This window comes from Callospermophilus lateralis, unplaced genomic scaffold, assembly GCF_048772815.1.
Source record: "Callospermophilus lateralis isolate mCalLat2 unplaced genomic scaffold, mCalLat2.hap1 Scaffold_169, whole genome shotgun sequence".
NCBI lineage: Eukaryota > Metazoa > Chordata > Mammalia > Rodentia > Sciuridae > Callospermophilus > Callospermophilus lateralis.
Window position 1 is genome coordinate 1,913,348 of NW_027512767.1, and position 144,179 is coordinate 2,057,526.

The window sequence follows — 144,179 nt, forward strand, 5'->3', positions numbered from 1 at the left end:
TCAGATGTCACCTTCTCAGCAAGATCCTTCCCAGTTACTCTGTTGAACATTGCAATTCTCTGAGCATTCCCCAACCGCTCTCTTCACTTTAACTCCTCTTAGTATTTCTGAAGACAATTTAACACACTGTGTGTGGGTGGGAGTTGTGTTAACTGTCTCCACTACTAGAAGGTATGTTCTGTGAGGGCAGGGATTTTTATCTACTTTGTTAACTGCCATATGCAGTTAACAAACTAGATAAAAATAAGATAAAAAATAAGCCTTTCCTGGCTCTGTTGGTTTTGTACAGAGGGAATGTGAATTTTAACTTGGATTTCTATGAAAGCAGTTATATATTCTCTACTGAATTTCCATCTTGCTCTTGTCAGAAGCAGCTTGTGGTACTTAGGATTTTTTTTTCTTTTTTGTTTGTTTTTTTTTATAAGAGGAGGCTTCTGCTTCAAAACCATCACCTCAGAGCTATTGTGGGCCAATTCAGGTCTCAAATGTATTCACCTCAGATAAAATATCTCCCCATGGGCTAGGGATATAGCTCAGTTGGTAGAGTGCTTGCCTCACATGCACAAGGCACTAAGCCCTGGGTTCAATATATATATATATATATATATATATATATATATATATATATATATATATATATATATCCCCTTGCAGATTACACATGTCACCACCAGGTGTCAGGAATGTTTGATGAATGCTAAGAAATTCAAGTAGTTCATTTCCACAGATACACATTAATAGCAGCAGTATTTTATAGCAAAATATAGTGAAGCATATTTCCCTGTTAAAATAGTTAAACTACATATGAGTATTTATCATTTTATTTATTTCTTTTTATTTTGTTTTAGTTTTTAAAAAGTACTATTTTTTAATTTGTTTAATTTTTTTATTTTTAAATTTTATTTTATTTATTTATTTTTGGGGCAGGGGTACTGGGGATTGAACTCAGGGCCACTTGACCACTGAGCCACATCCCCAGACCTATTTTGTATTTTATTTACAGACAGGGTCTCTCCGAGTTGCTTAGCACCTTGCTGCTGCTGAGGCTGGCTTTGAACTCGAGATCCTCCTGCCTTCCAAGTGGTTGGGATTACAGGTTGGCACCACCGTGCCAGGTCTAAAATAAGTACTACTTATTTTAATAAAGAGTTGATCATAAAATTTGCCAGATCTAGGCATTTGAAGTAATCATTGAACAAAAGAACCTCAAAGATCTTTACCCCTGTGGCATTCACATAGTGATTAAAAGACTCTGGAACTGGAATACCTAGGCTCAAATGGCATTGTTATTGCTTACCAGCTAAGGGACCTAGGGCAAGCCACTCAAACTCTTGCCTCTTAGTGGCCTTATCTATAAAATGAGAATGATGAAAATACCTACCTTTGGGGCTTACTGATTGCATAATCATGGTTTATTGTAGGCCTAATAGATATCATTTGCTCATTTTAACAACCCCGTGAATTAAGTATTACTATCTCTATTTCACAAAAGTGGCTCACCCCTTCTTTACCTATGAGAGGGAAAGACCTTGCCCATGGGGAGTAGCCTAATACATGGCAGAGCCAGGATTTAATCCAGATCTGTCTGTCTGTCTAGATGGGCCAATGTTTTTTCAGTCTGTTCACTAGACAACCAACATAATACAGTGAGAATAATATTTTTTGAAGTAAATTTCAATTGAAGTTTAACGTATATTTACATAAAAGCACACAAATAAATAAATTACTGAGTAAGAACACCTGTGTATTTATCTCCCTTCCAGATCTAGAAATAGAACATTGTCAGTACCCCAGATATTCCTCATAATTTCTCCCATCTTTCCTCAAAGTTAACTATTTTCCTTGTTTTATCACCATGTTTTTAAAAAAATTTTGGTGGGATTTGCTGTTACATATTCATACATGCACACACTATAACAATACAGTTTGGCCAGTATCACTGCCAAGAACTTTTGCCATTTTGTATACTGGCTATAAATGAGGCATAAAGTATGGATTCTATAAATCCAATTTATAAGAGATTCTATAAATATCTTGTGTCTGGCTTTTCTTTACACAACTTATATTTATGAGTGTCATCTTTGTTACTGTACACAGCAGTCCTTTATACATTTTCACTGTATTTACATAAATATACAAGAATTCACTCTCAGTCCTTCTTTTATTTGTGAGAATGAGTACTATGTCCGTCCTTGGTTTAATAAAAATCTACCCTAAAATTTTTCTCTATTTACCATCCAAAAAGGACCTTACAACACTTCAACTCCATTTACTACCTCCTTGCATTTTGTACCACTGAGATTATATACTTATTAATTTTTAGCCTTGCAAGAAATTCTTACATTGTTCTACACAGTCAATATTTTTTCTACTTTTTACCCTTTCCCATGTTCTTTATTTCTTCTTGACTTTTTTTTTTACTTCTATCTTGAGAGTATTTTCCTTCTACACAAAGAACTACCATTAGGGTGGGACTAAAGACATTGAATTCTCTCAGTTTCTGTATGAAACCCCATTTATTTCATCTTCACTGTTGAAGGATATTGCTAAATTATATAGATCTACATTAGCAGAAATTTTCTTTCAGAATTTTAAAGACACAAGGCTGGGGTTGTGGCTCAATGGTAGAGTGCTCACCTAGCACGTGCGTGTGAGGCCCTGGGTTCAATCCTCAGCACCACATAGAAATAAATAAATAAAATAAAGGTATTATGTACAACTAAAAAATAAAATATATTTTAAAAAAGAATTTTAAAGACACTACTATTGTGTTTTAACTACATTATTTCTGTTGAAAAGTCACTTGTCAGTCTTATTCCTGGCTCCTTTGGATTAAATGAAAAAAATTTAAGATTTCCTCTTTTCCTCTGGTTTTCAGTAGCTTTATCACATGACTAGATGTGGTTTTATGTTCATCCTCTTTTGGATTTATAGAAATTCTTGAATCTGTATTTTAATATCTTTCATTAGTTTTGGAAGATTCTAGATATGGTCTCCTCAATCTTACACTGAGTATGTCTTTCTCTCCTCTCCTTCTAGAGTTCCAGTTACATGAATATTAGAGTTTTTCCCTATATCACATATGTTTTCCAAGTGGAACAATGAAGCAGAGATGTCTGCAAATTTAACAAGTCTAAGGAAATTAACATGGCCAACCACTGCCACCTCCTAGCATTATGTCCTCTGCTTTCAACACTCAGGAGTTCTTCAAGTTAGAAAATTCTAATCTGGAACCACATGAAGAGAGAATTCTGAGAGTTCCTAGCTATGGATAGGAGTTGTAATGGCATTTGACAGTGTATAATAAAGCACAGATGAATCCTTATGAAGTATTGCTCTAAAATTAGACCTCAAACTGATGGATAGAAAGAGCTAAGAGCAAGCAGCAGTATATTGGTACAAACTGTATCATTAATTTCAATACTTTCTTAAGCCTTCTGTATACCTATGAAATATGCCTATTTATCTTCTTCTTTCAAATGGGGGTAGAGGCCCTTTTTTCTCAAATAAGTCCAATTTTAAAGGAAAACCCTATATTACCAGTATTGGATATATTCACAGTATCAAAACTGGATTTGAAGGCAAAAAACCGTACATTTTTCAGCTATGTGTTAAGATTCTATATCACTGATTCCCACAAAATAAGAGGAAATGTTTATATCCCCCAAGGAAGTATATCTGAATCTTAAAGAATTATGACTTACTTTTTAAAAATTTTTTAAATTTGTTTTAATTAGTTATATGCATAACAGTAGAATGCATTTATGCACTTTGATATACATAGATGAGACATGATTTCTCATTTTTCTGAGTGTACCTGTTGCAGAATCATATTAGTCTGACTTACTTTTCTAGGAGGAATCTCAAGGACTTTTGAATTCTTCCTATCCTCCCTTCAACCACCATGAGCCAGTGTTATTTGTGAGTGTGTCTTATTCTGGGGGGTTCAGTGGGGGAAAGTAGCAAGGTCCAATGTTCTACATAAAGGTGAAGAGAGATATATTTAACCAGTTTATAAGTTATTGATGGTGTGCAAGAAACTATCCCAAAACTTTTTCTTTTTTTGAGTGGATGGGTACCAGGGATTGAACTCAGGGGCACTAGACCACTGAGCCACATCCCCAGGCCTTATCCCAAAATTTAAGCATTAAAACAAAAGTAAATATTTGCTCTCCTCACAGTTTCTGTGGGTCAGAAGCTAGTGATTGGCTTAGTTTGGTGATACTGGCTCAGGGTCTCTCAGGAGGTTGAAGTCGATATGTCAGTGGGCGCTATAGTAATCTGAAGGCCTTGGCTGGCCTAAAGGACTTGCCTCTAAGATGTCTCATGCATGAATCTGGCAAGATGGTGCTGACTGGCAGGATGCCTCACCATGTGGGCCTCTCCACTGGGCAGTTAGATATTTGTATGACATAGGACCTGGCATCCCCCAGAACAAGTGATCCAAGAGAGCTAGGCAGAAGGAGTGGTGTGTTTTATGACTTGTCATCAGAAGTGACACACCAACACATCTGCAGTATTATTTTGGTAATACAAACTAGTCCTGTGTGATTAATATTATAGAAAACTACACAAAAGTGCTAATACCAGGAGGCAAGGATCATTGAGGACACTGTGAAAACTGACTACCACAACCAGTCACTAGGAGAAGTCAACCAAATAATATAATTTTGTAGGGCTCCATCCAAATTGGCAACTGTTAAAATATTACACAAATGTGCACTGTATCAATGCCTCTTAACTTTAATTTATGATTTGTGTATCTATATCATACTTTTTGTGACACAGACTCTAGAAAGGAATGTTTAATTGCTTGATCTAATGTAATGAAAACTGAAATTTTTACATTTTTATACCTATTGACGTACATGATTCTGAAAGTAAAACCTGAAGAGGAAGACAAATCAGTTGTCAGTCTGTCTTCCTATTGCTGTTCTGAGGGACTGGCAGAATTCAGGAAGTTCTATTGTAGGAATCAATTTATTAAAGGAAACTTCCAGGTCTCTGAATTCTTAGGCATTACTGTTTATGTGGTAGAATCAACTAGCCATCTTTGTTATCATACAGTTTTCACAGGAAGTTCAAACAAATTTACAAAATAGCCAATCATTTTTTCTTCTTCTTCTTGACAAACAAGGGCATAATATTATTTCCCTTTTGTGTTTATAAAGGCTTACACAATTGTCTGTGGGTACTGATGGCTGCCCGGATTCTAGGAAAACCACTCTTCAGATTCTTTTTCATAAGGACAATAGTGTCTCACATTTTGGAATTCACAGATTTTAAACAAGGCATATTCTTTTTGCAAAGATATCCTTCATATTCATGACATTACATAGCTAGAGACACATATACTGGGAAAGTATAATCCTTGAGAACATCCCTAAGTGAAAAGGTTGTTTTCTAAGTTAACAGAAAGTGTAGTTAATGCAGTGGCATACGTGGGTCAGCATATGCCAGGGTGCAGACAATAAGGAGATGTGTGACTATAGACAATTCTTAAACAAAAATAAAAAGTCCAACTGTTCTCACTAAAACTATAAAGTGATAAAGTGTTATTCCCTGACAAAATATCTGAACACATGTGGATTTTACTATTTCTGAAGAATTTTCTTCTTTTTCATGTGTAATGCTTTTGGAAACTTTCAGGGAGGGAATTGTCCATTCTTTTCACCTCACCCATCAATGCAAAAATACTGTAAAACATAAGCATAATAATAAAAAGACTTTCCCAGAAAATATACTCATTATGAAACCATGTACGCAATAAAGACACATTTTCACAAACCAGTCTCAACCTTTGAAGTTCTATACAATCCAAAAGAAAATATGAATATGAGAGGATAAATTCAGGTTTTGCTATCTGCTATATACGATTTTACTTTTTCTGAATTATATTATTTTATGGTTTGAAGTCTTAGAGGTTAATCACACACAAAAATATTTGCGAACAGCCAGAATCGGCCTTGAGCAATGTACAATAAAGTTCCAAGATCACCACATAGAAGATCACTAACCAAGCAACAAAAAAATATGTAAGAAAATAGAAGTTTAAGTGGGAAAAAAGAATTCATTTTTAAAGAATGACAGGGGAAATCACAAAAAGTGCTGATCTTACATTGCCAGAAGAAATAGAAAGGGCCACACATGAGTATCTCAACTAAAGCAAATGATTAAATAATGTTGAGATTTGCTATCATTCAGCCATTTTCTCAAATTTACCATTGTAAGGGTGCCCTACAGAGTGGTTGAAGATTTTTGCAATGCACATAACTGAAAAGAGCTCATATCTAAAATATATACCTAAGAACTGAGATAGATCAGTAAGAAAACCAATAGTAAGAAAAAAGATCCCTCTACAGAAAAAATGGGCAAAAGCCTTAAATAGTGAATTCACCAAAGAAGAAAAACCAATTAAACACACAAAAAAAGGTGCTCAGCAAGAACAATAATCAGTGACGACAAATTAGATCTACAATGAAAAAAATAATTACAGATATGAGTATACCCCCACCAATATAGCTAAATTTAAAAGTCTAATTCAGACAAGAGGGTATAAAGCAACAGAATTCTCACACAATGGATAGATGCTTTGAAACAAGTTTGGCTTTTTTAATTAAAATGGAAATTTGCATATCTTATAATATATAGTAATTTAACTCCCAGATATTATTACCAACTTAATTGCATATGCATGTATAATGAGTTATACACAAAAATATTCATAGCAATGTTACTCTTAATAGCCCTAAACTGGAAACAGCCTAAATATCCACCAACAGATAGATAATAAATTAGGTTATTGCTATGATTTGAATGTGCATTGTCCTTCAATAGTTCATGTACTAAAGAAAGGTTCAGGCCCTAGTGTGACAGTATTAAAAAGTGGTGGAAACTTTAAAAGGAGAGATCTAGTGGAAGATGGTTAGGTCATCATGGGGATCACCCACAGAAGGAATTAATGCTTGTCTTACTGAGTAAGTTCAGTCTTGAAAGAGTGAATTGTTATAAAACAGCAAGCCTGGCCCCCGAATCCCTCTCTGGCTTCCAACTTTATCTATTCTCTTTCTCTCATACACACTCTCACCATAGTGTCATCCATCATGCTATGACATAGCCAAGAGGGCCCTTACCAGAAGTCAAACAGATGAGGCTTTCAGTCTCCGAAACTATGAGCTAAATAAACTTCTTGTCTTTATATAATACCCATCAAGTATTTTGTTATAGTAACCAAATATAGACCAATACAATTATAGTCATAAAATGAGATGATATGTAGCATGCAAAAATGAACAATCTACAGTAGTCCTCCCTTATGCTTGGGGATATATTTCAATAGCCCAATATATGTCTGAATCCACAGACAGTGCCAAACCCTATACATATTATTATTTTTCAATCTGATAATAATATGGCTACTAGGTTACTAAGGGGCAGGTAGTATATATGGTACGGGTACTCTAAACAAAAGGATGATTCATGTCCCAGGGATGGAGCAGGACCATAAGATTTCATTATGATCCTCAGAAAGGTGTGCAATTTAAAACTTATTTCTGAAATTTTCCACTTAATACTCTTGGATTGTGGTTGAACACAGGTAACTGAAATGGTAGAAGATGAAACTGCAGATAAGCTGGTGGACTATTGTGTAGCTACAGGCAATGATATAGTTGAGTCTCATGAAAATAATACTGAGCAACAAAATCATGCACAAAATAACAACATAGTGAAACATATCCATTTATATAAGTTCAAAGCCAGGCATAATGTTTAGGTTACATATGTGGGTTGTTAAACTATAAATAAAAACAAGGAAATGATAATCCAAGAGGACAAGAGAGTAGGAAGTTGTGCATATAAAGAAGAAGGGGTCAGAAGAGTCCCATTGACAATGTTCTTTACCTTGACCTGGATGGTGGTACGTAACCTGTACGGTTACACAGGAACTCATTTTGTAAATACCCATTAACTATGCACTTATGTTTTATCAATTTTTTTCTGTTATGTGTGGGATAATAAAAACATTTAACCCCCCTTAACCTCAGCAGTGAAAACCCAGTGCAATTATTTTTCAAATTATCCCAAATAATAAGGCATAAATTGGTATGCTTCACACATGAACCTATTTGAAGAGGATATTACAATTTACTTTCAAGCCCATTTTAGGAAATGCAAATATTTACCAATGAGCCAGCCAATTAATAGGTATCCAAACTTAATTGCACAAAATTAGAATTTGTAACCAATCCATCTACTGGCAGTTTATGACCAGTCATGCAATATTTAAATTTTAAAGAATGATTTAAAAAACACTGGGCACTCCCTGGAGCAAGTATGTTTTCTTTAATCTTCACTAAGGTCACATAACATTACCGAAATATATTTTCTACAATTTTTAGGCTTTTCTAAGTATATAAGTACCATGGTTAGCAAAAGCAAGGTGGTCAAGATTAAGACCTCAAAATGAAGGTGAAGAGAGTGATTAAACACATAAAGTAACATTCAATATATTTTTAAAATAAATTTTGGTCTTAATCTCATTTTATTTCTAGGCTTTATCCTGCATACATAAGCCATGTATGTACAGCATATTCAGCACAGATTGCAACAAGGTAAAACTGAAAACAATTTAAATATTCACAGTAGGGAAAATAGTTAAATTATGTATAGTTTTCCATATAATAATGTAGCATATGTCTATCATAAATAATACAGATGTTTTACATTGAGGTAAAATATAGTAAGCAAAAAGATGTAGAACAAGTGGATCATATTTAATGGTAGATGTACATATGCATACATATATGCATATACACACATATTTTATATGTCTAGAAAATTTATGTAAAGATAAATAGTAGCTATCATCAGGAACAGTACATGGAAATAGGGTGATAAAGAACTTCTTTTTTATGTCATTTGTTGCTGCCTAAATCTTTTTTTGTTGTTTCTACAGTATTTTTATCAAAAAATAATAAAATTTGTTTAATTTTTTTCAGAGAAAATATTTAAAAATTGCTATATATAAAAGTACCATGACGTCTGTACTCTGAAATAACCAGAGGCTGACTAGGAGACTGAGGCTGCAGCCTTATTCTAATGACTAGGAGACTGAGGCTGATTAGGAGACTGAGGCTGCAGCCTTATTCTACTCATTGGTCCAACATGGTACGGTTCAGGGCAGTGGTTTTCAAATTCTTTCTTGCCTATCTACAGAAGAAATATATTTTACATCTTGTCTACGAGAAGCTTCATCAAACAGCAATCACTAATATTACTTGAGATACAGACAGATTGTTTTTGTTTGGTTGGTTTTGGCTGTGTTTGGGATTGAACCCAAGGCTTCATTCATGCTGGACCACCACTAACCACTGAGCCACATTCCCAATACCTTCCTATTCTGCTGGTCAAAACCCACTCACTATATTAGCTTCTGTTCTGTGGAAAGCATAAAGCATTTCAACCAAGGGTTTTAATGTAGACTTTTTTTTGTGTGTGGGCCCATGCTGTTGAATGCTAACTGTAAGAGTCTGATTATGATGCTGAATAAACGTGTCCTTTAAAAAAATACACACCACCAGGAGACTGAGGCAGGAGGATTGCAAGTTCAAGGTCAACCTTAGTTCCTTAGTGAGACACTACCTCAAAATAAAAAATAAAAAGGGCTGGGGATGTAGTTCAGTAGTAAAGCACCCATGGGTTCAATCCCCAGTACCAAAAAAAAAAAAATCTACAAAATTGATTTGGTGAATCATCATTATGATTTTACTATTTCAATATGTAAGCCTACTACATCAAGGCCACAATTTTAAAATATTGGCTTCAGGGGGCTTGGACTTATGTCCAGTTTAATTCTAAGTCTTATAACTAAAGAAAATTGAGGTTACTAAAATGCAGTAGGCTGGAAGGGTGTGGTTGGGTGTTGTCGGGAATGCAGAGCCAGCAGAGGGAAGATTCCTTCATTACTCAAAGGTCCTGCTCCATTCACTCCTCTCTGATGTTGCCCTCATTTACAACTTAAAAGGCACCTTAACTGTAGGTTGCTACACCTTCTCTGAGCATACATTAGAAGTTTAAAATAATGGTGATGATGATGAAGGTAATGTAGTATAAGAAAAGAAGTTCAGAGTAAGGGCCTTCTGAAATCAAGATAAGGACAAAACCTAATCACAGAGTAAGCAATGTTTCTCAAGGTAAGTCAGAATCAATTGGCAGGAGACCCAGAAATCTGTATTTTAACAGCCCTGTAGGTGATTCATATTCATATTCATTCATTCTCTCCCTCCCCATTTTTTATTTTTTTGCAGGTGATTCATGTGCACCTTGAAGGACTGTACCTAAAAGAAATGTACATAAAAGAGATGAAATTAATCCTGAATGTTCTATTTTGGAATTCAGACAGAGTTGGCTAATGACATTTAGAGGACTCCCTAACTCTAAAATGAAACTTGTAAATAATAGAGGGTGTTCAGTTAGATAAACCCAAATTTCTTTATGACAAATTTCACAGAATGCTTGTTTTTATGGTCAACAACCTTGTGAGGGCAGTCTAGAGTTTAAGTGACTACACATAGGTTCCACAGTGGGTCCAGGATTTCTGATTACCACGCTAGTTAGTGTTCCTTTCCATTATGGTATCCAAAAAAATAAAAAAAAAAGAAAGAAAGAAAAGGAAGGAAGGAAGGAAGGAAGAAATTTGTGTTTAAGATGGAATTTTGATGAACAAAAGAAGAAAATCAAAACATAAATATCTGAAACACTGAGATACTCTCTGTGACCCATCATTGGCAAAAGTTAGAAAGTCTGACTATGAATTCTCACTGAAGATGTGTAGCTTTGGGAAGTGTCATAAGCCTGCTGGAGAGTATATAAATTGGAGGCATCATTTGAGAGCAATTTGGCAGTACCCAATAACATTGAAGATGCATAGACTCTATGCTTTGATCCAGGGAAAGCTTTGAAATATATCCAACATGCTTATTGCCATGTTCTGTGATCAAAGGGAAATCCATTTCCATGGAATGTGAGCTTTCTTAAATTTGAAAGATTCTAAGAAAAAATATACGACTTTATAAATGTTAAAGTAAAAATTTATTTAGAAACAAAAGAACAAATTACAGTAAATTTATCAAGTAAGTTAAAATGAAACCTATCGTGCATAAGCTGATTAAAACATTCCCAGAGCTGATGAATAACACTGATACTATTTGTTGAATACCCCCCAAAGTATCAAAGAATAACATGGAAAAATAACAATAAGGACATTTCACTTCTATTCCTCACCCAGGACCCTTCACAGAGCTCCACGGATCAGAGAGATACATGGGGAGAGGCTGGTAGGGCTTCTATAGATGGCAAGTTTTCTTCATGTTACAGGGGGAGCAATTCAAGGGTTGTTTAATCACTGAACAAAATGGACCAGTGTATTGACTCTGTAACCAGACTGCTAGTGTAACTTGCTGCAAGCTATGAAATCTCCCTGAACTTTATTTTCTCCTACCCCTGGGAGTGGTGCTTCTAACCCTACTTGAGAGAGCTATTGTGATGATTAAATATGATAATTCATAAAGAGTTCCTGCCACATAGTAGGCATTCTATTTTTTAATATTTATTTTTAGTTATACCTTTTTAAAATATTTTATTAGTTATTGCTGGACCTTTATTTATTTATTTGTTTATATGTGGTGCTGAGGATCAAACCCAGGACCTCACACGTGCTAAGCGAGCACTCTACCGCTGAGCCACAACCCCAGCCCTGTAATAGGTATTCTTTAGCACACTAGTCGTCATTATTGCTAATAGGGCAAGATATTCATTTTAGAAACGTCATTCTGGCTACTGTCTAGAGTGTGATAAATCTAAACACAAAGATGCAAATCTAATATTGAAAACTAAACAAGAAGATACAATTTGATATAGTACAAGATAGTAGTTTGAACTCAGCACCAGAAGCATGAATGCTATAGTCAACTTTCTATATGCATATGTATTTTTTTAATTAACATTGCTGATTTTCAGATTCACCCACTGATTTCCCTTTTCTTTACCATATTACTAGGCTGTAGTTCCTGCTTACAAAATAACCCTTTGGCTTAAACAAGTGGGGAAAAAGAAGTCAGGATTCCCACTGAGACTTAAACCCCAGTTCTTTAAATGCACATCATCCTGTGGGGTGGGAGAGAGAGGGGAGAATGAAGGCAAGACAGAAAAATGTCCCGAGAAAAAAGTGAACCAATTCTTTGCTATGTTTGAACATTTGGAAAGGGTAGGTGTAGTTAAAAACGAGGTTTGCAATGGGATGCACATCAATGTGGGGAACATGCCTTGTTTTCCAGGTTTTTAAATCAACCCACCAAAGGCATACTTATTTTGTTAAAGCCCATCACTCCAAAGGCAGTAAGTTTCCAACCTTTTCTTTTTTCAAGGTTCAAGAAGTGTTCAAGATATTTTCTAGTCTGTCTTGAGAACAGTTGTACAATACTTTATTTATTTTTATTTATTTTGTGGGACTGGAGATTAAACCCCGGGGAACTCTATCACTGAGCTATATACCATCCTTCCTATTTTTATTTTGAGACAGGATTTCTCTAAGTTGCCAATGCTGGCCTTGAAGTTAAGATCCTCCTACCTCAGCCTCCTGGGTTGCTGGGATTATAGATATGTACCATCACAACCTGCTGTACAATCCTTTTAAGCTATTTGTCCCCTTGACAACTTTAAATTTTTTTTTTTAGTTGTAGATGGACACAATACCTTTGTTTTATTTATTATTTTTATGTGGTGCAGAGAGTTGAACCCAGTGCCTCACATGTGCTAGGCAAGCCCCATCTCTTCATAGCTTTTCCAGTTTATCTTTGGGCAAGAAATTTTCTTACTATCCATCTGGTAAAATTCTGATCCTTCTCAAAAATTCAGCTCAATTACCTCCTTCCATAGACTACCACTTCCACTCATTGCATTCATCTACATGTACTGGTTTATTTTGCAGTGATCTTTTTCTGACCAGTCTTCCTTTCTAGACCATAAGCTTTTAATGGGAGGGATCATTGTTTAATTTCCACCTTGAAATGACTTGTAGCATGATAGTTTAGTGCATAGAGTCAGGACTTTTGAGTTTAAATCTTGTATCACTGAACAGGTCATTTATTCTTTCTCTAAATTCTCTTATCTGTAAAATGAATATAACAGTGGCAACTTTGAGTAATTAGCTCTCACTTCTACCTTTTATTGTTTAACAAGATAGAAACATTTTTCACGAGCTTCACTGAGTTATGGGGAAAATTATTTTTTTGGTATAAATTTAGAATATAACAGAATATATTAAAGGGTCATTGTTTTCCAATGAAACAGATGCAGATAACTGTGTTGGAAAAAGGAGAGACTCAAGATTCTGGCAGGCAACGCTTGTTATTTCTCCATTCTCTCTCCATCATCGTTACCCCCTCATGTCTCCTCTGACTCCTGTATTCAAGGTCTCTTTAGTTCCTCTTAGTTACTTCCTTTCATAGGACTACCTTCTTCAGAAAGCCATTTCTGATATCCAGCTTGGGTTCTGTTGGCACCTGATCACCCTTTTTCGTAATTATCTATTTGGATGTCTGATACCACCCAGCTGTGATTTGATCAGGGACAGTGTCTGATTTTCTTCTGAGTTCACAACTCAGGAACGACTGACACTCTTGGGTCACTACTCTCATCAATTAAGTCTTCTGGATGCTTTCCCTCTGCATCAGTCACTCCTTGCCTTTCAAGTGCTCTCAGTTTTCCCTGAAAGCTTTAGGAAAGAGACTCTGAGACTTCACCCCAGCTGCACTCCCTTGCCCAGTCTGTGAAAACGCCTACAGCCTTAGCTCCGCCCCATCTTGGCTCCTGACCCAGCCCTCACCTCCGCCCCGCCTCCTTAGTCGAGCACACAAGTACGCATGCTCCGTTTTAGTCTTCTTAACGTGATGACACAGGCGACGTTGACGTGGTAACGTAGGGCCAGTGGAAGCGTAGATTGCAGCGGAAGGGCGTACTTTTGCTAGTAGTGCGTGGCAGTGGGTCGTGTGGTCCGCCCAGGCGCGCGGTTTGGTTTTGGCACTTGCTGAGTGTGCCTGGAAGTGGGGAACAGAGATGGTCGTTTTGTAGAGCTGGGGGCTGCAGCGCCTGAGGACAGGGCTGCGACCGTGTATAGGGGAACAGCTGAGAAGGAGGGCCGTTGCCGGCAGGATCCGAACCCGCTGTGGCCGGGGCTGGTCGCGTGGTGACCTGGGGCGGCCACGAGATGCTCCGGGCCCGGTGTCTGCTTCGAGCCCTGCGCTCCTGCTCCACTGCTCCCTGCCCCAGGCATAGGCCTTTCGCCAGACTGAGCGTACGGGACGCTCTCGGGTCCCAGAACGTGAGTGGGGAGCGCGTTAAAGTTCAGGTGGGTGTGGGGAAAGGGATTTTTTTTTCTTTATTTAGGGACTTATGTGGCACATCCACTCCTAGCGTTACTTTGTGTTGTTGGGTCAGACAGAACGACCAGCAAAGAAAAGTTAGAAAGTATAGGTATAGCGCGAGTTCCTATTTCTCCATTTCCTTGGATACCTGCCGTTACTTTTTGCAAAACTGCTGTAATGACTGTGAACTTGGTTTTCAAGATACCTGTAAACTTGTTATTCATTCAGGAAAGTGTAAGCGAACAAGGCCCCTTTCTCTTTTTACATCTCCTGATATCCGCGGGCATATAGTGGTTGCCTTGCCCTGGCCCCTTGAGGGGAGAAACTTTGTCTTACCTGACTTGATGTTGACGTGACTGGCAGTAAATATTCGTTCTAATAAATCGAGGCTTTGATTCAGCTTTTAGCCACCTTAGTGCCTAAAATTGAGCCTGCGTGTAATTTATGTTTAATAAATTAGGAGAAAGAGTGGAATGTAGCAGTTAGAAAGAGCCCTGGGGTGAAGGTGTGTAAGTTTAAAGCTCTCCCACTAAGTAACTTAATTATGAGCATGTTAAGCGCTTAAAACTTAAGTTTCTTTTTATGAAAACAGATAATGGTCCCTACTTTATGGGACTATAAAGAGTAGCCCACAGTCAATAAATGTTAGCCACTATTATTTCCTTCACTTCTTAAAAGAGCAGTTTAAGCAAGGTAGTTGATTACTTTTCATTAGATTACTAAAACGCATTGATAACAGTGGTTTTGATATCATCATATATCCTTGCTGTTATTATGATCTGCTCCTCCATACATTTATTGGGTTTCATATTCTTTCCATGATCCAATTCAAAAAATTGCATTTATCAGTTAATTTAGAATGTATAAATGACACCTTTTGTGTGCTGGTCAAAAGAGAAATCAAAGATGGAAAGAACAGAATTTAGTGCTTACCATCTAATATGGTAGATATCAACCACTTGTGGCTTCGAGCACTTGAAATGTGATGAGCCTGAATTGAGATATGTTGTAAGTTTAAAATACATAATAATTTTGAAGAACAAAAAAGATTGCAAAAATCTCTATTTTTTTCTCTCTAAACACACATGTGTGCATGTGTGTCTATCTATGTATGTACATCTGTGGGGCTTGTGTTTTTTATTTATTTGTTTGCAGTACTGGGAATTCAATTCAGGGCTTCACACAAGCTATGCAGGCACTCTACCACTGATACACCAACCGTTTTTAAAAAATTAATTTGCCCAGGTTGGCCTTGAACTTGTGATCCTCCTGCATCAGCCTCTTGAGTAGCAGGGATTATAGACAGACATGTGCCACCATGTTTGGCTTCAATATATTTAAATATTGATTTCATGTTGATAGTATTTTGGACATAATTGGTTAATAAAATAAATTATTAACTTCATCTGTTTTTTTTTTTTTTTTTTTTTTTTACTTTTAATGTGGCCCCTAAAAACTTGAAAATCACTAATGTAGCTCACATTATGTTTCTGCTGGACAGACCTAGTCTTCAGCAGTGTGATTATTATTAATGATCAACATAAGAAGCTATGAGAAAACAGAGATAGAATTCCTCCTATGAGTAGGTAAGGAAGACTTCTTATATGGAGTGACATTTGAACTATGTCCTGAAGGATGTATTCCCCAGATAGAATAATCTAGGATGGAGTGGAAATTGTACAAGGATGTGTCCCCCAAACAGAGGAACTGGGAATGGGGTAGAAATAGCATTCCAGAAAAGTTCATTGATAAGAACATAAAGTTGAAGTATAACTTGTATTTGAATCCCAGCTGAACTTGTGTTTTAACTTCTCTAAATGTTTCTTCATTTCCAAAAAAAGATAATTATAGGGCTGGGGTTGTAGCTCAGTGGTAGAGTGCCTGCCCAGCACAGTGAGGCACTGGGCTCAATCCTCAACACGACATAAAAATAAGTAAATAAAGGCATTATGTCCATCTACGACTAAAAATAAATTTTAAAAAGATAAATATAACCATGTCATTTACTTCTTGCGATAATTAAATAGCATAATATTTATAAAGAACTTTGCACATTAAAAAGTGCTTAATGAATGTTGAATTTTACTAACTAGTAAAAAAGAAGAGAGCAGTGCTTTGGAAAGTACTGTTGATTGAGCATGCCCCAAATGCAGGTGCCTTTGGTAAAGTGTGACGAGGTGAAGTACCTTGTGCATGAGGCGGTGACAATTTATACTTCATTCTATGGAGCCCTCACAAAGATCAAGGGCTTTCTAATCAAATAGACTTGGGTTCAAGTCTAACCCTTACCAGCAATCTTCAACAAGTTACTTTCTCTGAGTCTCAGTTTTCTTGCTTGTAAAATGGGTATGACAATCCTTAGAGCTATTATGTGAAGGAATGAGACACTATATGGCGGTAGTAAAACATTTGCAGAATTTCAGCTGTGTACTTGGCAATCACTTCAAAATAAGTAAACAGTTTTCTTTCCCTTAAAGCATTATGGATATGCAAGTAAGTGATAGAGAGCTTTAATAAAAGCATCTGTAGGTTATGGCTACAACAGAGAATGGTCAATAGTTTTTCTGGTTAGAATCAGCTCTTGCTTTTCCTAAGCATGAATGTCAACCTGTATTCATTTACTTTACATTTGTGGGACACTTCACAATTGTTTGGTGTCTACTAGAAAACTAGTTATTCCCTCCTAACTCCTATAGTAGTTAAATTTAATTTTGGCATATCTGAGAGCTGTTTTAATGTTACTGGCCTACTTAAAAGCATCTCTCATACTCTGATGTACCTGTCATTTAAATTAAGACTGTCTTTGAATGTTTGTATATTACTTAATATGTGTTTATAATGAGACATTTGGGGGAGTTTTTTTTTGTTTGTTTGTTTGGTACTTTGTGAAAGAATAAAAATCCTATAAAGATATTTCTAGTCTATATTACATAATCTGGGAATTTGATAAAAGGGAAAAGGCACCAAGATGTAAACCTTGTTATTTGTCATTGTCATTAGAAAAGCCAATATTGAAGAGATTGGTTATATAAATTACATACATCAACTTGATGAATATTTGGCAAAAGTTGAAAATGATGAGCTTCATTAACAAAACAGAACAAAAGGTAGAATGGCAAAGGGTGTATTTCCCTATAAGAAAAACCATTTAAAATTATTTGTACATATTGGTAAACTGAAAGCAGTTCATTTTACGCAGCTGATAATGTTAAGGCAAGATTGATTTTTTTTTTTTCATTTAGCTTTCTTTGTATGTATAAAGAAAATATAGAATGTTTTAAGTATTTTAAGCTCACATATAGAAATCTTTCTCTTTTTTAGGGATGGGTTCTATCAGTCCGATCCCAGAAGGAAGTCTTGTTCCTACATGTAAATGATGGGTCGTCTTTGGAAAGCCTTCAGGTTGTTGCCGATTCAAACTTTGACAATAGGTAAGTTGTTAAGTTTTGAGTCCTTTGATTTTTTTCTTCTTCTCTACTGTTCCCCGCTTCTCTAATCCAATATTCACATTGCCCCTTTGACCTATCTTCCTAAACACATCTATGAAAAATAGCTTTGAAGAAAGTCCAAATACTTGGAGTCAATATCCTTAGCTCAGGCTTCTCTTTCTCTAACATCTTCACATGCCTGTATCCCCTGCCTCTACTTTCCATCTGTTTTCCTTCTCTTCTTGCAGCTCCTCTAAGCTGTTCTGCTCCTTTTTACATTCAGGCTTCTAGTCTTGTTGCCACTCTGCCTAATAAACCTCTTCTTCCCTGTCTTTCCAATCCAGTTTAGCCATCATCATATGATAGCCATCATCATCCCACCCCTTGACTGTGGTAGGTGACTCTCCTCTTTGGTCCCATACATTCTGTGCCCAGCTCTGTCCTGAAATGTATTTATCAGATGGTAATCAACTGAATTATTATTGGATTGCTTCTTTGACTAAGAACTCCTTGAAACTATGAATGGTATTTCATTTGTTTTTGTGTTCTCAGCTTCTGACACAGTGCTGACAAAGTTACCAATTATTATTTGTTGGATAAATTGAAGAAATTTATATGATTTTGTTGTCAGATGTTAAAACTAACACAATTTTTTTTTCCTCCTAGTACTGGGGCCCACTACCACTGAGCTGAATCCCTGACCTTTCTTTATTTTTTATTTTATTTTATTTTATTTTATTTTTTGATACTAGGGATTGGACCCAGGGGAGCTTTACCACTGAGCTACATCCCCAGTCCTTTTTATTTTTTATTGTGAGACAGTGAGTTGCTGAGGGTCTCACGAAGTTTCTGAGATTGGCCTTGAACTTGTGATCCTCCTGCCTTAGCCTCCTGAGTCACTGGGATTATAGGCATGTACCACTGCACCTGGCTATTCCAAACCCTTTTTATATATTTATTTTTATTTTGAGGCGAGGTCTAGTTAAGTTGCCTTGGCTGGCCTTGAATTTGCACTCTTCCTGCATCGGCTTCCCCAATAGCTTGGATTACAGGCATGTGTCATGGTGCCCAACAAAACTAACACCATTTTCATGTTAGGGTATAAGTTATGAAGAATAGAATATTATACTAATTTGTTAAAATAAGAGTGCTTTGGTATTCCAAACATGGTTAGGATTAATTCCACATATTGAATAGGCTCATGGGTCTGAGACAATAAAATTGTTCTGATGTGAAAAGTTTGTAATTTTTTTGATAACATATATCAATATGGCAATTAAATGGGTATGTCTAATAGTATCTAAATTTTAGAGATTCTGGAGGATGACTACCCACCTCTTTGAGATATTCTCAGTGGCCCCCAGGAGAAAATTCATCATATCAATTAGTGCATATGTGAAGTCAGAGCGTCTTAAAACACTTTCAGGTTTGGTGAAAGATTTATCAGGTTTTCTCTCCTTGATGTAATGGTGGACAATCTTAGTTATATAAATTACATATGAATACATTTTAAAAGGAAACAGTTATTTTCCTGAGAAAGAAATCGGAAAAACCATTTCATTCACAATGACCTTAAAAGATAAAATACTTGGGAATTGATCTAACCAAGGAGATGGAAAATCTCTACAATGAAAACTATAGAACACTGAAGAAAGAAATTAAAGATGACCTTAGAAGATGGAAAGACCTCTCTAGGTGGAGTAGAAGACTGAGATTGAGAAGGAGGAAGGAGGGATGGGAAAGGGGAGGAAATGCAGAATGATTTAACAAAATCACATATGTGCATATATAAATGTACCACAGGGAATTTGGTCTCTCTATGTGTGGAAAGCACCAGTCAAGGATGGATAATAGATGAGCAAGGGGAAGATTTTAAAAAATAAATTTTAAAATATTAAATATAGCCAGCAAACAAAACTGGGGAATTTCCTGATAAATTTAGTTTGATACAGTTTATTGTATTTATTGTATTATATTTTTATATACAGTTTATTAAGGTTTCAATTTATTTTTAATACAGTTTATCACAGCTTTATAAGCATGCCCAGTCATCCACAATGCAGAGCCATACCAGAGCATTTATCATATTTATTGTAATTATGAAATGTTAGAACTGGAATAGATACATAATCACTTAGTTCACTCTCCTTCTTAATAGATAATTCTTAAAACAAATGAGTGTTCATCACTTTCTCTAAGAGTCATACAATAAATTTGTGGATAAACTTGCACTAGAACATAGACTTACTACTCTGAAGGTGGTCTGTGTGCTCAAGACCATCAGCTGGGTAAATTAAAGTAAATAACTTGATTAATTTTAAAAAATACATTGTAGAAAAAGTACATGTACTTTTAATTGTCTTAGAAATAGTCTCATGTAATTTTTACCTGGCTTTCCCAAGGATAACATGTTGCTATAGTGTATTCTCAAAACCAGGTAATTATCAACAGAACTACAGATCTGATTTGGATTTCATCAGACCTTACATGTAATCTACAATATGTTAAAAAGCATTTTGACCAACTTACATTTGATACAGATAATAATATAACTTCTTAATTCTAAATAGCTATATGTAAATCCTCAATTTCTTTATTCCCATTTAAAAATGTATGGAATTCATTTTTAAGATTTGGGTATACCACAGAGCATCCATAAACTTTGAAGATTCTTTAACTCACTTGAAGGTAAGTACTCTATCATTAATGTTCTAATAGCAAGATTTATATTAAGACAAAAGTTATACTTAATAGCAAGATTTTTATTAAAAGAAAAGTTATATATAATAATATCTTGATTTCTTTGTTATTATAGAGAATTGACTTTTGGGAGTTCTGTAGAAGTCCTCGGGCAGCTGGTACAAAGCCCTTCCAAAAGGCAAAATGTGGAACTGAAGGCAGAAAAAATTGAAGTTATTGGAAATTGTGATGCCAAGGTATGCTTTTGTTCAGGCTATTTAGGCTTAATTTAAAATATTAACAATCTGTTTTAAGTGGGATTATTGGAAAGATGGTACTTAGAACATTTTTCAGTTATGCTTCCCTGATAATTGAAACAGGGCATAGATCCTGTAGAGATAGTAGTAAAAGTATTACAAAGATGACTTAGTCTTATGAGAGCTGAGCATTAATCTGTGCATCTTTAGTGCCTGTCACAGTTGAACCTCACAGCTTTTATAAGCATGTCTAGTCATCTACAATGCTGGATATAGCCCATACCAGGGATAAGAAGTCCAGTTCTTCAGTGGCATTTTAAAAGGAAACAGTGAATTTGCTGAGAAAGAAATCGGAAAAACCATTTCATTCACAATGACCTTAAAAGATAAAATACTTGGGAATTGATATAACCAAGGAGATGGAAGATCTCTACAATGAAAACTATAGAACACTGAAGAAAGAAATTGAAGATGACCTTAGAAGATGGAAAGACCTCTCTAGGTGGAGTTGAAGACCGAGATTGAAAAGGAGGGAGGAGGGATGGGAAAGGGGAGGAAATGTTCAAATGTTACTATTGTCTACCGTATTGGACAGCATAAGTAGAGAACATTCCCATTTTTCACAGAAAGTTCTACTGATAGTGCTGACCTGGAATGTTGTAGTGCTGAACAGACAAGAAATTCTATATTAATGCATGTTTATACTTGTTTTTGAAGACTGTGTTAGTGCTTTATATATATAAGCCTGGTAGAGAGGTTAGAGGGAATAAAATAAAAAGTCATCAATCCAGTTCTTTAAATTTACAAAGATGGAGAAAATAAGGCCCACCCTAGTAAAATTGGTGGCACATCTGAAATTTATATTCTAGCTATTTGACTCCTCCTGTCTTTGCCATAATTACCTTCAAATGTTCAATATGCAAAAAATGAGAAATTTTAAGAAAATTGCATCATTTAAATTTATTTTGGTATTTTAGAATAATAGGAAAAAATAAATGTAAGGAAGTAAGAAAGAAAATGCACTAATTTTCTTTTAAAATGTCCTTCTGAATTATTTTCCAAGAAATTACAATTGAAAAATTGTGAAATAATTTAGAAATCGAGAGGAATAGAAAAGGTAAATATTTTTGCTTTTGCTTTCTTAGAAGAATCTATGATTATTTAAAATTTACTATGTGTTTTATTGTTCTTGAATTATTCTCCCTTGGCTTCTGTTGCTGTTGTTACCTTCTCCTTGCCTTGTTTTTTTTTTTTTCTTTTTTTCAAGTCACCAACTGTTTTATTAAGTAATTATTAGAACCAGAAATCTATAGCCATTAATTACATTACTAAGGCTGTTTCTTAGCTGTTTTTCTTTGCATATGAGAATTTATACTTGAAAAAATATAGGCTTTATTGAATAAGATGTTTCTGAATTGTAAAAGTATTTTTTATGCATGGAATACAAATGAGTTTATTTTAAACATAAATAAAATTGACAATAGTTTATGTTTCTAGTCAGATGCATTTGTGGAAAGGAATTATAATTCATCCAGAAAATTATTTAGGAGTTCTCCATTAGTATCTAGTTTAAATAATGAGATAAGACATTTTATTTATGTATAAATTTAATTTCAGAACCTTATTAAGTACTTTCTATCCCAAAGACACTTTTAAATAAACTTTTATAGGCAAAGAAACTCCATGATATTGTCAGATTTTTCTATGTCAAATTTTTTGCATATGAATACCAAACTTTTATTTTAGCAAAATAAAGTTTAATGATTTAATGGCTTCTCTCAGTCTATAATGTTTACAAAGTAAAACTTTTAGGCAGGGTATGATTTTGTAAACTCTTTACCTGGAAATAACTTAAAATTTTATGTCACTAAGCTAAATTTCTTTCAATAAATAAAGATTAATAACATATTTAACCACTTGGTAACACCTAGTTATCATTACAATTCAGATCTAGATAGGATAGTTTCCTTTGAGGTAATCATATTTCTAAATTTCTGATTTGTTGTTTGCAAATCTCACTATCACAGGTTAAGCAAAGCTTATCAGAATGATGAACACTCACCTATTAGATACAGATATTTCCATGTTAGGGTTTCACTTGCATAACTGTATTTTTTATGTAAACTAAACCAGTGTTTTTAAGGAACTATCTATACAAAATAATCAAGGATATGAAACAACCTCCAAGGAAACAAACTTTGGGTTCTTACAATTGCATGATGGGGAAAAAAAATTGAGAAATGAACATTTTAAAATAACATGGACTACAATTAGTACTTTATGCTTTCCTCTAGGACTTCAAATGGAGATTATTCATAAAATAAAAATCAGACTTTTATAAACACTAAAATCTGTCATAGATTGGTAACAACTAAGCTTTTTTCTTATTCTCTCAATATAAATAATTAATGAATCAATAATTTTCTTCCTATTCTGAAAACCAAGACAATGCAGTTGATTTTAGATTTAGCATTTATGTTTTTTAAGAATCACTCAAACATATACAACACTAATACTTTCAGAGACTCATAGGAATATGTTTAATTATCGCAGTTTTTACCTTTAGAGAGTTCTAAGACTTAAAAAGATGGTTTTCTTTTTCATCAATATAATAATAATAATGTATAGAAAAAAAGATGAGAGATTTTTGTTATGCAAGCAAATAATTGTGCTTCAGACCGGAATCACTTTTGAATATGTTGTTTTTCCTCTAATTACAACCAGCAAAAGGCAGTTTTGTGAACTAAAATATCATCCCCATACTTTCAGACAATTCTTTTTTGTATGATGAAGCCTAAGCAATCCCCCTATAGACACAGCTCTTTGGAGCAGTTGAAATCTGTCTTTCACCACTCTTCTTCTGGTAGACACAGTGAAATCAGCTGTAGAAGTCTATATCTCACGGGAAGGGACTTCATGAATGGAGAGGCATACATCTCCTCTAAAGGAAGTTGTATCTGTGCAGTTTTCTTCTCAGGGCCAAATTAGCTGGTGTCTGTCTGTTGATAAGGAGACTCATCATAAAAATTTAAAAACACAAAATAATTTGTTGAAATCTCATTTTCCTGCCACACGCAAGTGGAGCAGTTGCTCTTAAAGTAAACAAAGCAATCTGTAAATAGTCTCTGCAATCTGTGTTTCTGTCCTCACATTCTAATGACAAACCTCAGAGAACTGCCAGCTGCATTTTCCAGAAAGGTTAATGATCACAGCAGACACAGTTACGGTACACTGTGCTGTGGTCAGAGGCTCCCTCCTCCTTCCCTTCTTCAGTTCAGTGTCATTTAAAGTATTTAGGCTTTAGGGATTCTGAACCCCCAACAATTCCAGTTATATTCTTGTGGCTACATTTTCTTCTTGGCAAGCATGGTACTTGTTTCTGCGTACTATAAAAATCAGTGTGTGCACCAGACCTAAAAAGACGAGACTAAAGCAGCGTGCATGTATAGCTCTTATTCAGCTTTTGTATTATCTTTCTTTTGAGTCTTTGGTTTCTGTCTAAAAGGATATGACTTTTTAATCTTGTAATATAAGTGTGGACATGGAGAAATATTTCAGGTTGGAGCCTTAAGTTCCTTTAAACTTTTTTTGTAGATTTTTAGTACTCTGCTAAATGAAAGATAGCTATTGACTGTTCCTCATGTTCTTAGACCCAGTGACATGTTGATAAACAGTAATAAATTGGCACTAGCTGATATGATTGTGGGTTTTCAAGACATTTGTGTGATTTTAACATTGAACCCCAGCTGTGTGTGTACAATGGTAGAAAACGTAATCTTTAATATCTACAATATTCTTAACTCCTGTGTGTCAAACAGTGAATTGTTTTGCATAATTATATGCTTAACCTCTCTATTTGTAAGAAGTCACATACAGCTAGTGGATAGAAACTTGGTAAATAATAGATAAGCCTCAGTGATATTAATTAATTTAGCTAATAAATACTAAAATTGGCTTTAAACCCACATCTCTCTGAATCCATCCCACCATTCTTCTACCTGGTAAAAATTATGTGGACTATATAAATCTGTTATATTAAGAAATAAAGGAGGAAATCTTCTTATTTTCTCTGAAGCGCTACTATTTAGGAAATGCTCTGGAAACTGGTTTTATAAAACAGGTTTTTTTGTTTGTTTTTTTAGCTTCTAATTTTTTCCTTATTTATTGGCAGGCATTCCCTACCAAATATAAAGAGAGGCATCCTCTGGAGTACATGAGACAATATCCTCACCTTAGGTGTAGGACTAACACTCTGGGTTCTATATTGAGGGTTCACAGTGAAGCCACAGCTGCTATTCATTCCTTTTTTAAGGTAAGATACCTTACTTCCAGGTATTCTGTCTTGTGAAGAGGTTGGATAATTGTAACACTGGAACATTTTCCTGAAAGTTCTGTTGTTTGTTCCAAGTACCTTTATTTATTTGTTTCAGGATCAAATGTCACAGGTGTACATATATAGTTTAAGAGCTTATTAAGGAATAAATACTGTAAATATTTAAAGTATATAATCTGATAAATTATGAACCTATGAAATCTTCACCACAACTGAGATGATGAGCATATCCATGACCTTGAAAGTTTATGTGTCTGTAACATCTTTATTTTATCTTCATTTTTAAATGATACTTTTTCTGGATACAGAATTCTACATTGACAAGTTTTTTTCTTTAAATACTTCAAGGTTGCCATGATACTGTCTTCTCATTTGCATTACTTCCAATGAGAAATCTGATGTCATACTTATCTTTAATTCTCTATGCACACCTTGTCTTTTTTTCTTTTCCTGACTTTAAGATTTTTTCTTTATCATTGATGTTTTAGTCAGCTTTTTTTGCTACTGTGACTAAAAGACCTTACAAGAAAAATTTTAGAGGAGGAAAAGTTTACTTGGGGTTCACAGTTTCACAGATCTTGGTCCATAGATGGCCAACTCCATTGCTCTTTGCCAGAGGTGAGGCAGAACATCATGGTAGAGGGTGTGGCAGAAGAAGGCAGTTCAAAACAGGACAATCAGGAAGCGAAGAGCTTTACTCGTCAGAGAAAATATATACCCCAAAGCTGTATATGTGACCAGTGACCTGTCTTCTCCAGCCACCACCCTACCTGCCTATAGTTATTACCCCATTAATCCACTTAAATGGGTAATGCACTAATTTAGTTAAGCCTTTCATAGCCCAATCTAAACTTTCTTGCATTGTCTCACATGTGAGTTTTTGGCGAACACCTCATATCTAAACCATAACAACTGTTTTTTTTTTTTTAATCAATTTGTGATGTGCCTTGATGCAGTTTTCTTTGTTTTTCATTTAGGGTTTATTGAATTTCCTCGATCCTAAGTTTATCATGAAGTTTTTGGTTTTGTTTATGTTTTTTTAGCAGTATTGGTACAAATATTTTTCTGTTACTTTCCTCTTTTGGGAACTGAAATTATCCATATATTAGTGCATTGATGCTATCCATAGCCCACTGATGTACTTTTCTTTTTTTAAAATCCTTTTTTCCATGGGGCTGGGGATGTGGCTCAAGCGGTAGCGCGCTCACCTGGCATGCATGCGGCCCGGGTTTGATCCTCAGCACCACATACAAACAAAGATGTTGTGTCTACTGAAAACTAAAAAAAAAATAAATATTAAAATTCTCTCTCTCTCTCTCTCTCAAAAAAAATTTCTTTTTTCCTGTGTTTATTTCTTTTGGATGTTTTCCCTCCCTTTTTGATGGTTTCTATTGGTTTTTCTTTATGCTTACTAATCTTTTTTCCTATCCAGTGTATTTTTTCCTCTGAAACATTATACATTTCATATTTATTTTTATTTATTTATTTTTAAATATTTATTTTTTAATTGTAGTTGGACACAATATCTTTATTTCACTTATTTATTTTTTTGTGGTGCTGAGGATCGAACCCAGGGTCTCACATGTGTGAGGCCAGCGCTCTACCGCTGAGCCACAACCCCAGCCCCTACATTTCATATTTAGAATTCACTTTGGGCTTTTTTATTATTATTATTCCTTTTGTGTCTACTTAACTTTTTGAGCATATGGAATACAGTTTTAATTTGAAAACCGTTTTTATGTCCTTTTAATTTTAACATGTCAACTATGGGTTAGTTTTGATTGATGGATGGATTAGTTTCATGGCTTATATTTTCCTGTCTTTTTGCATATCTGCTGATTAATGCCAGACATAATGAATTTTACTTTGGGTGCTGAATATTTATAAAGCTTCTTGAGCTTTGTTCTGGTATGCAGTTGTTAGTTGAAAACTGTTGATCCTTTTGGGTCTGCTTCTGGTTTTTGTTTAGCAGGTTTGGAACAGTGTTTAGTCTAGTACTAAGTATTTCCTGCTATGAAGTACTATACCTAGTGCCTTATGAACTGAGTTTTTCTAATCTGGCTTGTGAGAACATCCAGCCAGCATGTAAACACCGTGTGCTGTTCCCTCTAAATTTTTCAGTTCCTTCCCCAGTTTTGGATAGTTTCCTCCATGTAGGCACTCATCAGTTCTCTACCTAATACTCCTGGGTGACCCTCTGCAGATCTCTGGAGTTCTCTGTCCAGTTCTCTCTTCATTGATACTATGTCCCATGAACTTCAGCCACATTGGTCTCAATTGTCTCTCCTCAAATTAGGGAGTCTTCTGGGCTTTACCTTATCACTGTCTCCCTATGCTGTGACCTGAAAGAGCTCAGTATCATAAGCTGGCTGACTGGTAGGGCTCAACATTCGCTTCCCATCCCTCAGAGATCAGTATCTTTTTTTTGTAATATTTATTTTTTTAGTTGTATACAATACCTTTATTTTGTTTATTTATTTTTATGTGGTGCTGAGGATAGAACCCAGGGCCTCGCATGTGCTAGGCAAGCGCTCTACCACTGAGCCACAACCCCAACCCCAGATCAGTATCTTTTATTGTCTTATATCCAGTATCGTGAAAATCATTGTTTCATCTGGGTTGCTTTTTATTTTTATTGTTTTTTTTTTTTTTTTTTTTGCTTTATGATTGTTTCAAGTGGGAAAGTGAATTCAATTCCTGTTTCTCCATCTTGATCATAGATCATAGATATGTATTATGTGAATATTAAGCATTAATTTTAGGGTTATTGGTGTTACTCTAGTGGGTTGCTGTAATGAATGAAGACATTTTGTCTCACCTCTGCATTTTAACCATTTCCCTCCACCTGGGAAAGCCAAAGGGGAATGTGGTCAACAAATTGTTGAGTTGAAGGGCCCCTCCTGTCATGTCAGTGGGAAGGCACCAAAAGGCCAGGATGATATCACAGAGAATACTCAGTGTTATTTCATGTGGTTTTGGAACTTGGCCCTTGCTCCTTCTTTGGATTCAACTAATTTCCCCTGGTTGCTTACCAATGTAAGCTTCCCCTGGGCTATATCCAAATTCATGCAGTCCCAGTACATCTGTAGCTCACCAAGAGAGTTCATGCTCTTTAAAAAGCTCCATCAGCTGGGCACAGTGGTAAGTCTTAAGTTTGAAGTCAGCCTCAGCAATTTAACGAGGCCCTAGCAATTTAATGAGACTCTATCTCAAAATCAAGAAATAAAGCTGGCACAGTGGCACATGCCTGTAATCCCAGCAGTTAGGGAGGCTGAGATGGGAGGATCAAGAGTCAGCAAGGGCAAGGCATTAAGCAACTCAGAGAGACCCTGTCTCTTAATAAAATATAAAATAGGGCTGGGGATGTGGCTCAGTGGCTAAGTGCCCCGAGTTCAATTCCTAGTACCAAAAACAAATACATAAAAGTTAAGAATAAGAAGCTCCATCAGAGTTAATTTCTGTTGAAACTGACAAAGAACACCATGCCTTTAAGGCACCTACTTAAAGAAAAATAAATCACATTATACAATGTTATCCCATTGTAATTTGAAAGGGTCTGTTTACATATGCTCTCAGACTTTCTTATGCAACTTCTATATGGCTTTTCAGTAGTGCTTGAACCACACAAACATAAAATCTGTTCAGATCTAAAAATATAGTGTTTCAACAGTTGATAAAGATTTCAACAGTTGATAAAGTGGACCTGCTTTAATACTGAAACAATTTTATGGATGTTTTTGGCCACAAGGTGGTAGTATTGGCAATCCATTAACAAGTTAGACTTCACCTCCTTCGTACATTTCTTTATTACTTGTAGCCTTAATAGATATAAATAAATAAGAGAATAAACTAGAAAATGTAAAGTAAGAAAAGTGCTTGAAAATAATTTGAATTTTAACACTATTGGTGATAGTTATAAAGGTAGATACTTTTTGCGTGCTATAAATGCATTTTTTAATTGTTATGAACTGAAAAATATAATCCTGATGTGTCATTCTATGTTATCCACTTGTATGTGAGACATTTAGAATTGACTTGTTTAAAGTAGTCACTTGTAGCACTCTAGGACATATAAAATAATAATTACATATCATCTATTTGGTGCAGTTTCTTCTACTTTAAATTCCCTAAAAGATATTAAGCTTTAAAATATAAAATTTTCATACATTTCAAATTTATCAATAAAAATTGAGAAATGTAGGAAGAAATAGAAACTTGAGAGGTACTTTAAGTTAGGATGTTTTGAAAATCTAGAGTTATCTTTTGTTTTAGTATTGAAAATATTTTGTATTTAACTTGGTTTGCTCATGAAATTGACACACATGCCATGTGCTAAAACTTGGCTGTCTATGATCCTCAAAATGAGTCATTTAGAAGAGCCAAATTTTTCAAATAACTGAAGTTTTTCTCTTTGGGCCCATTTTTTTTCTAAGTGTTCCTAGAATGGATTGCATGCTTGCTTATCTTTTTCAAATGAAGCAGTAAAAGACTGCTGTGCGTTTCAGGGCTTGTCTCCTCTGGATGGCAGTCCTTCAGAGCCTGCCATGGAGTGGAGTGGTTTTAAACCCCTGTGTTGGATGGCCTGTGTTTTGGAGTGCCTGTGACTGGTTTTTATGTTTGTTTGTTTTTTTTTTAATGGGTTTTTTTGGACTCCTCTTGCTGTTGATTTTTGTTGCCAGTGGCATGCTTGTGTCTAGCAATTACTGTCACATTTCTGTTGATGGTGATTAAATAATGATATTTATTTCAGTTAAGTGTAAAGGGAAAATATCCACTAGTTTTCTGAGTGATGTGTATGGGCCTTAGTATACGAATTTTGTATTTTTTGGATACTCAGAACCTTCTAAAATACCTGTTTCTAGAATGTGTATCAAATTGTTTCAATCTGGAGGTGGCAGGTGGAGTCTAACAATTGGGTAAAGCATTTACTTCCACTTTTGGCTCCTTTTCTGGCCTTCATACCTCTATTTAGAAACCTCTTTGCTCTGGAGTGGTATAAGTACCTAATACTGGTAGCCTCTCTGGAGCAGATACTGACAACATTCCTCCTTTCCTTGCTCTTGACTTTCATTTTATCTGTTTTTCCTCCCACTTTCTCTTTTTTGGACTTTGTGTACACTGCTTTATTGTTCTTCCTTTGTATTCTCATGCATAGCTCTTTGGTAATGTTAGAGACTTTGATAAGCTTTGCTAGCAGCATTAAAGCTTAAAAAGCTATAGTGACCCATTTTGTAAAGGTTTGACGTTAAGTATTAAAAATGGTTCCTACTCCTGTGTGACTTTTGTTTTGAATCCCATAATTATTGACCTCAGGTTTACAGTGCTGTTCCTGGTGGCATTTGACCAGTTCTAACTTTGATAATTACATTCAGCCATTAAATTTTCTCCTCTCGCTCTACCTCCCCTTCCCCACCCTCATTTCCTTTGAATTTTTCACTTCCTTTCTTTGTTTACTTCATTCATGCTCATAGTTGCTTACATTCATGTGGAATAAATGATTCATGTTCATAATTCTTGGCTACTAGGAGATAAAAATTTTATGAAGTAATGTTATTGATTGTATTTCCATGGTTCTCTATAATGTGCTCTGTGCAGCACTTCTAGGCACATTGCTCTCAGGTTAAGTACATATTTGAATACTTTCTGGGGCTTAATTTATAGCTTGACTATTTAATCAGCCTATATCATAAGTCATTGGCTTAATATAATTATAAAAGTTCATATTTGGGAGATCCCTGACAATGCCTGGAGTTGTTATATTCTACTGGTGATAGGCAGAATCTAGCATAGTTGTGAGTGTATTGTATTGATTTCAAGGCTAGAATTTTGCGTTAAACACATGCTATTCTGGCTTTGTATTACAAATTTATTTTTAGCTACCTTCTACATCTATACTGACTATAACCTTTGCCTTCATACATAGTCACAATGAAAGAAGTGTAGCCTTGAAGTTGATGGGTTATTTCAGTCCTACTAGCAACAGCTTTTGTGGTTTACTAATGGAAATAGTCTCAGTTTTGATGGGAAGAACTGCCGTTGGGTGCCTTGGTGATGGATGGACTTGATGCTGCTCAGAATACTCTTCAGGCCAAGGAAGTACACTGTCTGTGCTACATGCAGTGCATTGTGCCATGGATCGAATGACAGAGACTTCCCACTAGTCATTTCTGCCTCTCTTGTTGTGCATTTCTTTAGTCCCTATTAGCCTTAATTTTTCTTTTGGATGGTTTATCACCGTTGAGGTTTTATTCCCACATAACTGAACTTCATATTGATTGCTTTGTATTCCCTGAATAATACGGGCAGCATTGCTATGCATTAACCTTGATTGAGTGTGTGTGAGTGTGTGTGTGTGTGTGTGTGTGTGCGTGCGCGTGCACACGCACATGCATGCATGTACATGTGTGTTTGTTGAACCAACACCAGTAACTTAGAGAAGTAGAAAATGAGGGAATAGCAATACAGAGCCTGAGCACTGGGTTACAACCCTGGCTTAGCCACTGACTATTTATGTGGCTTTTGGCAATTTACTAAATCTCTCACGTACTCAGCTTTCTTATCTTTGAAATAAAGATATTGGAGAACTTAATTTCTAAGTCTGTTCCAAATCTAAAAAATTTTGTGCTTCTGTGCATAGTAAAATACTCAACCATCTTTCAATAACCTCATATTTGGAAGGTTGGGGGGATTTGATGTGGCATTCTCAGTTCCATTTTAATAGTATAACAACACAGTGTATATTCTTGGAATTTTTTCATGTGCAGATATATTGAAAAGAGTGTTTTTTCTTTTCCTTCCAGAACAGTGGTTTTGTGCACATTCATACTCCAATAATTACATCCAATGACTGTGAGGGGGCTGGAGAGCTTTTCCAAGTTGAGGTGAGTTCTGTTTCCCATCTTGGAAAAATATTGTTGTTTGATATTTTTCTCCTGAGGGTTTGTTTCAATTTATTTATTTATTTGTTTGTTTACTTATTTATTTATTTATTTTTGTAGTGCTGGGGATTTTGCATTCAAGGGAAGCACTCTACCAACTGAGCTATATTCCTAACCCCTTTTTAAATTCAATAAGAAGACCATAGGTAGCATCTGAAATTGATTGTAGAATTCTTAATATTTATTACAACTGCTCTGACTCCCTATCCCACTAGTCATATTACTAATACTGTGACTAAAAAGAGTGAATTTTTAATTTAGTACTCTACTTGCTTTCCTTAAGCCACTGAAATGGTTAATTAGAGAAATTTAGAGATTAATAAGGATTATAAGATATTCTGCAAATTCAACCATCAGTTGATGCTTGAACATAAATCATGTTTTTAAAAATGGATAAAAGGGCTGGAGTTGTGGCTCAGCAGTAGAATGCTCACCTAGCATATATGAGGCACCAGGTTCCATCCTCAGCACCACATATAAATAAATAAAATGAAGGTATTGTGTCCACTTACAACTAAAAAAAGTATTTAAAAAGATAAATAAAATAGAAAAGTATACATACAAATATCATTTTCTTTTTCAGATTCTTTTTTAAAAATTACATTTCCATAAGAAATGATTTGTGTGTATACCCCATTAAGGTTTTTATTTTAATTCTTTGTTTAACAACCATTTTTGGATTTCCTACTATGTGTCAGGTACTGTCAGCCTGCCCTTCTTGCAGGAAAAAAAATTTTTCCAACTTTTCTTAGTCAGTTGAAAGCCTTTCATTTATTAGTTTTACAGCTGAAAAAGTCATTAGCTAGTCACATACTGATGGACAAAGAGAACTAAATTGATGAGTTGTGCTTTTTGTATGTTTTTTATTTGCTGAATTTTTTAACTCTAGTAAATATCAAGGTGGTTCTTTAAACATTCGGTTGATTTTATTAGCTGACAAGATGTGTATATAACTGCTTTCTCAGTGTTAGGGCTTTCTGGCTCTTGATAACCATGCTTTCTCTTTATATTTTTGAACAAAGTTTTCTTTGGAAACAGTTGTTCTGACGTATTGAAGTCATTATTATTAGGAATAGTAATCAAATGTTGTCTTTCTTCATACTTGAAGAAATCTGGATGGCAGTTAACCTTCTGGAAAAAGCAGAATTAAAAAACCTGTTGAATGTTTAAAGTGGAAGTGTTAGCATCTATATATGAGTTCAAAGAAGTTAGCAAATGACAAAATAATAGTGTATTGTAAAAAACATTATTTTCTAGGTGTTTATTTTCTCTTTGTGAATATTGAAGTGAAGAAAAATTACTTAACCTTAAATGCATTTCATGATCCTTTCATCTAAACTATGGAATATTAAAAAACAGAGAAGCAAAAGTATAATTTCAAGGAGTTTTTACAAATAATAAGGGAATTTTAAAAGAGACCCAAATTAAACAAACTTTGAATTCTTGCTTCTCTACCAGGTGTGGTGGTGCACAGTTGTAATACCAGCTATTTGGAAGGCTGAGGCAGGTTCAAGGCCAGTTTGGACAATTTAGCAAGAAGTCCCTGTCTCAAAAAGAGCTGGGGACATAGTTCAGTGGTTGAGTGTCCTGGGTTCAATCCCCAGTACCACCCTGCCTCAAAAAAAAAAAAAAAAAAGAAGTTGATGAGGAATAGGGGAGACTACATATATTTGAGGTTACAGTGTTACCAATTATAAATGATATGAAATCTATAGCAAAATGTTGTCAGGGAGAATTGAGTTGGTCAGGAAAATCTTCAAAATGAACATGTGATTTAACTATATCTTAGGGAAGGTATTCCCAGTAAGGGGAACAATGTGAGAAGAATTGGAAAGTTAAGTTGAGCTGAAGGGGTTTTATTAGACTCTGAGTGAACAGATTTGAAGGTTCATATTGGCAAATTATAGAAAATAAAGGTGGCTAGCTTTAAGAATGAGGTTATGGAGCAGTTTGGGGTTTTTGTTGTTGTTGTTGTTGGTTGGTTGGTTGGTTGTTGTTGTTTAAGGAAAAAAATGTTTTGAGACATGTTTTACATACTATAACATTTACCCACTTATATCTATACCACTCCCTGGTTTTTAGTATATCCAGAAAGTGGTGCAGCCATTCACCACTTTCTAACTTGAAGGCATTTTCATCACTCCGAAATAAACCAATGTATTTATTAGCAGTCTCTTCTCATTCTTACTCCCAGCTCTGACCACAATGCTACTTTCTATAGATTTGCCTCTTCTGGAACATCTCATATAAATGGATTCATATGACATATGGTCTTTTGTATCTGACATCTCTGATTTAACACAGTTTTTGAGGCTCATCCATGTTGTTTGTGTTTCCTTTCTTCATTCCTTTCTATATCAAACTGGCATTTCATTATGGGGATGTACTATTTTTTTAATCCATTTATCAGTTAATGGACATTTGTGGTGTACTACATTTTACCTGTTACGAGAGTAATACTGCTGAGAACATTTATGAAAAGATTCTATGGATGGAGATAAACATTATCTCGTTTCTTTTGGAAGAAATTTAGGGGTAATATGGTAACTGTGTTCAACATTTTGAAAAATTTCCAAACTATTTTCCAAGGAGGCTATACCATTTTACATTCCCACCAGCAGCATATGAGAGTTCTAATTTCGTTGTATCATTGCTTATGCTTGTTATCTTTTATGTCTTTGGTTTATAGTCATCCTAATGAATGCAAAGTGGTATCCCACTGTGGTTTTGATTTGCATTTGCCTAATGACTAAGGGTGTTGAGCATCTTTTCACATTGACCATTTATATATCTTCTTTGGAGAAATATCCAAGTACTTTGCGCATTTTTTAAATTGGGTCCTTTGTCTTTTTGTTGTTGATTGAGTCACAGGAATATTTTTATGTATTGAACATACAAGTCTCCCCAACCCTCAGCAGTGTAAAGGCTGTAATGTTGCCCTCAGACACAGGCTTGGTGTGCCCACAATCACCCAGAAATGGCACTTCTTTGGATAGGGTTTCCTTTGGCTGTTTCTTCCCCTGACCACATGTAGTGTGATTGCTCCAATGCTTTAACAGTGTCCTAGAGCATGAAACTTTATCTCAAACTGATCCAGTCAATTTCAAACTCCTTTAAGGGGATAGTTTTCAAAATCAGTGTGTGGGATTTATTGTGACCTTGAAAGCGCTCTTCTAGCTTTTCCAGTATGTCTCTGGCACACCAATAGATCTACAGTTTAACCTTTATCTCCAACGGATCTGCCAATCTCTGATTACCTTTTACCAAATCACCAGTGTTGGAGAGAACCCTTCAGTTAGAGAAGTTTTCCACACTCTTTTGCAAATAAAGTCAGTGCCTTTGAGGAGAGATCCAACCTCTATTTTATGGCCTGATACCCTGCCCAGGCAAAATCTTAGAGCCAGAGCTCTAATGCTAGAAGCATGGACAATGGATGATTCTCTGCGTGACATCTTGATTTAGAAACTGGATACTCAGTGGAGGGGGTGACAGCAGCCCCAGGTCTCTTGGGCTTGCCTCTGCTGACCTGGAAACCATAGCCCATGCATGGTCTGGGGACAGAGCCTTCCACCTGGGATTGGCGTAAACAGAATCTTTGTTCTTGGCTATATCATCCTGGAGTGGAGTTTCTGTCATGCCATGCTGTGAGGGGATTAGGAGGGAATGGGCTCTGGCTCAAACAAAGCAGACACCTTAGTCTTTATCAAGTTTAAAAACTTTTACCAGTTTCACAGAGGAATGGGTCTAAGAAGCTTCCCACACAAACATACCAGAAATTAATGGGTCAAAAAAACTAGTCAGTTTTTGAGCCAGGTGAGGTGGCACATACCTGTTACCCCAGCAACTCTGGAGGCTGAAGCAGGAGGATCACAAGTTCAAAGCCACACACAGTGAAAGCAAGGCTTTAAGACAAGGCCCTCTCTCTAAATAAAATACAAAAACAGGGCTAGGAATATTGCTTAATGGTTGAGTTGAGTGCCCCTGAATTCAATCTCCCACCTCCCCACACATGCACACAAAAAGACTAGTCATTTTTTGACTTATTTTTACTACCAGGATCCTCAATTTCCTCAGTTGCAAAATGTAAATAACACTGTATTTATAGGTTGTAAGGTTTAAGTGGTTGATATGTATGAAAATTTCAAAGAGCTAATTAAAAATAAGGAAAATAGTATACAAGATCAGGCTGATGTAAACACTAGCATTTCTCCTTTCTAAACGAGTGTGCATTCTAGAAATGATAGTAAGAAGTTACCACCCCTCAGGAATTTGGGTTGTTGTAAATTTTATGGAACATATCATGTTTTGGATTCTGCTTGATGTTTTCACTTTTTAATTATTCTAACCCATTTTCTTTTAAACTTCCCCCCACCCCTCCTCTGTACTGGGCCTTACACTCTTAAAAACTTTTTAGATGATATGTAGGCTAACACAAGTCAGACCTCTTCTGAGAAAAACAAAACAAATAAACAACTTTTTTCAGCTAACATTAAACTCTTTATCTCCAACTCCTGTTGTACTCTTGTATTCAGTCACAGTGGCCTGTTTTAAGATTCCATTGTTTTTCAAAATGTTTCTTATTCATTACTTTGTTTCCCCATCTAGATTTTATATATGCTTCTTTGGGGGAAAAGCTGAGTACTTCCTAGAATATATAATATATAAGTACTTACTGATTGATATCTCCCCCACCCCACCCACGTGTCTGGCCTTGAACTTGGAATCCTCCTGCCTCAGCCTCCCAAATCACTGGGATCACACACGTGTGCCACTGTGCTGAGCTAATTAATAATTTCTAAAGACTGTTTTAGTTTTGCAGAACTTTCAACTTTAAGATTAGTCATTTTCAATCCTGTTGAGATGTCTGTTTCTACTAAAGAGGTTCAGATTCTACATGTGAAAAATGCCTAACCCTTGAACATGTTGAGGAAGATAGACTCTCAATTACATTAACCTTGGGGCATGGGGTCTGCTCTTTTATATTCTTTGAATTTTTTATCCTATTCATATATTACTTTTAAAAAAGATTATATATGTATAAGGTACACAATTCAAAAGTGAGGAAAAAAAGCACAAAGTGAAATGTCAGATTCCTCTCTTCCCAATTCCCAGCTGTCCTGTTCCTCCTGTAAGTAATCATTGTTAACCATTTCTTATTTAGTCATCCAGATATATTGTTTGCTTACACAAAGATATACAAATATTTTCATATCTTTATTTATTACATATATGGTAGCTTACTAATTACAACACTCTAGGCCTTCCTTTTTTTATTTATCAGTAATTCCTATTGCTCCTTCCAAGGGTGTGTTTTGTTCCAGTGTATCAAGACATGTGTTTTAATGCATTGACCATATTCTTTTACTCATGGAATTTTGTTTCCATTCTTTTAATATTATCAGTAATGCTGCATTGAATATTATTATATATACTCAATTTGCACATGAGTAAATATAGTTATAGGGTTCTAAAAGTAATTACTCAGAAGAGATATGTATTTTATATTTTGATTGACAATTTGTTCTTAATAGAGGTTGTACTAGTTTTTATTACTGCCAGTAATACATGAAGGGGTTATTTATATGAATCAGCTTTCAGAGTATGTTACCAGTTTTTTAAATTTTTCTCAATTTTAATTTGATACGTTACGTTTTAATTTTATTTATTTATTTATTTTTGTGGTGTTGGGGATTGAACCCAAGGCATTCTGCATGCACCGCAAGTGCTCTACTACCTGAACTATATCCCCAGCCCTATTATTTTTTAATTTTAAAAAATTTAATTAAAACAGGAAAAGAAAATACCACACTGGATTCAGAGAAGCAAGTTTGTTTTCTAGGACACTGAAAAAAGAACTGACTCAAGAAGCTATTGTGCTCCTGACCATGTTGTGTTTTTGCCAGTTCCTCTGTGAAGTGAGAATCTTGTGATTTAACACCGCAGCTAAAAGAGAAAAAAGCCTCAGATTGTGAACTGATAGAGCCTAGGGCTACTTCTTTCCAAAGACTGAACTATTTCTTCCATTCCACATATTCACCAAGTGGAGTACATTCTTAAAATGATTCAGCCACACAACTGGACTAAAATTATAGGATTGATTCATCCTATAAATATTTGTTAAGCCTCCTTTTTTTTGTAAAAAGTACTGTGCTAATGCTCTTTGATTTACAAAGTTATTTCCATTTTCCCTCTCAACAATGTGAATTTATATTTTTAAGAGAAAAACAAGATCCCACTATAGAAAATGTCACCCAAACAATGTGAATGTGAAAGCTAGCCATATTAAAACCAAACTGTGAGCATTACAAGGATATATTTTAAGTCAAATCCTTATAAATATAAAAGATACTATGAAATCTGAATCTATTTATCCTTGGGTTCATAATTTTAAAGTACTTCTTATTTTATTTAGACACCAACATTTAACCTGAGAATAGACCTAAGCTAATAGCAATATCCAACATTGGTATAGTATGTTATTAAGTCAAGTAATACTTGCATATAATTTTGCTATCATTTATGTTGCTTCACTCATGTGTATGTATATTATACATATCATACATAATATGTAATAATATATAATGTGTATGTGTGTGTGTGTGTGTACCACTAAACAGAAGGAGCTTATTAGCTGTCATAACTCAAGGAGAAAAAAGAAAGAAAAGTAACATTTATTAAATACCAAATATATTTTAGGTACCATGTCAAGTTCCTTTATTTTACAGATAGATAGTATGTGATCTCTGCAGCAAGCCTTTGAAGTAGGAATTATTTGTCCTTCTGGGGGAGCAGAAACAATATGTATTCCTTATACATCATACCTAGTATACTGGTAGGTGCTATAGGTGCTCCATAAATATTCATTGATGGATTATCATTGTTGTTTTAGATGAGGAAACAAGGTTCAGAAAAACTTATCAAAAGCCATGCAGTAAAGGGCACAACTGTATTTTAAACAAAGTCTATTGTCTGTAGAGTAAATAGATAATAGACAACTCTGAAGAATGAGTGCCTCACTGAAATAAAGCTTCCTTGCTCTTTCTTTTGGGTCACTCTTTACACATAGCCTTTTATATTCCCAAGGGAGAAAAGATAACATTTACTCAGCCTACTGATGGCAGCCACTATACAGTACTGCTTTTGTTTGGTTTCGTTTTTGTTTTGTTTTGCACAAGTAACCTATTATTAATGCTTAATTCATTTGTATTAAATATTGTAGATCTCTCAAATAATGCAAACTGTGTAGACAGTTTAGAGTGCATACCTAAACCAGTATTGAACTTAAGAACAGGGATATTATTAGTACCTTTGATCCCCCCACTTCCCCATTCCATCTCTCTTCTCCCACTATCTTGAATTTTGTGTTTATTTTTCCCATGCTTTTTCTTATTTTAAAAAGTTTTATCACATGAATGTACCCCTAGGCTAAATATTTAGTTTTGCACATTTTTTAGTTCATACAAATGGAATCATAGCTTTTGTGGTGAGGTCCCCCCCCTCAGTACTATGTTCTAATTAAATCAGAATCTCTGGAAATAAGACTTAGGCATTAGATTCTGGGTGATTTCAGTATACCTTCCATGGTGTACACAGGGTGGGGGAAGTGCATGTTCTTAACTTCAGCTTTACTAATAAATAAATCCAAATTTTCACAGGAAGGGAAGAAAGAATTTAAACTCCCACCAGTAGGGTATGCTGTTCCACATCCTTCCCAACATCTGCTATTTTCAAAGTCTTTTAAATTTGCTAATCTCATGGGTAGAAAAAGGAACCTTAGTGTGGTTTTAATCTGTTTTTCTTGGATTACTATTGAGATTATGAATCTTTTCTTATAAATATTGGCCATTCATTTCCTCTTCTGTCTGTTGGGTTGTCTTTTCATAGAGATTTGTTTTCATATTCTGGATATTACTAATCTGTTGTTGATGGTGTTATGGCAGATGTCTTCTCTGAGTTTGTGCCTTGCCTTTTTCTCTATACTATCATTTAATGAAAAGAGTTCTAATTTTAAATGTAATCAAGTTTTAGTCTTTTATGGTTTGTACTTTATTTAAGAAAACCTTTCTACATTACTTCCTAAAGTTTTGTAGTTTGTATGAATATGAATACATAGGTCTTCCAGTTTACCTAGAATTGAGTTTTGGATATTATAAGTCTAATTTTTTAAAAATGAAATTTTTAAAATGAACAAATTATAGCTTCAGGACTCAACTGAATGAATCTTACTGGCATAATGCTGAACAGAAAGAGCAAATCACAGAAAAATACATGACTTTATGTACATATATATACACACACACACATATGAGTTTGACACATTTATACATCTATACAGGAGATATATACATATATAAAACATTTCTCTATATGTACATATTCAAAGAATTATATAAATAGATGACTAAGCTATAAAAAAAATAATAAATATTAGAAAAATCAGGATCATAGTTATCTCTGGGAGGAAGAAGGAAAATGGGAGCAGTATTCTGGGTACTTCCAAGGTAGGGGAAATACTCTATTTCTTAACCTGACTGGTAGTTAATATGAATATATTTGTATAATTTATTCTCAAGTGTATATGTGTGCCTTATATATTTTTACTGTACAACATTTCAAATCAAAGTTTTCAAAAAGGGTTATCGTAGAACATACAAAAATGAATAGAAATAGGAATCAAGTTATTTTAGTTTTTTTTTCACTTGAATTCAAATACATATTAAACCTGGGAAGACAAGCTCTGACATCTGTCTACTTGCATGTGAATTCCAGCACTGTCACTGAACAAAAGAAACATGGACACATGAGCTAACCCATCCATGTTTGGTGTCCTCATATAAAAATGGGTATAATGCTTTAGAAAATTAAATAAATTAATACATGTTTGCATGCTTAGAGCAGTACCTAGAACATAGCAATATGGCAAAAATAATAGCTATTATTAGGGTGGAATTATACGAAGCTAAAAGCAACATCTCCTTTATTTAATTACCAATAAATCAGCATCTATGAGAAGAATGACTCCACCTTCACTTTTTGCAAATGCTGTGCTGATACCATCTACTCAACCCTCTCCTCTATGGGGTCCTCAATGTTATGTTAAATGTATTCAGAGATTGCATAACTCCGGTTCCAGTCTAGCCTCAATACAAACATACATATACATGTGTACATGCATACATGAGTCCATGCCAGGATATTCAAGAATTAATTCAAAAAAGGAAGAGATCTAGAAGAAGACACCAGAACAGTTCCTGCCCAATTGCCTACTACTTCCAAATCAAATCACTAGCAGTATAACACTCTATATACATTAATGCTTTTACCTAATTATATAGGTAGTGGCATGTATCAACCTAGTTAACATCTGTTAGAATTTAAGGAGGGTTATTAAAATATGTTCCTTTCAATTATGGTTTCCAAGGGTGGTCCAAGGAACACTGGTGGTAGATCATCCGTGTAGAGCTTAAGTCAGCTTAAGTCAGATATAATATTGAGTATAGAACAAAGCCTTCACACATTAAGTCCTTAAATTTACCCAAATAATTACATTTCCCTTGACTATGTTTGTGTAAAACAAATGGTACTGACCAGGTCCCCAAATTTTCAAAGATCTAACATGTCACTCACTGCATTAAAGTACTTTTCTATCACACATAGACCCATTTACTTACATTGTAACCCCATGGTAATACTGATTATCACCACTTCATAAATGGGCATACTAAGTGACAGAAATGTCTTATATGTTGACAACATTCACAAGACAAACAGATGTCAGAGCCAGGGAACCAATGCAGGAACTCTAGCTCTAGAGTGCTCTTTCTTTACCACTAAACCACACTGCCTCTCTAGACTCTCACATCAGGTTAACTGAATAGAGAACAAACGCAGTGATCCCAAAAGACATAGAAATCTTATGCTTCATAAAGAAAGTTTTCAGTTAAAAAAAATAGAAATTTTATTTGATAAATGAGAAAAATGTGTTGTTGTGTGTATGTATGTTATAGATATATAAAATCTTAGGGAAAAAAAATAAAGCAAGACTCCCTACTTCACACCACATGCAAAAATAAATTTCAGGGAAGTAAAATATCTAAATGTGAAAATATAAATAAAGTAAAATTTGATATAGCATGAAGTTTCAGAAAGCTGCCAGTTTATATCTTGGCTCTCCCACTAGAGTAGTATTTCAGAAAAACATTATATATATATTTTAATGATGAAGAATCAACATTAAATAACATATCAAATTGAAATCTTGACAATCCATTACACATGCAAATACAGTAATAAAAACCATAACCAATTTTCAAAAACTATTTTAATTTCATCCTAAAATATTGTAAATAATCTGCAGAGTAATCCATTATTATCTACATTTAAATATACCACAATTTCCCTTTAAAACAAAGCCCCATTAAGAAGGTTTCAAATAAAGGGAAAGACCATAAACCAAACCATGCATTTAACTCAGTTTCATTTACAAGGTACTGAAATCAATTTATAAATTAAATCAATAGTTATGACATTTGTCCCCAAAGGTTTTTATTTACCTGTCAGAGAAGATAGAACTGTAAATAAAATTTTATACTAAAAACATACACGCTGTATATAAACAATTATTTCTATGGTTAAAAGAACATAAATAATATGTACAGGCTAAAGCAAGCTTAAATAAAAACTATATATCAATAAGCTAAGTCCACAAAAGAGTACAATCTTCTTAAATATAGTAAAATAAAGTTCACGCATGTAAGAAAAAAATAAATTAGAGCTGTCTTAAAGCAAACAAACCTCTGGTGGGCAATTAACTGTAGAATTTAATTTCTTCATCATTGGGCACAGACTCCTCCATCTACCCTCTAGATCTAACAAAGACCCATTATAAACAAAGAGAAAGGCCTCAAGAAAGAAGGATCTCTGCCAGTCGTGGTGGTACACATCTGTAATCCCAGCAGCTCAGGAGGCTGAAGCAGGAGGATTGCAAGTTCAAAGCCAGTCTCAGAAATTTATGGAAGTCCTGAGCAACTTGGGAAGATCCTGTCCCTATAAAGGGCAGGGGGTGTGGCTCCACAGTTAATGCCCCTGGGTTCAATCCACAATATCAAAACAAAAAGAAAAAGAAAAGAAAAAAAAAGAGATAGATCTCTGGACAAGGATGAGCACTTTGCAACCCTCCCAGCTTCTCAAATCTTTTTTTGCTACCCTCCTCATGCCCCACAGTTCTTCTGGGGATTAAACCTTGGAGTGCTTAACCACTAATGTACATCACCAGCCTTTTTAAATTTTCTATTTTGAAACAGGGTGGCACTATGTTGCTGAGGATGGCCTGGAATTTGTGATCCTCCTGCCTCAGCCTCCCATGTCTCTGGATTATAGGTGTGCACCATTTTGCTCTGCTAACTCAGATCTTAAAAATAAAAAAAAGCTACACAAATGCAAAAGAGGGTCAACTGTACCCAAATGTATGCTGAAAAAGCCAGAAAACTAACAGTGTGGGCATTATAAGCCCCTTCGTGGAAGCTTTATGAAATTAAAAGCCTGAATAAAACACTGGGTAGGCCTTTGCTCAGTCTGACTATTCAACCTTCTTTTACATCAAATATTGGACTTTGATTTTATTATTTGTACTAAGGGTTGTAAGGATTGCCATTTAGTTTTTCCCCCACATCTGCAATTTTACTGCATTTCACAATATATTTTGTATTTAGTAGTTGACAGTAGGTCATTTGGGTAATTCAGAAGAACACACATATCAGAAAACTGTTAAAAGTTTAGATATTTGCTGCCACTTCAGAACGTTTTAAAAAACTACTGTTAGTATTAAAGCTTAAAAATTAAATATATTTAATTTCATGTTATTTCAGTTTATCATTTCTATAACCCTGTGAGATAGATGGTTCTATTTCTGTCTTAGAGATGGTGAAACTGGAAATTAGACAATTTGGAAATCCAAACTGTCATAGTAAAGTTGAACTCAACTCCAGAGCACAGAATTCTTCCCCTTCGTCATGCTACAGCCCTTTTTATCTACTACTTAGGGAATGGATATTACATGAACAGATTCAATTCCTTTCTTCTGAGTTAGATGTTTTATTTTCTATAGGTAATTCTTGAGTTACACTCTCTATTTAATCTTGACCTTAAATATTTTGCTTTCTTTTGGTGTTTGAAGCCAAAACATAATGCTTAAGTAACTGAAGTTAATTTAACTTCAGAGTGCTCTAATGATAGTTTAGGTCATCATGAGCTTATTTATATTCTTCTTCATTTTTCTATTCTTCAGTTACATCCAGTTTGTTGGCATTCAGAAGCCTGAAACCTCACTGATTATTTTGGCTGGCCTCCTATGTTGTCTTTCTAGGTACACAGCTATTCTCCAAACATGGGATGATTTAATGAGCAATTTTTTTGAAGGCAAAGTAGGAAGTCTAAATGTGCCATTCAGTAGGAATTCTCAAATCTGGATGGACATTACACCATATTTTATCAAATCATTTCTAACTGATGGACATTCAGAAATCAACTAATCCAATCTTGTGATCAGAAATAATGCCTCAATAAATATTTCCTATAGGAATACCTGTAGAAAAGTAACTAGAGAAGGACTAGGACAAAGGGTGATAGTTTTATGGCTGAGCCATATCACTCAATTCATTAGGCTCGACGGAGGCTATCTTCTCCCAAACATAGAGCCTAAAAGCAATAAAATGTGTAATTTTTATTCTCAGTAACACTACTTTCTTTAAATCTACCTCCCTTACCCAAAATAGTTTAACTTTTACTGATAAAAGCAGCCCAGTTAATAAAGAAAATTTTAATTAAAAAAATAAAAATACAGATGATTTTTAATCCATTGCGTATGATAAACCATTGTTAATTATTAACAAGCCTTCAAAAAATCACTTTCTATTTCTCCAAGTTTCTGAAAATTCACATATTTTGGGTGCAAATTAGTCATTCCAAAATCTTTGAAGAGATATTTGAGATATTTTCAAACAACACCAAAATCACATAACTGGAAAATCCATTAAGGACCAACTAATCCTACCAGGACCAAGATTTTACTGTTGAGGAAAATTAGGTCACAGGAGTTTAAGAGATCACATCTGCACCAGATTAGAAATCCAGGATTCCTACCCTTAACACTAGCTCCTGCCCTTGAGGAGCAGCTCATTTGCACTAGTTATATTCATAATGCCCAAAATATTTGTCATTACACACACAAAATAATCAATCAAGTACTGACACATGCCAACTGTACTGGATGTTGCAGGAGACACATTTGTAGATACAATCCCTCAATATATGTGTACATATATATAGAAAGGGGGGGGGAAGAAACATACCTACATACACATGCAAACCAAGAGCTCTATTCTCATGGTGCCTGTGTATTCTGAAGTGGACCACACATAAGAAGTAGGATGAGTACTAAAGAGTAACAAAAAAAATACACTGAGCAAGACTACTTATGTGTAAACTAAATTCTTTTGAAAAACAAACTTTAACATGATCTTTAAATCCATCTTTCAAAAGGTCCCATTAATCTTCTGAATTTGCTTTATTTTGCCTGCTCTATCATTTTACATATATAGAAGATATGACTCTTAATAAAATATTAATTGGCATATGCCTCTTTTCCAGCATAAACAGTGTTGTTTAATTAAAATGTTTCCTGATATCTCACTAAACATAAAATTAGTAGTTGCTTAAATAGATATAATTTCTCAAAAATATTAAAAATAAAATTTTATTAGGAAAAACACAAATACATGGGACATAAATAGTGACTTGTTGCTACAAATTATGTTTTAATTTGTAGTTTTTTACCCAATCTGAATATATTTGTATATCTAATTTCTAAAAGGTGGACTAATGACAGATATAAAATACTTATTCAAATAACAAAATCCAAATTTCCAATTCATCATACTTTTAAATGATTGATAAAATTCACTGCCAAGTCTAAGAAGTGCTTAAACTTGATTACTTTTTGTATTTGAGCCAAAAGAACAAATTTGAATAATGTTAACTTGGGCAAAAATGGTAGCATGTATACACAAACACTACACTTCTCAAATAACAGCTCTGATTTTCCCTGAAAAAAAATCCACTCTTCTAACTTGAAAATATCCCCTTGAAAACAGGATGGAGATCTGAGTCACTTAGGATTTAAAAAGAAAAAAGAAGCAGCAGCATTTTACAGCAAGATTAACTGTTGCTTTAAATCTTGACATTTTCCGATTAATAACCCTAAAGCTTAATGGGGCACAACAGATTTAAGAATTGAAAATTTTTTAATGAAAAAGAAAATTAAAAATACTTTGGTACAGTATACTGTCACCAAAATAATCTTCCAGGAAGACTTATCTATATGCAAAAATTGAAAATTTAAAAAAGAATTTCCTCTTATAAAGTCTCATTTTGAGTTTCTGGAAGAAGTCAGGGCAGACTTCCATGCAGGTACAAAAATGAAAAGGTATACTCTATAAATTCTGAACTTGTTTTTGGAGAGTGTGTGTGTATATATTCAACTACTAAACATCTGCCCATAATACATTTTAGGGTATGCTAATTATTATTTTTCAAATCACATCTAGTGAATTTGTACTGGACCACCTGTTAGGAATAAAGACATGCACCAAGATATGAAAGCATCAAGATATACATAACTACGTTCTATAAGTAAAATAAACTATGACTACAAACTAAGTTAATTCTTCTTAAGTTAAAAGACAGATGGAAAAACAAACAAACACTGACAATGAATAAATGTTTTATACTTCAAATGATTACTGAATTCCATATTTTCACATCCTAAAATAAAGCTTCTTTCTTTTTAATGTGTTCCCTGTGTTAATATAGCAATCACTTTATAGTCTGCACATAACAGGTGAAAAATAGGTATGATTTATGCATCTTCTTTTTTATGGTACTCAAAAGAATCAAAACCAAGGTTTATATAAGACTAAGAATCTAAAATTTCTATGAATATTGTATTGTCCTAGTTGTCTCACACTCCATTCAAGTGTGTTTAGATTAGAACAATGGGCTAAGCAATTAAGATGTGAACTAGAAAAACAAAACAAGTTTCTAATATATTAATTACTGGGTTGGTAGTAGAAATAAAACTGATTTTTTTCTCTAATGATAAGCCGATGTAAGTATTTGAAAGTCATTTGTATAACTTAAAAAGAAAGCTAAGCATAACTTTGTCAGATAAAGTTTTATCATGTAACCAGTTAAGTTTAACATTCAAAAAAAATTAATGTAAAGGACAATGGTAACATCTTAAGTTAAAATGAGGAAGAACATAGGAAATATTGAAGCTGAATATCAAATGTAAAACTGACTAGAATTATGTAAATCTAGATTAACAATAAACTAATAAAGAATCTCTCAAAGTGAATCAAGGATCATGGACACTTCCATTAGAATTAAAAGCACAGAGGTCTCTGAACATTCAAGTATGTTTAACTTGTCTGAGACAAAAAAAAAGGTTGTTTTTTATCTACACTAATAACCTGCCCATTCTCTTTTCTAAAATATTTGGCTGCTTAGTCTGGACTGAAGAAAGGTAGACTTTAATAGCAGATGACTGCAGAGGAGCCACGTTCACCTTGCAGATAGATCTGCATAGTGCTCGGTTATAAAGCAGACTGTTCACTTAAAGTCATTTCTAATCTGAGTTTTACAAACCACATGGTGCACTTAACCCCCAAACTCACCTTACATAAACTCTCTTGCCTCCATTCTTAATGACCTTTCAAGCTATTCAATGTTGCTGCTCACCCTGCACTCATGATAGAAGACTGACAAGAGACTTGATGACCAAGTTAGAATGTCCTCCCTTGTGAAGGTTTATAAAAGTCAACAGCAGTACAGAAGAAACCAAGAAAGAATATACATGGGAATATACTGTTTTCTAATGTTTATATATAACATTTTTAAAATACTTAAAGAATTATGTCCAAAATTCACTCCTGACTTCAAGGCAAATACATAAAGAGGAATTGAGATTGTTTTACATTTTTACTTTCCACAGTATTAACGACCAACAAATACCTCCTCCGACCCTAACTTCACGGCACAGTATTCAATTAGAACCTACACTTTTGATGAAACTTTTGGAAAAATAACTATGTACTGCTGGACTCACACTCAAGGTCTGTCGTTTGTAAATAAGTAAGACCACTCGAGGTATGAAAAATCATTTCTTGATTTATTACATGTCCTTTGTTAAAAGAGAAATATGATCTACATAGAATTCTTAACTTTGTCTTGCCTTCCCTTTAACTTAAAACATTCTGAAGTAGCACTTCTTTCTTTCTTCGTCCAGAGTGTGGGTGCTGAGCCACCGGCCCGCAAACACTCCGTGGGGGTAGGGGGCGAAGCTTTCTTTCCAGGTGGACCAACACATTGAATTGTGAGGGCAAAAGAAGAAAAAGAATAAGAGGCAACTCTGGGTTGGAGTAAAGACAGTAGGACAACAGAGCCCTTGGGCACCAGGCTACGCACGGGTGCCAGGGTGGGGTGGGGTGGAAGCAGGTCCCGTAACTAAGACACCAGAGTGAGAATTCCTATTGCAAACTCGCGACCCGTCCCTTAAGGGGAAAGATTTGGAGCAAAGTGCAATGCGAGGGGCGAGAAACACAGAAGACTGCAAAACCTGGGAGTTATCCTGCCTCTTGCTTGGGCTGCCTGGGGACATCCCGCACGAGCTCACCGGGCCCCGAAGGAGAAGCAAAGGGGGCCCGAGATCGACCCCGCCAGCCCTGCCTGAGAAGGCGCATGAGAACAGCTGGCCCTGGCAGCTCTGCCCCTGCACCCGGCCAGAGCCTCGTGCCTGCGCAGTTCCCGGCAGCGCGGTGTGGCACCTCCCTTCCCGGGTGCGCAGCCCAGCCCAGCAGAGGCGCGGGGAACAAAGGGACCCGGCGCCGCCCTCCCCACCCCGCCTGCAGCCCGACTCGCGAGGACCGCCGTGTACCTGAAGCAGGGCCGCCAGCAGCGGCAGCAGGGTCCGCGGCGCTCCAGCTATCCGGCACATGGAGGCGTCGGAGGCGGCGGCGGAGGCAGCGGCAACACCAGCAGCGGCGCAGAGAGACTGCTCCAGGCAGTTTCCACCCACTTCCCTTCCCCTCTCCTCCCCACCCCCTTCTCCGCTCCTCTCCTCTCCCCGCCAATGGAGAGCGAGCTGATGACAAATAGCGGGCTGCGGAGTCCGCGGGACTCGCACCAGGAGTAATAAAACAGACCCAGAGATCAAGGAGCTGGGGAGGGGGCGGGGGAGAAGGGCGGGCGGGGGTGCGTGTGTGTATGAGAGAGAGAGAGAGAGAGAGAGAGAGAGAGAGTGTGTGTGTGTGTGTGTGTGTGTGTGTGTGTGTGTGTGTGTAGGCGGCCGCGGTGGCAGCGCAGGCGGCTCTGCTTCAGCCCGGCGGGCAGCGGAAGCCGCTAGGGATGCAGCGGCGGGGACCTTGGCCAGTGTTGGATGCGGAGGTGGAAGTGGAGCGGATGGCGCTCCCCAGGAGCTCCTCAACGCGAGGTTTCCGGCTAGTGGTTTTGTTTCCTCTGGGTCTCCTCTCCAGGGCCGCTCACTGCCACGAAGATGCGGGGGAGAGCGCCATGGGGAGGGCGCTCTGGGCCCTGCGCTCTTTGCCCACAAAGGGCAGCAGCGGCTCCTTCCCGCGCAGCTGTCGCTGCGCCCGCACCCGCCCGCGGACCCACTCCCAACGCCGCTCACTCCCGCGCGCCGCCCCCTGCCGCTGCCAGCGCACCCGGCTCGGCCTCCGCCAGCGTGATCTGGGCGAGCCGCCGCCGCCACCCCCACCCCTCTCCCGCGCTCGCCTGGCTGCGCGGCCCACTCCTCTCTCCTATCCCCTCCCGCTGCTGCGGCTGCCGCCGCCGCCCTCGTCCCACGCCTCCCGCCTCCGTTGCGTCTCCCCGCCCACGTCGTGGCCAATGGGAGGCCACCAAGCTGTGGCGGTAGCTAGCCGGATCCGCGGCAGCCGCCGGCCCCCACCCTGTCGAAATGCCCCGGTTTTGCTGCAGCCCGCGGGGGGTCGCCGGAGGGATGCCTGAGGTGCACCGAGCACCGCCCGGCAGGTGGAGGGGCTGCGGGAAATAAAATAACTTGCGCAGGAACTTGATTGGTGGTGGGTTCATCTTTGGTCCCTGATGGGAAATCTGATGGAGGTTTGGAATTGGGGGGAGGGAAGGATGTTTCCTTGGTAGCCTAACGCATGCTTCTTTATTTTGTGATTCTTTTGAGATAGGTTATTTTTTCCGGGCAGGGGCAGATGCAGCTAACTAGCGACGCAAGCAAAGCCCATCCTGGCCATTGTTGTCTGAGGCGTTTGCCAAGAGCAACCTGCTGGCCTGGGAAAGCGGAGGCCAAGGCTCTTCGCAGGCGCTCGCACCTCTCCAGTCCCCCTACCCTTGCGGATGTACTGGAACAGTCCAAGTTTTTGTGTTCTTGTTTTGTTTCGTTTTGTCCCCTCTGGGAGTTTGAGAGTGCGTGCTGATTTATTTGAAATCTCTAGTTTTATATTTTTATCAATTTGTGGTATTGTTCGCATTTTGGGGACAGTTTTAACGACTTTGACTCCCCATGCACCACCCCCTAAAAAAATGCTTCCATTCTTTAATGCACATAGAAAAGTATTTATACTTTTTTTTCTCAGTGGGTGTCTACTATTTGCATTATTTTGGGGTCGACACATAGTAATTGTACATAATTATAGAGTACAATCTGGTATTTCAACACATGTACAGTGACCAAATTAGGTTAAGTATATCCATATCTCATATATTTATCATTTCTTTGCAATGAAAGCATTCAAGAATCCTCCCTTCAAGGTATTTTAAAATATTCAATACCTTATTATTCATATTGTGGAAAGTGTTTATATTTATAAATTTACTTTTTTTGTACTATGCTTTGATCTTTTTTAAATACTTTTTTAATAGTGGTTAGACACCATACCTTTATTTTATTTATTTATTTTTATGTGGTCTTGAGGATCAAACCCAGTGCCTCATATGTTCTAGGAAAGTGTTCTACCACTGAGCCACAACCCCAGCCCCTTGCTTTGATCTTTTTGTATATGATTTTTTTATCTCTTTCTTGGCCTGCCAGTTATTTTAATAGCTGGGCACTTACTCTCAAGTGTTTAAATCTTGTTTCTGGTAACAGAAATGTGTGTATTTTACATTCAGTTATTGACAATTCATAGGGTGCATGATTCCAGGTGCTCTGGATTATTGACTTTGCTTTGGGTTTGGTATCAATTTTCATATGTGATTTTTGTGGTATCTTACATAAAGATTGTTACTGCTGAAGTCAAGAACTGGGAAAGCTGGATCTTTATAAGTTAGCTTCCATGGCTGAATGGAAGACTTTGACCCAATTACTAGGTCAAAGGATTTTATTGCTCACAGTAATAGTTGTAGCTACAGTATCACCAGTTTTGTGTCAGTTCTCCACACACCAGTATTCCCACCATGGGTGAAGAAGGACCAGGTGACACCAGCACACCGAATGGATATATTACAGGAAAAGTATCCTGAGCTGAGGGAATCTGAACCTTTTATAAAAGGCAGTAAGCCTGCCTGCATTTTGTTCTGGAAGGAACTATTACCTTTCTTATGTTGAACAGCAAGAATCTCTGATCTTTACTATGGATGTAGATAGCACCGCTATCTTCTAAAACTATAAGCAAACCAGCTCTTATAGGGAAACATTATTTCTCTTCTCAAAGCTTGATTTCTATACAAATATAATCTGGAATAAAGAAATGCAGTGCCTTTACTTGCAAGATGTGCAGAAATCCAAGAGGCCTGTGAATAATTGTGTCCCAATAGGTGGGTAGGGTATGAACTTTCATATGCACATGTATATTAGCGTATACATAAATATAGGTACATATAGTATTTTTACTTTATTTCAATTCCTTAAGAATGTTTTTTGTCAGCTTGATATAGAGATATTTGTTATCTGTCTAAACATCTACATGTGTATCTATTTATAGCGCTGTTATGTTTAACAGTATGGAAAGATTGGCAGACAAACAGACATTTGATAGCAAGGTTTTCTGTTTTAAATGCCATAGTTTATGTTTCCAATAATTTTATACATTTTAAATTATTGGCTTTATTTCTTTTATTATTTGTGATTTTTATCAATATCTAACCATCCTTTTTAGTCCCATTTATATAAGTTGCCACATCTGCTGCTATTATTATTATTTAGATTTCTCTCTTAAAGTAATAAATCAAGATTGTGTTTCATTCAACCTGGTACATTTCACCTATTTAATAGGGGAGTTAGAACTACATTCCTTAATCATTGGTCTGACTTAGATAACTTTTTTACCTGTTTTTGTTTGTTTGTTTGCTTACCATTTGGCCTCTCTTCTGAGGGTCATTTTGTTTTCTTTCGTCTTTTCATTGCTTTACAAAACAGACATCTTGTGTATAATTTTGTTGGTGGTCACCTCCTGATTATTAAGATATATCCGTAATGATTTATTTACTAATCAAAATGGTACAGAAGAAGCTCTTGTTTATTAATTGTGCTTCCTTTACACATTTATTCCTGCTTGGCAGTCCTTAGTGATTAATCCAGTTATGTAAACCATAGCTTCAATCTCTATATTCCTCTTTTCAACAGAGTTTTTGAGATATCGCATTGGTATGTTGCCAGTTGTTCTGAGTTTTCAGCTTTCGTCTTTTTCTCCACACATATTGCAACAGCTGTTAAAATAGTGCTGTCACAGGTAGAAGGTCAAAGAGAAATGTTTCCAAATTCTTCCATTTGTTTGTGCTTTGGAGCTAAAGTGGAAGTGAACCATAATTCCACTGGGGCTGGGCAACCAACTCTGGGGAATGAAGTTCCCTCCTGGTAGGCAGAATGATGGAGGAAAGAGGGAGGCTCTTGATTCTCTGTGGATGCTGAAATTTCTGACATGCTTCCAAGCACCCTAGGAGTGGCCTTTTCTTTCCCCTTATCCAAAGCTCCTGTTGGGGTTGGGGTCTGTTTCTATTCCCTTCTCTCTCCTCTCTTACTTCCTTACACATCAGTACTATCTCATCCACTACAGGCTTCAAACTCAACAGTCTCTAAGTATACTTTTTAAGTAACCCAAACATATCAGGGCACTTAGTGTGCTGGGGCTGCCACAACAAATACCATAGACTGGGGAACTTACACAATAAAACTTTCCTTTTCATAATTCTGGGAGTTGGAAGTCTGAGATCTGGCCAGCAGCATGGTCAGGTTCTGGTAAGGGCTCTTTCCTGGCCTGTAGATGCCACCTTTTGCTGTGTAGTGTACATGGTCTTCTCAAGGTGTGGAAATGGAACACTTAATTGCTTCCTAAACTATAGTTATATTAGGAGATAAGGATTCATGTATGAATTTTGGAGATACTATAAGCCTGGAGGACTTCATCATACATTAACTCACGCCTAAAATAAATAAAATAAAATAAAAATATAAAATACTATAGTTTTTCCTGAAATGGAAAACTTGTCTTCCTTCATCAGCACTAATGCAAGGGTCATTGCTGGGAGCCATTAGCCAAGTAGGTATGACAATTTCCTTGCCACGGTACCCCCATGTTCCTTAGTGGAAGGACTTCTGGAAGGTGACCTTGCTCAAAGACCAGGGCGGATCCGTGTTTAGGGCGTTCCCGGGTTTAAAATAATCCAGGTTTAGGGTGTATCCTGCTGGGATTAGGGAGTATCCTGCTCCTTGAGTTTAGGGTGGTTCCATGTTTAAGGTTATTCCTGCTGGGAATAGGGCGTATCCTGCTGCCTGAGTTCCTCTTGAGTTCTCACAGGGATTGAGACAGTATTTTGGGGAGACAAAAGCCCAGTGGAGGTGTGGATTTGGGCAGAGAATGTGGATTTCCCCAGAACGTGTTTGTAGAGGGCCGGTGTGAGATCCGGAATAAAGAATTGCTGTTTGAATCTACAAAGCTGTGAGTGGCTCGTGATTTGTGCCCAGCCAGACTGCAGCAGGTCATGCCCTCCAGTAAGCCATGATGAAGCCCTAGTTGAAACTGCAAGTTCTGGTGTGATGGATATGGTCCCACCCTGCCTTGGGTAGTTCTCCCTAATCTGTTAGTGTTCAGAATAGCCCCAGTTTAAAATAAACTCTTCTAAAGAAGGGCCAGTTTCTTGGTTACCTTGGGACTCTAAATTCCTTGAGCACTATCAAGATCAGAGGAAGCCTGAAAACAATACTGGATAAACTGGAAATACAAAAACTAGATCATCCAAGTCGGAGAATGCATGTGAAAATTTAGGAGAAGCAGGAGGAAGAATGGTTGGCAAAGAGGGAAAGAGTGATACTCATACCTGAGCCCTGGGTGATTGAGCTCTGCATCCTACTTTTTGAGCCTTTAGGACTTTCTAGGCCTCTTGTGATGTCGGGAGGTGGGTAAAGGGAAGGGTGTGGGATCCACATATTTGTTCCAGTTGATGTCAACCCTTTTCAGAAATAAATATTTTGTGAATTAGTAAAAATTGACCACCAAAGATGCTGAGTCTGCCCTCTGACATCTAGAATATTCTGCTGCATAGCTAAGTTGTCCAAAGGACATATACTTCATAAAATAGTAGAAATCAGTAAAGCAAAACTCTCAGGGGTCTTTAGGGAATAATGTAAATCTCCCTTGCAGGCTTTTTTAAAATAAATTCCTTTTTCAGTAAAGAAGGCCTCATGGTGATAAGCATGCCCTTTATAGATGAAATGGGGAACCATGACCCTTGAATTTAGCTAGAAAATAATAAATTTTAAACTCTTGTATGATCAAAAAGATTTCATGTGCCTTTTAAGAGCATAAAGAGGAAAAAATTATCAGCAGCCTAATTATCCCCACCATTGTTTTGCCTGCTATGCACATGCATCTTAGGAAAGAAAAAAAGTTGGGGAGGGTCAGATCTTCTAGCCAGACTTTACCTTCTTTCTGGAACATACCAAAATCCAAGTACCATGCTCTTTTATGAATTAAAAATAACACTAAACCTTTGATCAACACCTTTTCACAAGATGCTAAACATTTGGGGGAAATGAAACGTTCTTGCATCCACTTCCCAGGGATGCTCTTTTGGTTGGCTTACAAGATTTATATTTGAAGCCTGAACTGCCTGCTAATTTCCCAATTACAAGCTCCTGGGATTGTCACATTAGCGGCACTTCTGCTTCCTCCTCTAGAAAGCTCTCCTGCTCTCCCAGCTCCTATGGTGACCTCCCTGTGAATGTTTCTTCACTCCTCAGGATTCTGACCCAGGACCATGTTGGTCATTGGTCACCGGGCCCCTCTCCAGTACTGTGTGTCTGATTGTTTCAGTAAAGTAAAAGGAACAGCAACTAGAGCCCTTCCTGGGGTGTCTGCACAGCCCCACTCTGACTTACCCTTGACCTTTCTTCATCCACTCTAGTTCTACTCCTGAGCAATGTGGGGTTAAATAAAGCTCTTTCTAGCCAGCAGAGTATGAAGAAGGCTTTATCCTGGCCAGGACTACTGTCATTGCTTGCATTGACAATTTTGAAGATTTAAATAATTTTAACATAAAATATTAATACTTTTAAAAAGTATTCTTTTGCACTTTAATATTTCCATTTACTCCTCTTCTTTCTTATGGTGCTGAGGATGTATTTTCATCAGCTTTAAAATTTTTTTTACTTGTAGTTGACACAATGCTTCTATTTATTTATTTTCATGTGATGCTGAGGATTGAACCCAGGGCCTCACATATGCAAGGCGAGTCCTCTACCCCTGACCCACAACACTAGCTCTTAGTCAGCTTTTTCAGTGCTGTGTCCCAAAACCCTGACAAGGACAACATAGAGGAGAGGAAGTTTATTTGGGGCTCATGGTTCAGATGTCTCAGTATATAGAAGGCCAACTTCATTACCCTGGGTCCAAGTTGAGGCAGAACATCATGGTGGAAAGTCGTGGAGAAAGAACACAAATCAGGAAGCAGATAGAGAGCTCTGCTCACCCCAATGACCCATCTCCTCCAGCTCCACCCTACTTGCCTATACTTACTACCCAGTCAATCATAACAGTGGATTAATTCACTAATCAGGTCACAACTATAATCATTTGCACTCTGAAAATGCTTTTGGGGAACACCAAAATATAGTTATTTCCAAACTATAACAGTTGGAACCCAGAGCTTTGAACATACTAGGCAAAAGCTCTACTACTGAGTCTCTCTAGGTCTTCAACTTTTTTTAAGCCAATGGCCTAAGGGTTATAATTACCCAACTCTTTTTATAATGGGGAGGTATATTTGTTTACATTAGAAATGATTTTTTTTTTTCTTCAGTGTCTTCTCTCTGGTGAGCCTTGGTCCCCAGTGGTCGGTGGAAGCCTGGTAGCTGACCGTTGGGTGGGGGTTGTGAGCATAAAGATAGCGGGCCTCCGCCGGCAGCCGCTGCTGAGGAACTGTGGGCACGATGACTCTGCACCCGCCTCCTCAGCCTGGGTGACTGTCAGGTCTGGGACTGGCCCCCGCCGGCCGCCGTCGGGTTACCCGGCCCGGGGCCGCGGGACAGTGCAGGGCACCGGGCTTAGGTGGGCAGGTCGTAGTGGTCTGTGCGGCTTTGGTCCCCTGAGTACAGTACGTGAAAGCGCTACTGGATGTCCCGGTGACCTCAAACTCGTGCTTTGCCTGGCGTCAGGCTCGGTGATCTTGATCCTGCCCCGCCCCCCCCCCCCCCCCCCCCCCCGCAGGTCTTCTGTCTTTGCGACCTCCTGTCTGCTCTTGTCTGGACCACTCTTCCCATGCACCTGCCTATCGGAACCGCACTCGTGACTAGTTACCCTGCCTTCAGCCTCTCACCAGCCTCAGGTCTTTCTAAACTGCCTGTCAGTTCCTGTGAATTTGCGACTCTTAATCATTCGGTGGAATTAAGAGATAAAATTCAGTTTTTACGTGGGCCCTTGAGATACCTGCTTACTTTTCCAGTCTTAATTCCTAATATTCCGGGAATACGGGCTTTGGATTCTGAGGAATTATATAAAGTTCAGAAACCATGTCTCGAAGATATGACTCCAGGACCACTATATTTTCTCCAGAAGGTCGCTTATATCAAGTTGAATATGCCATGGAAGCTATCGGACATGCAGGAACCTGATTGGGAATTTTCGCAAATGATGGTGTTTTGCTTGCAGCAGAGAGACGCAACATCCACAAGCTTCTTGATGAAGTCTTTTTTTCTGAAAAAATTTATAAACTCAATGAGGACATGGCTTGCAGTGTGGCAGGCATAACTTCTGATGCTAATGTTCTGACTAATGAACTGAGGCTCATTGCTCAAAGGTATTTATTACAGTATCAGGAGCCAATTCCTTGTGAGCAGTTGGTTACTGCACTGTGTGATATCAAACAAGCTTATACACAGTTTGGAGGAAAACGTCCCTTTGGTGTTTTGTTTGCTGTACATTGGCTGGGATAAGCACTATGGTTTCCAACTCTATCAAAGTGATCCTAGTGGAAATTATGGGGGATGGAAAGCCACCTGCATTGGAAATAATAGCGCTGCAGCTGTGTCAATGTTGAAACAAGACTACAAAGAAGGAGAAATGACCTTGAAGTCAGCACTTGCTTTAGCTATCAAAGTGCTAAATAAGACCATGGATGTTAGTAAACTGTCTGCTGAAAAAGTGGAAATTGCCACACTTACAAGAGAGAATGGAAAGATGGTGATCAGAGTTCTCAAACAAAGGGAAGTGAAGCAGTTGATCAAAAAACATGAGGAAGAAGAAGCTAAAGCTGAGCGTGAGAGGAAAGAAAAAGAACAGAAAGAAAAGGACAAATAGAACCAGGAATGTTATAACCCATTTGGGGCACCATTTAAGTGTGAAGGCTCTCCTACTCTTTCACCCTGAGAAGGCTTTTTCAAAAACTTGTGCAGGGGGGGAAATAGGACATTCCATACTGAATTGGGTCTTTGTTATTTCTGCTCAATTGAATACTTTGTTGTAATGATGATGATTACTCTTTATGGACATCTTAAATTTCACACTTTTTTTGGAATAAAACTTGAAAAGAACAAAAAAAAGAAATAAATTTTTAAAAATCATCCTTTTAATCTATGACTTCTTAAATAAGCCTATATATTTCAATTTATAATTAACATCACTAAATCAGTTATGCTAGATCTGGTAAGTCTACTGAATGTGTTGGTTGCCTCTTTTAAATTTAAGTAGATTCTTTAGCTTTAATATGTTTTTTCTTGGAGCTATAATACTAAATAAATATAAAGGCCTTGGGGTGAGAAGGCTGCTTTTATTTCAGACAGCAATTTAAGCTGAACAGTGAAATGGTTTTTGATGAGATACAAGACTTATAATTGTGCATTTGGTTTATGCATTTGGTTTTTGTTTTCATAAATAAAAAGCATAAATTCCTTTAAAAGTTCCTGTCACAATATCAGTTATATGATGCTATATTCTTAAAGCATATCAGAAAAAAAAATTAGTAGTTTTCTAAATAAAGGATCAGCAAAAAAATTCAAGAGTATGTATGTATTCTTTTCTATATTGCTATAGTAATGACAAAATCTGGACCATTTAGAAATACTTCAAAGTATGAATGGATGCCCAGGAAAAATTGCCTTCAGTGACAACTGAGTTAATTATGGTAGTTCTGTTATTCAAAGCCCCATTATTTGGCTGTAAAAAATCATTGCAGGTTAAAAATGGACCTACATTAGCTTCTCTATAGGTGTAGTATTTTACATAATTTAAAAAGGGCTTGATTCTTTTCCAAATTCAGTGAATACAAATACTCTAAAAATATGTCTATTCAAAAATGGTTCTTCTGTGACATGAAATTTGAGTTGTTAATATTTTAGGTACTACAATATTTTTATTTCAGATTTTTTAAAACAACCTTATAAGAATTAGCATGACCAGAACAGAAACACATTTCATAAATTATGTTTATAAGAGAGTGTTAGCTAATTTATGTCTTCATTTTCCATGCAGCTCTCTGGGAGGCCAGAGTGTGGCTATCATGGAGCCCTTCGATTTTAACAGAGATCCTTTCTCTAAAACGAATTCAACACATGACTATATGGGTAATTTTGAACAAGTGGATCTTTCTCCAACCTGAAAGGCTCCCAGGACAGACAGTGAGTGAGAAAAAGAGGGTTTCAAAAGGAGTCACAGAGAACCACAAAACAACCATGAAGCACCACAGTATTGCCACAGTCCCCCCACAGAAGTGCATTGAGAGGTTGGGACATAGAAGAGGGAGGACACATCATTAGAATAAAATGGGACACCAGTTGGAAATGATTTTGTCATCAAATGCAACACCTGAAACTGTAGAAAGTCTGACTATATCTTTTGGAAGGAATTTTTAAAAGAATTATTACTGCTCTCTCACCCCATTCTTTTATAGAATTTCACTTAGCAGTGAAATATGAAATACAGATTAGAAATGTAAAATAGGAACTGCCATTGCAAACTTCGTATATCACATTTAATGAAAAAAAGCCCTTTTAGATAAATATGACATTATACAAGTGTATAAATTATGATTAGTTATTCTAAATTTAGATATGACTATTTAATTGAATCTAAGATATTAGAATAAATTATTAAAGAGAGCTCAATATTGCAGCCCTATGAAATCCTGATAAATGGAACACCTTCTGGATATTATCATAGCAACAATATTTCAAGAAATAGGGAGAATTTGATTGTGTGAATGACAATGGAAAGACTTTTATAGTTCTAACGAAAATTTTAAAAAGAACAACAAATTAAAACTATATTTGAATACTTCATACATTTTTTTGAATTTCAGCAAAAATAAAAAAATTAATAAATCTAAGCAAGTTACCATGGGAAATATGGTAAGGAGTAATTCTTGGGAATAAAGCAGGAACCCTATTATAATAACGTGACTTATTTCTGGGTCTAGACCTTTGATCTAATGGTGCTTAAGTATTCTTTGTCAAATATAAAATTGATGCTAGCCCTTGGAGTCAGGAAGAATACACAAGTGGGGATCTATTGGGAATATATTCCAAAGAGATGGAGTAATATCATAAAAGTTCTATATTTTAATGTGACTATCTTTTCATATTAATTAGGCTAAATTTAATGGAAATATTATTAAATATAAAGTGAATTATTAAGGCCAGAGATGACTCAAAATTCATTCATTCATTTTTAAACATTTTACATGTGCCCAGACATGTGCATTTTGGAATAAAGAATTGTTTATAAGTAAGTTAAAAAGAAACCTATAACAAGAACCTGAAAGAGAAAATCATATGTTAAAATGAGTATTCATGAGAATTAGTTTAGTAGCAGAAGAATTTTAGTAGGAAGTGATTAAAATCAGGTAATACTTATAAAACTACCAAAGTATTTCTAAGATTCAGGTGTCATGTGATAATATCCTGAAATTTTAATTAATGTGTTTGCTTTTCCACACATCCTGTGCTTTTTCTTGCTCTGTTTACCTTGGGTCTTAAAGGAAATAAGGATGATTAAGGAAAGGATGAAAACCATTTGATGCTAGTTTTTAAAGATATTAAACAGATTTTAAAACTTGTTAAGAACCAATAGTCAAGTCATAAAAGTTAAGGTTTTCAACATAAGAGTGGACATCATTAGCGAGAAAAAGAAATCATTTGTATAGAGACCAATGGTCATTTTGGAAATGTAGAAGTCTATGTTCGTAGCCAGGATATTTTTTTTTCTTTACTCAAGAAACAAGAGACAAAACACTGAGCAAAATAGCTTCTTTATTTGGGGGGAAGAGGAAAGGACAAATAAAGAGAAGGATGGCAGAATAAGTTATACCCACATAACTTATGTGTGTGCCTATAGGTGGCCAGTGAGCAGAAGAGGACATTTCAGCAGTGGATGTGATGAGGTGGAAGCCACACACCAAGGTACTAGCAATTATCATACTCTCACCTGAAACCAAGGTGGGAGGCTGCTGATGGTCTCAGATATGTGCTTCATAAAAGCAACAGAATCACATGGAGGCCTTTTGAAAACAAATTCTTGGCCCCCAAATTTTTGACTCAGTGGGTCTGCAGTAAAGTCCAAGAAATTGCATTTCTAAAAATTTCCCAAGTAGTACTGATGTTGCTAGTCCAGGACCTCATTTGGAAAATCATTATTCTAGGTGGAATGGTCTGATTATATGTACACACTGCTTGCCACCCCAACTACATATTTACCCAGCACATGGATGGCCCTGGGAGAGAAGGAAGAAGGAATACACCCTGATAGCTGGAGAAGTTACTCAAAAGAGACTGAGTCTACACCCCAAATGACTAAATCATTACTAGTTTAAGAGAAAGAGAGAATCTTGGTTTCCACATAAAATTTACTACCATCAGCAGAAATGGAGGCTTTGGGGCTAAACTCAGCTGAGTTCTAGAGAAGTAAATAAGTTTACCATTTACACACCTAAATTTCATTATGGTGAGAATTAGTACTCAGTCTTATTCACTATAAACATTGCACTGGAATTTAAATACAAGTTTAGCAATCCTGGCAAGAAAATATTCAGAAAGGATATTTTCATTCTCTGTTACAATCTCTGTTGAATACACTTTTTTTTCTTCTCTTTTTCTCTATTTTTTTAATGGATCATGAAAACCCATGATCTTGATTTTATCTTGGTTATAAAGGACATTCTTGAAATAATTGGCAACTATGACTATACTTTATAGATTAGATATTAATATATACCCAAATTTGAGTGCTGATATTGTGGCTCAATGGTAGAGCAGTTGCCTAGCATATGTGAAACACTGGGTTCAATCCTCAGCACCATATAAAAAAGGAACAAAATAAAGGTATTGTGTCTAAGAAAAAAAATTTAACCAAATTTGATTTTCTGATTTCGATCATTACACTATAGTTACATAATTTCTTGTTTTTAGGAAATACAAGTATTGTCATAAGGAGATATCATGTCTGCAACTTAGAAATGGTTGAGATAAAATTTTCTTTGCTATATACTTATATTTATATTTATCTAGAAAGACAGGAGGAGAAGAAAGGCAAAGGTAGTAAAATGTTAACATTTAGGGAATGTTTTCTAAAAATTCTTTTTAGTAATGTTACAAATCTTCTAATAAGGTGAAATTACCAAAATAGAATAAGAAAAATAAAAATTTAAAATTATATTAATAAGTAACATTACACTCAAATAAAATAAACCATAGACCTATATAAATACTATTAAGTAAATAAATGGAAAGTTGGATGAGGCAGAGGGATATATGTAATAATCTCAAATCATCTTCCTATAAAAATGCTAAATAATTACAAAAGGAAAAGGCAATATTACAGAAGAGAAACCCAGAAGGTACCATCTTTAGTGATCAATGTTAATATCATCAGTAATGGGATTCAAAGAGAAAGTCACAGAATCACTCCTGTGACACTCTTGCCAAATAACATGTAATCTGGTTCCAATCATAAAGAAATCAGAAAAAAAATCTGAGCCACATTTTGTGAGGATTCTTCCTTAAAATCTTTTGCTTTGTAATGTACCTGGAAGTAAGAGGTTTCTGTAGCCCCACGAGCACCATTCTGTTGTGCATTCTCTGGACGTCTATGGAGAACAGAGAAAATAGGAACTACATCTGAGTGGACCTCCCTTCTGACCGCTTTGAGAAGGCAAAACATCTGTGTGCTTGGGAACACTGCTCCCATGTTCCTGTTTCTCCATCTGGTCCCTACGAGAGCAGACTTAGTGTACCATTCACAACTTGCCCGGGAGCCTCATGTACCCATGAAAAATAACAATATTCAGTGGGGTGGGATCCTCTCCTTTCAAGGGTCCAGCGCTAAAAGTAAGAGCCCATTAGATGGCATTTATACTTATACATATTGTAGGGCACATCTCTTCAATTTAGCACTGGCTTGGCCCAAAATTTGACTGTGCATCTTTGATTTTTGCATTTACTCTATACGAATAAGATCTACGCCAGTAATTTATAACTCTCACCAAGCAGAGCACACATTTACGAGATTTAGGTGAAACAAACCTATTATGCACTCCCTAATGTCTCCACCTCTTGAAGTTAGCCATCCCTTGGCTGTGTGAACTTCCATCCCAGATAACTGAAAGAGGACCAGTGGCTTTCTCATAAGCGTAAGAATCCTGTCATGGGTACAGAGTGTATGCACCTATATATGCAGTATTATCTACACTTTTTCCCCCACTTACAGATGTGTTGTTGTGCACCTAACATTCTTTCCTCCTCACACTTCATCCCAAGCACAAACAGAACATCTGTATACATTTTCAAAAGCACCATAATCTCTTCCTTTTACCTATTTTTTCCCCTATTGCACATTGACGTTGTGCTAGGTGATGTTTTAGTCCGTGAATACAGCCCGGACTAAAAAAAATTGTAAGTTTACTGTTGTGATTTCTACAAAGTATGAATTTTTTTTTTATCTATAGGAAGTTAGTGGATGAAGTTTCTAGCAAGAAGTAGTAAACAACTTACTTTATTCATCAGTATCAAATGTCAGGACTTCTAAGCCACAGAGATTCCCTTTATGGAAGCTATCTTTTGGAGGAGCCCAGCCTCCTGCTTTGTCCTTAACTCATGACCTTACTGTCTCAAGAGGTCTTTCTCTGAGGTAAGGTTTCCCTAAGTACAAGAGGCTGCCTAGAACTTTTCTCTATTAAGCTATGAAGAGAAAAATGGAAGGTTGATTTTCAAAAGAACAGAATAATTTAGCTTCTTTTATCTCATTTTAATACCAAAGACCCTATAATTTTATAACTAAAAGTCCCATTTCAGTATTTTCTCAAACAAGAGTCAAGTGCCTTGAATAGGATTCATCAGAGGTTAAGAGAAGCCTATAGAGACCAGCTTGCATCTTGATGGAAAATGGAATTTCCCACAGTTGTCAGTGTATTGAAACAGCAAAATGACCTATGTGGTGGCTGAATCCTGGTCAATTAGATCATGGTAGAAGAGACAGCTGATATTGTCCTGAGGTTAAAGGGAGGTAAAAACATACTGTTGTCCCTACAAGGCAGAATCAAATGTCTTTATGCATTTTAAAAATAATACCATACAGAAACCAAAAAACATTTTTCCTGATCAATAGCTGTATAACGGATCTCAAATTATTTAGAAGGGATAGAGAGAGAGAGGAGGGAGGGAGGGAGGGAGGGAGAGAGAGAAAGAGAGAGAGAGAGAGAGAGAGAACACATCTGGGAAAGCAGCTGCAATTGAGTTCTTCCTGATTGTGTTTACAATAATTTGCTGTCTTTCTCCAAGGCCATCTATTTCCAGCCTTGGTCAAATAGATTAGTTAAATGCAGACATGATAGGAATCCTATATCTGCATATTTCTAGTTTTTTTCAGAGGCATGAGTCTGTGCCATCCCCAATTTAATTTACTATTTAGGAAGGGAAGCAGTTCTGAGGGCTAAGAATCATCCCTTCCTAATAGCTCATAGGTCAAAGGACCAGTATGGTATTTTGGCATTGGCTGTCTAGATTTGTTCACTATGCATTAAAAAAAATGAGGAAATGACCTCTTTTTGTAAAATGCACACTCACATTGATCATTGATTATAGTCCCTTTGAGATATCTCTAGGAAGGCATAGAGTTTATTATTTCAGCAAGGATATGGGCACTTCCTCAAAAGTTTTCTTTTCTTCCAAGGAAACTGGCATGCTCTTCATCCTAGATGCTCTTGATCTGGCAATGGGATGAGAAGCCATGATTCTCTATTGTGGCAAAAACAAATTATAATGATACCTAAAATATTTTAATTTATGGAAATTGGTAGCACTTCTATTTCAGCCTAATGGTAAGAATTACCTATTTGCCAATACCAGTAAGCTCTGTGGTGTATGTAAGTCATACACCATTTTGATGACTGTTTTACCTGCGGTTCCCTTAGCAATCATGCCCATCTTGTTCCTGGCCTTCTTCCTAAGTGTCATCACTTGGCCTCTGTCACTCTCCAGATCCCATTATCCCACTGAATTTAGGAAGCCCATGTCAATGGAGTTACCTCCTCTATTCATTCTTGACCTCACTCGGGTATTTCCTTGGGGTCTTTCTGGTTATATAGTGAGGGAATCGGGAGCAGACCTCCCTTTCTTGATACATCAGCAAGAGATTTCTGTCTTTCTTTGTAGCTCTTCATTTACATGATGCCATGGAAATTTCAGTACATCAGTTTTATTTAATCTTGTCTACCATGGAATCTAAGTTTCACTCTACTAACAAAATAACCCGGTGAGCCATGATGTCAGGTATCAAACACCTTGAATCCAGAATATCTGCAAAGTGCAATTATATTAATAAATGTGGTTTTATTTAATCTTTTCTTTTTGTCTCCCTGATCTTAGAACCTTAAAATCCATTTCTAGCATCCCTTCCCAGGTTTCTGTCAATATAAGTTAGCAAAACCTTTCAATTCTTTCTTTGTGTAAGTATTTCCCCCACAACCCCTGCAAACTCTGACTTCCCACACATTCTCCTGTGACTTGACCCTAGGAAAAGATCTGAAAGCAAAGCAAGGTAATGAGTGCATCTTGTCAAAAATCATAACCCCACACAGCATAAATGTCCCAAGTACAGACCCTCCAGCTTCTTCTTGAAAGAAAGTTCCATGGAATTCAGAAGTTCAAATCTGTCAGGATCCACCCCAGATGCCCCACTTTTCCCAATAAGTGTCTTAACTTTCCCATTCAATACCAAATGAGGCTATAAATGCAATGTGCTTTTTTTAAAAAAAAAAAATCTTTATTCTTAAGTAAGAAAATAAGCTGCTTAGGTCTTCCTCATTTTCAAAGTCTGTTCCTTACATCCCCATTTAGTGCCAACTTACTTTTTCCAAGGGTCCCACCTAGAAAAATAACAGTTATTTAAGGTATTTCAGACAGGAGAAGATTCAGTAGAAGGTATTCTATCCTTTTCTTGTTTCCAGAATGCCTGTTGAAGCAAGGGTCATGGAATATTTCTGTTAAATCTCAGGTTCATCACTAAATTACAGAGGGGCTGGGAATTTTCAAAGCTACAGAAAAGTATTTGCAGTGATCACTACCATCATGAGAACCAAAGGCAATTTACTAGGAAACACTTGGAGGTCATTGCAAAACCTCAAATTGCTGAAGACTACCTTTCTACTCACCACTGGCATAGGAACAATAATATGGATTGTGCTTTCTTTTTTCCATTTTACAAATGCCTCTCATTTTCAAAACAGTCTGAAATCCAGCTGGTGAGGGATTTTGAGAAATGCAATTTCCACGCTTCCAGCCACTGGGAACAGGGACAGTCAAGGTGAGGAAGTGATGCTGGCATCCACAGACAGAACAGAGAGCTGGGTTAGGTGCTGACAGCCTGATGAACATTTCTGACATAGTCACTGAGTTTGATTTTTAAAAATAATTCAGCATAAAAAGAAACAATGATAGGTATTTACTCATTACATTTTTATTTATATGCTACAAAGTTTGTATTTCAAACTAATGCAAAACAAGAGCCCCCAGAGTCTACAAACATTCATTCTGAGGTTGTTTTTTGCTAATATAAGTTTGTTGTAAGAAATAAATGTAGAATGATTCATATATTGACTGATTATGGTAATTAAAAAATATATATTGTAAATAACAAAAAGTAAGAATGGTGTAATATGAGCAAATAACTTTGAAATTTATTTATAACCTTTTAAAATATGAAAGCAACATAATAGAATAAAAATTAAATATTTCAATCTAAACAGAATAAGTCCTTCACATTCAAGATAAAACTTGTTTCTAATCAGTGAGATAAAGTATCTTTTGTGTGGATATAACCTGAAAGTGAATTAGTCAAGGTCTTTTACAATTCCATTTTTCCTTCCTACCTCTCTAGGGAAAATAAAGTTGAAATATTTGTTTTAAAAATAAAATTAAATCACTTAATGATTCTTTCACAATTGCTAGTGTTTCTAACATATGGGTGGCTCTTTTGCCAGTTTATAATCTATTAAACTCTATTACATTATCTAATATAGTACCTAGAAAGATAGGTACCAGATAAGTATTTGTTGAATCAATGAGTAAAAATGCAAACTGTACATTTTAAAGATTTTACAAGAAAATGCTAACTAGGCATGCTAATTTACTTAAATACAGAGCTAAAAAGCAAGAAGGAGACAGTTAATTTTAGCCTCCATGAGGCATTTCATTGTGGGAATTTGGGGAAATCATTTCAAATCTTGTGGCTTGTTTATTTTCATGATAATGAACTCTCTTGTCTCTTTCACAGAAATACACCTGAGAAAATTACTTTGGTTTGAGCTCTTTGGAGGAAACATGAGCTATGGAATTGCAATGTATAGAGTTGCAACATACATTGATAATGAGGCTAAATCTTTTAGTCGTAAACAAACATGCTATTTATAAGTGGGATTTCACTGGTAACTAAGTCCAATTATATTGTACTATATATATTATATATATATACATATAATATATATATATATACATATATATATATATATATATATATATTATAGTATGTACATATTATATACTATATATATTGTACTAAAAGGGAAGTTGAGACTATAACAAATTTCAAATGCACAGGCATTATTATGGTTTGGATCTGCAATGTCCTCCAAATGCCCATGTGTGGAGACCTTGATCCCTTGATGCAGCTAAGATTAAGATGCAGCTCGGGATTCCCTGCTTCAATCAGGGTACTTTTGGCTGAAAGTACATTAGCTTAAATATTGAAGGAGATTTATTAAGCCATTTGGCTAAAATAGAAGCATCGTCTTGCTTCTCTCTGACCCCTTTGTGTCTGCCTTCTGCTGTGAGTCTGCTTTGTCTTAAGGAAGGCATGAATTATGTGGCTTCACTGATATCACTAAACACTAGGCATTATTCAGGTCCACGGAAGAAAATACCTGACAGCACCAAGGTCTTAGGTCACATGTTCACCCATCCACATGGTTACAAGAAATACCATGCATGACCTCATTGGTGAAGGCTAGCGGAGTCCATTGCAAGTGGTGCTCCCAGCTAAGCCTCACAGCTACCACCTGGCTGAAAATCATCATTGTCTGATGATTCCCAGTCATGAGGGACTTTTCCTTTATAAATAAACAAGAAACTGTGCCCTAGCCTTCCTCAAAGATCTGAAGAATTCTGTCTTAGAAAAGCAGGTTACCTCCTGTTTTAAAAGGTCTCTTGTAACTGATCTTATTTCCTTACACACCTGGGGATGTGGAGCTCACATACATTCAAATTGGCTGAATAAGGCCTGGACCAGAGTTGTTTTCTCCAAAGTTTTATAATGTTTCTTTCAAAAGATTAGATCAACATGTCATATTGCATCCACAATTTAGAGCTCATAAAGATTTTAAATCAGTTTTATTTATGTGTGTCAAAGATTTAATGATTATCCTAAGCAATAAAATCTGTAGGTGATTTTTGCCTGCTTCTGGTTACTTTGATATTTAGTCAACATATTGCTAAAGTCATGGCTATGGCTGTTTGGAATTGCTCCTTGGATCATACTGACTACAGTTCAAGAAATCTACTTTATTTGGTTAAGATTTATTTGGTTTTAATTAATTAATTGATGTAAACAGGAACCTGAGGTAGCTTCATATAAACAAAATTAATATGATGATTTCTAGTATGGAAATGTGGGCTTTTTTCTAAGAGTATCAGAAGCTTAAATATATATTCAAGTTCCTAGCTATAATTTTAATGATATAAAATATAATACTTGAACTATGCTTCAATCATACTTAATTGAAAATAAGGTGTTTCTTAAAATTGTAGGGCTCTTGTTTTTTAAAGCTGTGTTCTTTAATAAATGACCCTCTTAATTTTGGAAAAGCATTTTCTTTGAGAGGAAAACTGCTTTTTCTTAACATTTTTTTTTGACACCCCAGATTTTGGTGGTCTGATTTCTCTGAACTTTTCTTATTCTTTATATTGGCTAAAAGTTAGTATGAAAGCATATAATACTGAAAGAAAAGGGGAGGAAAAAAGTCCACTAGAGGAAGATGCACTCCTCCCGGGCTGTGCGCTTTATCCGTGTCAGCTGCTTCCGTTTTGCCATGCGACTCCAACATGTGCGGGCTGAAGAGCGAGCGCGCTCGGCTAGGCGTTAGCTACAGGCTGACTCACCCCCCGATGGCAGGCTGCTGCCTCTACCCCGGACTTACCTGGCTTGGGACCCGAGGTCCTGAGCAGGCGCCTCTGAGCGTCGTGGCCACCGAAGCGCCTAGACTTTCGCCGCCGGGCTTGGCGGACTCATCCCCCCAGGATCGCCACGATGCGAGTGGCAACGGGAACCCGCGCATCCCCCACCTCTCCTCGGCAGGGCAGCATCTTTACAGCTCCGCACCGCCGCTGTCCCACACTGGAGTCTCCGAATACCAGCCGCCACCCTACTTTCCACCGCCCTACCAGCAGCTGGCTTACTCTCAGTCGGCAGATCCCTACTCGCATCTGGGCGAAGCCTACGCTGCGGCCATCAACCCCCTGCACCAGCCTGCGGCCGCCGGCAGCCAGCAGCAGGCCTGGCCCGGCCGCCAGAGCCAGGAGGGCGCCGGCCTGCCTTCGCACCACGGGCGCCCGGCCAGCCTGCTCCCCCACCTCTCCGGGCTGGAGGGAGGCGCCGTGGGCGCCCGCAGGGATGCCTACCGCCGCTCGGACCTGCTGCTGCCCCACGCGCACGCCTTGGACGCCGCGGGGCTGGCGGAGAACCTGGGGCTCCACGACATGGCTCACCAGATGGAAGAGGTGCAGAACGTTGACGACCCACACTTGCTTGGGCCGGATCAGACTGTAATCAGCAAAGGTCCCATTTCCATGACTAAGAACCCCCTAGGTCTCCCCTGTCAGAAGGAGCTGGTGGGAGCCGTGATGAATCCCAGTGAAGTCTTCTGCTCGGTTCCAGGAAGACTGTCCCTCCTCAGCTCCACGTCCAAATACAAAGTGACGGTGGCTGAAGTGCAGAGGCGATTGTCACCGCCTGAATGTTTAAATGCCTCACTACTGGGAGGTGTTCTCAGAAGAGCCAAGTCCAAAAATGGAGGCCGATCTTTGCGGGAGAAGTTGGACAAGATTGGGCTGAATCTTCCGGCTGGGAGACGGAAAGCTGCTCTTGACATCCTTGGTGGAAGGCGAAGCTGTTCACTTGGCCCGGGACTTTGCCTATGTCTGTGAAGCAGAGTTTCCTAGTAAGCCAGTGGCCGAATATTTAACCAGGCCTCACCTAGGAGGGCGGAATGAGATGGCAACGAGGAAGAATACGCTGCTGGCAGCTCAGCAAGTGTGTAAAGAATTCACGGACCTCCTCAATCAAGACCGAACACCCAATGACAACAGGCCCTCCCTGGTCTTGGAAACGAACATACAGAACTGCTTGTCTCATTTCAGCCTGATTACCCACGGGTTTGGCAGCCAGGCCATCTGTGCCGCTGTGTCTGCGGTGCAGAACTACATCAAAGAAGCCCTGATTGTCATAGACAAATCCTATATGAACCCCGGAGACCAGAGTCCCGCAGATTCTAATAAGACCCTGGAGAAAATGGAGAAGCACAGGAAGTAAAATGGGCATGAGCAGAGGGCGGGAAGGGAAAGGACTGAGGAATCCTTCTCCATTGGGACAGACCAGGACGCCCCTCCTGCTGGGGGAGGAGCTTCCAACCTCCCCTATCCACCTATCCAAAGGCCTGTGTCCCTTGAGGCTTGCAGGATCTTGACCTGCCCTCCTGGATCCCTGTGGCTTCTCCAGTGCTGCAGTGTCTGACCTTTGACACAGGATCCCAAGGTGACAAGTACTGGTTTTTGTTTTACTTGTTGAGCGTTCATTTTTTGGAACCCCATCCCCCCTTCCTCTGAAAGTGGTGCTACAAGTTTTAGAACCTTCTCATATGTTCCCCGGGGCTGACAAGAAGCCATGCGCCTAGCTGTTGAAACATCCGATTGATGCGATTCAGATCAACGATAACTTATTTCCTTCAGGGTTAAGATATGGCTGGTTTTTATGCCCACTAAATATTGTTTTCAAAAATCAGTCTTTATCTACCTTCTTCGGCAATCGTGCCCCCCAGGAGGAGGCAGAGGTACCGCGTGCTCAGTGGCCAGTGAGCAGGTGCTGGGTGGTGCAAACCTGTGCTCACAGGGGCCTCTGGTTTGTAGGAAACTTGTAGAAACAATGCCTGCTGACGATTTCATTTTTCTTTTGTCTTTTTTTTTTTAATTTTGAAAGTTAACTCTTTAAGTGGATGACCCTTTGAAACGACAGGTTCCTGTAAGGTACTGAAGCTTTATTTGCATATTTATTTCAGATCTTGATTTTTGAGTAAACTTGAAAAGGGTGAACACAAGCGTCTGCTGCCGCCTGTCACCCCCAAGTCCCTGTGGAGGCTCTGTATTTTGAGGCACAGTGTGTTCAGTGTACAGATTTTATTTATGCATAATTTAATGGGGTCTGTAAATACAGGTACACTTCTTACAAGTTTTTGAGAAATAGGATTCGATTTTAATATTAACTTTTAATGGTGGTGGGGTAATCTATAACACGTCTTTAGATTTTATTCATCTGTACACAGGGTATGAAGAATTAAAAAGCATACAGGGCTCTGTTCTTGGTTTGGAAGATTCTATTTAATCGGAGCTCTCTATTCAGAAAGCAGTAACTTGGCATCTCGTTCCTGTGGGGCTCATTCACCCTACAGTGAATGTGTGTTATAGTTAGTGTGGGTGAAATGGAGGTTTAGAATTGAACTCCATGCCTGTAAATGTTTCCCCAATCATTGTGTGCATATAATACCTGTATAATAAAAGTATTCTGGATAGAAAAAAAAAAGTCCACTAGATCATTTCTAAGCTACAACTGAGCACAACAGAGATCAGAATGAGTTTAATGTAGGCAAATGTAATCAGCCACAGTATAAGAAAGTTTAATTTATTATATCCTCAGGGAGAAACAAAATCTAAATCTAAAGATCATTATAACTATAAAAGACATGAGGAACAAATTAAATCAAGCAAACAAACAAAACTCATTTTACAACAGTTTATTCCTTAGAAAACCAATATATTAAAATTTTTAATCACCAGTATTTTTCCCTTGAATGTTACACTGAGAATTATCTATGAAACTGAGCTCATTTAATCAATTATACTATTTTACACTCCACTTTTGCTTTCATTTATAGTATAATCAGTGAGTTTTTACAAGTTGATCTATACATTCAACAACATTAAATTTATTCATTAATTAGCTCAATGTTTTTTCTCCATTGTCCCATACTTTGGCTTATTCATATGGTGACATCAGCAAAGAAAGAGCAATTAGTTTCTCATGGGATCAGAGACAACCTTATGCCTTCAATATTAATACTGATAACCCACCTGGTAGGCTGCAAATTTTCATTAATTCTATAAAGGATTCATTAGTAAACAGGTCCTTATATTAGAAATTCTGATGTTACTCATACCTGACCTTGTTTAGCTCTTACAAGAACCTTGGTGACACAGCAGGTATTACCCCCATTTTATAGATTAGATGATTGAAGATTAAAAGATTAAAAAATTTCCCATGTTTACATGTACAACACAGGGCTAAGGTTAAAACCCAAGTATGCTTAATTACAAAATCCTTGTTCTTTCTATAACACTTTACAATTTCTTTCTAGTTATATTATTATTTTAAAGTAGATTATTGATTTTACTTTTCCAGTCTTAATTTATTCCTAGTCATATAATCAGGTTTTCATTCTGATCCAGAATAGATTTGTAGATTAACTAAAGTGAAGAAGATCTAAGTGGGAATGGGATTGTGTAATATTTCATTGATAATTATATATTAATTTGTTTTCATTTTAATGTCTCTGAAATCATCACTGCCTTATATTTGATAATCAGCAGGTGTTTATAATTGTTTAATTGTGGTAGTTTAACCTTTCTTTCTTAGTGACTTTTAAACTAATGGAGATTTTTCAGTTTATGGTTTCTTACACTAGACAAAATGTAGAATTAGTTCTTCAATGAAACTCAGTGATATTGGGGAAACCAGTCTAATCCTGACTCATACCCAGCTTCACTTCACAAGAAGAAAGATGCTCTATTTAAAAGTGGGTGTGGAGTTTGGGAGTTTCAGCTTTTGAAATTCCCTTGCTCTATTAGGAGTTATTTCCCTCCTGCCTAGTCCAGTTCTAACAATGAAAATTCTTTCTGTTTAAAATCTGCCTTTGGAACAGACACTAGTATAGCAATATGTAAAACAGTGGATGTGTAACGGATGTGATGCTGCAATATGTATATGGGGTAAAAAATGGGAGTTCATAACCCACTTGAATCAAAGTGTGAAATATGATATGTCAAGAACTATGTAATGTTTTGAACAACCAACAATAAAAATTAAAGAAAAAAAATAAAAATAAATAAAAAATAAAATCTGCCTTTGGATAATTGAAAATGGTATCTAATTTCATTATAATTTCATTATCTATGCTCTCTTCCTCCTATCTCTTTTGTAGACATGCTAATCAAAAGTTGTCTTTTTGTTAAGTTTTTCTTCTTAAGAAATTTAGAATTCCTTAACATATACAAATATGTGTGTAGGATGTTAAGTGATTACAGTGTATACAATGTATTCTAGTTGCTCCCTCGGTATCATCCATTTCTATATAAATATATCAGATTTTTTCATTATGTAAATTCCCATTTTTACCAAAAACCTTAATAAGGTATTAAAATTGATATGGTTTTTATTGTGTTAGTTATTATTTTTTTGAAGCTACCTCAAGCCCTGCCCACTCCTTTACCCCTTCTGAAAATGTTTCATTCACATTTCTTGAAGAAATTGATCTTTTTACCCTCAGAATATCTTTACCGGTTATGTTGTAGAGATGTTTCATTTATTTATGTGTAAAATAGGAAGTAATGACATTGCCTACCTATCATGTTTATAGAATAAATGAGCTAATACATATGAAACTTAACAATAGATGTGTCACCTAACAATGGATCATAAATATTATTATTAGAAACCACTGTAGTCTTTTTTTCTGAACTATTTTATAGATAATAAGTTCCTAGAAGAAATAAGACATTGTATACATCTTGGTTTCCCTTATAATGCCTAAGATTATCCTTAACATATTCTGACACTCCCATTTTTTATTAATGAAAAAAACTTCCCACTCAGCATCCACCCTAATTGAATCAGACCATGTTACCCAATACTTGTGGGAAACAGGCTCATAGATTTCCCAATTTAAGCTGGGAATCGTGAAAATAATTTAGACTTTGAACACAGGCCCAAATTTAAATTCCAGCTGCCTTTTTGTTTTGATATTTGGGATCACATGGAACTCTCTGAGGCTCAGTTTTCTACTTCAATAAAACATTAAAAATATTTATCATGTGTTCTGTGAAAATTAAAATTATTACCTAGGTGATACATATATCACTCAGCACACAATTCCTGATAAGTAATCGGTTTTCTATAAATACAAACCACATATAACTATCATTCTTGCTATTTCAAAAATGAAAATTCCTGGGGGGATATTATTTAACAATCATTAAAGCTCTATTTCTTTATCCATAAACGGGGCCCATGTTGATTTATTCCTATAATTAAAAAATGATTAAGTCATTCACATAAAGCTCCATGCAAGGTCTTCACTGAGTAGATGATGTTAACCTCAAATCCTGCCCACTCTTTCCCACATCTCATCCCTTAATATAACAAAGGGAGCAAGTATATTGTTCTTTAAAATGAGATATTTCCTAAAGTTCCTTGAGTGTATTGTGCTTATGAAAACTTTAGCAACATGAAAGCCTCCAATCTTTGCGTCTTCAGTTTAGAAAAGTTATGGGAATATTGGTCTTAACCTTCACCCATCTCCCACCAGCATTACCATAAGATTTTCAATTGTACCTGGAGTACTGGCCCTTCAGCTTTCAAAAACAGCATTTCTGAGGAGTCCTGTTTCATTATTAAGTTTCTGTATTTGGTTCCTAAATATTTTTTTAAAGAGTTGTGTCTCCTTTGTCTGAACAAAGTGAAAACAGAGACAGTAATTGGCTCCTCTCTTGACCTTCCACAGGAGAAGCTTCAGACAAAGCCCTGGACACTTGTTTCTCAAAAATTCCCCAAATAAGATGAGAATTCTTGTGTAGGTCTGCAGACTTGCACTAGGACACCACTGTTATAGGGGATGCAATTTTATATTGGTAGCATAATTTGACAGCAAATTGTTACCATTATCTCTTTATTAAAACATCAGGATTCAGAGCACAATTGTCATGCTTGCCAATTTGACCCTGGAGTTCTTAGCAATACTGACAGTCCAATTATATTCATGCATATTTCTTTACTGATTGGAGTCATGGCCATTTCTTCAGATGTGGAAGCACTGAGGTACCTGTAAATTGATTGGGTCTGATAATAGTCTCCCACAATCACAAGCTTACACAGTGGGAGTGTCCATCTAAGACCATAAGGCAGGACTATTGAAATTTTTGGATGGTTAACATACCACACTTGAGAACTATAATGTTTGCCCACATATAGAGTAAACAGCTCTAACTATAACCACAGCACCAGTGAATTTCTTTTTTGTATTCTGCTTTAGGGAGAAAGAAGCAAAGCACAATGAAATTAACCAATATCTGGTCAGTTCAGATTCAAAATTCAATATACTACAGCTTATTACCTCAATAATAATTCCTACTGACCTCAAGGCACTGCAGAGTCATCAATCATGGAGAAAATATTAAATTAGCTTTAGTATACTGTACTTAGCAAGGCTGTAAAGTAGACTAATGCATTTTGAAAAGATTTTTTTTCCAGCCACTTAGTTTGACACAAAATTGTTTTTTCCATCCCTCAGTTATCCAGAATATTCTAATCATGAGGAATGAACAGAGGTTCCCCTCATACTGCTAAAATGGGTAATGTCGGGGGTTTTTGTTTTGCCAATTGATACAATGTGCAGAGTAAAATGTGGAAAACACACTCTTGATGGGTTCACCTTGCAGCATTCATGATGCTGTCCCTATGTCACATTTGGATACTGAAGAGAATGTCAAGTATCCAAGTTTTTTATACAAGCAATGCCAATGTAAGGGTGAGGGACATCATTAAAGGAAAAGGTAACCCCATTCCCCTGTCAACCCTGGCAATGAGAATATAATTAATCACTCCCAAGTCTCCCAATGTTGCATCCATAGCCCCTGATTTAAGCAGAATGAGCCTATTATTTATCTCCATTACTGGCCAGCAACATTAATAAAAATCAGCTTAAGTTCTGAGCATGGAATCACTTCCTATAGATTCCAAGTTAATTTAAGAATGCCTAAATTGAAGGAAACATCCTTTCTCTGTCTCTGAGAAATGAGTTGGTTTTTCTGTGATACCCAGCTACAGCAATAAACAAAGATGATGCAGACATGAAGGTCCACAGCTAGTTCTTCCATTGATTACCTCCAGTCATTAATTTCCAGTCTAATTGCTTTGGTTGGCACTTTCGCCTCAGCAGTACTTACATATGCCTACAGATCTGTTTGATCACAACTCTTGGGTTTTGAATTATTTAATACCCAATCAGTTCTAGAAATGTCCTTCACACCCCATCCAGAATTTCTGCAAAGGAATAAATATAATGTGATATTAAATAAAATGAATTCCTAACCCACAGATCTCCTTAATAGTTTACCATCTTTGTAGTCCTGAATTATTTTCTTTGTTCATGAAACAATTGCTTTAGTAAGATCAAAATCACAACACACTTCCACATTTCATCTGGGTTCAATGAGCAATAAGAATATATTATACATAAGAGATGATAAAATTATATTTGCTTCATCATGAAAATTATAGCTTTCAGAAATTTTCTTCTATCTATTTAGCTGCATTTCTGTGATTCTTTAATTTTTAAGTGTTATTTTATACATTTTAAAAATAGTGCGTGCCAGCTTTTTTAAATGTTCAAATAAATGTACTACTTAATTTAAGACTGAATGTATGATGCTGTCTAGTTCTTTCAGCATTATGTGGGCATGGGCTTTGGATTGCTTACTCTTTGCACTTTAGATATATCAAACATTAGTATTTTAGGTGTGAGATCTCATCTACTCAGCAGTTTTGTTCTCCCTCCAAAACTATTTTAATGGCAACATGTATTTTAATTGATTTATCAACTATCTTACAAGATATTAATCTTACTTTTTCTTGTTGAAATTGCTAGCTTTTAGAAAATGATTTTAAATTTAATACATATAAGCATGCATATCTAATATATATAACTCTAACATATACAAATGTATGCATACTTATGTATATACATAGTAAATCAGACCAAATGGAAGTTTAAATATTCTGAGAAAACCACATTTTTTAGGTCTCTAAGTGACTGCTATTTATACAAAAATGACCAGTGCTCACATTTATCAAACAGAATATTACTACTAAAGTGATTGCTTTACAGAGAAATTAAGTTGAGAATTATCTAGAGAATTTGTTGAATGCTTTCAGAAAAACAATTCTCTTCCCTTTTTGTTTTTTACAAATTGAAGCTACTTCAGCCTGAGTTACCAAATAAGTTTTTTAAACTCTTCATTCCACCATTCCTATAAGACAGCCTCATATATTAATCAGTTTGCAATGATGGTCCTTTGAGAATGTTATCTGAGTATGTATTTAAGTGCAATAAGTAAACCTGACATTTATAGGAATAAAAGAAATAGATGTAAGTTAGGTTGGAAACTAGCTGAGTAGCCACAGATCCAACTAAAAGGCAAAGAATGTTGCTGTTAAAAGGAAGAAAGGAAGAATAGTGTAACTGCTGTATGCTCAGTCCACTGCTGTGGTCACTCAATATGCCCTGTTCTTCCTTTTCTCCACAGAGAACACATTCTCATCCTAGCCCTAAACAAGAAAGACCAGAGTCTCATCCAGTTTCTGAATCCAACTGAAAGTCCCGGATCAGTGGGTGATGTGTTTTACATTCCAGCAAGTTCAGAGGCCCATCAAATATCCTTTCCTGCCTCCTATACTATACCTGATAAAGAATGGTAGAATATGATCAGAATCATCCTAATACAATTTTTTTTTACTTAGAATATGGAAGATTGGGGGAAAAACCCCAAAACTCACTGATCCAGAGCAAAACTCTGTAGGTTAGAAACTGGAGAGATTTCTCCTCTCTTTGAGGAATTTGTCTATTATTTCTATGGTGTCTACATGATCCTTTAGGAATTTTTTCTTTCTGAGTTTTTTGGGGAATTGCATTATCCAAAAAGAGAAACACAAGCTTGAATGGACAAAAGCTTTAGGGGTGATTTGTTGGCCCCTAAATCAGTCCTCAGCCCCCTCCTCCAGCCTTTACTCTGTAAGGAAGTAAGCTGTGACAGCTGCATGAGCCCAGGAAGGCAAACCCATTGATGCCAACTGCTCTCTAACATGCACACATGGGGTCAAAATCTTCACATCAGTTGTCAGTTCCATTTGAGGATAATCATCATTAAGGATTTCTTCCTGTCTTATTTCTTGGTGTATAAACTTATTATTATTATTATTTTTTGCTATTGTTTACCATCCCTCAATTTAAGCCCTGCCACTTTGAGACCATTTGCAAAGGTGGCCATTGTGAGAACGCAACTGCCTTTGCCACTGAGTGGCTCATGTTTTAGAATATTTTTTCTGAGTCTCCTGAAAAGGGCTCTACGCAAGTAATCATATTTCCAGCTGTTTGGGGAGAAGAGCAGTTGAATTTTCCATTGTTGCGCTGCCCCAAATTCCTGAACTTACAGTAAATTGACAGAAAGTTCCCTTTAGCAAACTTTTTTCCCCCACCTTGGTTGTCAGCTTTGGAAATGGGAAGTGATTAATTTAATTAATTTATACTTGGCTGATCTCTTTTTTAGCATGTTGTTACATGGCATGGACAGCATATACCAACACCCAGACTTTTTCAAACACTCTCCTGGAGCCAGAGTCTTAATATGTAACAGGTCTGACTTTCAAGTTATCATGGATAACAGGTTTGAAAATTCTCATTATGACATAATTACAATAAAGTCACTAGATTCATTACCTTACCATTTCACCATTGCCACCACCTACTTTAAGATTTTGTTAGAGTCCTGGCTGTGGGAGTCCAGCCGTCGCCGCCGCCGCCGCCGCCAGCGGACGGGGCGGGGATCGCGGTGCCAGGTCTTCGTCAGCCCGCCCCCGCCGCCTCAGTCAGCCGTCCCAGGCTGGGCCCCGCCGTCATGGAGCGGGGCGGGCCTCCCTCTTTGCCGTGTGAGGTGTGCCGTCGCCACCGCCTTAGCTTTCCGAGGCCTCCGGAACCTCCGCCGCCCGAAGCCCCTCGCCCTTGGCAGGCTGTCGCCGCCCTCTGGGCGGGCCTGAATGCGCGTCCGGTGAAGGTGCAGGCCCGGCGTCGCCGCTGCCGCAGCCGGGAGATGGTTCGCGCCTAGCGGAGCCGGGACTGGAGCAACATGAACCGTGAAGACCGGAATGTGCTGCGTATGAAAGAACGGGAAAGGCGGAATCAGGAAATTCAGCAGGGTGAAGATGCCTTCCCACCTAGCTCTCCTCTCTTTGTTGAACCATACAAAGTCACTAGCAAAGAAGATAAGTTATCAAGTCGTATTCAGAGTATGCTCGGAAACTACGATGAAATGAAGGATTTCATAGGAGACAGATCGATACCGAAGCTTGTTGCAATTCCCAAGCCTACTGTACCACCGACAGCAGATGAAAAATCAAACCCAAATTTCTTTGAACAGAGGCATGGAGGCTCTCATCAGAGTAGCAAGTGGACTCCAGTAGGACCTGCACCCAGCACTTCTCAGTCTCAAAAACGGTCCTCAGGCTTACAGAGTGGACATAGTAGCCAGAGGACCAGTGCAGGTAGTAGCAGTGCCACTAATAGTACTGGCCAGAGGCATGACCGTGACTCATATAGCAGTAGCTGGAAAAAAAGCCAGCATGGATCAGAACACTCCAAATCACGATCTTCTAGCCCTGGAAAACCCCAGGCTGTTTCTTCATTAAGCTCTAGTCATTCCAGGTCTCATGGGAATGATCATCATAGCAAGGAACATCAGCGTTCCAAATCACCTAGGGATCCCGATGCCAATTGGGATTCTCCTTCCCAAGTACCTTTTTCAAGTGGGCAGCACTCAAATCAGTCTTTCCCACCTTCGTTGATGTCAAAGTCCAGTTCAATGTTACAGAAACCCACTGCCTATGTGCAGCCCATGGATGGACAGGAGTCCATGGAACCAAAGCTATCCTCTGAGCACTACAGCGGCCAATCCCATGGCAACAGCATGACTGAGCTGAAGCCCAGCAGCAAAGCACATCTTACCAAGCTGAAAATACCTTCCCAACCACTGGATGCATCAGCTTCTGGTGATGTGAGCTGTGTGGATGAAATTCTTAAAGAGATGATGCATTCATGGCCTCCCCCTCTAACGGCTATTCATACACCATGCAAAACAGAACCTTCCAAATTTCCTTTTCCAACTAAGGAGACTCAGCAATCCAATTTTGGCCCTGGAGAACAAAAAAGATACAATCCTTCTGCTAAAACTTCAAATGGGCACCAGTCTAAATCTATGTTAAAAGATGACTTAAAACTAAGCAGCAGTGAAGACAGTGATGGGGAACAGGACTGTGATAAAACAATGCCAAGGAGTACACCAGGAAGTAATTCTGAACCTTCACATCATAATAGTGAAGGAGCAGATAACTCCAGGGATGATTCTAGCAGCCACAGTGGATCTGAAAGCAGCTCAGGATCAGATTCAGAGAGTGAAAGTAGTTCCAGTGACAGTGAGGCAAATGAACCATCCCAGAGTGCATCTCCTGAGCCTGAACCACTACCAACAAACAAATGGCAACTTGATAATTGGTTGAATAAAGTGAACCCACATAAAGTTTCACCAGCGTCTTCTGTAGACAGTAACATCCCATCCTCTCAAGGCTACAAAAGAGAAGGCTGAGAACAGGGCCCTGGGAATAGCTACGCAGATCCAGGAGGGCCTAAGGAAACAAGTTCTGCTACTCCTGGACGAGACTCCAAAACTGTCCAAAAGGGATCAGAAAGTGGGCGTGGTAGACAGAAGTCTCCAGCACAGAGTGACAGCACAACACAGAGGAGAACTGTAGGCAAAAAACAACCCAAAAAAGCTGAGAAGGCAGCTGCTGAAGAGCCTCGTGGAGGCCTGAAGATAGAAAGTGAAACCCCTATAGACATGGCTACCAGCATGCCCTCCAGCAGACACAAAGCAGCCACCAAAGGCTCAAGGAAACCCAATATAAAGAAGGAGTCTAAATCTTCCCCACGACCTACTGCAGAGAAAAAGAAATACAAGTCAACGAGTAAATCTTCCCAGAAATCAAGGGAAATCATAGAAACAGATACCTCATCCTCAGATTCAGATGAAAGTGAGAGCCTTCCTCCTTCTTCTCAAACTCCTAAGTATCCTGATAGTAATAGGACTCCCGTTAAACCCTCCTCTGTGGAGGAAGAAGATAGTTTTTTTCGGCAACGAATGTTCTCTCCTATGGAAGAGAAGGAACTCCTTTCACCCCTCAGTGAGCCTGATGACAGGTATCCACTTATTGTGAAGATTGACCTGAATCTCTTGACTCGAATACCAGGAAAGCCTTATAAAGAAACTGAACCACCCAAGGGGGAAAAGAAAAATGTGTCAGAAAAACATACCCGAGAGGCTCAGAAGCAAGCCTCAGAAAAAGTTTCCAACAAAGGCAAGAGGAAACATAAGAGTGAAGATGATAACCGAGCCAGTGAGAGCAAAAAAACCAAAACAGAGGAGAAGAACTCATCTGGCCACAAGCCATCCAGCAACAGAGTCATCAAAGCAGAGCGCTGCAAAAGAAAAGGAGTTGTTACCTTCACCTGCTGGGCCTGTTCCTTCAAAAGACCCAAAAACAGAGCATGGCTCTCGGAAGACGACTATTAGTCAGTCATCTTCCTTAAAGTCAAGCAGTAATAATAACAAGGAGAATAGTGGCAGCAGCAAAAACAGTTCCTCTGCAGCAAAACAGAAGAAGACAGAAGGGAAGACTTCCAGTAGCTTCAAGGAGGTTAAGGAAAAGGCTCCAAATAGCTCCTCTAACTGTCCTCCATCTACACCGACTCCTGATGCTTCTAAGCCTCAGAGAACAAAGCTTGCCTTTGATGACAGAAATTATTCAGCAGACCATTATCTACAAGAAGCAAAAAAGCTAAAGCACAATGCAGATGCATTGTCTGATAGGTTTGAAAAAGCAGTATACTATCTTGATGCTGTGGTATTTTTCATTGAATGTGGGAATGCATTAGAGAAGAATGCTCAGGAATCCAAATCCCCATTCCCTATGTATTCAGACACAGTGGAGCTTATCAAATACACTATGAAGCTAAAGAATTACTTGGCACCAGATGCCACAGCTGCAGATAAAAGACTCACAGTACTTTGCCTGAGATGCCAATCTTTGCTGTACCTGAGGCTCTTCAAACTGAAGAAGGAAAATGCTCTGAAGTACTCAAAGACACTGACAGAACACCTGAAGAATTCTTATAATAATTCTCAAGCACCATCACCTGGTTTGGGGTGCAAAGCCGTTGGGATGCCTTCCCCTGTTTCTCCAAAGCTGTCACCAGGCAATTCAGGAAATTATTCTTCTGGGGGCAGTAGTGCTTCAGCAAGTGGCTCTTCAGTGACCATTCCACAGAAGATCCACCAGATGGCAGCCAGCTATGTTCAGGTTACATCTAACTTCCTCTATGCCACTGAAATTTGGGACCAAGCTGAACAGCTTTCCAAAGAATAAAAAGAATTCTTTGCTGAACTGGATAAAGTAATGGGCCCACTCATCTTTAATGCAAGCATCATGACAGATCTAGCTCATTATACCCGGCAGGGACTGCACTGGCTTCGCCAAGATGCCAAGTTGATATCTTGAACTGAACACATTCTTGTTGCCTCTGATTTTTCCACAACACTGTGTTACATCACGAAGGAAAACTGCCATTACACCACCAAGAATGAGGAATGGTTTTCTCCTCCTTGGTTCATGTGTTGTTTATAACCCAAAGCCATCATATCAATTGACCCCTTTAATATTCCCAATGTGAAAAATTATTTAAATACTTTTAAATCTGCAGCATATTGATAAGATGGTTTTAGTGATCTATGATAAGATTGAAATTCCAGTTGCAATTCGTAACTAATCAAGTGAGATTCTATTTATTTTAATTTTTTTAAGTTCCCAGACTGGGGCTTGTTTAAAACTTAGTTATTTCTGCCTATAAATTTACTCTGTTGAATATTTAGCATAAATTTAATGTAGGTGTTTTTATTTATATATTTTGGGAGCCTTGTTACCTATTGTCTTTTTGTGGTAGCTCTTCTATGAGTAAGAGTTGGTTCATCTAAAATAGGAACATGTTCTTTCTCTACCTACTACCTGATATTATTTCAAATCTTAACTGCAATTTTATTATTGTAAAATTTATGCTTAGTATTAAGCATTTCTTTTCTAACACATGAAAAGTCACTTAAAGATGAGAAGATGGCATTTTATGTGGCAATAAAATGAAATGTGTCTGATTTGGTATGCATTATTTCAAAAACTGTGAATATGTTAACACTACAGCAATCACAAGGTGACCATAACTTGCATTTAATGCATTACAAAAGAGTAGGCAAACTTTCTAGGAGAAGCACATCATATTGAAGGGTTTCATAAAAAGACACTCTTAAGGAGACCCTCAGGGGTATACAAAATTACATACAAGAGGAAGTGAGGGGAAAGGAGGAAAAATATAAGGGGGGATAAATGAATTACAGTAGAGGGGGTAGAGAGAGAAGAGGGGAGGGGATGGGGGAGGGGGGATAGTAGAGGATAGGAAAGGCAGCAGAATACAACAGACACCAGAATGGCAATATGTAAATCAATGGTTGTGCAACTGATGTGATTCTGCAATCTGTATATGGGGTAAAAATGGGAGTTCATATCCCACTTGAATCAAAGTGTGAAATATAATATATCAAGAACTATGTAATGTTTTGAACAACCTACAATAAAAATTAATTAAAAAAGACAATCTTAAACTTTAAGAATTTTATTAAAACCATGTATTCTCTTTTGTTGCTTATTCTTTGACACAATTGAAGCAGATTAAGTTAATCTTGAAAAAGGCATGATCCAACTCCTGAGGGTTTCTGCCTATGTCTCTTTAATTGATAATATTCGAAGGTTAAAATCTTTCTGCAGATTTTTCCCCTATACTAGATTGTAATGCTCTGAAGTGAGCATTGGTAACTGATGTGGGAATGGCCTGCAGCTGTGGTGTGTGTGGTTTTGCTATACAAGTTACAGTTCTAATGCCTGATGTAGAGATAATGAATTTCTCCTTCTTAAAGGCCCTCATCAGTGATGTATTTTTCTGATAGGATCAGAAAATTCATACTAGAAAAGTGCCACCTAACTTGGTTTAATGTCAGCTCTCTTGGAAAAGGGAGGAGAGCTGGGATAGAGCTTAAGATGCCAGCTCTGTAAGAATTGTATATCAATGTTCCTTCCCCCACAAGGTGCATATAGGAGTTGAGGATGAGAGATATACCCTCTATACTTTGTTTTTACTGCCCCTATCATGTCTGGTGTGCCTTAAATATTACTTTTAAATGAAGACTCTGTGGATTATTTACAGAAGAAGTTTTACACTAGGACCAGATTGTCAATACATGGTTGGTCCTCTGTAGTAATAATGTTGAATTCTTTCATTTAAAATAAAACTTCCTTTACGGACATAAAAAGATTAATTCAGAAAAGCTAATATGTTGGTACATGACTTAGTCTAACCAATTGGGTAATGCTGCTTCAAGAAATGCTTTGTACTCCATATTCCAAAAACAAATACATCCAACTCTGGGGGTGGGGAGGGGGAAAAGCTTGCCCTACTCTTTGTAGATATTGCTAAGGTTTGAAATGGAAAAGGGGAAAGAAGGGATAGAGAATCTCCCAGTGAATCCTCTGCTTGGGTCTCTCTTAACGTTTATTTCTGAAGCTAGTGAACTTTCATTGTCCTGTGGCCTCATATTTATAGAGCTTCTTAACTGTTTTGTACCTCAAGTTATTTTTACATATCTTTGAAGATTGAGATTATGATTATGTTGAATTTAACCTTTTCCCTTGGAGAATTTGCCTCTGATATCTTTCAAATTTAATCTTAGTGTATTCTAGGAATAGTTTTCCTTATGGACAACTTCTCAGCCATTGTGATTAGTAATTTAGTAAGAAATAACAGATGTTAATCAAGTATGTGTGTATTCTGTCCTCCTCTGATTTCTCTGACTCTGATTCCTTAATTTGCAGTGATGTCTTAGAAGTGGAACAAGTATCCTCTGGGCTTTTTGACTTCAGCAACAACAGCCAGTGAGGCATCTCTTAAGTTCCAGTGCATTCTAGTCTCTTGTGTGTCCTGAAAGGTAGCAGGAGCATTTCTGGGGTCACACTGATATTTTCTCAAAGCAGAGTTTCCTATGTGTTATGGTGCTGCTCTAAGGTGTTTCTTTTTAAAACTGTTAATTCTTGGAGAATGACTTGTTCAACTTTTTCATGTGGAGGGTTTTTTTTTTCCTTTTCTTTTTTCTACCATTTGGTAGTGGGCAATGGATCAAAATCCTATCCTAAATAATTGAATTTTTAATGTCATAGTCTGAGGAAATGCCGCTCCCTTTCCTCAGTCATTTCAAATGTTCTGTGTCATCTGCTCTAGCACATACTTTGGACTCCATTACAGGTGACCATTTCTCCCTCCTCAATAGGTGAGGCATCCTCAGTGTTTTCTAATCATTTTAAACTGAATTTGACAAGCAGCTAAAAACAAACTTAGTCTGAGACTTTTGCTTAATATATAGTTATAGAAGTAGCAACTATTTTGAAAATTACTGTTGACTGCTCTTTAAGACCACACCTGTATGCCAGGAGGCTACAGTTTACATCATTGGACTCTTTATAGGCAACCAACAGACTGGTTGCAGTGAATGAAATTGTCACAGTAGCCTTGCCTGGGCTAGGCTGTGCAGTATCCTTTTCAGGTGATTCAATCTTGCCCAACCCAGGGACCAGTCTGGCTGGAGAACATCTAGCCCTTTCCTTGCTTCAGTGCCACCTTTTTTTAGGCAAGGAGCCAAGAAGTTACTTTATAAAGCAGTGAATACTTCAGATAAATTTACAGCTATAGCTCCTGAAGAGCAGAGAAGATTGACCACCACTGATTTTAATTCTCCAATATATAAGGAATTTAGAGTAATGTGTGCACATGCCCATGCATGCCTGTGTTTCTGGGGAGCTCTTGCACTAGGCATCTGGGCTGCACTTTGAATGACACACTTGTGGCTTTAGTAGATTTCACTGTTTTTTAATTGTTGTTCGTTTCTTTTCATTAAAGGTTTTAATCAGCTAGACAGATCATTTTGTATTTAATGGCAGAAACTTTGGTACATTAACTTTTAATGAATGAGCTTGCATTGTGAAGCAAGAGCCTACAGAAGGCAACTGTTGTCAGTGAGATTTCTGGCTCCAGAGGCCAGTACTTGGTGGCATTTTCTGAGCAGCCAGCAGTTGCTCCCATCAGTGATGTCTAGCTGTGTAGAGGAGGGTACGCTGTGCACTCTCCAGGTATGAGGGTATGTAACTTTGGCTCTTAAAATTATGTACACATACACACTTTATATATATGTATGTATGTATGAAAACATGAAATTAGTTTGTCAAAAATGTGTGTGTTTAGTATTTTAGCTTAGTGCAACTATTTCCACATTATTTATTAAATTGATCTAAGACACTTTGTTGTTGACACCTTGGATATTAATGTTCAAGGGTGCAATGTGTATTTCTTTAGATTGTTAAAAATTAATTGCTATGATTTGTAGTAAATTAACTTTTAAAATATATTTCAGCCCTTCTGTAGTGTAATAGGGCTCTTACAGGGTGGGAAGAATTTTGATTTTCCAGTAGCTAATTAAACAAAATGGCTTCATTATGTATCTTGATCTATAGGAGTTTCAGTATGATCCCAGGAACATCTACTGGGGATGAATGTTTTAGGCAGATTGTGATGATGCTTTAAAAAACAAACTAACTAAACTAAGTAACTTGGGGAGCCAGGACATTTCAAATCCATACAGATTTCTATAACTTATATATATTCCTTAGTTACGTGGAAAACAGATTTCATTTCAACTTCATGTATCAATGTTTTGGAGAGGCAGACTCCCCCCGCCCACCCCAATTATGTTGCACGACTGAGGTTGCTATTCAGTAAAATGAGTAGAATAGTCAATCATTCAATGGCTTGAATATGCAGTGACAAGAGGCCAAATAAATTGTTTGTGAATAATAAAGAAGTTTGGTTTAGCCTGTTAGACCCTGAAAACCAAGCTGCAAATCACAGGCAGTAAGTTTTTATTCACATAAATCCATTCACATAAACCCGATGGTTAATTAAAAAGTACTTGCTAAGCTGGGCATGGTGGCATACTCCTGTAATCCCAGGGAACCCAGAGACTAAGACAGGAGGAACATGAATTCAAGGCCAGTCTCAGCAAAAGCAAGGCGCTAAGCAACTCATTGAGACCCTGTCTCTAAATAAAATACAAAATAGGACTGGGGATGTGACTCAGTGGTTGAGTGCCCCTGAGTTCAATCCCTGGTACTATGCCACCCACAACCCCTACCCCACCCCCGAGAAAAGGTACTTGCTGTCTCCCGAAACGGGAATGGGAATAGCTAAGTCTCCTCTTCTAATGGAATTTGGTCACAGAGTAAAGTATTCAGGTTAGGTCTCAACCAAGTCATGTAGATGTTTAAGCATCCTAAAATAGCAGCCTGAGTAGTCATATAAAGAAGTTGATTTTCAGGAATATCAGCATGGGCCTCTCCTTGCCACCGTTGCTCAGCTAAGCATAAATGACCATTCTTTAAAACAAAACCAAGAAAAACTCTCCAAATGAGCAGGGAAACACTCCCACCGAGAAACTCGAGTAATATTTGTTTTTTTTTTTACTTTTTCATGCTTCCATGTGGTTTCTATCTGCTATGTTCCTCTATGGAGGAACATATTTTCTACCAATTCGGAGATGCTGCCTTTCAAATCAATGCCTTGAGTATCCATATTGTTGAGTTTGTTGTTGCTGTTCAAGAAGTGTCCCCATTTTACAACTTTATGCACACATCTGGCAAATCATCGACATGAGCATTCAACAGTACTGGGGTGGGATTGGGGGGTGGGGGCAGGGGCTCACCAACAGAGTTGGCCCTGTTGGCAGTGCCTGGGAAGGCACCACCTGTGAGGGCCAGATACGGGGTTGGTAAGCACAGTTAGGAAAATTTCTACCTAGCCTCCGTTTTGAATGATTTTAAGAAATTTTGTATATGGAGGATGGAAATGCTTATATATTTATTGAAATCCTTTTATCTTATTTGAAATTAAAATTATTTGGTAAATAACAGTTTGATATTTGGGGAGGGTTTTGAAGGGGAGGTAATGCCGTTGATAAATTATAAGCCTGTTAATTCTGCAGAAAGGTACTGTTAGTGACTAATAGGATGCCTTTGTTTTGTACATGATCCAAATCTTTGTTTTACATTTCTTTTATCCAAAATATTTAGGCATCTGACATTTTCAAACAAAATTTCAATTATATACTGTGATTTTTATTTGTTGCAATACATTAAAATTTCAGAGGTACTTTGGGGCTCAAAAGCTTGGATTTTTAAGACAGTATGTGCATTTCACATAATAAAGCTGTTAATGGTGAGCAAAGTATTATATACTAACTAGATTTTTCCACATCTGTATAGTATATTATATGTATTTTGTGGTATTGAGATTATAGAAAGTTTAGAGTGTCAAACATGCGTTTAATGTGTATTTTTAAACAAATTTATGGCAATTAAAATATTTGGAGACAAGGGTATCACATTTCAATTTGTAAAAATCTTTTTAACTCTGTGTCATTAAGATGCTTTGTATAATGCCAAACCATAGCTGGAGAAACTAAGTTAAATAAATATCAAATAGATTTTCTGTATTAAAGTTTATAAACACTGAAAAAAAAAAGATTTTTTAGGGAAATATCAAATGTCTCCTATTAATTTGTGTCCTCGGAGAACAGATCAGTGTGCTCTAACAAGAAGACCAAAGGTCTCAAATGAGGTGGAGAGTCGTCTCTCTTATTTTAACAGCTCAGGGGCAGATAGGGAGCTCTGACCTTCAAGAACATGCAGGAAGCCACCCCTGCATCTGCTTTCCATTTCTATGTTCTCCAGCAAGAAGAGAAAATGATAAGGCAGCTTTGTGACAGAACTGTGCTCTGAGAGTTGACCATGTTGGTTTGCAGCCCAGTAAAAACTACAGTCGGCAGTTGATTATTTATTTTTCCTAATTTCAACATTCTGGATTTAATATTCTTCTTTCAAATTAAATCTAGACTCTAAAATAATGAGTTCTATAATTACTTGAATGTTTTGGGATATATTTACATAAGAAGTATTTATCTAAGTTCATTACCATCTATTTCCAAATCAATTTGCATGGAAAGATAGGTGAAATAATAAGGAAAGAAATGCAAGGTAAAGTTCTAATTAACCTACACCTCTAGTAATGATTTAAAATATTAAATACATTAAGAATATCAACAAATGATGTAGGAACAATTGGGTATTTACATGCATAAAATGAACTTTGATCTTTTTTTCTTGCATTAACTACACAGATGAACTAAAATAGGTCATGAACACTACATGTTAAAACTAAAGCTACAAAACCTATAAAAGTGAACTAAGAAAAAAATTCTTGTGATCACGGGTTAAACCAAGATTTCTTAGATACAGTTCTAAAAGCACAAGCTATTAAAGAAAACAAAATTGATAAATTGGGATGTCATTACAACCAAGAATGTCTGCTCCTTAAAAGACACTGTTAAGAGAATAAAGACAAGTCACAGATTGAAAGAAAATGTTTGGAAAACCCATATTTCATAAAGAATATCTATCTAGAAGATGTCAGTAACTCTCATAACTTAAGAAAAAGCTAAGTAAAAATTTGTCTGGAAACTTCATTTTACCTAACAAGACAATGAATGGCAGGCAAACACATAATGAAATGATCAGCACTATTAGCCCTCAGGGAATTGCAAATGAAGACCACAGGGAGATAATATTATATGCCTGTTACAACCCAAATTAAAAAGACTATGCTAAATGTTAGGGAGGGTGTTGGAGCAGTTGGAACTCTTATTAATTGCTGGTGGAAATAGAAGTAAATGAATGTGATGGGGAATATCATGGAATTTTATAGATAGATAAAACATTAGATATCATCTAATTGAGGCATTTGATTTTGCAAATGAGAAACTAGGCCTAGAGTGGTGGCATGTTTTGCTAGTTATATAGCTAGTTGGAGAAAGGGCTTGAAATAGTATTCAGCATTAGCGAAATCCCAAGAATCTGGCAATGATACCATAACTACTGAGAAGCTAATTTAAATCTATACTGCTTACTGGTTGATACATGTGGTTCTGATATTAATTTAAAAAATTAAAATAGCATACATATTGATTACAATAAAATACAAAAAGCATATTGATTTCTAGCTGTTTGAGATAATAAAATTGAAACAAAGCCTGTTGAATCATTGGAAGACTTGGAAAGTCATTTTAAATAAAAAATCACATATAATTAAGCATCAAAAAAAATAAATTGCTGGTGGGAATATGTAAGCATGAAACCATTTTGAAAAATAATTCTTGACAGTTTCTTAAGAGGTTGACCACATATTCACCATATGACTTAGCCATTTCATTCCTAAGGATTTACCTACAATAAATGAAAATATATATTCACACAAAGATTTTTACATGAATGGTCATAGCAGCTTTATTTTAATTAGCCTAAAATTGAAAACAGTTTTTTTTTTTGGGTAGTACCCAGGGGTGCTCAACCACTAAGCCACACTTCAAGCCATTTTTGTATTTTATTTTGAAACAGGGTCTCACTAAGTCACTTAGGGTCTCACTAAGTTGCTAAAGTGGCAACTTTGAATTTGCCATTCTCCTGCCTCAGTCTCCAAACCCACTGGGATTACAGGCATGTACCACCATGCCCAGCAGAAAACAAAATATTTAAAACAGTTGAATGGATAAGGACATTGTGGTATAGACATACAATGGAATACTGTTCAGCAATTTAAAATACTTTCTATTGATGTACAAAGGCATGGACAAATATCAAATTGATTATGCTGAGTAAAAGAAGCTAGATAAAAAAGAGTGCTAACCGTATGATTTTCTTTATATAAAATTCTAGAAAAATCACAGCAATCTATAGTGAAAGAAAGCAAGTCAGTAATGAATGAATGAGGAGGGAGGCTGACAGGTTGGGAAGGACCAGAGTGGGGAGTTCAAGGGACACAAGACAACTGTGGGACATGCTAGATATCTTTATTGTTTTGTTTATGATGATGGTTTATAGATGTATATATGTCAAAAACTATCAAATTGTTCACTTTAAACATGTATAAGAGTTTACTGTATATTTATTATTTCTCAATAAAATTTAGAATAAAAAAATACAAATTTTAATTGTGTCTTTAGTTTTTATGGTTCATAATCTAAGCAGAATATTTATATTTATTTATAAATATTTACCCATTTACAATAATTAACTATGAAAATTTAATATGATTGTAATTGATAACAGTTTTCTATTTTTTATATCATTGTTGCAAAAATTCATCACTGCATGTTATGTTTTGCATGCCACAAACTCAAAACAGATATATAAAGACATTTTTTAAAATTCTTTAAAAAATACAGAAACTTTACATATTATTTAAAAAAGAATTGCTAACTCAAGCAAAAGTATGTGTTTACAAAGCTTCCAAAGTCACATCAATCAATTTAAAATAACAAAACAAAGTTTTTTTTTAATTTTAAAGAAATCTTTTTTTTAGTTGTTGATATACCTTTATTTTATTTATTCATATGTGGTGCTGAGAATCAAACCCAGAGCCTCACCCATGCTAGGCAAGGGCTCTACCACTGAGCTACAACTCCAGCCCCAAAACAAGTTTTATAGTTTTGACAAATAATATAATTTCTTTCATTACATTTTATGTCATTATAAATTATACATTAAATATTTGCATTTCTAGACATTTTGATTAATTCTTCATAATACTTAACAAGGCTCTATGTGGAATTATTTTGTATTAACTATTAATTCTAAATGAGTTGTTTTTATTGGTACTTACCCCTTCTAAATTTCCTAAAAAATTTACTATCAACCTAAGAGAAATATTTAGGTGAATATTTATTAATATTTAAAATGTCTCCTCTCCCTCCCCTCTCTCCTTTTTCCTTCCTTTCCCTCCCTCCCTCCCTCCCTCATTCTCTCCCTCCTTCCCTCCCTCCCTCCCTCCCTTCCTTCCTTCCTTCCTTCCTTCCTTCCTTTCTTCCTTCCTTCCTTCCTTCCTTCCCTCTCTTAGTTCCCCCTACTTCTTTCTCTTTGCTTTCATTTTTTTACTCCTCTGTATTTTTTGGTTACTGTTTAAAACAAATTTATTAAGCCCTTATGATTCTGGGTTCTTGAGATATAAGGAGTTGTGAGTGCTGACCTTACATTTGGATATTTGTCTTCTTTTTAGTGAGAAAACACAATGATACCCACTTGAAGGTGGAAGTTAAGGTAAGAGAATGGAGGATACTAGAGGGCCCATATCAAGGGCTGTGGGTACTGCAGATGCTCCAGAAGGGAACAAAACAGTTAGCAGTCATGGAAAATTTGTGGTTGTTTAATGAAGAAGGTAGTTTATCACCCCCAAGCCAGATAAAGCATTATATTTACAAGTGATAATATATAAAGATTTTTATGGAGTTGAAAAAGCAACCATTTTAGTAGTTTCTTGTCTTCCTAGGATCTTTATTTATTTTGGTACCAGGGATTGAACCCAGGGGTGCACTTAACTACTAAATCACATCCCCAGCCTTATTTTGAGACAGGTTCTTGCTAAGTTGCTTAGGGCCTCACTAAGTTGCTGAGGCTGGCTTTGAACTGATGATCCTCTTGCCTTAGCCTCCTGAGTTGCTGGGATTACAGGTATGTGCTACCACACCCTAAAATCTTAATGGTTGTAAAAAGGCAAAAGGCCTATGTTACTATGATTTGGTTTCTCACAATATCCCTTTGAAAAATATAGGCATACAAGGGCTATTTTTCTAGGGTAACCACCACACCTTAGATTCTGCTAGAATTCAAGTTTGATTGGCATTGTTTCTTTCAGCATCCATTTAATAGTTGTGTGAACTTCAAAACGATGTTTAGTTTTTTTCAAGCATTAGCTTCTTTACATGTATATAGGGATACTTTGAGAAAGAAATTGAATAGTATATGTACTATTGTGCCTGGTCCATAACAGTTGTCAAATAAATGTGGGTATAATTCCTACATTATCACTTATTGCTGTAAATCAGGTGGTTATTATTTAGTAAAATAGACTTCATTTTATATAATAGTGAAATGTTTTATGCAAACTTAATTTTAGTTTTTAGTGTCAAATATTCATATTAGACCAGTTGTTTAATGTTTTTAATACTTAGTTGTCTTCATTTCAAGAACTTGAACAAAATTCTTCTCAGTGATCAATCAATTAACCAGCAAGGCAGATGTTTTCCATGTAGGTAATGACTGATAAAGTATAAATAGATTTTTTAGATTTCTTGTCTTCTGGAAAATCTCATCTGAAAGCTGAAACTGCTTCATTATCTTCCCCAATAATAAAGACAGAAGAATCCTGTTGATTCAACTTTAACTGCAGCATCTGGATGTGTTGATTTTGTCCTTAGATCAGCCATATATTCATATCTTCCAGAACAATCCATATCACTAAGCTGCTATCCTGTTAAGCCTTATGAGGTGTATTTAGATTTGCTATGGCATGTGTTAGACTTGGAACATAAGATCAACATTTAATACTATTTATTTAGCTTCATTTTTGCTCTACAATGTGATCTTGGTCCTGAATTACAGATCCTTACTCTGATGTTCTTCATCTTGGACTTTGACATATTTTCCCATCTCAGTCCATTCAATATATTTTTTAAAATTGAAGTTCATTTATCATTCCTTACATTGTAATGTTAGAAAGTTCATACTTATTTTGTGAAGTTTGTCTTTTAAAAATATTTGTTTATGTACTAAAATATCTTAGGAACATTGAGCTAAAAAGAGAGATTAATCAATGGGTCACAGTAGTCATTTGAATTTCCATATGAAAGTCAATAATTTTTTGAAACTAGAAATTTAATTTCCTGCCAAAAATCTACTTTTAAGTAGGCAGTCTCACCAAAAAAAAAATATCAATTCTCACTATACTTGAGGCTCACCCACCATTTAATAAAAACAGACTTAAATAATTCATCAGAGGGAGTTAGAAATTAGGTCTTAAAATTCTTGGGTAGAGTTAATTAATGTTTTTAATGATATAAAATTGCCTATCATTTAGGTCTTAATATCTGTGACTGCCTAAAACACACACACATACACACAACTGGCTCTTTAGTTTTCTTTTTCATTGACGATAGTGGCTGATTTATACATACTACTATTGAGTGTATGTCCCATGTGGCAGTATCAATTGGACCTGCATTTAATATGGCCCTTAATTATGCCATGTAGTGATTGCTCATTATAAGCTCTGCATTGAGTTAGGGACTGAGAATAAAGAGACATTAGGATTAAGACATCACTTAATTTCAGGAAACTGGCATTCCCAGAAAACTAACTGGTTTACTTGATTTATTTGTCAAAGCAATCATACTGATCAATGGGAAAAGCCATTATCTGAAATTGTATAAATCCAATTGTACAAATCCACTTGCATAATTATTTGACTAACATCTTCCCTTTTAACTGGTTGTTTTGGCAATATAAACCCATAACCAAAGACAATTGAAAACAATGGAAGAATTTTGTTTTGGATAATTCTTTTACCACTGTTCAAATATGGTCTGACTGTTAAAGAAGAGAAATGATGTCTGAGTGATTAAGGGTGATAGCAAGGAAGATGGAGAAGAACAGATATGGTTTGAATAAATTTTGGAAGATATTAAAATTTGTTGATGGACAGGATATGGTTTTGAGGAAAACAAGAAGTTCATCAGACACTAAAATGAATACCTTAAGAAGGAAGTTCAATATAAGTCTTGATCTCAAGGAAGAGGTAGAGTTTGGAAATCATATTTGTCAGGTTCTTGTTGAAGCACCACCATTTCTCAGTAAGATTGATACCCACGCTAAACTTAAGATGAGTTTGTTTTACCATCTGTAGGACATAGGTTAAGCACTATGTCCATGTTGATAGATTTGAAAGGAGTGTGAACTTTGGAGTCAGACATTGTCTTCAGCCTAGTTTTACTTCTTCTTTTCTGTGTGATCTTGAGTACTTAATCACTCTCAGATGCTAATTCAATATCACATTTGTGAAGCTTAAATGAAATAATGCATAAAAGCATTTAGCATGACATTATATGTACAGTAACCATTCAATAGTGGAAACTGTCAGTAATCTGGGCTATAAGCATGTAGGTCTTAGGAGGAGTGGTAAATACAAAGAAAGCACTTATAAATAATAGCAAAATGAAAAGGAAATTTTTCCACATTAAAATTTGTAAGGAAAAAAATCTGAGACTTTGAATTGGACAAAAAATTATTGTAGAGGGTCCCATGATCTCTAACTTTTATTGTCTTTAAGCTATTATAAGGCTAAGTGAATTGTAGAAAAATTAGTAATACAAATAATTCTTGTCCATAGTCACATCAATGAATTATGTCCAGTGGAGATGCTGCTATTTCATCAATCCTGAAGGTATTTCTATGTGTATCCCTTTGTTTTTTTTTTAATAAAACTAGTTTTATTTTAAAATTAAGTACATAGCACTCATCTAATTCCACTGGTGTAGACTTTAGCACCATGCTCGCTATTTGCAATTAATATCATAACACAGATAAATTTTGGTTTGCAATTTGTACTTGAGTAGTAGTATATAACTTGAGTAGTGTTTATTTAGTGGACTTTGGTAAAGCCCTTGATACATGCCATTGAGGTTTGACCTGTGGTAGGCTCTGGGCCTTATTTTGGCTTATATGTCAAAGACTATCATGATTATCTGTGGACTTGCCAAACCATCTTCTATGAAGAAAAGTTAGAGTATTAATTTTTGAAGAGATCTTTTGTTTATTATGCAGTTTTGAGTTTTTTTAACCTACAGATTAATTTCTAAGGTTAAACTCATGAATTGATATGCTATACCAATCTGTGCAGTAAAATTTTTTTCAGATGATTCTATATAACGTACTATCATAAATAATATAGGTATCTGAATTTATGTACTAAATTTAGGGGTGGAGTAGATCCCATGTCTTGAAATCATTGTCATACCTTTTGTTTGATTGCTTGCTTGTTTGTTTTTTCTCCTAAGTGATCAGCCTCAAATCTTTAGAATTAAAACACATTAACTCATGGAATTTGTACTACTTGGAAACCTGTAACGGTAACACAACATGCTTTGGGAATGTTATAGTGAGATACATTTATAACATAGGTTAAAATACTCCTATGCTAGAATGTGTTTTCCAATGAGAACATAATATTGTAGCACAGAATAAATAAAGTGGTGGTTTCTATGATTCATAATGTATACAGGTTTTGCCTTTCTCAGTGCAATCAATGATTTACAGATTTCATAATACTCTTAAGAAAATGCTTTTTTTCAAGGTTCTTTTTTAATTTTTTTTTTTAGTTGTAGCTGGACAGATGCCTTTATTTTATTTATTTTTATGTGGTGCTAAGGATTGAACCCAGTGCCTCACACATGCTAGGCAAGCGCTCTGCCGCTAAGCTATAGCCCCAGCTCTTATGTAACTCTTAATTGACCACGATTTCAGTATTGTCCTTTACTTTTTCTACAACAGGTAGAACATTATATTTCTACTTTTTAATAAATTTTATAAGATTTTTTCTTATTGTATCTAACCAACTTATTTTATTTTATATCTCTTAAGACACACATTTTCATGTCTATCATCATATATCATCTCTTTTCTGTATTGCCAGGTATGACTTATGTTATAAAATTTTATAGGATCTACAACTGTATACTGACTAAAGCTATGTAGAGTATAGACTTCCTTGGTCTCTTAGTATGTATCTGTCACTGAGCTACAGAACAAGCCCATCCCTTTGATTCTTTGAATTTGTTGCAATATCTTCCTGGTTTCCCGATTCACTAATAAATTAAATAAGAACATATTTTCATTTCATTCTTGCATAAGACTATGACTTTGCCTTTAAAAATATTCTTTAACAAAAGTAAAGAGCAATTCTTACCTATTATTCTTCAGTTTGATAAAGGAAAATTATAAGTAATTCGAATATAAAAAGAAAGGCTACTAAAATAATTATAGAGGGTGGGATATAGGCAAATAAATTCTTTGATGTTACTTTGCCTGGATCATATTTACAATATGATAAAATTATTCCAATATTGAAATGCTTTAGCAATGTCTCTTAAAGACCTCTTGTTAACACTTATCTATTAAGACATGTTTACAGGTGTTCTGAGAAGAGAAAAGAATATCAACTTTGAGTTGGTTTGGGAAAACCGTAAGTTAATCTCAATTGAATAGATTTATTTACTATTTAACTTCTGTCTTCACTGAGTTTAATGCATTATAAATGTTAAAGAAAGAGAAAGAGGGGGACAGGAGGAGGAGAGGGGGGAAGAGAGAAAAAGGAGGAGGAGGAGGAAGAGAAGGAGAACAAATAGAAGAAGGAGGAAGGGGAAGAGGATGGTAAAGGGGGTGGGGTAGAATGAGAGAGAGAATGTACCCACATTCCAAACTTACTTGACTGTACAGTATTTCTTTCTTTTTGTTTCTCATGAGTATTGACGTGAATACTTCTTAAGGTGCACATTTAAACAAATGAATTTGTTTAAAATCTTATTCAAAGGAAAGCTTATGAAATTGCTAGTATAGAAGTGGCAATCTGACACGGTAGAGAAGGGGGAGTGTGGAACTGTCTCCCCAGTTATTTGGGTTCCATGGGCCTCCTTTGCCTGTCAGTGAGACTCAGCTGGAGCAGCAGCAGTAGCAGGGAGCTGGCCAGGTGCACCTTTCCCTTGATAGGACCACCTGGGTACAGCTGTGCTATCAAGGCCCTAGCACCACCATAGCCCTTTTCAAAAGTGATATTAAGAGACCTTCATATTTTAACATTTAAAATACAACTTTGCCTAAATTGAAGTTTTTCTGTTATAGCTAAGGTGTATTAATTGTTTAATATTTAAATCCCTGTGATTCAAGTAATTTAGGGAAATCTTTAATGACCATAGAAAACCAGTGCAAAAGCAGTATTTGATTCAGAATCTAGGCCCTAAAATGACTTGTCCTGGGAAGCCCTAAACACACTGAGATTTAAAAAATAATAATAATTCTATCTTTCAGAGAATCATTTAATTGTCCCATTGTTGTTTTGGAGATCTCTAATTAAACCACTAATTTGATGAATCTAAAATGTTTGGGCATTTTAGATGACTTAAAAAAAAGCTTTATCTTAGGCTGTTAAGACAAAACTTAGATTATTCATTATAAAGGAATAAATGAAATAGGATTGACTTCCTCATTATTACCATGTTCAGAATGAAATATCTATGAGTCTGGCACTGATGAAATGTTGTGGAGTATATACAAAAAATGCAGGAGTGTCTTCATTTAAAGCAGCATCCAGTTAACTGAGGATTTAATCATACATGTTTAAAGAAAACAAGTGGAAAACAAGACAATAGAGACAAATGAGAAATTGATTGACTATTATAAGACAAGGGAGCCTGTGTAGGTTGGAATAACAGGAAAGATAATAAGGAGCTTGAGAGTAGGACAATGATGTAAGGTAAAGGAAAATTCCAAAAGCATTTTCCTGGCAGGAGAGTTGACAGGGGTGTGATGGAGAAGGCAGTTAGCAGAGTCAATATAAAATATAGTTTTTTCTATAACCAAGTGTTCATATTCCAGAATAATAGAATGTGATTCAGGAATAGGGTACAGCAAAGGGAGATAAGAAATTTTAAGGCATTTTGACATATATTTGTTTATTATTCTAAGAAGTCACTAAACTTTATGGATCTTTTGGTAAATTCTACTAGTTTTGAAAGGAGCATCTTTGGTTCCTTTTGTATGTATGTTTTTTGTCTATGGTAAACACTCACTAATTCAGATAAGTGGAGAGAGATTCTAGTCCAGTTAGATTTATGAATTGTGAAGAACTTATTTTTTTAAAAAAAGCAGTGTATCATTTTCTGTATTTTTGATTACAGTAACCACATGATAGACGTGTTTGTTTCATTAAACTCCTTGAGAGAAGAAGTTTATTTTATTTTATTTTTTTAAAGACAGTGAGGGGGGGAGAGAGAGAGAGAGAGAGAGAGAGAGAGAGAGAGGGGATTTTTTTAATATTTATTTTTTAGTTATCGGTGGACACAACATCTTTGTTTGCATGTGGTGCTGAGGATCGAACCCTGGCCACATGCATGCCAGGCGAGCGCGCTACTGCTTGAACCACATCCCCAGCCCCGAAGTTTATTTTTGAAAAATTATTTGGAATTAGAATCTTTTCCCTAAATAATGCTTTTCTAAGGAAAAATGGTTCTTTGAACAAACAATTCTTAAGTGCTTTTGATTATCCTGTGTGCATCTTTTTTTTTTTTTATTGTTAATTGACTAAGCAGATCTTTTCCTCATTATGTGGAGTTCAAGGTGAATTTCATCCTAGCTGTGCTGGGAGTTTGATGTTGGTCCCTGGAGATACTTCCACATTCCTGCACCTTCTCTGTCCCCAGGGTTTATTCACTGGCCCCACCTGGCCTTGGTCAGCTGAGTCCCTGTACTCAAGGTCACTGTTTCTTTTGGGATCCCCTTATACTTTAGGGGGTTTTAGGAGTCATTGGTTTTGTCTTCAGGCCTAGCAAGCAATGGCTTTCTGCTCTTGCTACTCTGAGTCCAGCACCATCTCTTATTGTAATCCCAGTGGCTGGAGGGTGGGAGTGCTGATGCAGGAGGATGGAGAGTTCAAAGACATCCTCAGCAAAAGTGAGGCGCTAAGGAACTCAGTGAGACCCTGTCTTTAAATAAAAGACAAAATAGGGCTTGGGAGGTGGCTCAGTGGTTGAGTGTCCCTGACTTCAATCCCTGGAACCAAAAATACCTGAATGGAACGAGGCATGGTGGCCCACATCTGTAATCCTAGCACCTGGGAGGCTGATGCATGAACATGGCAAGTTCAAGGCCAGTCTTGAAAATTTTGTGAAATTTTCTGTCTTAAAATAGAAAATAAAAAGATTTTGGAATGTAGCTCAGCAGTACAGCATCCCTGGTTCAATTCCTAGTACCTGCTCCCCCTCCAAAAATACCTCAATGGCCTTTTGAGTGTGCTGCTTGTTTCTTGCTGGGATCCTGAGAGAGAATAGCTTTCACTCAAATGGATAAAATAAGACAAAATAGTAGACTAACAATATAATTTGCTGAATATGTAAATGTATTTGAAATGTTTTTATACACTATTTTGTAAATAATTCATGTGATTACTTATTAGAAAACAGCGAAATGTCTACTATATGCAGGAAATTGATATATAATCAGAAAGTAAACAGTTCAAATTTCCATGATATTTGTATTTATATTATATGAAATATGATAAATATAAATATCAATATACTAATCATACTAGTATTCATAACACAGGGACTTCCATATTATCAACTATTTAGATGTATTAAGGTAGACACTTTAAAAGACTTCATTATTAACAGGTACATACAGATTATTTATTACATGCAGATTATTGGTTTTACAGTTTCTAAAAACATCGTTTAATATTTTCTGTGTGAAAGAAAAATGTAACTGAAATTCTGGTTTGATAGCTTTGGATTATTTTATGCTTATTATATATCATAAAGTGTAGGATTTGCAGCTTATGTAACATTAGAATGTTACATAAGGCAATACTGATTCATATAGCACAGTGTATAAAAGAAGATAAGGACAAAGAAAAAAATGACTAATAAAAAGCTATTGCATTATAGATCTCTCAGGGTATTAGCTTTTTCATATTCAAGAATTTGAGTGGTACCTTGGTTCTTTTGTGAGGGTAAATTTACCTCATTCAGGGTATTAAAATAGCATATTAATTACAATTATACTACATCAAAGGGCAGGAATTATGTGAATTATCTATTAAACTAATTCCAGACTTTGTAATCATAATATTACTCCTAATTAAAAATGACAAATGTATTTAAACTACTTTATTTATTTTCTTGGTGCAAAAATATAAAAAATACTTACTATACAGAGTATAGTCTGCCACTGACTTTGAAAATTTTGAGGAAGAAGAAATAAAAATGCAGATTAAACCAGGTATTCATTTTGCAAAATTTTCAGAAGATTTAACATCAGTGCAATCTCAGTTCTATCTCCCTTATAAACAATATGGATCATTGCTTTTAATGGATCATGGGTATACTGACTATATTAGGTCGATGTCAACAATACAGATGGAAAGAAAAATAGTTTTGTTATTAGTTTCAAGTTAGACAGTTAATTACCTAAAAAGTTCAGTTTCCTGATTATTTTATTTCCAGGATTTAACTATTAAAAGAAAACGCAGCACAGTCAAGTTGTAGGTTTTGCCAGCATATATAAATAGCATGTTGAGATTTTTGTTTTCCTCTGTGTGACCTCAGAATTGGAAGAAAAATGGCATTAAAATGCCAAGTTGATGATGAAAATATAGATTTTAATTACAAATATTTCAGAGGTCATTAGACTGCTGGTCTACTTTAAAAGATCATGGGGAGGGCACAGGAAAAGATACCCCCAATCTCAGCTTAAGATTGTCAATCAAGTTTGTGCATGGAGATGGGAAGTGATTTAGCAAATGATAGGTGCATCAGCACTATACAACCTTAAAAATCTTTTCATCATTGAATTAAATAAAGGCTAAAGTTCTCCAGGATCTCTACACATGAAAGGTAACAGGCCTCATTCTTCACACATACAGATTTAGTATTAAAAACATCATGGCAATCAGAGCAGCAGCAGAAAACAAAAACAATTAGCAAAGGAAGTATGGAAGACACATTTAAACCCATAGTTCTTATGCATTAGCTCAATGATTCATTTCACATTTAGTTTTTCAATTCATTTGTCTCCAGGTGTCCCCTATTCCATATTTTGATCTAATTTTTTTTCATAGAATTATGTGTCATTGGAATATCTGAGAAAATAAAATGTCACCCTCCTCAATTGCAGATTCCACAAGCATAATAAAGTGTGATTTTTATTCAGAAAGTCCCGTTTTTGACCTCCAAAAACAGGTTTTAGTTTCTTAACATATTATGACTAGTTTGAGTCTTATATAAAACCTGTTATTTGAGAGGTTTGCCATGTGCTGCCACATTAATCCCTATAATTGTGTTTTGAGATCACCATCACTATTGTGATCACCCTACAAAAATAACATAATGCTTGTGATTTCCTTGAGAATTAATGTTCATAAATGACCAAAATATATGGTTCTGTTGATGTTCTTCATTGAAACATTTTATTCTCTAAGTCTACTACTCTACCTACTAGAACATGGTGGGTTTTTGTTTGTTTGTTTAAGATAGTACAGATAACAGCAAAATTAAGTAATATCCAATATATTACTTTGGAGCACATTAAAAACAAAAAAATTATTTAGCTCTACACTACTAGTAATATTCAATTATTGTTTTGGACCTTCAAAGGGATATAGGAAGCTTCTCAAGTATCTACTTTGATTAAGATTTATTTGCCCTTGTGTAAGTGCTTAACAATTCCCCCAGCAGTCTGTTGTGTACATTTACTATGATAGAACAATCCATGGTGTGGTTCTTGGTTTTTAATATGTAGGGATGTTTAGTCACTTAAAAACCCTTAAGGTATTCATGTATTAGACTTTGATGTGGTTCTAAGGAGGGGAAAGAAATCCATGAGACAGTGTATACCTTCCACTCAGTTGCATCCTATTGGCAAGTTTGGAAAACTGATCTGGAATTCTTCTCTGTTTGATGACTCTCTCGGGTGTGACTGAGACCTCACACAGTGAATACTGATCATGGGTGGCAGCAATTGCAAACTCCCAGATGGCCTGAATGACCACTTCATTTGCTGTGGTATCCTTACTGATCATGATGTGTCGGTTTTGCTGATCAGCCTTAAAAACTCTTAGCACTTGATACACCAGATCTGGAGGAAAGAAAACCACACACAAGTAAAGGATTTCGACATAGGGTGATGCCCAGAAACCTGGAAAGAATCTCCCTAGAAAAGATGGTGAGAAACTTTGACCTCTTCCATACTAGAGTTATAAGAACACATCTTCTCTATAGATAACTAAAAAAATAGACAAACAGAAACAAATCTGTACATGGTAGGATATACACAATAACACCATGTGGGTATCAAAGAAAGAGAAATTTAAATAGAGATTTGATCTTTATTTTTCTGAAAAGCCCACAGTGACCTCAAATATACTTCCTATTCTTATTTATTTGGTATGAATTAGTAATAACTTCATATTATGTGTTTTTATTTATGTTATCAATTAGGAAACAAGGTGAGAGAGATTAGATTTCCTATAGCCATATGAAAATAGTTTTCAGAGTAGAATGAGAACTGGTTTTAGACATTTGGAATTTAAGGCTCATCCTCACTCTATGCATCTGGGTCTCAAAGAAAGGAAAATATGGAAAAAGATGACAATTTGAAAACAAAATAAGTAGTGGAGATGCTCACTGGGAGTAGTATTGATGTCTAAAATGGGATGATGTGACTGCAGAAAGTCAGGATTGCTAGAGGACAAGGTTTCTCTGACAGGCAATGTAGGCAGGATGTGCCTTGTCTACCTTTGTCCTACTATGCAGTCTTCTGGAGACTGACCAGTCCCAATATCACTGAGGAAAGAATTAAAAGTGGATTATCAACAAGATAAAAATCTATAAGCTATGAAGACAATAATAAGCCATAACCCATTAAACTTGCAATTTGTGTAAGAATGTCATTAATTTACTTGAAAATTGCAAAAGCCATGGTTGCTTAAGAGTGTTAAGTTCGTTCACTTTGTTGTTTCTGAAGAATATAATGTGTCTCTACAGCCTGTCTTTTTTCACTAGAAAAACATATTTACAATAATAGTAGTTTCTCAGTCTAAAACTAGATTCAAGCAAGTATGAGCTCTAGTTTCTGGTGGGAATGGACTTCAGAAAATCCATACTAAAAAGAATAAATTTTGTCTCACTCATTCAATGGTTCTGCATCAAAATGATGAAGTCCCATGGTCCTATTTGCAGGTACTAAAGAAAGAGTAAAATGAGCAGGGAAAAATCTAAACTATCCTAATTTTATCCTTTAATATTTTAAGGGAGAATGGGATTATTATGCAGTTGAATGTAAGGAAACCCTGAAAGACATTATTTCTTAAATACACAGAGCATATAAAAGGAGACTGGTGCATGGTGGCATTTTCTAGATAACAGAAAGGCAATGGAACTCCAATGACTCACTTTGATTTTTACTCTGCTAAAATTCTCTAATTGCACATTTAAGATTCCAGACAATCACCAATTATTATTGATGTCTATAAACTCCTTTCTATGTATAAAAAACTGTCACAGTGGGGAAGTCTTAAACATGATTTAATAATATATAAAAGTTATTTATAAAGGATCTCTTTCTTAAAGTATCAGTGCTTCCAAATCAAAAGATCAAACAAAATAAACATACTAATAAAAAAAAACTAGATTATAAGCAAATTTGCATTCTAACTAGATTTTATAAACAAGTTGAAAAAATACCAAGGCATCATAAAGAAGAAAACTGTAGTGTAAGTTCTTCCAAATACATAGGCAAATCTATGACAAAATTCAATCTCTAAGCACATATGGGTGTGTGCATGTATATGTAGACACTCTTAATTAACATTCTCTGAAAGACAGAAACCTTCACATTCGTGGGTTTTGTTTGTTTGTGGTATTGGGGATTGAACACAGACATGTTCTTCCATTGAGCCACTCCAAGGCCCTTTTAAAATTTTATTCTGAGACAAAATCTACAGCAATTAATGAGGCTGGCCTCAAAATTGCAGTCCTCCTGCTTCAGGCTCCCAAGTTGCTTAAATTAAAGGTATGTACCACCATACCCAGTTACATCAGTGGGACTTTATTTTTCAATCATATAAAACCACAATTTGCCAAAATTATTAGATGTAATATATGATATCAAATGATGACTATGCCTTTAGGCCAAGACATGGCTGAGTGGGACACTCCTGACACAAATGGCCATGATTATTAGTATATTCCAGGCACATCCTGTAAGATTTGTCTTCTTAGGAAATGTTTCTCAGCCACATTTTAAAATCTAGCATGATGGTCTAACTTTGCACTCTCATGGTTTCTTGATTACTTACTCATATCAGATGACTCTGGGACTAAAACTACTGTACATGTGAGATCCAAGTTTGAAATGCCCCTATAAAAATAGAGAGAAAAGAAAGGAAAAGGCCCCCTTTAGCACACCCTCTTTTTTGTTTCATCTCACTAACTCTCATTTTTTCCAAAACCCTTTTGGAGTCTTTGAAGACTTTAAAGTCTGTTGACTCTTCCTGTTTCCCTTGCGGTCCGTATATTTCCTCTCTACCCACCTGAAAACCAAATCTGAATCCCATAATGCTTATTCCATACCCTTTCCTCCCCTCTTTATGCACATTACAATTCCATGTTCATCCTAACTAATTTATTAGTATTCAGCATCTTAGCTTCTGTAATAATGATTAAGAACAACATATCCACATGATTGTTTCAATATTACTTCTAAAACAGCTCAGCCATAAATTCCTGATATATTAGAATAATGTGAAAATTTTACATCACAAGCTTAGAATATTGTTTTATCACAGTAAAGTAATAAAAAAATACACAGAAAATTTGTAGACACTTATAATGTTTGTGAGGGAAGATACTCATCTGAGTCTTGTCATGCATCTTCTTTAGCTTGTTCCTTCCTCCAAAAGTGTTAGCTTTACTTTTTTATTTACTTTCTCAAGTCCTATCACCTGTTCTCCATCTACAGCAAGATCAAGAATGGAGGAGCCACTGGCCTCCTTCATATCACCAATATTGGGAAGGTGGGGGGCACCATTTCTCTTCTGACAGTCTTGTTAAAGCTCTTTAAACACTAAAATATATACAAAGAGAAACATCACATGCTGCCAATTATAAGATATCTGGACAAGGCCAAGGCAGCTGTAGAACTTGCGGGTACCTGAGAAGTACAGACTTTAGCTATGAAAATCCTGCACAAAAACATTACTCCAGTGACTGATACCAGGAATCTACTTTGTATATTGTTCTATCCAAGTAAATGTAAGAATAACAGTAAACATTTTAAATTTTCTCCTATATCAGGGATTGAACCCAGAAGCACTTAACCACTGAGATACATCCCCAGTCCTTTTATTCTATTTCACTTAGACACAGGGGTCTCTCTGAGTTGCCAGGACCTTGCTAAGTTGCTGAGGCTGGCTTTGAACGCATGAACCTCCTTCCCCAGCTACCTTAGCTGCTGGGATACAGGTGCCAGGCAGCAGTACACCTTTAATCTATAGTATTTTAGATTTTATCAACATACGATCATTTCATTTTATCAATAAACACAGATAAAAATAATGGTCTAATTATATATTTATAAATGGATTCTATATTTATAAAATATATTCTATATTTATAAAACACTACTTATAAAAGTTACTTCTTTCATGATTAAGATTTAAATGTTTCAAACAAGCAAAGGATAAAAATGAAAGTCTGCAAAAATACTTACCAAATAAATTGTTTTTCACAGTGATAGATAGATGTGTGTTATCCCTTATAAATTCCACAACTTTTGACAGCTGAATATTTTCAAAGTTTTGACCATTATTTAGTATCAAAAAGTGAAATTATAAAATTACAATATCACTGACTGAAGAACAAAAATACCAAACTCCCCCTTATATCTAGACTGAGAAATACCATACCTGATCCCCCTGTTTTAAGCCTGCTCCAGCTGCTGTGCTACCTGAATCAACACTGTCAACGAAGATTCCAGATCCTGTCTCGGAGCCCCAAATAAGAGAAAATGAAGAGGAGCATCCAGGGCTGGTTTTGTTAACTTTATCAATCTTCTTTTTGCCTTAGCTTCACATGCAATGTTTAACAGCCTTAAATGTCTGCCCATTTTCTATAAGGGTTCAAAAGAGTGGTGTCAATTCTAGACAGGAGGAATGAATGAACTGAAAGCTGATCTAAAAAAGATCACACCTACTACCTCTCTTTCCAGCTTATTTTTAAATTCTGCTAGAAACTGAGTCATTGCAGGATCTTTTTCAAAGTCACTGAAGTGGTTATTCACCCACAATAACACTACTCAAGTAACCTGAAAAAGCAATTTGTTTTCCTGAGTTTTCTTGAGATCTGAAGATTGGTGATTAGATTAATTTCAAATGAGATATTTAAGTTTCAATTTACCTCAAAATACTAAAAAAGAAAAATATAAACTAATAAAAATCAAACCTCAACAAGAATTTTATTAATAAAAATGATCTTATGAACTACATATTTCTACTTTATAAACAGACTGTTTATATGTTGTTTGCCAGGAGACACCATGGATTTGTGAAGATATTCAATGATCATCTGACTTCACTTTCAAAACACATTTGAAATAACTCAAAATTAAAGCAAATGCAAAGTGCTGGAAACCTTCAGGGACACTATATGTCTACAGAGTAAAATTTTTCCTGTCTTAGATCCATACTTTTAGATGGAAAACCACACTAACAACTGCAAAAAAAAAAAAAAAAAAAAAAAAAAAAAAAAAAAAAAAAGAAATAAAGTGTCCCAAACAAACAAAGATGCTTCAACAACAGAAGCCACTGATATCAGAGTTCAAGAAATGTCCAAGAAGGAGTTCATAGTTGAACTGATGTATGAAGTAAAGGATAGTATAAGGAGTGAAATAAAACAAAAATACAGAAATTGAAAGACCATTTCAATAGAGAGTTAAAGATGGTAAACAAAATTAAAAAAACAACAAGCAGAAATCCTCTAAATGAAGAAATCAGTAAACCAAATCATAAATTCAATAGAAAGCATCACCAACAGATTAGACCACTAGGAAGAGAGAAGCTCAGACAATGAAGACAAAATGTATAACCTAGAAAGTAGAGTTGAACATGCAGAGAAGATGGTAAGAAACCATGAGCAGAACATCCAAAAATTATGGAGTAACATGAAAAGACCAAATTTAAGATTTATCAGAATAGATGAAAGAGCAGAAATACAAACCAAAGGAATGCACAATCTTTTCAATGATATAATAATAGAAAATTTCCCAATCCTAAAGAATGGTATGGAAAATCAAATACAAGAGACTTACAGGAGCCCAAATGTACAAATTACAGAAGACCCACACCAAAACACGTAATAATGAGAATGACTAATTAAGAGAATAAAGATGAAATTTTAAAAACTATTTTCTTATATTCCATTAACTTGAATGACAACTGGTGTGAGAAATGTATCTTTAAGCTTATATTTTAAAAGTACTACATACTTAGGAGCTGACATAAACTGTATTTGCAACCTTATCTCTGAGGTTAGGATCATTAAACCACTCCAGTAACTTTTTACCACTTCCATTGGACTAGAAAGAAAAGTCCCAGTAGGTCAACAGGAATTCTTCCATGAAGGTTGGATCTACTATTGAATTCTCTTCCACCAATTGCTTGGTTAACCCTTCTGAGGTTCCTTGTAACAAATAAAATGTTTAATCATGATCCTGATTAAATAGGATTTATTTAATGCCTTGATCTTTACCCTTCAACAAAAAAGCGATCAGGTAAGTAATAAGGATAATAATTCATGCTATAAATAAATCATGACATGCAAAGGTTTTTAGTTACAAGTGATGACTTTCAAAAGATATTATGCTTGACAATGAAAAATGAAACAAACCTGAAGTTGCCATACCTTATACTATTTGAGTCTTTCTTTCCATTAGAAGGAGAGTGGTTCTGGGTCTTACCTTGATGACAATGTGACCCTTCCTTATTCCAGTTCCATCAAGGTCTTGATGTTCTTTGACTATAAGGATCTCTCTTTCCTCTTCAACTTTTTGCATATTCATTTCTGCTTGGTTGAGGACACTACAGTAATCTTGCTGAGTGACGTAGGCAAACTGGAATAGACATCAGTCACATGTTAAAGATAAAGTGCTTGCTGAAGACCTAGCTGCATGGGTAATTCAGTGTTTTAATTATAAAATAGCAACATTTTCCTTGTCTTTCCCATCCTTTCTAAATTAATACAGTAATGAACCTTAATCAGACTTCTCTATTTTTAATGTGTTTCTTCTTTTGTCAATAAAATTTTGAGGTTTAAAACATTTATAGATATTTACATAAAATACTATCAATTTAAAAATCTGAAGATGAAACTAGAAGTTCTCTTTAACATGCTTCTATCACATTAAAAAACATCAGGGTAGAGGAATAGATTCCTAGGATGACAGACAACAAGCATATTTTCGTTATAGTTTAAATCATTATTAATTATACCCTATATTAAGGGTAATTCTTTTTTTAACATAAAAGTATATAAAAATTTATTGTAAAGATTCCTTTTTCCACATTATAATGAAAAGCAAGTTGTATCTAATTGAACATTAGCTTCAAGTCAGACAATCAGTTTAAAATTCTATTATAGCACACAGAAATTACTTTGAGCTTTAAGAATTTAAAGTGTAACAACTTGAATGAAGTTATGAACTGAAAATTTTCAACTTACATAATATGAAAGTGACTCATGTATTAGTCATTCAAATAAAATCATTAAATATTCAATTTAATACTTCAAGATAACTTTGTTTCACCAAACAGCATTTGCATTATAAGAGCAAATTAAAAAGGAAGCATTTTCAAAATGTAAACTACTAGAGCAATTATTTAAAAATAAATATTTCTCACTTCAGTGCTTGGTTCAAAATTAGGGTGTGTGAAGGGTCCAGATGGCTCAACGAACTTCTTTACATGGTTCCAGCAACCTTCCCAGTCTCCAGTGTCCCCACACCCACCATCAACAGCTATTCTGCACAGAACACAGTAAATTCAACTGTAAAGATCAATATGAAAAAGTCACACCTATAACTATTATGGTTTTATGGAATGAAAAGGTAACCACACCAGACCTGCTCAAATAGAATAGGAAATATTCAGTGTGGTTATGTTTAGGCTTTCCAGTTTGTCTTGCTTATTATATTGGTTCATTTAAAACTAAGAATTATATGTTTGTTTCTATTTTTATTTCATCCATTTGATGAAATAGATAAGCCTATTTCTGGGTTCCTAGAGCAGCCCAGGCTCAAACTTAGAATACTGATCACTCCATGAGAAATAGACTTCTCTGCATTTGGCACTTACAAAAGAATTCTGCAAACTTTCTGTCTATGCCTTCAACATTGGATCAGGAGGTATGAGATACCTGGGGGCACTTTCAGAACTGTGATGTTTCCACTATACTATTGCTTATGTACCTTTCTGAGTGAGAATGGTGTGATTTAAAGATCACTTTTGACCAGAGGAACTTTTAGGCATTTTTCTCAGAAAGAAACAGAGGTTCCAATTTTCAAAAAACAAAAGAATCACACTGTCAGGTGATGGTTGTCACTAAACACACACAGAAAAGGTTTTTGAGAGGCAGTATCACATAGAACCTTCCAGGATACTGAATATGGGGCTCCACTAATAAAGATCTATCAACTAAATAATAATAATAATAATAATAATAATAATAATAGAGGCATCTTATGCAGAGCTGGGTTCTGCTGCACAACTAGCACTGTCCCCTTGAGCAGATCCCTTGACAGCCACAGACCTCACCTACAGGTGGTCTAGCTAGCTCTTAGGGGTCGACCACAGAGACCGTGGCACTTGGTCTGGCACACAGTGCGCGCCCGACCTGCAACTGTCACTCCATGCACAAGCTGCTGGGGCAGCAAGGATGGGGTGGCTTGTCACTATGGCCACCGAGCCAGGGCCTCGGACCCTCCCCAGGCGCGCGGAGGTCTTGGGGCTGGCCTGGGAGACCCGGCCCGTGGCCCCTGCCCCAACCGGCTGGCGCGCAGCGCGGGGAGCCGGCCGCGGGCCCCCTGCGCCCCCCAGGCTGAAGCGCAGGCCGGGGTCCCCGCGCGGCGGCGCGACCCCGGCTCGCCCGGCCCGGCCGCTGCGGCTGTGCCCGCGCTGGGGCGGGAGGCGGGGTTCTCCTGAGAGGCCCCAGCCTCCTGGCAGCACTAACTTCTCAGCCAGCAGCTCCTCTACTCTCCTTCTTTTCTTCTCGGGCTCTTCGCCATCCGCCATATTCTAAGGGTAATTCTTGCTCCATCATTATTATCCTGGCTAATTTTTAAATGAAAAAACCTACATGCACATAAAAATCTTGGGAAAAAAATATATCAAAACATTATCAATATTTCTGATCAATGTAACTCACACAGAACTTTCAATTTATTTATTATGGCCTTCTATAGTTTCCATGCTTTCTGCATAGACAGTTTTGAAGTTCTGTTAGTGAATAGAAGCAGCATTTCAGAAGAGAAACAGCATACTATAGTACCAAGTTCCTCCCACTGAGTCAGCTTACATAATCTAACTTTTTTGTTAAGCATTTAGGAGCAAAAAGTTATTACTTCAAAAGACAAGACTTTTGTGTACAAGTAAATGTAAATAGTTGAATTAAAAAATTATAAATACCCAATTTCTATAACACTTACAATTAGTGTACACATATTTGGAAATATATAGCCCTTGGTAACTTAAAAATATCTTTATTTGTTTTTACCGCACAGCAAAATTGCTCCCCAATTTTGATAGAAAATTTACAAAGATTTTATTTCCAGATACTTTTATGTGTTCTTTCTTACATTCATGTTTAAGAGAACATAATGAAATCAACATTTTCTTATTTATATTCTAGAAAAGAAATGTAGCCCAGAGTTAAAGTGAATATTAGCAGATAGATGTATGAAAAAAGTTTGAATTTGAAATCCTTAGTTTCTAGATAAATATTTTGGCATTTCATATATAACAACCTCAAACACCATGCAAAAAAGAAAAAAAATGAAACTGAATTTCTAATGTGATTATACAGAACTAGTATCTAAAAAATGATTATTAATTGAAAATATTTATTCTTTTATTAGGAACATATTTTCGATTAAAAACCTATAGATCTAATATAAAATTTAAAGTGCTTTGAAGAGAGTTAAAATTTGTGAATTATTTTAGTGAGGATTTAGGTTTTTGAGGCAGCTATAAGCACACGGCAGCGCTCTATGAACTTAGCATCCTAATATGAAATAAAAATTCAAACTAAGACTTCCCTCTCAGTGATCAGCAGCAAGGGATTGGGGTGTACCAATTTAATGGTAAAGAGCTTGCCTAGCTTGTGGAAAACAGTGGGTACTATCCCAAGAGTTGCACAAAGACAAATAAACCAACACGGGTGAATAGCAGTTCATGCTACAGTGTTATTTCTCTTTGCATACAAGACTCATAATTTAAGTTGAAAAATTACAGATGATCAAACAACAAGTAAAATTATACTTCCATCAACATGTTATATAGTTCACTTGCAACTTATGCATGACAACTTGCTTTCTCATCCAAAATGACTTTTTAATTTTAATGGTCCCAAGGAAACATGATTCTAATGGAGATTTACCTTAAGAAGTTAGGTATCGCATGAGAAGAAGACTACCACTAAATAGGGAAGAGAGGTGGGAGGGAAAAAGAGGGAGAAGGGGAGTTGCACAGAAAATGGAAAGAGAACCTCATTGTTATACAGAATACATATATGATGTTGTAATGAGAAAAAGAAAAAAAAGTGTGTCACATTAGATTGGATAGAGAGAAAGAATGGAAGAGGAGAGGAGGAGTAGGGAGGATAGGAAGGGCAGCAGAATAGAATAGACAATAATGATTGATGTATGTACATTCCATGTATGTATTATATATCAAAATGCATTATACTGTCATCTATGACTAAAAAATTAAATAAAAATTTTTAAAAAGAAGTTAGGTATAGTTAAACTGTCTGTATTCTGCAAGGAAAATTCACACCTGATTGTTCAAATTATATATCCAAGTGCTTGCTCCCCATGGAAGGGTGAAGGGCAGGCAGTAGAGAGGGCAAAAAGAGAGAAAAATAGAAGAGGAAGAGGGGGAGAAGAGGACAAAGGGGGAGGGAAAAGGAAAAAAGGAGTTGTATGTGGAGTTAGAAAGCTGTTGGGAGCTGTGACTAAAGTGATGTTTCTTCTGCCAACGCTCTCTGAGAAAGTGCCAAAGAACACTGCAGGGTTGCTCTGGTGATGTCCTGTACACAAGGAGGTTCTATACTGGCCATGGAATTATCAGTTCTTAAAGTTCAGACACCAACTGCCTATGAGTAGAGAATTACGGATTCAAGCTGATAATTATATTTGGGTTATTAATCTTCAACCTTTATTCTGGGTGCTTTTAAAGCAAGTTTATCACAAGAAATCTTTTTGATGAAAAAACCTGTATAATAAAAGTACTGAGATGGTTCTTGGTCACTAAATCTCTACCAGAGTGTAATGTCAGGGATGAGCAGGTGGGTTGGTAGATGTCCAATCTATCTGATTTGGGTATCCCTAATTTAACATGTTCCTTTTCCATGGAGTAGAGCAGAAGATATAGTTTTATCCTGCAGGAACTCAACCTTTGGCCCTCTACATACTTCTGGGAACTGCATGTTAGGAGTTACAGGAGTCTATTGAGAGTTATGAATGGACGCCTACCTTGCCATCACTTTGGATTTCCTACCAATTTTTTGTTCGGTAAATCTCTCCTTTAACATAACACCTACCTACCCTTACATTCCCAGAACTACAAGATAACTACTTAATGGTACCTCACATGACTTACATATTCTGTAATATTCAGTCACATAACATTTTTATCAAATAATCTAAAACATTTACATGCCTGTTAAATCATTTAGGTCATATGGTTACATTTCCAATGAAAGTAGTTTTTCTAACTACATGTACTGATGTACTTGCGGAAAACACACACATGAAATAACTTTTATTTGGCCTCATACTGAGGTATGAACTCCAACTCAAATATTATTGGAATCCTGAAACAGAGAAGAAAGGATTCAGGGAGAAATTAGTAAAAGATAATAGGATGGAGAAAACCATAATGCTTTTCTATCTTGTCTTGACTCAGTTTGTTTTCATTATTTTTATGAAATACAATTTCATTGCTGAAATATCACACATAATCCTTCATAAATGTAAATTCTCATATCAAATAAAGATTCTGGAATTTACCCCTTTTGTTTTCCTTTATTATATTAATTAATTGACAAATGACTATATTTAGAATGATTTTCTGACTTTACACATTTTAAACACTGAATTTTTTAACATTTATTTTTTAGTTATAGGTGGACACAATACCATTATTTTATTTTTATGTGGTGCTGAAGATCAAACACTGTAACTCACACATGCCAGGCAAGCCCTCTATTTCTGAGCCACAAGCCCAGGCCTAAAATTTTGAATTTATACTCTCCTTTTTTCCCCTCTAAGATACTTTCTCAAGTGATAATCTGGCAAAACTATTTTGATTCTGTAGGTGACTTTATTTTATGTATAGATAATTTTTCCCATTTTAGTTAAGCACAATGTTTAAAATAAAAATTTAAATGGATAAAACAACTGTACATTGATCTGACACTATAAAAATTCAATATGACTTAGGTACAGTGGCATATGTCTGTAATTCTTACTCAGGGAACCAAGGCAGGAAGAGTCTAAGTTCAAGATTAGCCTGGGAAATTTAGCAAGACTCTGCCTCAAAAGTGAAAAAAAAATGCAGAGGCATTCAGCAAAGATATTCAAATATCTTATTTCAGAATAAACTACATTCAAATGTCATGCAAAATGCAGTCTAATAAATATAATGAGGTCTTAACATTAAATCAAATATTGTCAAATCAAGTATTGTCTTATTCACAATTTTTTAGAAGACAATACATAAATTATAAAACATTTTAGAGTGAAAGCATTTTAAATTTTTCCTAACACAAAGTTTCTTTTAAATTATCTAATTAAATTTCATGTTTGTTCACATATTTTCTCTAGCTTATTTTTAAATGCTTTTGAATAAAGAATATTAACATACTATAAATATGGATACCACTTCTCTTTTGCTACCAAGTATTTTCTTTGTATTTCTCTTTTGCTACCAAGTATTTTCTTTGTACTAGCAATTATTTTTACTAGCAAGTTGTTCTATTGATTTATACTGTAATTAACTTCCATATCTTTTCTGAATTCAATGTTTTATATGAATTTAAATATCATTGCATAACTGTAAAATGTTAACTTTAATTATCTACTTATGATTTTGTCCCAATATGATTTTACTGTCATGTTTTCAATGAACAGGTGATAACTAATAATTTCTGATGAAATTCTTAAAGTATCATATTTACAGAACACCCTTTGCAATACAAAATAAATAGTTCTATGCATTCCAAGTACATAAGAGAGAGATTTACAATAAATTTCTAGGAGAAAAAGACTAAAAGTAATAGTTCTACATTAAAATTTATTTAAAGATAACATATTAATATAGGCAGAAAAATATCAAACTGAATCAAGTGTTCTCTGGGGTTGTAGCTTAGTGGTAGAGTACTTGTGAGGCACTGGGTTAGGTTCACCACCACATACAAATAAATAAATAAGCAGAAAGTTCTATCAACAACTAAAAATATATATTTATAAATAATCATGAAATATTGACTTTATGTCTTTTGCCAGTAAGTGGATGAATCTGGAAACTATTATGCTCCATGAAGAAAGCCAATCCACCCAACATGGTCAATCTATAATCGTCTCAATAATATGTGTCTGGGTCGAGTACAAACATGCATTGTATTTTATCTTATTGATATTATATACATACAATCCATTAAATGCTTACATATAGTGAGAATCTCACTGGCCCTTTTACTGAAGAAGGCTCCTGACCTTCCATGGAGGGGGACTGAGCCCTCTCAGGACCCCATTTTCCTCCCCTACTACACCATCAGCTGTGGGGAAGGACAGGTTAGGTGGAGTTCAGATGGGACCCTTAAGCAAGGAAAGAAAAGAGCTACTTGTTATAAGCTGGCCTGGGGTGAAGGGGGCGCTGCGCAGACAGGTGGGTTGTTGGGCTTCCAGACTGTAGTGGACCCTGCCTGGTTCTCCAACCTTTCAGGACAAGCAGCTCCAGGGTGAGGCTCTAGTCCCACGTTCACTTTCTGTTCTCTGCTTTTCAGGTCTGACCTCTAAGCCCCTGGAGATCCCCACCCAGTTGCCCTTCTGAGGCTCCAAGGTCCTGTCCCTATTACCCCACCCGGGTGCCTGAATGCCGCTCAACCATGGTGCCTTGAGACCCCCCACCTGGAAACCCAGGGCCAGGATGGGGTGAGAAGAAGGAGAAAGCTGTGATCTGAACGACCTCTGCCCTGGGCACCACAAGTATAGTCAAAGCTGGACTGGTCCTTCTGCCCTCCTGCAAACCATCAGTGGATTTCCCACTCCATGCGGACCTGAGAACTGCCCTGCAGGGGGTGTATAGGGGACTGCATGTCCCAGAGCTGTTGGATGGGGTGGCTCAGAAGCCTGAGGCCTGGGCACCTGGAGCTGGGCTTCAAAGGTAAGAGGCCAAATCTGCATTTTTTTTACCTGCCCATTCTCTCTCTTACCAATATGGAAGCACTTTTCCAGAGGCCTTCCATCACTTTGCTTGCCTAAGGGATCCAAAGGCTGCAGTAATTTTTTTTTGTCTTTATGTAGAGTGGTGGTTGCTGTGTTCTTTAGTCTGAACCTGGAATCTGGGCTCGGAGGATCCTCCTTCCTCTGTTACTGAAGGGTCCATTTTCCTCCCCTCTGCAGAGAATTGAAGAACAGGACACAAATAATTAAACAAACAAATAAACAAAAACCCAGCAAGTTTATTGCAAGAGCAAAAGGTAACAAAGTAATAAATGTCTCCCAAGAGAAGGGGAGTCAACAGGAAATACTGACTGGTTCTTTTTGTAAATATCTTTTAGCTGTAATTGGAAAAAATAACTTTATTTTTTAATTTATTTTTGTGGTTCTGAGGGTTAAACCCAGGGCCCCACATGTGATAGGCACCACTGAACCACAACCACAGACCCCTGACTGGTTCTTTCCATAAGCTTTGGATCTTCCTCCTCCTTCTATCTCCTACCCCTCCACACCCCCCTTATAACTCACTGGATTACCCCATGTGTATGCATCTTAGTCTTTCTGTTGGACCCCCAAGCATTGGAGTCTGCAGTGGGAGTGGGACTGGTATAGGCTGGGAAAACACCTCCTTTCTCCTAGAGGATACAATTTGTCCCATGGCTGCATTACAGCCCCATCCACAATAGCAGCCAGCAAAGCCATCTTGGGTTAGGCATGGGCAGCAGGGGCTGTGTGGGAGGGGGTGAGGACAGTGGTGAAGTAAGGAGGTTTACTGAGTTTTCTGGAAGCTGAGGGCCTTGCTCAGTTTGGTCACTCTATGCCAAAGAGGCTTTCACCTCAGCCTTTCTAATTCTCTGTAACCACCCCAATAGGCTCTCCTGCTGGTCACATTCATGCTATCTGGTGGCACCTTGATGGGTATGCATAAGTGCACATGCTGACATTCAGGGAGGGCAGGGCAGTCATGGCAGCCTCCTTGTGCACACACACCTGTGTGAAGAGGTGATGTCAGATGTCTGTATCATCCCTTCATTTCTGGGGACCTGGGATGAGCTCACCTTCCACAGTGTGAATTCTGCTGCTAAGAAGCCTTCTGTACCTACATGTGTTGGCCAAAGTCTCAGGCTGGATTAGGAGGACCTTGAGGGCAGATGGGCAGCAATTTAGGGGACTGCTATAGCAGTCATGTGACTGTATAAATTGCAATCTGCCTTCTACATTCTGTATAGAAGCAAAGGTTCCCAGGTTATCAATCCTCATTACCATCTCTGGCCACTCAGCTCCCAGTCCTTCTCCTTCCCCTCCTGTGAGGCCAGCCTGTCACAGGTCAGCTGTGCTGTGTCTCTGGTAGTCAGGATTTGGGTCCTGCTGGAGTTAAGGGTTTCCTGAGACATAGCTCACAACTCTTCTGTACATCCTTTTCTGCTGGACTGGCCTCTGGGCCTGGCTGGACCTTGATGCAGGTATCAGAGTATAGAAGGAGGCCCAAGCTCTATAGGTGGAGGTGCCAAAGACCCTGATAGTGAGAGCTGTGTGATGGCCTCCTTTCCACGATAGATTTGCCTCCTCCTGGGCTCAAGGAGGCCCAGGAGGCATGGGTGTACATGTCAAAGCCAAAGGCTTCTCAGAAAATACCCTTTATTGCTACTCTGGGGTGAGGTTGCCATCTGCATGGGTGAAGTTGGTGATTGAACTCAGTGCCTTGTACATGCCAGGCAAGCACTCTACCACTGAGACAAAATTTTGGCCCAATTTTCTTTCAGAAGCTTATAACCTTTTAACAATTTTCATCATTGACACTCAGATCATCCACACACCCAAATATAATATGTGAACACTTCCTTGTCTGAAATCCACATTCCAATTCTCTGATGTTTCATGGTACTGCCAATAATTATATGTCCTATCTTGGCCTCAATTAAAATAAAATTGTGCTGCATACCTCTATAGCCCATGTCCCTCTTTGTTTTAAAAGCATAGGACTTGTTGGTCCTTAACATCCCTGTAGATTAGCCTGTTTCATAATAAGTAACCCCTGTATAAACTTACCACATATTCAATATCAACCTGTATATTAATAGGGAAAGGAGTGTTGAGTTAAATTCTAGCTGGTGTTTGCCTTTGATGTAAACTGAAACAAGGTTCCTTAGATCCTGAAATGGAAACCCTGAGATGACACAGATACATGAGCATGTTCTGTTTGTGTTATACTATGTAATAGTAGGGCTGGATTTTATATGCATACACTACAATTCCTGTGTTTTAAAATAATTGTTACTTCTCAAGTGTGATAAGCATAAGGAATGTTGTAAGAGTCATGTGATCTTGTGCAGGTGTTTTGGATTTGAAGTCAGATACAGCTCATCTTTAGTCCCAATCCACCTGCATATGAGTTGTGAGAATTTGTCCACAGGAGAAAACAGATATTATAGCCTGGCCATTTGGTCTAAGCCCAAATTACCCAAAAAAGTTTGTATTTCATGTATGTATTTGTGTTTTACAAAAACCATCTCAGCAAACACAATAATTAAAAAAACATTTACCTACAGAGATTTGTACAATTTGAATTTTTCATTTTTGTCAAGCTCCAATAATATTTGATAATACCATTTATGATGCTTTCATGAACAAAATTATATTACAAAATAGGTGTATGCCACTCTACCCTAATAAAAATGGACACGATTCATATATCATTATTTAAATGTTTATCTACTTTTACCTCTCAGTATATCCTAAAAGTATTATACTAAATCAAGCTTAAAAAATAATGCACACAAATCCAGTGGAGCTTTGAGACTCAAATGATCCTCCTGTCTCAGTCTCCCCAAAAGCTGGGACCACAGGTGTGCCCCCTGATTTTGAGGATCCTTCACACACACACACACACACACACACACACACACAAACCTTTTCAAAATATTATCTAATTCTGTGCATAAGTATATACAGCATTAAGTGATCAGGCAACATTGATTTGATAGAAACAGTAGTGGCTCAGTTTTTTAAAAAAAATTTAAAACTTGAGTAGGTCATACCTGTAATCCCATTACAAAACCTTTTTCTGACAAAGAACTATATCCAGTCCTACTAAATATACTTCCACAACTCAGTAATAGTAGGACAACTCAACAAATAATAGACATGATCCAAATCTATTCTTCACAAAAAAAGAATGACTGGCCAATAAAAGACAGTCAAATGTTGTCTAATTCATTAGTCAATATGGAAGTAAAACCCTAAGCTACAATGAGATACCACTATATACTCAGCAGAAATGGCTAAGGTATGAAGACTAACATCACTAAACAATGTGAAGATATGCAGCAATTGGAACTCTCATATATTGCTCATGAGAATGTTCCGAATTTTTGACAGTTTCTTTTAAAACAAAACAGAGATCTACCTTATGTGGTAGCCATTCCACTCTTTGAGTTATTTACCTAAGTGAAATATACATATATATGTGTGTACACACACACATATACACATACACAAACATATTTTTCCCCAATACATCTAGTAAGATAAAGTTCAAAGCCTGGAAAATGCTCACATGTCCTTCAATAGAAAAAATAAATGCACTATGATATATTCATAAAACGAATACTACTGCAGTAATAAAATAGAAAATCAAAACAAAACACTGATTCAAGCAACATGGATGAACCTCAAAAGCATATTGATTCAGACACAGAGTGTAAGATCCTATAACTTTCTTACTCATCCTAATAAGACTCACATCCATAATAAGAATGAAGTAATTCAGACTAGAAGACGGCACCAGAAGATCTCAGAAATGAATATCTCCTAAATTAACAAGTGAGTTACAACTCCTGAACAGAAAGTAGGTGGAATGTAGCCTTTGAATTGTATCTTTAAAGAAAACCCTATTCCTCCTGATGGGCAGAATCAACAGCCTCTGGAACAAGAGTCCCGTTAAGGCTCAATGGTAGAATACTTATTAGCATGTGTGAGGCATTGGGTTTGATTGTCAGCACAGCATATAAATAAACAAAATAAGGATCCAATGACAACTAATTTTTTAAAAAGAATCAATTTATACAAAATTCTAAAAAGACAAAGTAAAACACTCAATTGTAGGATAAAACAGAATACTGCCTTTAATCAGTGGGGAAAAATCAATTAGAAGGGACACAATGGAACTTTCTCAGGTGTGGTTTAACATTCTTTGTCTTGAATGCAGTTTAGATTACAATGATTTATTGAAATTCAACCACATTTGACTTAAAATGCATTTCATTGTATGAACTTTTCAGAAAAAATGAATAATAAACACTGAAATATAAATGATATACAAATAAGTGTATGCATGTGTGCCTACACACCAATATGCCAGAGCAGTGACACTCAAACAGCAATGAACTCATATAGAACCCAGATTCAGGATTCTAAATGCTAGGCCCACATTAAAAGGAACCAGAGTTTTTAGAGAAACAACTAATACCAGAGTTAGAACAGCCAATAAAGAGTACATTGAACCTGAAATATCTACTGTCAAAAGAAAGTACTCCATAAAGGCAAATACCACATATTCTCATTTACATGTGAAATGAAAAATAATTAAATTAATAGAAGCATAGTGTAGAATGGTGTTACCAGACGCTATGGCATGGGAGACATGGGAAGAAAATGGTCAAAGCGTACAATATCTCAATCAGACAGAAGAAATAGATTTTTCTGTTTTTTGAGAACTATTGCACACTATGGTAAATAAAGAATAATATGCTATACATTTCAAAATTACTAAAAGAATAAATTTCAAATGTTCTCACTACAAAAATACTCTGGTATTAAAGATGATGTATATGTTAGTAAGCTTATTTCACACTGTGTATATAAACTATAACATCACCTTATACATCATAAATATATATACAACTAAAAATTTGGCAATTTATACTTTAAAAAATAAACAAAGGGGAAAGTAAAGTGTTCAAACAATCGCCCAAATTGAGAAGCCAACTTAGATTTCCTACTAATCATATCTGGCACAACTTGAAAACCTAAATAATGAAATAATGGGTTACAGCCCACTGAATAAAATAAATTTCAAGAAGTCTATATTAAAATAAATGTGAGTAAATTTAAAGCACGACAATGATTAAGATATAGAGTCCCCAAATACCCTACAAGTCATTCATTAATCACAAAATGGAAAAGAGTAACTCACAAATGAAAGGCCTAGCAGACAACTCCTTAATCAAGTATTTAAAATGAGCATAACCACTAAAAAAACAAATTGAGTACTATATACCATGCTACATAATAGGACTAAAGCACTGATCAAGAATTAGGTTATGGTTCTGGTTTTTCTTCTAACCTAGCCTGAAGAACTAAATATAAACCTGTATATGAGGATGATTAGTCAAAACTACCTACACTTAAATACTATTGGCTACCCCAAAGTAGTAATGGGCAGACCCAAGGCCGCTGCTGTGCAGAGATCCCCAGGTGAAGCCACCGTCACCATGTCTGATCAGGAGGCAAAACCTTCAACTGAGGATTTGGGGGATAAGAAAGAAAAAGAATACATTAAACTCAAAGTAATTGGACAGGATAGCAGTGAGATTCACTTTAAAGTGAAAATGACAACACATCTCAAGAAACTCAAAGAATCATATTGTCAAAGACAGGGAGTTCCAATGAATTCACTCAGGTTTCTCTTTGAAGGTCAGAGAATTGCAATTGCTGATAATCATACTCCAAAAGAACTGGGAATGGAGGAAGAAGATGTGATTGAAGTTTATCAGGAACAAACAGGGGGTCATTCAACGGTTTAGATATTCTTTTATTTTTTTTCTTTTCCCTCAATCCTTTTTTATTTTTAAAAATAGTTCTTTTGTAATGTGGTGTTCAAATGGAATTGAGAACTGGCACCCATCTCTTTAAAACATCTGGTAATTTGAATTCTAGTGCTCATTATTCATTATTGTTTGTTTTCATTGTGCTGATTTTTTGGTGATCAAACCTCAGCTCCCTTCATATTGCCCTCTCATTTTAAAAAATTACACGTGTATACAGAGAGACCACCTTTTTCAGGACTGTGCATTTTCAGGCTTTTGGTGGTAAATAAGATCGACCAATGTCAGTGTCTATATAATGACTTTCCAGTTAGCCCTGAAGTTCTAGCATGTGACTGTTTCACTCCTGGACTGTGACTTCCAGTGGGAGATGGAAGTTTTTCAGAGAACTGAACTGTGGGAAAATGACCTTTCCTTAACCTGATGCTACTTTTAAAATCTGAGGGTCTGGACCAAAAGAGGAGGAATATCAGCTTTGGAGTCAAGATTAACAGACATAGTGAGAGTAACGACTAACTCCAAAGATGGCTTCACTGAAGAGAAAGCATTTTAAGATTTAAAAAAAAAAAAAAAATCTTGTCAGAAGATTCCGGAAAAGTTCTAATTTTCATTATCAGTTAATAAAGTTATTCATGCAGAAGTGTGTACAACAGAACACTGCTCCTTTGATTTTATTTGTACTTTTGGCCTCGGATATGGGTTTTAAATGGACATTGTCTGTACCAGCTTCATTAAAATAAACAATATTTGTAAAAACCTAACTAATGTTTATTTTATTTTAATTGTATAGGAAAGAAAATGCCTAAAATAAGGTTTTCTTGCATAATACTGGAAATTATTTGCACATCATACAAATATTTCTTCAGTACTGTATAGTGATAATTTTAATGACTTTGAAGCACTGGAAGTTATTGAAGTGCCTTCTGAATCAAAGATTTAATTAAGGCTAAAATATCTCTTTAAAAACTCAGTGATTTGTTTTTTAAAAGTTTGAAATTTCTGTATGGTGCATATATATAATAGTTACCCAATCATGTTGAACAAGTGGGCACGCCAAAAGTTCTGAAATTGATTTATATTGATAATTTTAGTGTTCCCTTTAACTCTGCTTAGTTAAGGTTTGGTATATTCTGTTTATATTTTCCTTTTATTTCTTTATATATTAAATCTATAAAACTGTGTGTAAAATTAAAATACCATATTAGTTTGTTCATTTCAAAAAAAAAAGTAGTAATGGGCATATATTGCTTCATACTGCCAACAACATAGACCTACCTGGTGGCTGCACTCACACTTCTTCATGATAGAAGCAGTATGTACTATCTAAGCATTTCCTCCTTCATCTTTAATTCAGGTCAGAGTTCATTATCACCACACAGCCCACTTTCAAATTCATTCCCTCTCCTTACAAAATTGGACTACATATGGAAGAAGGTCAGTTTACTACTTGAGAACCTGGTGCACTAGTGAGATGACAATCACTCCACCCAGTGTTTCAAAAAGCCATGACTTGATATGTGCAATAAGGGAGTCAATGTCTACTTTTAAGAATCAGGAAATTAGAAAATCTGAAATTCTGAATGCATATGAGAAAACATCCTAAGAATGCCCCTCAAACTGGAAAGATCACTTTGGATAAACTGTCCCCTTTTCTGCTCTTGAAGGCGATTCCAGGTTGGAAATCACAGCCAGAGAAGAAACTCACCACATTTCATGACGGGAATCTTGTGTGAAGGCCGCACATCCCTTCCTGGAAGCCACAGGCCTGGAGAACCACGTCCGGAACTGTACAGCGAGCGTGATGACTGACACTTCACCCTCTGAAACATCCCCACTAGGGACAAGGAAGGAAAGGCAAGCCTCCTGAACGAGAGGACCACCCGGAGAGGCCACCCGCTTGGGGGACACCCCAATCACTCATCCAAAGCACTTCCCATCCCGCGGGAGCTGTCAGCCCCTTGGCACCGCAGCCTCTCTGCCTCCCTGGCCACCCTCTGCTTCCCGCTCAGCCTGCCATCATGGGCCCAGGCAGGCGCAGTACCAGAGAGGACAGCCCGCTCTTTGCTGAGCGCCTTCCAGGCCTGACTTCCTGCAGGCGTCCGCGTCCTTCTCCCACTGCCCTTCTGCTTCTCCAGGTCTCACGCTTCCACCGCCACCCGCCAGCTGCACCGCCACTGAAGCACCACGTTCCCCACGTGGGGCTGTGACACCCAGAGACAAGATCTTGGCCTTCGTGAGTCTGCGCCCCTTGGGCTGCCTGAGCCCGCCCACGGCGGGACCAGAGTGCCGCCTGGAGGCCTGTGGAGGGCATGACACCCACTCAAACCACACCCCACCCTCCACTGGTTGCAGGGATAACTTCTGCTCCAGTCCTGCTCTATTCTAGTTCATCCCTGCAAGGGTGACCACTTTTGCATCCATTACCCTACCTCAGACCTTTCTCTGTTCATTTAGTTCTACCCTGCTCCAGCAGACTAGCAACAAGGAGTTTGATGAAACTGTTGAAAAATTTGAAAGAAGAAAACATTCCTGCACAGTTCCACTTATTAAATCCCCATTTTATTAGAGACAGGGTCTTGGTTGCTCCTAGCCTCACTAAGTTGCTGAGGCTGGCTTAGAACTTGAGATTCTCCTTCCTCAGCCTCCATAGTGGCTAAGATGACCAGCATGTTCTACCACACCTGTCAGAGCATAGGTTTTATTGTATTTGAAGAGAAAAACTGAAAAGTCTCAAAAAAAGTATATGGAGGTATAGTTTTCTAGTCTTGTATCATTGTGATTTTATTTTTATAAATACAAACATCCCAATGGCACTTTTCCAAGTCATTCAAGCAAATCATCAGTCCTCTGTGAAGTCTTACAAATACTAGTTTTTCTTGAATATTGTTGGCCACTTTCCTGAGGGTTCCAGTGTGCAGGCTTGAAGGCACTTCTGATTTGCCTTCCCCCTTTCTCCTATAGACTCATCAAAAAATGTTCATTGGCATTTGAAGTTGAATTCATAGGAAAAAAGCATTATCAGCATTTTTGACATTATCCATTATCAGCTTTGTGTTAAAAGTTGACAACAGCATCTATTTCTGGCTTCAGGCATAGCCACATGCTTTCCTGTTTATGCATTTTAAGTTGCATTTCAATTCCTGGATAAATTTTTATGATGCTACGTTTGTGGAAGATAATTTCTTCTCCCTATTGAAGAAATTATCTTCCACAAACGTAGCATCATAAAATATCTTTGAATGTCCCAATACATTTTGTCTCCATATCCTGGAAGTTTCATCCACAAACATTGGTGTTTGTGACTTACTTTCCCTAAAGTTTCTAGGCAATCTTCAAACCTATAGTGATTGTGTATTTATAATCTTGGTCAATCCCATTGCCACTATCCCTTCCATGAATTTAATTACCTGAATATTAGACCACTAGAGACTGAAATTGTCAACCCAGTCACTGAGGTAGCATTTACTATTTCAGCCATAGATGCCAAATATGCTTTTCAGCTCCTAAAAATCCATTTTATCCTTCTGAGTTTCTCCAATAAACATCACTATGTTTATATTTTCCTTTAAATATTTAAAAGCATTTCTAACGGCAGTTTTAAAGTCCTTGTCTGCTAAATGCATCAATTCTGTCACCTCCAAATTTCTATTTAAGGATTTTTTTTCTCTTCTCAAGGAGTTATATGTTATTTAGTAATGTATTTAATTTCCAAATATTCAAAAATTTTCTGGGTGTGTTACTGTTACCAATTCCCAATTTGATAATTCTATGATCACAGAAAATACTTTGAATGATTTTATACTTTCAGACTTTTATTCCAGTTTATCTTACTGAACACTCCAGGTACACTTTATTCCAGGTTCTGTAGTTCTTGGATGTAGTGTTTTATAAATGTCAATTGAGTCACATTGGATGACAATACTGTTCAAATCTTCCATATCCTTATTGATTTTTCACTTACTAATTCTACCAGTGTTTTGAAAGTAGCATAGTCAAGTCTTGAACTATGATTTTGGATTTGTTTCTGTTTGTCATTTGTCAAATTTGCTTTATGTGTTTGGTTTTATTAATTCTGTACACATTTGGAATAACACATTGTGTTGTTTTTCTGGAATAAAATTGTCTCCTGTATGATTACACATGGCCCTTTTTAATATCTGGTAAAAGTCTTATCCTTGAATTGTCTTTTCTTCAATGTTGAAATAAATATTGCACTTTCTTATGCTTAGTGTTTCTGTAATATATATTACTTCATTCTTTTTATCCAAACTTTTTATTTCCTATTAATATCAAGTAGTTAGGGTTTTACCATTTCATTGAGGAATATGGTAGACTGAACCCTCCCATCCCAGGATGTTTATTTTCAAATCCCCTGTGACCTATGAATAAGTATTGCATATGACGGCGGGGGGGACTTTGAAGGTGTGATTCAGTTGAGGATATGATCCTTTATTATCCAGATGGAATCAGTTTATCTCAGGTCATTAAAAGGGAGAGAGGGAGGCAGGAGAGTCAGAAAGTGTGATGCGATGAGTGTGGCTGAGGTCAAGGTGCTATAAGGCTATTAGCACGTGTGGCAGCCACCTCTAGAAGCTGAAAAAGGTAAGGAACTGGATTCTCTGGAGCCCCTGTAAAGACAGAGCCCTACTAACACTGTGATTTTAGTCACCTAATAGCACTGGAAACTTCTGATCTCTAGAGCCATAAGAGCATACATTTATGTTGTTTAAGCCATTATTATCATTATCATTATTATTATTTTGACAATTACATATAACAACAGTCAGAAGTTAATATGGAGCTTAAATTGGTTTATTTTAATGTGATTATTTATAGTACTTTAGATTTAAATCTCTCATGTTTATTTTCTGTTTTTCCCACCAATTATTTTTTTCTCTTTGCTTATTATTGGCTGCTTTGGAGAAGACAGAGGAGATGAATTGATATATTTAGAATTCCATGATCTCCTCTATTGGCTTTCCATTTTTGCTTTTTTGTTAATTGTTTAGGATTGCAGTAGAAATGGCATTTTTAAAGGTTTATGAATGTCTGGGTTCAAAAATATGCCATTCAGGAATTATTAAGAACACTAAAAAAATCTTGCTTGGAATTATTCTGAGCTTCTCAGATCTGTGATTGATTGGCTTTAAGTAATTTTAAAGAATTCTTTTGTTTCTTCTCATACTGGAATCCCAGTTAAACGAACACTTTGGACATCTGAGATTATTCTATACATTTCAATGCCCTGTTCCATTTTATTTTTCATCTTTTTTTCTCTTTATGTTTTGATTCACATAATGACTGTTTCCATGTTTGTTGATTCTGTTCTCTTCTTTCTATGTCTAGTATGTTAATAACATGATTTCATATCATCCCATTAATGTGTGGAATGAAAAACTCTAAAAAATGCCTTTCAGAAAGGAAATGAACATACTGACAAAGATAGCCAGTACCTACTTTTTTAAAACTCTGAAAATTAACCAAAGATTTGCAGCAATCCTAGAGCATTTGGAAAATTTGAAGACCCTCAGCAATGCATCAAGGCATTTTTATTTATCCTCCCTTTCCTACAACTCTACAATCATCTCAAAAACTGGCATCCCATATGTAGGATCCAGCCTGAAGCCTGCCAGCCAATGGAGGGGGCAGAAAGGGCTTGGAGCTCTTCCACGGCTCCCAGGCCCCAATTCCCAGGGAATTGCCATCATTATTCCTGGTGACTGACTGTCACACCCCACTCACAAGATTGTTTATTTAACCGGACTCAGCAGTTGCTCATTGCAAACCCCCATTACAATGGTGGCATTTCTCAAAAACAACCACAGGCAATTGTTGAATGCTATAGCTACCTGAGGTGGATAGCAGATGAAGTGAACTATAGGATAACAGAAAGCTTGGGAAGAAAAGGTAAGGGGTTTCTATGGCGGGGCACATCTCTAATACAGGCAACTTGGGAGCCCGAGGCAGGAGGATCACAAGTTCAAGGCCAGCTTCAGCAATTTAACAAGGCCCTGAGCAAGTTAGTTATATTTCTATGTTTGCTATTTTAATTGGCATTACATTTGAATGCTTTTTTATTGCCTTTTTAAGATAATTTTATTTGAGTGGTTCTTACAAAGATTGTTGCAATATGAAGTCATTTGTTTGATAGAAATATCAAGCTGTCTTGTCAAACACACTGAAGTAACCCAAAAATATATTTCAGAGCTCACAGAGCTTAAATAGAGCAAAAATTATATGCAACCAGACAGAACCTATTTCTGCATTTCCTATTTCTTGCTGAGACTTCTTTTTTCTTACCAGACTCTTGACTAAGCATATTCAGGAAATGCAGTGATCATTTTGTTTGGAACCTTAAGACACACCAAAACACATAATATTTACAAAGAAACTTTTACAGACACATTAATTGAAAAGAAACCATTAAGGAATATAATTTTGAAATCTCACTTTCTTGCCAAATGATCAAAATGCAAGATGAGATGCTAGCCAAAGAGTCCTTTACCTGGCTTGAATCCCCATACACTAAATGTGTATTCCAGAAACCTCTGATAAACCATGAGTAAAATATAAACATTAGTGAAATGTGAAATGTAACCTGGGTAAAAAGTTAGGCTTCTGAAACATTAAAAACATCATTACATACCTGTCTGCCTTTGTACAGAAAGCACACACTTGTTCCCCTAGAGCTATTCGTATAGATCCTTAATGTAATTTTCTACATGAAAATTTTAAAAGGCAGAATGAGAACAGCATTGTATACAGTGGGATTTGCTAGTTAGGGAGAATGAGCACACTGCATTCCTGTTAACATTTTCATTTTTCCAAGGTAACAGGAATTGTATACAAATGACAGTAGACCCTTGCCTCCTTATTTTTATCTAAATAAAAGATGACTCAAGATGAATTCTCAAGAAAAAAAAAGCTATGTAAATAAGGGACTATATATTCCTTCATCATGTACTTGGAACCAGTAGTTGTGTTGCTGACATAGAATCAGGGAAGAGACTGTGGTAAGTTGGAAGAGGCTGCTGTTATCATTTTACCAGCAAACCACCTGCCATGCAATGCATTGACAGCAGCAATAGCTGCAGCAATTGAGGGGCACTTCACATACACATTGCCCTGAGCAGAATTATTGTCAATATAAATATGAATGACTCCACAATGTTTATTACATTCTTTAATCACATCATCCTTAATCTCTGTATCCCATCCAACTTGTTCTTCTGTTTGAGGGTTAAACATGTTAGAGTTGGAAACACTGTGTTGCAAGTGGCTGAACAGAGGCAGCTGCAGCTAAAGCTGAAGCTTCAGTCTGTTGGGAAAGTCATGTTTGCAAATCTGCCACAACACCAAATGCCAAAGAGCCACTCATTTGTAAAGCCTGCTGGGCTGCTGGTAGAATCTGCAAACCTGTACCCTCAACAAGTCTTGCCATTAATTGGAGTGTATATGATGCTTGCTTGAATATCCAAAAACAGAAACAGTAATATGAATTCACTGCAGATCTAATTTTCTCTTAGTCAACAAATTCTAAGGGTCATTCTTTATAACAGTAGCTTCATTATATAAAAAAATTGCATCTGCTATTTTATTCAGGTGACAGTGGACAAGTTTATAAACTTCTTAACATCTTAACTTTCTCATCAATAAGAAGAAGATACTAATATTTGATCTGAAGACTGAGATCATATCTACAACATGATAAATGTCCAACATATGTCATTACAATTCTTATTAATAGTTAGTGAATGCTACTAATCTTAGGGATTATACTTTAGAGGTCAATATCTTCTTATTAATTCACATATATACCAACTCTCTGTATCATTTCAGAAGTATCTAAAGGTTTGCCAAATAGAAATTTCTTTCTCAATGGAGTTTAAAATTCTTTATTGAAAGTGTGATAGACATTTCTGGTAGCTCACATAGACTAGTAAATAGTGCATTTGAAAATAATGAGATGATTTTTCAATGCAAAAAAAAAAAAGACTTGACTGAAACTGAAATTTGTTGCCTGAGAGATGGAATGAAAAAGAGACTGAAGGCAGGAGCTAATAGGAGGGTTAAAGGGAGTCAGTATATGCAAGATGGGAGGCGTCATGGGTTATTTTTGTCTAGTTCATAATTCTGCCAATTAAGCTCCAGCTTTGCTTCTTTAAAGAAGGAAGGTGTTATTTAAATCCCAATGCTGTTGTAAGTGCAGCCAACACATTGTGACTACGATTATCAGATTAGGAACACTGTCTTGCCCACATTTAAGATTTTAGCTAATGCCAAAGCATAGAACTCATTGGAAACAAGCAATGGGATCAATCCCTGGGATTCAGAAGTTCAAAAGGATTCTAGAGCAGCTTAGCACTGACATAGGTAGATGATCAGTGCTAGGATTGAAGGAGGGAATTAGAGAAGTATCGAGGGGAGAGCATTTGCAATAAATAAATAAATAGCAAGTAGTTTGTGGTAGGGGAATTAATCATAATGGCAGCTGCATACTCCATATTTGGGAAGTTTGCCCTAACAATATGTGTTCTCTGATTTATGATTTCAATAAATTCTGCATTTTTAAAAAAGACTTTCTATTACCAAGAGAGGGATGTATGTCTGCTTTCACCACTGATCCTAATTTTTTTAAATACTATTTTTATTATGGTCATCTTTCCCTCAATTTCATTAATTGTTCATGCACATTAATGATGACCTTAATGCTGAAAAGGCATCTCAGTAAAATATTTCATGTCCTCTACAATCAAATGGAGAGACCTGAGGGACAAGTCCAACAAATAAAATGAAGTTACTTCCAAATAAGTTGCCAAAAAATTTAAAAGAATTTTCATCTCACAGAATTGCAATATGTGCTATCATACAGAGCAGATGAAAGGCCATTATATTTTACCTGAGGTAACAATGCTTGAAGTCCTTCAGAAAGTCAATATTATAAATGGAGACGTCTCTTTAGCCATTCTGGCATGCTTTCATTATTTCAATTATATCATCTTTTCAATGGTCTTCAGTATTCAAAAGTATAAAATTATATGTTGTGTAATGCGGTTTCCTTTCCTTTTTTCCCCCTACAGGTGTTCTCTTTCCAGTGTGTTTTGGTAATGATAGAGTACAAGTGGATACTTCAACTATGTGGTGATGCTTCAAAATATATAAATGCACTTCAGTTTGTGAAATAAAAAGAAGTCTCATGGTCACTGATTTCCTCTGAGAAAAAAAGATTATTTGACTTTGTCTTACTATAATTTCTTGAATAATGTCATCTAATAAATATAATATTATCCTCTTAGCTCTTTTTTATAATGTGGTACTAGACAATATGAGTTTATGCTTTTAGTAGGAGAAGGAATATATTAAAAATAAAAAGTTGTACCTCCATTGTAATTAAATTTGAAGGGAAAACATCAGATAAGTTAATTTTTTTCTCACGTTTGTATTTCACATCTGTATTGCCAAGGTATCTCCTAATGTTCATGTTTCAAAACTCTTTATCTTCTCTTTTATTAAATCCACAAAATGCCAAAATATCTCTTGTCTTTTAAAAAGAAAAACTTGTTGTCTAACTCTTGCTCTTCTTTTTTCTTTCTAGCCAAAGTTTAGAAAGTGCAGTCCACACTTTCTTAATCAATTCTTCATTTCCAGTTACTCTTTAATAAAATTCATAAGGAAATATTTCAAGTATATATTTATGGACTCACTAACCAAGTCAATACATTTTTAAAATATATTTCCTGTTGTTTCAAGGTTGTATTTAAGAACACAAATAAATAATTATTGATATTGTTGATATTTTTGATATAGCTATACTTTATCCTCCTTGCTAGCAATAATTAATCACTCATTAAACTATTTTGATACTCACCTGCCTTGTATTCTATTATACTTTTACAATATATGTGTTGGTCCACAGAAAATATTATATAAAGGACACCATGTAGCATGTACCTCCCTTCTCTGTTGGTATTTTCTTTTCATCTATATATGGTGCTATTCTTGCCTTTAGGGCTATTTTTAAATAAATAATTTTTAGAACTTATTATATGCCAAATGCTGCTCATGAACATGCTGTTTGATCATCCTTGCATAGTTTTACTGCCACCTGTGGGTTTACAACTCCCAAATGCCTTGTATTGACCTCTCCACTGACACCCATTCTGTATACAGAAAGAGATTAAGTAAAACGAGGAAGCCTCTGCACAGGACAGGAAACAATCAATAGAGGGAATCAGAACACTGCATAATTGGAGAAAATATTTGTAAATAATTCATCTGATAAGGGCTTAATATCCAAAATATAGAGAAAACATAGGAGCAAGAAAACAACACAACTTGTAAAACAAGCTAAGGTATTAATAGACAGTTCTCAAGAGAGGGCAAATAAATGGCCAAAACATACACGAAAAAAATACAAATTAGAACCACAATATACATTAGTTTATGTCTGATAGAATACCTACTCTGGAGAAAGGAAAAGATAACACTGTTGGTGAGGATGTAGAGAAAAGGGAAACTTGCAGGCTGTTAGTGACTATTTAAATTAGTACAGCCATTATAACAAGAAGTATGGAGGTTCTTCAAAAAATTAAATTTAGAACTACCACATATCCAGCAATCCCTATTGGCTATATATCCCAAAGGAATGAAATAAGTGTGTCTAAGAGACATCTGTACTCTAATTTTCATTGCAGCACTATTTAAAATAGCCAAGGTAAAGAATCAACCTTAGGACCCATTAATAGATGAATGGATAAAGAAATGGTACATACACACAATAGAATAATATTCAATCATTAAACTAAAGAGAATCCTGGTCTTTGTGAGAAGATACATAAACATGGAAGGCATGATGTTATTAAATTAAAACCATGCACAGAAAGACAAACACCATGATTTTACTTGTAAGTACGATCTAAAGTTATTTCCCATTGAACTGCAGAATGGTGCTTACCTGGATCTGAGGTGGTTGTGGGAGGGTTGATGGAGAGATTTTGGTCAAAGGAGAAAAAATCTCAGTTAAGAGTAACAATTTTAAAAGTTCTGTTGTACTTCATGTTAGCTATAGTCAATAACCATATAGCTTAACTTGAAAAATTCTGGGACAGTGGATAGTATGTGTTTTCACAACAAAATGATAAATATAAGAGGTAATAAATATGTTAATTAATAATATTTTGTTATTTCATAATGCATATATACTTCAAAACTTGTTGTACATAATAAATAAATAAATAAATACAATTTTATCTGTCAATTAAAATAATAAAAAAGAAATAAATAGAAAAAAAATGGCAACTGTAAAGTAGCTGGGTATAAGATCAACATCTTTAATGTGGTAGCTCTTACCTAAATTGAATGCTTGAATAGAACAAAATAGCAAACTCTCCCATGAGTAAGTAGTAAGGAGCTTCTCATACAACTGCACATAATATAAAAAATATAAGTACAACTATTTTTTAATTTATGATTTTAAAATATAAATGAATATTTCCATATAATTATGTAAACACATAGAAATATATAAACTAACAAAACTAACCAAAGTATAAAAACAGTTACCAACTTCTATATATTTTGCAGGGATTTCTTTATAATTTAATGGAATAAATTTTCCTTATCTTTTTTTTCCACAAAAATATATTTAATAAGCTTGTTATATAAAATCAAACACTTAACATTTTATCAATAACTCAAACTGATATCTAACTAGGAGTGCTTGTATTTTGGAAGACTATCTAAACTAAAAATATATTTACATATTTACAATACAGGTATCTAAAGAGCTATGAAATTCACAGAATTCTAGAGATTTACAGGCTAGAAGTATCATGAATTTGCCTATAATCAAATTACTGTGCTAATTATGAACAATGTCTTAACTATTAAACCGGGAGGAAAATGGGAGGGAAGTATGTAAAGTTTTGTAACAAACACTTAGAAGATAAAAAAGGTAATATAAAATTGGTTTAATGACTAAGATTTCTTATTGAATCCCTGATTGTCATTTTTGGCAGCTTAACCCAGTCTGTCAGAAGGCAGTGCACTATGCCGTCTGGAACCCTGTATTGTCTCATCAGAACCATGCTAAATCCAATTAAGAGCTCTGGCTGAAACCAAGTAGCAACTTTTGAGGGATGCACATACCTTCCCCACATAGGCTAAGGCTTCTTGCTTAAATTTATTCCTGAAAAGATTTTTCTCAACATGCTTCAAAAGGGTTCCTTACATTTAGCTGTGTGTGTGTGTGGGGGGGGGCATATACAGAATTTATCACAATAAAGATTCCAAATCGTATTTTATATTTTGAACTATACCATGGTAAAATTTAAATCATCCAACTCGGACAACATTCCACACTAAAGCAATAAACATCTTTTTAAAATACTGCATAGTTTCTCTTTCTTAAAGAAAGATACTGCTGCTATAAGGAGTTACCAAGTGATCATTTCCTTTTAAATATCTGATGGTAACGACATTTTTTTCCTGCATATTTCTCCATCAAGATTATTCAAAGCAATTTCCTAATATGCAATATTTGAAAGCATATCATGTTGACTCTTAAAATAATAAATTCATTTCTTTTGTTCAATAAAAGAAAATTTCTAATAACAAAACATATGTAAAATTAGAACTTCCCAAAAGTAAGCTGCCTTTATTAACCAAAGTACTTGTTTGCAGTTTTTTCAACTGTGAAAATTTTAAAGCCCTTATAAAAATTAAATTTTATTCTTAAAAGGTTAACTTAAAAATTCTTGCCATGTTGCTGGGCATACCACTGCTGTCTCTGCTTGCGGTTTTCAAGCTCAGTGAGAAGAGCCTGTCTATAAGCTTCATACATTTTAACAATCTGTTCCAGTTCTTTCATGAAGAGCAACTTTAGCATTCCCTGGTATGTATCCAGGTCAGCCAGCTGGAAGAGTTCCCATTTCAGAATGTGGTCATATTTCACAGGGGCTTGTGCATAAACCTGAAGACAGTCAGGAATTTCTGCAGTATGATAAGGATTTGCAGGTACCAGAAGAGAATGATTTCTTTCAGTTTGCTGTGGCTGGTAAGTGACAGGAGGGGGTTGATCATACCGAGGTACACTAGGAGCACAAGGATGTCTGTACTGAGCCTTTTTATTTGTGTGATCTACATAATAAGTTCCAAATTCTGATGACTCAACTCGTTCCCATCCAGGAGGAAGTCCTTCTCGTTCAAGAGGATGGCTCCAATGAGTTGTGTTTGTATTATGATCGATATAATATTTTCTCCCTCTCATTGTCCAGTCCACAGACCAGCCAGGAGGAAGGGGTAAATCTTCAGACCCATGGTTAGTTAAATTTCCTAAAGATGTAGCAGCAACTCTCCCAATACCTGAAGCATGCCTCCCCTGATTCTGTGGCATTCTTTGGAAGAGATCATGATTGTACTCATAATATCTGTAGTCTTCATGTGCACGATCTCCAAGTGGACGCCTTCTCTGACCATCAAAAAAATTATCGGAGTAATAATATCGGGAACCAGAGTCTCCATTTTCAACAGTAAAATTAACTTCTGTCAAAAATGACTGAGATGAGCCATACTCCCTAGGTACATCCGCTAAACTCCTGGCAAGATAAGAAAGTGCAGATAATCTGTTGCTTTCTCTTCTCATTATTTCATGAGATGTTCTTGAATTGGAGTTCTAAGAAAACTCTGGTTTCTTGAAACTACTCCATCTCCAGAAGCTGAAAAAGCATTAGAGCTTGAATCTGGAAGACAGATATCAGTTCGTCTTGGAATTGTTGGACCATGCCGGATGAATGAAGGCATGAGATTGCGCAGCAGAGGCCACGTCTCCTTCTTCACGTACTTCCCCTGCACCTCGCCGGCTTGGACACTTCGTTTTTGGTTTTCTTTCGGGACAGCATCCTTTTTGAGGAGGCCCGAGGCCGCGCCAAGCATCCTCCTTAGGGCTCCACGCCAGGCGCCGGCCGTCTCCGCGGCCATCTCCGCCGGCGCCTCCTTCCCTCCCGAGCCGCCGCCACCGCCTCTCCGCAGCCCGGGGTCGCCCACAGGGACTGCCGCATGTTCGCGGCGCTAAGCGCGCCGACCGCCTCTCAGTCGCATGTCAGTTTCTTCCCGGAAGTCTCTCCTGGCTGCGACGCTGCCCGGGGACGCCGTGAGGAGAGGCCAAGGACGCTGGGCCAGGGCCATGGTCCGCCGCGGGCAGCCTAGTAACCGCTACTACTGCTGCTGCCGCGGCCGTCGCCGCCGCCTGCGTCCCGTAAACTTTCTATTCCTTATATACACAGCTTAACAGAAGCAAAGGAACCCAATTTTATGAAATTATTATCACCTTGATCTTAGGTGTCATGTGGAAAGAAAATTATATACCAGCAAACATAAATAAAGATGAATTTATTAACACAAAAACATTGCAGGGATCAATAGTTATAGCACCCTATGAACTATGAAGCATAATATATTCAGTTATATAATAACAATATTTATATATATTTCACAGACAAGGACTTATTCAATGATGGCCAGAATTTGTTGTATCTACCAATGTAATTTGTCACATAATGAACAGAATCTGATGAGTATTAATAGGCAGATGAAACATATTTAATAATATTCAATGTCTATTCGTGACTAGGAAATTATTTTAAAAAATCAGAAGTAGAAATCAATTTACTTAACCTATTAAAATTAGTTTCCAGTTTTCAAAAGGAAAACAAATCTGAAGCAAAACATCATCTTGATTTGGTGTGCTTGTATAAGAACCCATACATAAATATCTGCTAGAAGGTGAGACAAGGCAAAAATATACCTAAAATAAGAAAATTTAGAAGAATTTGAGTAAAAAGGTAAAACTCAATACACCTTTGAGGAAGTGGACGTTTATTGTCTTCATGTGAATCCAAAAAATCTACAGAAAAAAAAAAAAACTTTTATAATTATTAAGACAACTTGAAAAGTAGCTGGCTATAAGAACAACATACTAAATTTGACATTTTATCTGTCAATTAATGTTTAACATGTTAATTACCTTAAATTAATAAATTCAGTTCTAATCCAATGAGAGTTATTTGGAAAACCTGTGCTGTTTTGTTGTTATTGTTGTTACATCGATAACTTTATTAGAAATTAAATAGAACATAATTTTAAAGGTTCCATATCCATCATCTTGCTCCCCACTTCCATCTTCACTGAGAAATTCTGCAAATTTTTTTTCTGGGTCTGCTGTTTTTGGCTTCTATTATTAACCACATCTTTATTTCCAAATCTGGTATTGCAACTTTTTGATCATTTTAGAATCAGCCTCAAGAGAATAACGTCTTCTATTGATCCCTTGCCAAAGCTGTCACTTTTATCAATTTTCTGTTACAAGTTGCTTATATAACCTTCGGAGGACTCATTACATGTCTGTATTTATTTCATCACATTTTGAATAAAAGTTCTGCTCAATTTGGCATCTTCTGCTCATTACTCCTAGTGACTATATTCTTTCTTTTTTTCTGACAAAAATCTTGATTTTACACAAAATTTGGACATCTTATATCTGTACTTGCTCCAAATTTTATTTATTAGAATCAGGAAAGTTTTGGAAGAACATTAAATAAGGTCTGTCAGAATTATGTAAAAAACAATTTTATACAAAATTGTGATGTAGTTCAAAACCTACTCATGTCTAAAAATATTACTAACAAAAAGTTGGAAAATTTTCCTCAGATATAAAATATTTGTACCTTTGTTTAAAAAACAAATTAATCTAAAGTGAGATTGTTCATAATGTTCAATCTTCAGAAGAATTTCTTTGAAATCAGAAACACAATGCAAATACCTGCTAACAACTGTGAAACACGTAATATTTTAAATGCACATCTTCTATCATTCAGTAATTTTACCAAAATCCTTCAATACAAAAATATAGGTACATGTAAATATTCATGCCAATTTATTTGTAAAATGTAAATTCAGCTAGGCATAGTGATGTATGCCTGCAATCCCAACAACTCAGAAGGCTGAGGCAGGAGGATTACAAGTTCAAGGACAGTCTCAGCAACTTAGAACTTGTCTAAAAATTTAAAAAAATAAAATTAAAAGAAATGGGAATATAGCTCACTGGTTTGGTGACTCTGGTTGTTTCCACATGGGAGCCTAATTGCACTGTGACTTTTGTATATAAAATTGTGTTTTTATATAGAATGTAAACAAGATTGTATACAGAGGGTGCAATGATGAAATGCATAGCTTCACAGTGAAATCAAAATATCTTTCTTATATTAGGAAATAAACTGTAGTGTGAATGTCTTTTTATATAAAAGAGTGCAATAAAAAGATACAACAATGTACACAATTCATAATATAATGTATAATATCCCATAAAATATTATGCTTCATATCTCTAAATAAGAAACATGGATCCTAAGGCAAATTAAAAGATTCATTTTGTCTTAAAATTAACACAACAGGGGCTGGGGATGTGGCTCAAGTGGTAGCGCGCTCACCTGGCATGCGTGCGGCCTGGGTTCGATCCTCAGCACCACATACCAACAAAGATGTTGTGTCTGCCGAGAACTAAAAAATAAACATTAAAAAAAATTAACACAACATGTTACTAAATTGTCTAATTTCTAATAAGATTTTAGTCTATCATTTTCTAATTAAACAGGATGAAAAATACTTATGACTCAAAATCAAATGATAAAAAACATACAATAAAGACAATAATGAAGAAATTAATATAAGCTGTACACAGAATGATGAGATTTGATCATTAAAATATCTAAATTTCTTACTTGTAGAGAAAATACCAGATTTTGGTTACACAGTTTTATGTTCAAAGGCTTGAAATTTGGTATTTTTTTGCTATATCTAAGAGATGAAGATACAATAATCAGAGTGAGACTTGTGTGTATATATAAATAAAAAATATCTAAGTATATTATGGCTAACATAATTGTAAAATGATCTCATTTGTCTTTAAATCAGTGGCTAACATAATTTTAAAATGATCTCACTTTTCTTTCAATCAGTGGCATTCAGGAAATGAAAATATAATAAAATTTATTTGTGAATAAGCATGCACGTGCATTTCTAGTGATTAAGTTTATGCATGGATTTCTCTGGGCCACTTGTCCCCAGATATTTGGTCAAATATTATTCAGATGATGCACATGAAGCTGATTTTTAATGAGATTGATTTGAATCAGTAGAGTGTGAAAGCAGATTACCATTTTTACTGTGGTAGCTCTTACCCAATTTGAATGTTTGAATAGAACAAAATATTATGATTAACTGAGTAAGTAATAAGGAGCTCACACCTGATTACCTGAACAGAAACATCTTTTTCTGCTTTGTTTCTGCCGTTGGACAAAAACTGAAACATCAGTTATTCTTTGATCTTCAATTGTCTGATGCTTAGACTGGAACTTATCTTCCCTCTTCCTCTTCTATATCCCCAGATTGCCTACTGCAGATCCTACAACTCCTCAGCCTTTATAATTGCATAAGCCAATTTCTTAACATAAGTCATATTTATGTCTGTACAAGAATGAATGTGTGGTGTGTGGATACAATGTTTTTTTTTTTTCTATTTCTGTAAATAATCCTGACTATCTCACTATGGAAATCAGATACCAGTAAATTTACCATATAATTTATTCAACCAGAATGAGATTTTGAAGAAGTTTTAAGTCTTCTAAAAATTTCCAAATGAAGAAAGGAATATGCAGACTTCAATCATCATGTGAATTCTTCATGGCCCATATCACACTTCCCCTAAAACCTTTTTAAACTGAAATACAATGAGAAGGTAGGGAAGTACTATGTAAAGGAAACAACAGTAAGAGCTGTTTGTAAAATCAGTATACAGATTCTTCACCATGGTTCCAGATTTATTTGCCTACATAAATTAGACTGAAAACAGCATCTAAGACGTTAGGAGGAAATTATGAGTATGTGATTTTTCTAGAACCATTAGGGACAGGTTTTGCAAAAAAAAAAAAAATATTAGAGTAAAAAACCCTTTCCATGGAATCTATGGACACACTTTTGTTTCCGTTTAGAGTCACCTGTTCAAAACTTTTATTGAACACTTATTGTGTGACATTACATCTTCTAAATTTTGTAGATAAACTGGCAAGAATCAAGGACTACAAGATGTTTTTATGTAACCTGTTTCATAAAGGAAAATTACAAGTAATGAAAAAGCATATTTTCCAAGAGCATCTCCCTCCCCTGAAAAAAGGCAGCAATCAAAATTAATTTAAAAAGAGCATCATGATGCCACAGAGAGTGAGGAATTTAGAGCATGTACAACAACAACAACAAAAAAAAAACCCACCTAATTCAGTGGTCTTTAGCCAAGGTGAAAATTCACATGAAGAAGGAAACAATGCACTGTGATTCAATGAAGTGTTGATGGCTATCTTAGGTTGGGTACCTAGATGCAGTTTTCTTTTGTTATTGTTGTTGTTTTGTGCATTAATAAATTTTGAGAAAATGTTCTGCAAGTAAAATTAAGTACTAACATTTAAAGAAGACAGTGAAATAGAATAGGGAAAAAGAAAACTGAGAAAGGTGTAGTCTCTGGAGCATGAGTGGCTTGACACAATTTCACATTGTCATGAAGAATTGGGGTGATCATGTATGCCCAGTTTCAGTTAATCATTGGCTTGCAGTTATATACATCTGGAAAAGCTAACTTGTCTGCCAAAATTGTTCCTATTACCTGAGGTAAATTCTAGAATAAAAACACTCATAAAACAAGGTTATGTTTTTATATGGTAATGAAAATGGTGACATCAGTCCTCAGAAAATCAACCTTTTATTTCCCACAAGAACAGTAGTTCCATGTTCATAAATTGAACATTTGAGGTGACTATACCAAACTTAATCTCCAAAAAAAGCAAGTATATTATTTAGTTGTTTATTTCTGATCATTCAAAATTGATAGTTTTAACATATCAATACATTATTTAATCAGATAATGAATTAAATAATTTTGAGTAAATACCACAAATATTTAGAAACTTATTTGTATTTTCAAAATATTTCTGTACTTGCATAATGTAGACAGCTCTACAAATATATTTTTCTCTTTATATTATAAAACATGCAAGGACCTGGCAAATGTAAAAAAAAATAGTTTAATTAGAATATGTGAACAAAAATTCAATTGTAAAATTGTGACTCTACCTAAATCAACATAGTATACCTGGAAAAATATTCAGCATGCAGTAAAGAGTCAGAGGTGACAACAGGTGCAAGAAAAAAATATTTAGTTTTCATACGATTGTGGGAATACCCAGAAGAATCTAATATATTCTGGATGAGAGTATAGAGATGGATCTGCGAGCTATTTCAGTATTATATTCCCAGTAGGATGACTTGGAGAAATCATAAAGAAATGAGAATAGCCTCTTGCATTCTCACATCAGTTTCCCTATCAGGTCTACAATTTAAAGGAGATAAATACTGAAGTTAGTTGGAAGACACAGATTTCTTGGTTTAATAAAGCATTTAGATAAAATGGAAATAGGTGAAGAGAGGGAAAATTTTTATTCTGTTAACCCCTGGATGTTTTATTGACATAAGTGATACTTGACAACTTATTAGCTATAGCAAATTCTCCATCTAGACTAGCTCTTTCTTCTCAAAATATGATGATCAACTCTGTATTGTCTTCAAAGAAGCAAACCATCCAACCTTTCTTTACTCTAGTTACTCCATCCTTCCATTTTTTCCCTCTACAGTCAGTAATCTTTGTATTATTTTTTACCCTTCCCCTCAAAACACTATCATCTCTGTTGTAATCAGGATATAATATGAAAATCTACCTGTAAAAATTAACTTAATTTGCCAAATACAGTGGATGTTTTCATTTCATACTGTTGTCTATAGTATAAATATTAATTTCAGAAGTGAAATTAAGGAAAAATTTTAATAGAATTATATCCTACTCTTTCTCACACTAAATATTGTTTTTGTCATTATTTGTCTTGTGGGGAGAAACATCAGTAAGTCAACTTTTAAAAAAATCAACATAAATTAATATTATATTCCTTACAACATTTAGAAAATCATGTATTCTACAGAGTAGCAGTGTTTAACGCCTGCGTATGCCTATCCCTATGTATACCTGAAAGTTCTTCGAAAGATAATAAAATCTTTAAAGATAATAAGATCTTTAAGGGAATCAGTTCCTAGTTTGTCTGAGATCTTGCCTGTATATTTTACATTGTTCTTTCCAACTTCTCTTATGCATTATACCTTGCCATATCGAATTTCCTTTTAGACACTGATCCAACATGTAAAAATCCCCAGGGCTGCAATGAAAATGAAACAAAAAGGATTTCTAGTAATAATTCATTGAGTACAAACTAAGAATATCCAAAAGAAAGACTTGGGGTGATAATGGTAAAAGATCTTGGTATTTAAATGCCATATGTGCCTCTGCCTTGTCACATTTATCTGACTACCTATGAATTAAGAAGCAATATATGGTTGGCTGGGGTGTGACTCAGTGGTAGACCACTTTCCTCCCACATGTGAGGCACTGGATTTTATCCTCCACACCACATAAAAGTAAATATACAAAATAAAGATACTGCATCCATGTATAACTAAAAAATAAAGAAAAAGATTTGATTTCAAAGATGATAATTAGCTTTTTAAAAAGAGTGCTTCATTATTTATTGACTATATTTAAAAGGGCAAGCATGTACAATCCTCATACCTGGATGTACTCTGTTAGAAACAATTTTAGATCCTTCCTTGTGCTTTTACTTCTTGAGACCAGGGTATTAACATGTTTTTTTTTTAAATCTAATCAACTCAGGCTTTCTGACAAATATATGACCTGTCTACTTGTTATATCAATTAAAGATTGGCTTTGTCAATTAAATTATATAACAAATATTTCATAAGTTAAATGGCTTTAGTCTGAAATTTATTCAGTCATTGGTAAAATATACTTAAGTCACATTTATATTAAACATCATCTCTTCACATACACCCTTTATTGGTATTTAAACTTCAAACATTTCTAATTACAACATGAAAATGTGCAAGAGAGTATGCAGCATTTTAGAATTCCTTTAGGGTATATGGAAGCTCAAATGTTTAAAGAAAACCTTCAGAAGTCTTTTGTGAGAGTTATTAGCCCTACCCAAGAGGATAAAATGTATATATATATAAAATAAAGTAGGAAAAGATGTTATCTCTAATAAAGTGGGAAAAGGAGAGGCAAAAC

General features: G+C 36.1%; 1 protein-coding gene and 6 pseudogenes across 1 annotated transcript; 5 read left to right on the forward strand and 2 right to left on the reverse strand.

Annotated features, from left to right (window-relative positions):
* Positions 1-14,266: 14,266 nt before the first annotated feature.
* On the forward strand, positions 14,267-49,269 carry LOC143640295 (asparaginyl-tRNA synthetase-like). The gene is made up of 6 exons (XM_077108146.1): positions 14,267-14,407; positions 17,745-17,854; positions 20,667-20,787; positions 24,959-25,099; positions 31,921-32,001; positions 48,679-49,269. The coding sequence occupies exons 1-6, from the start codon at positions 14,267-14,269 to the stop codon at positions 49,267-49,269; spliced, it is 1,185 nt and encodes a 394-aa protein (XP_076964261.1).
* LOC143640297 (apelin receptor early endogenous ligand pseudogene) lies at positions 23,687-23,848 on the reverse strand (annotated as a pseudogene).
* Positions 49,270-56,393: 7,124 nt separating the features above from the next.
* Positions 56,394-57,918, forward strand: LOC143389287 (proteasome subunit alpha type-4 pseudogene; annotated as a pseudogene).
* Positions 57,919-69,241: 11,323 nt separating this feature from the next.
* Positions 69,242-70,664, forward strand: LOC143389284 (transcription factor AP-2 gamma pseudogene; annotated as a pseudogene).
* An 8,912-nt stretch (positions 70,665-79,576) lies between these two features.
* LOC143387215 (AF4/FMR2 family member 4 pseudogene) lies at positions 79,577-83,125 on the forward strand (annotated as a pseudogene).
* A 39,483-nt stretch (positions 83,126-122,608) lies between these two features.
* LOC143389291 (small ubiquitin-related modifier 1 pseudogene) lies at positions 122,609-122,949 on the forward strand (annotated as a pseudogene).
* A 12,710-nt stretch (positions 122,950-135,659) lies between these two features.
* LOC143640300 (protein salvador homolog 1 pseudogene) lies at positions 135,660-136,845 on the reverse strand (annotated as a pseudogene).
* Between the last annotated feature and the right edge of the window lie 7,334 nt (positions 136,846-144,179).

What these genes read in the sequence shown, in the direction of transcription:
- LOC143640295 (XM_077108146.1), top strand. Translation starts at nt 14,267, where the DNA reads ATGCTCCGGGCCCGGTGTCTGCTTCGAGCCCTGCGCTCCTGCTCCACT. An exon ending in GGGAGCGCGTTAAAGTTCAG is followed by an intron (nt 14,408 to 17,744) that starts GTGGGTGTGGGG and finishes TCTCTTTTTTAG; the next exon opens with GGATGGGTTCTATCAGTCCG. An exon ending in CTATTCATTCCTTTTTTAAG is followed by an intron (nt 25,100 to 31,920) that starts GTAAGATACCTT and finishes TTTTCCTTCCAG; the next exon opens with AACAGTGGTTTTGTGCACAT.